Genomic DNA, 110,179 nt, shown 5'->3' on the forward strand with positions numbered 1-110,179 from the left:
ACATGGACACACATGCTGGGGATGGGATACATGCATACGCCTACCTGTGCGCAGGTAGCATGGCCACTACAGGTAACCAACTCTTTGGCCCGGCAAACACTGCCGCAGATACAGATTGAGCTACAGATACAGATGCGCGTTACTTGTTGCAAACAAACGTTAAGAGATGAGGGACCAAACAGGCTGCCCCTGCCCCTTCCACTGGCCCTGTTGCTGCCCCATGCTGGGCACCTTCACCACCGGCCACATTTAGCAACGTCATGATCACCAGGGCCCAACGAACAGTGAGTAGAGACTAGGGACTAGGGACTTGGGACCAGGGACCAGAGAGCATATACAACCGGACAGAGATTGGTGCGCCTCTGATGGTCTAAGATGCAACTTCGGACAGCATCAGGGCTGCAGCTATAAAGAAAATCCCAATGACTATACATTTTGAATTTGAGATTCCTATTCTTAATTATTAAGTAATTCTCACTTTTACAACATTGATATAAAGAATTCTGGAAATATCACTTTTCAAATATTGGAATATTGTCAGGAATTCTACTAATATTGGCCACAAAATATAGCAATTTAATTTAATCCATAAAAATAAAAGTTTGTAGTAAATACTAGTGTCAGGAACTCTGGTGGTATTGTCTTTAAAAACAGGTATACGTATTAATTATACCTTAATGTAAAGTGGAAAAGTTTAATTTAAAAAAATATAGACCATTTATTTATAAATTTATTAGGATCGTAAAGTCATTCTTTCCTTTTTATAGAGATTTAAAACAAACAAAAACCACATGGGTTCGATTTGAGCATTACGATTAAATCAGCTTAAGAAATAAATTTAAATATAATACATTAAAATACAGAACAAGAACTATATAAATATTAATATATTTTTATTAGTATTCAAAACAAAAACCGGTAGAGGCTGACACAACAAGCTTTCTTAAACTTTTTGAGGTTTTTTGTTGGTAAAATAATGTAAATAAAATTAATATTTTTTATTATAGAGTCATTTTGAAATTATAAGAAGCTATCATGCTGAGAACAACAAGTCTCGTCTCTCTAGAATTTTCCAGAAAAACTCCTTAGTCCCTGTTCTAAAATCACCTGTGATTTGCGCCCATCCCTGGGCCAATTGCAGCTGCCTGTAAGCCGAACCGAGTGACTTGCCACTTGGCTCTTGGCATCCTTTGTCCCTTCCTTTGAAATGTTACTCATTTTGGTTATTTTTTTTCTTACCCTCTTTACCCACACACAGACAGACACACACGCACACTCATATACTGATGCAACATCTTAAGAGTTGGGCCCAATCTTTCCTTTCTTATTTCCCTTTTTTTATTTTTATTTTCCTTTTTCTGTGTTTTTTTTTGATTTTTTTGAAACGACAAACCGGCCGGCATTATTTTTAGAATTTTTCAGTCAAACTTGTTACCAAGCTGGGGCGAAACTGGCTTCGAGGCAGCAACAAAAACAGCAGCGACAGCAGCAGCAGCAGCCAGCAAAAATGCAATGATCTTGTTCCCATTCCACGTCTTTTGTCTCCCCCCTTCGAATAACCAAAAAGGTGACTTTGTCTCAGTCCCTCGGCCTTTTTTTTTTTTTTTGTTAACCATATAGCCATATAGCTGGGGCATGGGTAGTTATGGCTATCTTTGTATCTGTGACTCCGCATTGTTACTGTTCTCTGTTCTCTGACTTTTTAATGCCCGAAAACCCGAATGCTGCTCGAAAATTGTATCGATCTTGGCCATTTGCCGGTTCGGGTTCCAGCCAGCTAGCCAACCAGCCAGCCAGCCAGCCACCTTTTGTGTTCTGTTTTTGGCCCGTACGCTTTGCTCTTTCACGGCAGCAGCATCATCATGATCTCGGTGATCATTATAATGCCGATGCCGATGCCAATGCCGATGCCGATGATGCCGAACAGGGGGGTACAGTTTCGCTCCGAACTGAAAAGTTATCATTTTGATTCTCTCTTTTTTTTTTTTTTTGTCAGAGGCTGCTTTGGTGGTTTGGTGGCTTTTGCCGCGCAGTCGCTTTCTTTTGGTTACCGGCTCAGATTTGGTTTCGAGTTCAGGCATTGGTTAATTTAGTTTTATTTTTATTTTGTATTTTTATTTTCATTTCATTAATTTGAGTTTTGGTTTTAATTGAACGTCGTTCTTGTTCTCGTTCTCGTTCTTGTTCGACTCCCCAATCAGATTATTGACTCTTTTCGGGTCTCCATCCGTTTTGGACATGGTATATATCTCCGTGTGTAGGAGATTATTCAAATTGGATATAGACAGTAGAGGCTTTTTGTCTGGGCCCAAACATGTTTGGTTTAATGAGTTTTATTAGTTCTGGCTCCGGCTGAATAGAGTTTTTCGAACGAAGGGGGTAAATATGGTTTAGGTTTAGGCCATTGGCTATGCCAATGCCCATAGAGTGTGTTATAGTGTTGGAGGGGGGTAAATGGCTGCCACCCCAGGGGCTTGGCTCCGCTAGTTGAAGCAACTGGTTTCCATTGGATTATGCTTATTAACCTGGTCATTTGGACACCACGGACAATGGCCAATGGCCGGGTCTTTGAATTGTGAAATGATCTGGAAAGCGATAGAGCCCCGAAGTGAATGGATTCTATGGTTTTCATGCTGGGGTAACATGTTTGAGCTCTTAAGGAATTAAAATTTATATAAGACTAGCAACTTCTATTGAATAATTGGTTATAATTAAATTAAAACAGACAGAATAATAATGTTAAGTTTTGAACCCATCAACATCAGCGCCTATTCCGTAAATACTTATAATAAAATTAAAAACAGACTATTAAACCAAAATTGTATTATTAAATTGGCATTTAATTGAATTTGGTAAAGTCTGAAATATATATTTAAAAATTCAAAGAATATCTTTTCACTGAATTTATATAAAATTACCTTTGTTAAACATTCCGTTATTTTATTGAATGTTTCCAAGTGTACAAGCATAGTTCAGATCTCATCTAATACTGTTAATTTTAAAATTATTTTGTGCAATTAATTACCCATCCGCCGATAAGATCTCTGACAAACTGTCGTCCGAAATGTTGGGGCCCAGAACCTCACACTTTCCCACAATGGCCGCGACAGAAAGGCAAACAAAACTTTTGACATATTTATATATCCATAACTGTGTGCGCAAAAAAGTCAAATATTTTCTCTGCACGTTCCCAACGGCGGAGGCAGAAAAAGGCGGTAAATGAGCAAACCCCAACTCATCTCACGTTTGCTTGGCAGCCAGACAAATCGGGAGGTCGCAACGTTGGCAAACAATGCAAATTTTCAAAACCGAATAAGCAGCGAGATGCAAGTGAAAGAGGGAGAGAAAGACAGAGTGAGAGGAAGAGAGATATAGAGAGATAGAGGGACTTTGCCGCGTCATAATGTCAATAGGTTATGACCAAGTTCGTTGCCTAAGTCTTTCGTTTTGTGAACGCTAGTCAGCCGAAAAAGCCCCTAATCACTTAATCATCTTTTCCAGCGAAATTATCCGAGCGGTGGGCGAAATGTGAATAAAGCTGAAATATGTGTGTCAGCCTCCGAATCTGTGGGGGCACTCGAGTCGCTGGCTTTCTAAACAAATTGCTAACCATATCCGCCAACAAAAAACGACATTTCAATCTGTGACTCATTGCTTGCTTTGCTTATTTCTATACAATTCCTTGCCTGATTGCTTGCGGTTTTGATTGACTACGATTTAAAATTCCTGGGCCTACCGATTAATATGGCCTCCCCCGAAAAAGTTCCCAAAAAACAAAAAAAAAACGAAACTCAAGCAATTTGATCTTTAAATTTAAGCACGTTTAAATCAAAAGAGCAACGGACACAACTACACATGGATATATCTCTCGCTTAAAAGACAAAAGCCTTGCGTGCCTGGGCCTTGTACATGAAATACATATAGCTATACTATATATATATATTCCTATACATAGTCTTCAATCCCACACAGACAACAACAACAACAACAAAGAGTTTGAGGCCCCAACAGCAAAAAGCCAACGCCAGCAACAAAAACCACACGGATGACTTTGTGAAATTGGAAAGGCGGCAGCGTTGCCTTCACCACTCCACACCCCCCCTCCCAACCTCACCTCCCTTCGGCACATGCAACTCACCTCCTTCACTTGGCCATTATGTACTTTAAATTTAAATTCAATTGACTTCTTTTATGATGGCAAACGGGCGTCGTCGTCGGCCACGCCAAAACAAAAAAAAAAGAAGTACAAGAAGAAATCAAGAAAAAATAAAATTAAGCAAGGAGAAAAAACAGAAAAACGTGCCAAGGGAACTGCTCACGTAGCGATCGAAAGGGGAGCTACCGCTTCGTCTTTTCTTCTGGAACAGTGGGGCAAACCCTGGATCGAGCTACGCCCCTGACTTTTGCCATTTGCCTGGCAACTTTAACGGCCATTTCTTTGCTGTTCGCTGTCGCTGTTGTTGTTGCTGTGATGTTGCTGTTGTTGTCGCAGCCACGCAGCAGCAGTACACTACGAAAAACTGTATTGAACTTGGTGTTGTGTTAAAGTTAAATCAATTATTTGTATTAGCTTAGAATGATGGAATTTCGGGATACCATGTTTTATATTTATATTAATTACTTGTCGATAGTAGCATATTAATTATATTATTATTTTTATTATTGTTATAGTTAAATATCATTCAATTACTTACAATATTTCTATATGGAAACTTTTATTTTACCCATTTTTAATACAAGAGGGTAAGTGTTTAATAACAAGAAATGTTATTTTTATATAAGGAACAATTGTTTTTAATTCTCTATTAAACTGATGATTAGACACCATAGATTGCTCTTGCAATAAATATATTTATTTTAATGTTGAAAATGAAGACAAAAACAACAACTTTTTCCCTGTGTAGCAGCAACATTGCCAGGCAAAGCGTTCGTCGTCGGCCTACCTTGGTAACGTATTTTTTTGTCGTCGCTGTTGTTTTTCTGCCAGTTTGATCTTTGCCATAAAAGTGATTTTTTTATTCTTAGCTGGTTGTTGCGTGGCCATTGCGCTACAGTTGATTGCGTGCTGTACGTGGGTTCTCGGCAGCAGTTGCTTGAAATGGGTAGGTTTAGGTTTGTCACTGACACAAGTGAGGATTTGCCAAGCACGAGGGATGATCTGACGATTCGGGATCTTTCCTCAGGTGCAGTTCATGCACTGAATGGAGATTACCTTGCTGGGATTACATCTTATGAGGACTTACAGATATCCTACAGTAGATGTTATACACAATTCTTAGAATACAAGTATGGATTTCCTTAAAACAACTTAAAAAAGATTTCATAAGAAAATTTTTTGAAATCTGCGTAAGAACGAAATCTGTCAGTACCAAAAAACATTTTACTTTTGTATTACAACTATTAAATATTTCTTTATGTGGAAACGATTTTGTACACCTTTAAGAAAAGCTTAAAATAATGATGTTAGCATACAACGATTTCGAATTGCTAAGTAAAGCATCATTAATTTATTCATAACGCTATTTTTATGACAATAGTTAAACTTAATATATGTTTAAATTATTTTTTATCCCATGCCCACCAGATCATATCATCCACAAATGGATCCCTTTGCGGTATTCATATCTTAGATCAGCTGTTAATTTTCACACTCCCCTTTATAGAGGAGCAAGATGCTCGGCTAAGTCAAATGCGCAACTTTCGGCCGACCTCTTAACTCTTGATCAAGTTTCTCTTGATATTTGCGGGCTTCTTTCATTTTATTTTTGGGTTTTTGTCGTGTTTTACTTTTTGTGGCTTTTTCGCGCTATATTTATGTACTCTTTTTTTTATATTTTTTGGCAAAAGTCAACTTACCAGACAACAAATTTACCGAAGACAAACAAAAAACACGACCAGAAATCGACCACTTTTATGTGTTTAACAGGGTTTCAGTTTTGGGTTTTTTGATGGGTTATATCAGGGTGTACAGGGTGGTGGAATACTTATTCAAAAGTAGAAATGTGACATCGAAGGATCATTAGTGGTTATAACATTAGGGAATGACTTAAATTTTTTGGTTACCATTTAATAAACCTTCCGAAAAACCAGTTCTCTAAAATTAATTGAATTTTAAGCGTTTAAACCATAAATTTTTTGTTTATAAAAGGTTACTCGTTTAAGTAATTGAATATTTTCAATTTTAGGTCATTTGTTAAAATCTGAAATTATAATACTGTTTATTATATTTGATCTTTAAGTCTCTGATACAGAAAATCACAGTTTAGTGCAAATGAAATCATTTATAGATTAAAGACAGCCCCTGGTAACTTATTTTCTAAAGAAGGTCAATCATTTCAACTGGCTCACCCTGTATGGAGCCCATCGTAATGCCAGCTTTTATAATTTCAGCTTTCGTGCAATATAATTTTGAGCATTTTTCACCCGCATTGTTGAAATCTAAAATCAATAGCCTTAGCCACAGCCACAGCCACATAGGCAATCGTTAGGCAACAACGTCTTTCAGCCATCTATAAGTCTGTAGCTCTATGGCTCTGTAGTGGCATAGCCTATGTATTGTACACCTTATACACCGAAGCGAAAAGCCTCTCTTTTGTACTTGTCTCTTACCTGTGTGTTGACTTACCTGTGTGTGCCTCTCATTTGGCGGGAAATCATGGGTCGCACTCGGCACTCGGCAGGGGCAAAAACAAAAACAAAACACAAAAACCCGAAAATCAGGTAACAACGCTGCCGACGTCGCAGTCGGCGCTACAGGTAAGCGATCGGATCATCGGCACACCAACGCAAAAGCGGCTCACACCGACAACAGATACCTGGGACCTGGTCTTATATACCATATATACAATATACCTGCGCCGACGTCGACGGCGGACGTCTCAAGAAGCTGATCTGGAGCTCGTTTGTCGCATTTTTACCAAAACTGAATTTAGTTTAGAAGCGTTTGGCGGCGTTGAAGGTGTGTGCTAAAGCAATCCGGGGCCAGAGCCAAAATCTTGAATAAAATAAATCTAAAAAAAAAATTTTTATGGAGACCAGAGTCAACACACTTGGTCGAAATAAAATCGAACTAGTGCAGTTTAAGTGCCCGATTCAGTGTGAAATCCTCCAAAATCGTCACCACCAGTCAACACATTACTCTACACCAAGTTTGCCGTTTTATTCGAAGTTCAAGATATATATCTGGGTATGTCATTTGCATTCGCAGCTGTTTGATATAACCCCACAGGCACGGCACACACACAAACACACATCGTATATCGCATTTGTTATATAGAAGGTACGTATAGTAGATCGTGAGCAAATTCTTTAGACATCCGGCTCTATAGGAGCAACACACGCTTCCAGAATTTTCAATAGCGTTATCGTCATCTATGTACCTCATCTCATATGCACAGACAGACAAACTCTTGATTTTCTGGCTTCGGCCGAGAAGAACAAAAAAAAAATGAAGTAAAAAAACGTGTTTCGGAGCTATTCAAAATTCGATTTGCTAATCAGTTTCCTATATATGCGCAAATCTGCGATCTAGGCCTAGGCTTTCGGCTCTTTTATGAGCCCAATCCAAACCAATCCAAACCAATCAGCGGCGGCATCTCATTCAACACATTTGAATATGCTGATGTATCCCCTCGATTTCTCGTGATGTGTGATTTGTTCTTGGAACTGTTCGAGAATTTCAGTATGACTTGCGGTCAGCGGATAGGCGTCAACTCAAACCGAGTATATCTCTATATTTGGTATGGATATTATGTTGATTCTGTAATTCACGTTCAAGTCGAGAGATTCGTTCTAACTGTGAGGTGTGTATGTGCATATGTATAGGGTGACCTATCTCATAGGCCTGTTAACTACAAACTACAAGTGCAAATTAGCCTTAATAGCGTGTTTCAGGGGAAATTTCAGTATGTTGATTAAATTCACATAGAGATAGAAACTAATTGGGTTGTTCTATTACAAATTTATGCCTTTTTTATGTTTATGTAGTGAAAAATCAAAGTTGTAGTTCGCCATTTAATAAAAGAAGGTTTGTAACTATCTAAATGAGTTGATACTAACCAGATTTAAATTAATTTTGGAACCATTGACCTTTCTTCTCAATTTAAAAACATTGTAGTTCAAGACTACTGTAATAAATTTGCTGATATACATAGCAATTTACTTTAAATTATATAATAAGTTAATAAGGGCTATTTAAATTTGGATCATCTTTTTTTTTGGGTTGGCTTTTATAGATGACAATGGCCTTTTCAGGTTATTGTTAAAAAAAACGGTTGACTTTCCCCACAACCAAATAAATTTGCTAGCTAATGGGAGCTTATTTAAGGCCTTGTGTAAGCCGTTTGAAGAACCCTTCATTTAGTTAGTTAGCCTTTCATCTGGATCTGGAACTGCGGCACACAGACTTTGAATGTTATTGTTTTTGTTTTATTTTTTTTTGGGTTTTGAAAAGTTTTTAGTCTACCCACTGAGTGAACGAGTACTTGAGCCTATGGCCCCAGGAATGGATCGTAAGTGGCTGGCTGACTGGCTGACTGGCTGACTGGCTGACTGGCTGTGGCTACTGTCGTCACACAATATCCATTGCACAATTTAAGGCAGGCCAACAAAATGGTGAAGTGAAGTGAAGTAAAGTGAAGTAAGACATTCAGAAAATTCGCCTGCCTGGCTGCCTTTCTGGCTGCTTTTCAACATTTTCCGCCGCTTTATGTTTCAGCGATTATTACAAGTGGTGTGTGTGTGGCTGTGTGTTGCTGTGTGTGCGACTCGATTCGAGGAGTTGTGGAGTCGAGCGAGGCGCATAATTGTGGGAACTTACGTTACGGAACGCTCGTCTAGCAGCCCGTAGACTGGTGGACTTGTAGACTTGTAGACCTGGCTAAGGCCACTCAGCCGTTCACTTGGCTTACTCACTTACTCACTAACTGACTTGGCCCGGCGCTATAATGCCAATGCAGGTCCGAACCCAAACCCAAACCCATACCCATACCCAAACCCAGGCCAAACCCACCACCCAACGTCTTCGTCTTCGCCATCGTCTTCTGTCTTCTGTCGTTCCAGTTACAGTCACTTGACCAACCGAAACATTGAGAATACCTATACCTACGTACGAATGGGAGTAAGAGTTTAAATAAGAATAAGACCAAGACGGCTATCGTTTTGGTGGGCATAATTGTTGATCGTCGTAGCGTGCATATTTATGGGAATATTTCTCCAAGCGAAGGAAAATCATTGCAGCTCCTCACTTCTTCCCATGGTATATCAAGGTTCTTAGTTCTTAGTTCTGGTTCTGGACGAACGCGCGCTCGTCCAACTTTGACCTTTTTCCCGACCATTATCTCGTTACCCTGTCTATGCAAAATGCATTCAAATTCCACGTAGCATTTCTCAATGCATTCAAAGCGCTTACGGCTACGCCTGCGCAAAAACAAAAAAAGAAAGAAATAAAACTAAAGCCAACGATGACAACAGATATGTCTGTGTGAAAAAAATGTGAGTGGGCGACAAGTCGGAGAAACGAGAAATCGAGTGAATGTCCATGGGGTTTATGAACATTAAAAAGAAATACTTAAAGAAGAAAAAACACAAGGCGCGCAACTAATTGAATGACCAAAAAAGTAAAGCGAGAAAAAATTAAACAACCAGAAAAAAAGGCGTTCATCAAAATTAACAAAAGAGGAGACCACTTTCCTTTCCCTTTCAACAATTCGCAGTGTTATATAATCGACTCTATACAGGGTGCTATGTTGTCTTTGGTTATCTAGCTGTATGAGTGATAAATAACGTCATAAAGCTAGCTTACCGAAGTTAATATTAGTGTCTGTCCAGCGAAACAAACCAAAAAGCCAACCCACGTTGCGTATACCGAACATTAAAGCGAAAAAATGAATAAAACAAAAATGAAAATAAACATAAACCCAAATGTCGGTAAAGTACATATGCATGTTTAGTATTTCGTAGTTTGGTTTTATGGACAACTGCTTTGGCAAACAAAAATCGACCGCGTACAAGCGAGTAAGTTTTAGCATTTAAGTTTTTTTATTATACACTCTACACTCTTCTTTTGTTTTGCCTTGAGTTATAGCAAAGGTCGTTTGCTCTACGAACAGAAATAAAAAATGGAAAATATAGAGATGGAGGTGGAACTGACCCCACAAAACGCAGTCAATGACGTTGCTAATGAGCAGCTGATGAAGACTGATTCATTGAAATCGATATGTGGTATAAAGGAACTCATGAACACGATGGCAAGCTAAAAATAAAACACAAATAGCCACCTAATGAGAAAGGAAATTAAAAGAGGAAATCCATAGCCGTCAATAATTTGCAGAATTTTAAACAAGAAATAATAATGAAGTTAATGCAACAAATTAAATGATTAGAGCTTAAGAAGCTCATAAAATTTTCTCAAGGTAGCAAATTATCAAAAATTTTTATTTTAAATACTTAATCAAAATAACTTCTGGCCTAATTGGTAATTTTGAAAATAAGCAACCTTTTTAAGTATAAAATGATCTATGTTAAATTAAAGCTTTAAGTGTTGTATACAATAAACATATCAAAACAAAAAAAATAAAACACTTTTTGATTTTTAAACTCTATTAAAGTTTTTGTTTAAAAAACTAAAAAGGCAATTTAACCTTCGCCTAAGTGTAAGTTTAAGAATATTTTTTGTATTCCTCAAGAACATGTGAAGGTTTAGTTACCAGGGATCTTCGTTGCCAAGTTGAAGTTCACAGATCTCGACAACTCACAGACATATGACTAACGACAACTATGCAAATTAGTTTTGGCCATATGCCCGGTTATCGGCACAAAAAACAAAACCAACAAAAAAGCCACTCAACATCTGTTCGGGCTGAGGCTAAAAGCAAATGACTCCGGCGGCTCAGACGATCATTAAGTATCGTATTGTATGGCACAGTATACCGGCTGAGCATCCACGTACACTCACGTAGCGCCAGCTAGAATATATATAGAGACGATCTCTGGCCTGGCGTTTCATATATAGCCGATGATGTAGGGTGGGAATTTCCGTTATCTTCGGCATTCGATTGGTCGTAGTCAGATCTCAACTTTAGTCTAGGCGTTGTCTCCGAGAGAGCGCTTTAATATAGAAAACCACTTAGATGTGTTGGCATTAGGGTGGTCCAGAATATACCATTATCTTCCATTAATCAAACCATCTTTGAGCAAATAAACTATATCTCAATTACAAGCGCTTTATAGAGTTTACGGTGTTTCAATCCGATAACTGTTTGACATTATTAAATCCTTAAAAAATTTTTTCTGTATAATATTTTTGATACTTATGATAATAATCTTAAGTTTCACCCAAGTATCTTATCCCAAGAAGTACATTACCATTCAGGTCCACCCCATTGTGCATTTGCCAGTTGTGACGTTAAGAGTGTCGCTTTATATGGTGGAAGTAAACAGATTTCTTTATTTTATTTATTATTAATCTTTAGCTTTTTCATTCTCAGAGACCCGTGGCAGAGTGTTTGTTTTTGCTGTTACTCAATTCGAATTACATATCACTAAAAATCAAAACAGAAACGTCGTTCTCTTCCTTCGGATATTTGTTTCGACCTCGACTTTCTTTTTACTTGATAGATTGGTTTTCTTTTAGAATATCGCTACAAGAGTTGGTTTTAGTAACCAAATTGTTGTTTGTCTTCTTGATGTGGTTTTTGTAAATTTTCGATCTAATCATAATCGCCTTTGTTGCGGTTTATTCACAACTTCGTTTAGCTAAACAAAATGTTGTGATTTTTGTTAGTTTCGCTTGTTCTTTTGGGAAATAAGTAGGCAACTTAGAGAGTTAGAAACAAATAGTCAACACACTATCATCGTATTCGTCGTCGACATAATAATAATTAGAGTAATCATAATAAATTTATCATACATACATACAAGCTCCATATTTATGTTGTTTTTTAAGTTGTTTACTTGAACTAATTTTAAATGTTTGATTTTTAATTTAGAATTAATTAATGTACTTTAAGTTTTTGTTAGAATTTGCTAAGAGTTCATTTAGTTAGTTAATGTTCCAATTCGTTAAAGCCTTTCCTACACACACATATACATTTAAATAGGTTTCCTTGCTAACTTAGTTCTTGGAAGAAAGTTGTAATTTTTGTTTTCTTTTTTTTCTCAATAGATTTTGATTAGTTTTTGAAGTATTTCGGAGAAAGAACGAGTGAGAATGATTAACTGAAACCGCTTTGCTATGTAATTTATTTTGGGGAAAATGAAGTCGTTACAGGAATATTATAATTTATTTGCTGATGAGAAACAATGAAGGGGACTAGTCAAGGGAGATCATACCTACTAAACTACGGACCATTTAAAAAATACACGAATTCGTATTAATATTTTCATAATTTTCCCATCAATTTCCCTTCCTTTGTTCATTTCCTGGCTACACAAAGCGTTTGCTGTTAAAATTTCCTTATTGTGTTCGGTTTTTGTTCTTGGTTTTTATTTTCTTTTCTTTTTTTTTTGGACCCCTGCCCTTGATCGGTTATCTTTTGGGTAATACATTCCTCAAACTATTTTTTGCCTTCTATGCTACTTTATGTTCACTTTATTAAAACATACACAGTAAATTCCTCTAAAATGCTTCGGTTTCTGTTGTTTGCTGTTTGTTGTTGTCTTGTCACCTAAGTAAAGTAAATAGTGTTGCATATTATTATAATTAATATTTGTTTTTGTTTTTTGTTTTTCATTAACGGGTCTTCGCTAATCAAATCCGACTTTGCCGCCGCTAAATTTTTGGGTTCGGCACTTTTATTTCATTTGTTACTTGTTTCGTTTTTAATGTGCTCCTTACATTTTACACACTCAGAGATGCCTGCTTTCGTTTGAGTCTGAAATTGTTTACATTTAATTAAATATCTTCTTTGTTAAACTCGAAAATCAGATTTTAGAGATTATGCTTGTATTTCGGATTTAGATTTTTCCATTGGTTTTCCTTGGGTTTCTATCAACTTGTTTCTTTGGCGACTACACACACACACAGGACAATGTCTACAAACGAGTACAATTTAGTTTAAAAACTTTTCAAGTTAGACTAAACGTAAACATAAATCATCTTGATCTGGATTGGGATGTGGCTGCGTTCGTGGCTAAGGATGTGGATGCGATTGCTCAGAACGAGGCCTCCACCAGGTAGGTGCCATCCATGGGCTGATTGTTTTGGCTATTTTGAGCATTGCTGGCAGCCGGCATGTATTTGCCGCAGGCCTAAACAGAAACGAGAACGGAGCAGAAAATGCATTAGGGCTTTTACCGTTTGAGGTCAGGTTTCAAATGATTAATGATAGCTTCACACGCTGTATGATATGCCTACAACCAAAAAACATAAGCATCGACGTGGATCAAACCCGCAGCGATTTAACATTTTTAGTCTATCAATTTTAAGGGATGCTCACTGAATAAGCTAACTTTAAAAGTTGTTTAGATTTTTATATATAGTTTGTTAGTTATTTTACAAAATTATATAAACATGAAAATCACTTTTTTATGTAAAAATATATATAATGGTTAAACACATTTTTAATATATATTTACATATAAATAAATATAAATTTACAAAATATTGACTTATTTTATTATTGCGTGTCTTTCTAGTAAGATAATAGTCGTATTATCTCCACAGTTTTTTTTTTTATTTACAAAATAAATTTACCTAAATAGGGGCGTTTTACGGCTTAAATATCATGATTATTTTAGAATCTTCCTTATTTAATAAAAATAACGTTAATATTTTACTGTCTTTATACATTTTTAGCTGGCTCTACATTTTATCGACACCGCTACTACATTTGACAAAACGGATTTCATAGCATACTTTTTTGCGCTTTAATTTCACTTTTAGTTTGTGAAAAATGGAAAACTGTAGTTAAATCTTTAGTCATTTAATAATAATCCTTATAGATGTTAAGATAAATGTTAAAACAAAAAACTGAAATTCTTAAAAGAGTAGCATTGATGTTAATATCTTTTTGATGAAGAATTCTTGTTGATATAAATCCTAGACTTATGAATAAAATGAGTTCAATTCTGCCTGGTGAGATGGGTTGATATACAAAAAGTACAAGACCAACAGAGATAACAAAGTCAACACACACAAACCGTATATATACACATAAGTATAGAGAGAGGTTTACGGAAAGTGAATTAAGACCCACCTGCAAGTGCGGGTCCTTTACTCTATGTACAGGGTATGCTGCTGTTTTTGGGGGCATATAGCTTACCTGGTAGCGCTGGGAGCAGCAGCGGCCGCAGCAGGACTGCAGCAGACCGGCGGCACTGTTTGTCGAGTGGGCGGGACTGGCCATCGGCGACGGGGAGCCCGGCCTTTTGGGCTGGCCGTTATACGGAATTTCTAACTCGACAAATTCTCGATCCTGCCGGTTTTTTTGAGCATTGAGAGGTGTACAGCCAGAGAAGAATTTTACAAAGAGAAACGAAGAATACATAGAGTACAATGTTGTTTTTTTTTTCTTTCTTTTTTTTTTGTCAACAATTTTACAATATAGAAATTTGGGAATGGGGTCGGGGGATTGGTTTATTACACACACAAAACACAGGATGGGGTTGTAAATACATACGCATAAACAAATACTTCAGAGCGAGAGACAAGAAGAAAGGGCGAGCGTTTTTGGCTCTTTCGAGTTTAAACAACAATTAAAACATTAAGCTGGTCTATGGGGAAAGGTGGGCACAAGTTATAAACATTTGAACGCTACAATTTATTAATTAGGAAATTAAGTGATTTTTTTCTGGATTTTTTTGCGGCTCCTAAGCAATGACAATTGTACAAAGACACTATGAGAACTATTTTTCGTTACTTCAAAAAGACAGCCAAGAGGGGGCGGGCTAGGGGGCGGAGCAGCGGGCGGGCGATCACTTAGCGGAACGAGAGCGGTAAATGCAGGGGGCGGAACGGAGGGCGGGGGCGTGGCAGAGCGGTACGAGTGGGAAGCAAGCGCCAGCGAGCGACATTCGAGTGCGACTTTTGTTTAAAACGCGGCCACGTTATATAGCCACTCAGGACCGATTCTTGATTTATGGTCATACGTTATTTTATTGATTTGTGGTTTTAAGTTCAGATTTTAAGAGCTCATCAAGTGGAATAGGTTATTGTTACGACTAGAAAACATAAAAATGTTTATGGTGTGTAAAAAATCGTTTGTGAAAGTGATAAGGGAAATCGTTTAAAAGTTTTATTCATTTTTATACATATTCAAGAATGTTGGAAAACTTCCCTATCGTTTGCAAAAAATTATCAAAAGACCCTCTTATATAAGCATGAATAATAGGATTATCAAATAAGATTGTACAATTATTAAAACGTTACAAAATAATACTTAAACCATCTAAAATGACTAGATTGAGCAAACAAAATGTATCTTTAATGCCAAAAAATTCTATCAAAGAACAATAAATTTACTATCAAATTCAAATTTTGTTATCTAGCGTTATTTTCTTTTAAATTTCAAAGAAATATGTATCTTCTTAAAATAGAACTGCTGCTGAGCTAGAACTATTTTTAATCGAATTCGAAGTAGCCCATTAAAAAATGGTATGCCATTAATTTACTCTCTATAAAATAAGAATTACATGTTGTACGCCTTAATGGGCTTTTTATATCCACTTAGTTATTCTGCATTGTTTTTAATGATACCTCCACGCACTTGACGAGCCCCCTCAGCTATTTAAATTGTTTAGATTTTGGTATTGTTGGATTTTTATATTCGTTTTGGGTTTTATGTTGACAGCAATCGATTGCATATGGCTAAATGGACGTTTCAAAAATTTCTTGATAGCATGTGGGGGAGCATTCGCATATCGTTCGAACCGATGCTGTTCGGTAATGACCTATTCGAGGAACTTAAAACAGAACAGAGCGCATAGCATTCAACACGAATCGTTCTCTTTCAACAGAGGGTATTGAAAATCAACACAAAAACAACCGACAATCAACAAAGAAAAAAACTAAAATTCGAAATTGAAAATTGGAATTCATAAAAATTAATTGCAACGCGTAAACATGAACGAGATAGAAAAATAGAGATAGCTAGAGAGATAGTGAGAGAGAGAAAGAGAGGGGGATAGATAAAGATTGAAGAAAGAACGGAACTTAAATACAAACCGAAAGCACTTACTTTGGCGAATTTATATTCGTTTATCAGAGCATAGACATTGATATTCATTGCTTTTTATTTCTATGTTTTATATTTGCTTGATTTCAAAGCCAGTTTGGCCTCAGATCGTGTGAAAAACATGACACAAATGGTGAACTTAGAACATAAAACTTAGGACGTAATACAAAAGTTCCGACACACAATGTACAGAAAACAGATTGAAATAAAAACAAACGGAAACCAGAAGGAAAACTTAAATTTTGTTCAATAAAAAATGCATATACAAAAGATGCTGAATATTCGCATTTCAGTTCAGTTTTTTTTTCTCTTGGCTCTTTGCGATTTTCGATATTGATTTGGTTTTGGATTTCGATTTGGATTAATGAGAAGACGCGATAGTTCTAAAAGGCTTAACAACAAATCCTTATTCCTCTGGCCATTTGCTGTTTTGTTTGCCGTTGCCGCCGTTGGTGTTTTTTTGGCTGTGGTTGTCGCTCTCGTTGTTGCCGTTGTCATTGCTTGCCTAATGAGCTTGTGGCGAACCTTACAATTTCTGACTATAACTGAGATGTTCAAATGTTGCTACATCTGTCACGGAGTAAAAACGAAAAGTGTATAGAGAGAGAAGAGAGTGTGATAGGTAAATCATAAGTTTAAATCATAAATTCAAAACACTGAGCGCGCAGTCGACTGACAATAATACGTATACATCACATATATTTCTATATATAGATATATATATTTGTTTTAAGAGAGAAAGATTGAGATATCTGTAAAGCGAAGGACGAAGCTGTTTCGCACATCTCGTATACGCACCGTTGTCTTCTCCAGACATCGCAGCAAGTGATGGTGCTGCAGCTCGAAGATGTCCTCGTCCCGATAGTTGTCATCCAGCTCAATGCCCGACTCCTGGGCAGCCCACCGAGCCTCGGCGGCCTTCTTCTTGCTGACAAAAGCGGCTCCGGACGAGGCCTTGGCAATGCGGATGCGCGCCAGGCGAGCTTTCTGCAAGGCCATAACACATAACACATAATGAGTAATTGTTGGTGGTGCTAGGTTGCTAGCCAGTGGGTGCACTCAAACAAAATATAGTTATTGCTCACAAAGTATAATTACAAAGCTCAGAAAACTGTTTCTAATCTTAATAATTAAAAATCATTTATGAAAATTTAATTAGACTTTTAAAAATAAAAAATTATATAATAAATATTTCAAATGCCAATAATTGCAAGACTCAATTTACTAATATTTTTGATTTATACAAATAAATTTTGAATATTTTTGTTTAAGTCTTATAATGACTTATTTACAATGGCTTCAATTGACTACCAATATTGCTAATTTATAATTTTGTCTATAAATGGCTTACCCGCTGCGCCTTGCGCTTGTCCGCTCGCTGGTTCTGGTGATAGATTCTACTAAAGTTCGATACGATAACAGGTACAGGTAAGGCGATGACCAGCACACCACTGAGTGAGCAAACGCCGCCCACAATTTTGCCAGCTATTGTCTCTGGCACCATGTCGCCATAGCTGTAAGAGAACGAACGATTTTAGGATTAGTAATACATTTTATATAAATTAATAGCTACAAAAACATAAGTATTTAATAAATAAATCTTGATTTCACTGTTTTATATATACTTAATCTTCGAAATTTATCAAAACAATAAATAATCAAAAGATTCACTGTTTCTTTTTTACAAAATGAAATAAAAATCAGATTTCTACAAAACACTAAGAATTTATAGAAACAAATTAACCGAAAGCACCAGCAGCTATGGCTGCTGTACAAATAAAGAAATATTTAAATATAAATCCAACGCTCTAAAATTTTCAATTTTAAAAAAATAATATTGTTACCTTTCTAGTTTAAGGGTTTTATTTAAGTTTTTGTTAAATGTTGTCTACTGTGCCACTCTCAGCACAAATTTATTTAAAGTAGACTCACCCCAGCGTCGTCATTGTGACGATGGTGTACCAGAAGGCCGCCGGAATCGATGTGAAGTTGGTGCCGTTGACGTTCTTCTCGGCGTAGAACATGACGGTGGCGAAGATGATGATGGCCATGGCCAGCGAGAAGACAAGGAAGCCCAGCTCGCTGGCGCAGGACTTGAGCGTGTAGCCAAGGATCCGCAGTCCCTGCGAGTGGCGCGAGAACTTGAAGATGCGGAAGACGCGGAACACGCGCAGCGTGACGAAAGCGCCGCTCACGTCGTCGTTGTCGGTGATCCCCAATCCGATGTAGTACGGCATGATGGCCACCACGTCGATGATGCTCATCACCGAGCGCACGAACTTGCAGCGATCGGGGGCGGCGAACAGGCGGAGCAGATACTCAGCCGTGAAGATCATCACGCAGGCGGTGTCCAGGCAGAAGAAGACGATCTTGTAGCGCTCGCCGCAGGGCAAAGTTCCAGCTCGACCCGGGCGATGGCCGCACGGCACTGTCTCCACCACATTGGCCATCACGGAGACGGCGATGAAGAAGCCCGTCACGTAGTAGAACACCAGGGCGGACGTCGACGTGTGCGGATTCTCGAAGGCCCGCCACATCTTCTGCCGCATGTTGGTCAACTGCTGCAGATTCTGATCCCCGTTCTCCGACAGCTTGTCGTCCATCAGCCGCTCCGCATTCTCCCGCTTCCGGTCCCTGTAGTCCTCGTAGCAACAGTCCCCAATCACGTCCGGCATGATGCCGAAGAAGGCCAGCTCCTCGTCGTAGCTGGTCAGGCATTCGTGCTTCGGATAATGCAGCTTGCCCGTCCGGTAGTAGTTCAGTATGTGCCGGAATATGTCCGGGTCCCGGTCGAAGAAGTACTCTTTGCAGTCCTCATCGTAGAAGAACTCCCTTTCGTTGGAACCTAAAGGTAATAGGAGTTTAAGAAGGTGTTCAGTTTTAATGTTCAATTTAAAATAAATGTCGAAACCAATAATATAATTAATGGAGCTAATAAAGGACTTATTAACAATTTACATTAACCCTTTCAGCTATAACAATTTATGTCAAGAGAGTGTGTTATAATATATAAATAAACAAATAAATATAATATATAAATAAATAAATGTATGTTTAATCTAAAAACAGAAGTATATCGCTAACAACATAAACACCCTACATATACTCAACAAAAACCAACTTTATTTAACTAAAAATTGATATTTTGCATAATAGAAATTTTAAATTGTAAAAGTCACGTTTGGGTTTTAGTCCGTTGAAGGTAACTTATATTATCGTACTTTTCAATTTGGTATATTTAAATTTTTAAATATGTTTTTAATTATTCACAAGTGATAAAATTATTCTATGACAACACATTCCGAGGAATTGCCTGTTCGGTTGAATAATTCCATTGCAAGACTTACACGTCATTCAAAGTCATAAACAAAAACATATTTGAATAGGTATAAACAAACATCAATGCAATATCTTAAAATAAGAACATAGCGCTAACGTTGCCCGGTAAACTCTAAAAGGTCAAAGTTTGTTGGTAGGAATAGTGGTAGTAATTGTGTTGTTTCAGAAATCGATTAAGTTTTTTGGACACCTATAAATAGTTTTTACCTACAGTAGAAGTTCCGTAAGTGTAACTAGATAAATAGGTGCTACTTTTAGAGAGTATAATTAAATTGTATACTTTGTGGGAGATATTTAAATTTATAAAAGCTCTACTTATTGAAGTTATTTGTAGTTATTAGGTTCCTTATATTTTTCTATTATAAAAGTGTTTTGATTAATAAGTTCGACTATGGTCATTTACTGTTTTTAATGTAACGTACCTAAAAGAGTATCTGGATATTTTTCCAAGGTGTTCCGCCACGTCTCGAAGCGGCGCCCGGAGACGTTGATGAGGAGCTTCTCGTCGTCCGTTTTGCGGCGGTCCTTGGGCATCGGGGGCGGTGGCAGTGGGTGGGTGGCTATCGGCACCCACCCGATGGCCGCCGCCCGGGCGAAGGGCAGCCAAGCGGCGACCGAGGCCATGCTATGGGGTGGAATGTTTCAGTGTCCCGGCTGACGACTGTGGGGCTCCTCGCTGGGCTTCTATTCTTGTACCCTTTCCTTAATTGTTGCTTGGCTAATTTCCTATAGTATTTGGCAGTTGATTTGGAGGATTCCTGGACCCACTGCGGGTTGAGGGGAGTCGCAGCGCCTGTGTTTTACTCCTATTTTAAAGCTTTTGTCCGCTGCCCCCGTTGTCCTTATTGTGTTGCGAGTGCATTTTCGCAACTTCTGGCTAGCTGTGTTTTATTGCTTAAACTTATTGCTGTCATTTTGCTGTGGCTGCTGCTGCTCTTGCTTTTATTGTTCACTGCGGGGATATGAAAAGTTTCCGGTGTTCCTCAGTTGTGTTGATGTGCAGCACTGCAAGAAAGTGGAAAAGTTGGCAGGGCTTGAGCACAAGTTTTAGGGCGGAAAAACTGTGGGTATAAGACTTTTAATTCCACAAAAAGTTTGTGAGACACGCACCAAGTCATACACACAAAACTCTGAAAAGTGCAATATCAGCTTAAAGTTTGTGACATGTTGGTTGATGGCAACAACAAATTATTCTAAAACTAAGGATAACACAAACAACTTAGAAATAAATATCTTGAATGTTTCTTTTAATTATTATTGTTCAATTAAATTAATTCTAAAATTCAAAATTATACTTGTAAAATTTAGCAACTTATCAATGATTAATAAAAATAATGTTATATTTAAGTAAGCACAAACATCATGAGTTTAGTTTCAAGAAAGATATACAAGTAAAACAGAAATACATATGTATCAAAAGTCATTAAATGTATTTTTAGTCCGCACTTTCAGAGAATTTGCAAAAATGATCTTTCTATTTTCCAACTACAAATGGTAAGGCAATATTTTGTTCAGTTTTATTTAAACAAATACTTTAGAAGATTAAAACATTCCAACTACAAATGTTAAGGCAATATTTTGTTCAATTTTTTTTTTTAAACAAATGCCTTAGAAGATTTAAACATTCCCACATTTACAATTAAATCCTCCGCAAATAGTTCAAGTCCATGTGAATAATATTCGTTTGGGATTTGCTCATTTGAATATAAAACACCCACAGTGTATCTAGAGGCATGCAATTGTTTGAAATTCACTTCAATCGAATTCTAAAGTTTATGGGGAATCCCAAATAGTATTGTATCCCCCGTTCAATGGATTTTCCGACTTTCTCGAAGCATAAATATTATCATAAATCTGTGGGAACAACCAGCTAGCACAAACTAAACTACACACAAACGCACATATCGACCCACTCCTCAATTTCTCGCTTCACTTGTTTATATTATCAATTTATCCCCTGCCCTCCGCCGACGCCTCTGCAGATATATATAAAATGATTCACAGAGGCAGCAATCGACAGACAACGCCATTCAATGCGTTTTCGGGCAGCGCTCTGTCTAAATATTTAAACGAGCCAAACGGAATCGAGCCAACTGGAGCGCAATGTGGGGATATGGATATATTGTATGCCCCCGTGGGTCCAGCAGCTGAGACCATTTTAATGGTTCGAGCCAGCGGAGTGAACGACCATCCGACGGTCTTCCATCTGGTCGTCCATGTCTGGATGGTTCTGGTTTTGATTCTCGTAGGACCACCATGGACACAGTGTGAGAAAATTCCTACAACAGACATACAATATTTTGCAAGTAAACACCTTCCTTTAATTCCACTTTTATTGTTCCCACCCTTCTGTTCATTTTATTATCAATATTGAAGATCAAAAGGCAATTATTATAAAAGAACAAGAATTTGTTTTACATGAGAATGTATTTCCTTTTTAAATGGACTAATTTATTTAATGTAGACTCTAAACAACCTTTAAAATCAATACACTGATTCTTTTAATAATCCTAAAACGATATCCGTTTTTTTATTTTTAGTCTATTTTGTATCTTAAAAATAAGAACTCTTCTTAATCGTACATATCGAATTAGCAAAACGAGTTTGAATATATTTTGACTGACAGTGTTTAGTATCATGAGATAGTTCTTGCAAATAAGTAAAGGAAACCAACAAAGAATACCTTTACAAATATTTTTAAACTATGCTTTCAATTAATGAAGTAAACATTAAAATTAATAATTTATTTGTAATATTGTAGTATTTTGATCTTCGAATTTTGGTAGTAAGTCAGCATGCCAACCATTCTATTTCTGAAATCAATAAAATTCTATTGACGCATTACTTAATTCTTCTCTCAGTGTATTTGAATGATTGGGCGGTATGCGTGGGTGTCTTTGCGTGCCTTTGTTGCTTGGTCTTTGCCAGTCGCACAACAAATTTATGTGCCTTTCTATAGACAGTAAACACCCTGCAAATCTTCGTTTGGCCACAAGTCATTTTCCAAACAACAATTAGAACGCAAAAAGTTTTTGTGTCTGTGTCTGTCCTTCGGCCTTGCGGCCCACCCCCACCCTTTGGCTAGCAACCACCCACCCAGCTGGGAACTGTGACAAAAAGTCATTTGTTTCCATAAATGTCATGGCCTGGCATGGCTCTTGAAGTCTATATAATGTGTGCCTTTGATTTATACAATATTTATGGCTCTGTCGCTAGTTGTGTCACTGGCACTGCCGCGATTGTTATTCCATTGCTCTGTTATTCTGGCCAAGAGAACATCGATACTGCACTGCCCGAAACTGATACTCCATTCGCTACGCAACGCCAACAGAAGTGTTTGAGTATTTATGCGCACCTGTCAATGCCGTCTACACTTAGAGAAAAATATTAAAAAGTTCATAGGAAAGTTTGTTAAGTTGTGTAGCAGAAATCCTAATAAGTAAAAAACCACAATTCACAAAATTCGCGAAAAGAACCAGATTTTCGTTACCAAACGATAAAGTAAAGTAAATTTCAACTAAATACTGTTAAAGATTCATAAAAAAAAACCTTTTTTTCTTATCAAATATAACTATAATTAAAAATATATCAAAAATGCTTTTGATTGATAAATCATTGATTAGTTTTTCTACAATAAGTAAAAAAGATATTATTTTTAAACCTTTTAAACACGTGTCTATTTGTCCAATTTAAAAGAGTCTATTTCAAGAAAAATGTTGCTTGTTCATTAATATGAATTTGATATAGAAAATTGATTTTCAAACTTTTTTTCGCTAGGCGTACTAATGCCTCAAAGGATTCTCCCATGGGAGAAGTGATAGGAGGTGTTTTGGGGCGAAGTGGAAGGTGCGTTTGTCATTCGGCGTTGCCATAACAATAGCCATTAGGAGTTATTAGTTCGCCGAATGGAAACGACTAAGACACGACCACGACACAAAAACGTTGTCAATACCTGAAGGCTAAGGTTAGACAAGGTTAGCTCAGGTGATAGATGAGAATGGGGTTTGTATAGACTTCCTTTGGCTTATTTAACAAATACTTGCATGCAAAACATGCAAAATGAATATTACGGTTCTTATTTGATTGATGACGGTAACGCTGTTTTTGTTATGACAACTTATTTGAGTTGATGAGAATTTGATTAATACTCATTTGGTCTCAAAAATATAGATCAAGAAAACAGGTTTATAGCCTGCACCTGCCCTAAAAGCCTCCATTTGCAAAATTGCATACAAGTTTACATTTGCATCGCAAGTAAGCTCAGTTTACCCAATTCATCATATCATTATCATCACATTATCCAAACAAATTCTGCGTCCATGTCCATTAAGCGATGGCGAGTCAAACAAACCGACAGTTTCAACCTTCTTTGGCACACGTTACACCCATTTCTACCAGCTTTCACCCACATCCATCCACCCATTTTCCCCCAACACTATTTGACACCAGACAATAAGCCGCGGACTCGTAGAGTGTCAGGCCTTAATGTTTTAATGCCACATTATCCTATCAACAATTTTCCACTATAGTTTGACGTTCGTCGTGTTCAGAATACATACAGAGAAAAAAATATTTGCGAATATTTTTTAGAGAGAGTTTTGGTATTATTGATCAAAATTTTAATTGAAATGCATAGAGTTTTAAATTCAACACAAACGAGTTTTAAATTAAAAAGAAAATGATCTTCTTTGTGTAAATTTAAAATCACTCTAAATCTTATCTTTAGTAAATGTTATTTTTCTATTTAACCTTTTTATACCCTTGCAGAGGGTATTATAATTTCAGTCAGAAGTTTGCAACGCAGTGAAGGAGACATCTCCGACCCTATAAAGTATATATATTCTTGATCAGCATCACTAGGCGAGTCGATCTAGCCATGTCCGTCTGTCCGTCTGTCCGTCCGTCTGTCAGTCTGTCCGTCTGTCCGTCTGTCCGTCCGTTTATATGCAAACTAGTCTCTCAGTTTTAAAGCTATCTGCATGAAACTTTCCCAAAAGTTGTCTTTCTATTGCAGGTAGTATATAAGTCGGAACGAGCCGGATCGGACGACTATAGCATATAGCTCCCATAGGAACAATCGGAAAAATAAATGAAAAAAAATTATAACTTTGCTGTTTTTTAATTTTTTGTTTAGTTCTTCGACATTTAGTAATGGTTAAACATTTCCGATTTACGGTTTAAATTTCATCAAAATCGGTCGACTATAGCATATAGCTCCCATAGGAACAATCGGAAAAATAAATGAAAAAAATTATAATTTTGCTGTTTTTCAATTTTTTGTTTAGTTCTTCGACATTTAGTAATAGTTACATATTTCCGATTTACAGTTTAAATTTCATCAAAGTCGGACGACTATATAATATAGCTCCCATAGGAACAATCGGAAAAATAAATGAAAAAAAATTATAACTTTTCTGTTTTTTATTTTTTTGTTTAGTTCTTCGACATTTAGTAATGGTTAAATATTTCCGATTTACGGTTTAAATTTCATCAAAGTCGGACGACTATATCATATAGCTCTCATAGGAACAATCGGAAAAATAAATGAAAAAAATTATAACTTTTCTGTTTTTTAATTTTTTGTGTAGTTCTTCGACATATAGCAATGGTTAAATATTTCAGAATTATGGTTTAAATTTTATCAAAATCGGACGTCTATATCATATAGCTCCCTCAGAAATAATAAAAATATATAAAATAACTATCAAATAATTGAGCTGCAAATCATCATAGCTTCAATGTTTTTAAACATATACGAAAGTAAATCATAATTTTAATGTTTTCAAAAATGTTTAATTCTTGCAATAGCTGCAAGGGTATATGAACTTCGGCTTGCCGAAGTTTGCTTTCTTTCTTGTTAAAAATCAAAATCATTTCATTAAAAGTGGAAATGCAAACCCAAAGCTTTTTTATTTTTCCTCTGTGCATCTATAGTCGTTGACCTTGCTTTTGTTGTTCGTGGTGGACGAAATGGAAATTAATCAATGCCGTTTGCTCCGCTCTCCTACACCACCCCCGCATCAAAAGCCACCCACCGCCCACCACCCACTGATGACGTTGATGTTGATGTTGATGTCTGGGTGTCGTTAGGCAATCAAAGGAGAAGTTCGTCAGGAGGAAAAGCAGAGCGACAGGATCAACGTATTCGGTGCGTGGTGTGTGCCATCAAAATAAATTGTCAAACAGCAAACGTGGGGAGGACAAGGTCGGAAAGTGGGCGATGGTGACCCAGCCCGTCCAGCTGTCGAATGAAAAACACCTTGGCGCCAAATGAGGGGGTGCTGAATGTGACTTCCGCTTGGCTCCAAAACAAAGGCGCCACATGTCCCTATTAAATGCCATTTTTTTCGGCCCTCTCTGGGCTTCCATTAATTATTTACATAGTTTATTATAGCTAAGCGTGGCGAGGGGCTGCCTAATTATTTGCAAGTTAGTTGGCTGCTTTTAGTTACATTTCGTCTCAAGGTTACACTTTGTTGGGGGGTAAACAGACCAAAAAAAAAATGGAAAAGAACAACAGCAGCGACAACAACGCACGTGCATCTCTCATCATAGTGATGTGGATCCATCCATCCATCCATTCATCCATACATTCATCCATCCATTCATCCATCTATCCACGCCGCGTTCCCTCAACCTACATTGTTTGGGATTTGGATCAGTTGCCTTTTGAGTGGGAGCATTCGGACTTGGTCTTGGGGACTCTGACAGCCATTATAAACATTTCAATCAACAAATTTCGATTTTGCAATGCATGGAAAGGTGAGCGAAATGAACTTCCAGTTGAAAATCAATCAATTTTGGTCAAAGAAGAAAGAACTTCTTTGTTCGAAAGGTCAGCTTAAATAATTAATGATTTATTTGTATCTTTTCTATCAACATTTAAAACTCTGAGTTTATTTATAATTCCCTCATATTGTTGAAATAAATTCTTTGTTCAAAAGGTCATCTCATCTTATTAACTAATATATATATAAAGGCTTGGAGCCAAGCGGAATATTCCACAAAAGTAAATAAAAATGGACCCCCAAAATACGTTTCAAGAATAAATTTATAAAAATTTATTCAGCAATTGCAATGATTTTTAAAAATGGTTACGATAATTTTTTATTAGTGCCATTTTATTCCAATAGCTTAAACAAGAAACCCTAGAAAAGCAATCCAAATATCATCAGCATAAATATAGCATACTTTTCTGACCTTCAGCAGTGAAATAACCATATCAATTTACACCTCAGAGCGGACATAATCATTATCTATTAATGTTGCTTTTAGGGCATATCAACTTCGCCGCCATCTCATTCGTGTTTTTCCACTCTTGTTTGTGTTTCCTGACTGTTCGTTTTTTTTATGTTTTTGTTTTTGTTTATCATAAAGTACAAACGGGCAGCGCAGACCACCAAGACCACCCAGACCACCACCTACTCGGCCCTCGAGACCGTTCCATTCAATTTGGAGCCCCAAAATGCTAGTTAGGCATTAATGTACGAAACACACGAGAAGTCTACGGAAATCCTGTGAATTTGCCTTCGCAGCCATTGCGTGGGCCAGCCTTATTATGATGGCTTGACTTTCTCTTTCTTTTTAGCCCTCTCAAAGCGGAAGCAATTTTTGCGAAAAAAAAAATAAACAAAAAATAGTAAAGAAAAAAACATGGCCAGGTTGAAACCAATTGCAACTTTGAGTCAAAATGCGAAACAAAAAGAAATGGAAGAGTTTCCAGATCATAAACGCAATTTTATGGCCTGGGCGGCATTTCAATTTTGTATTTTTATTGACAATAAGTTAACAATGTTTACTTTTAGTTTTGTGTTGTTGGGCTATTTTTAAACAATCACAACAACCTCCTAAACAGACCAAAAATACCCAGCGTTTTCCCAACTGCTTCGCGTTGCTATTCTTTTGTTTACAAGCTGTTTTTGTTTTTCTTTTTGTTTTTAATTTTATTTCATCGGCTTAATGAAAAAATGAGAAATATGTACAATTGAGCGGCCAGAGAAGAGAGATGAGAGAAAGAGAAAAAGAGAGGGAGAGGGAGAGAGAGTGAGTTTGAGAAAGTAGGGAGAGTGTATCACTTTCTCTGCGCCTGCTCATGGGACCCTTGGGGGCTGGTCTGGGCTTTGGATATGGACTTTGGGTCTGCGTCTGGGTCTCGGACTCGGATACGGCTTCGTATACGGCTTCGTATACGAATTCGGGTTCGGCTTTGGACTTTGTGATCCGGATTGGGATTGGTTCGGGTTCGCCCTTGCCCACGCCGTCGGCTCAACATCAAACAACATTTCAGCATTTGTCTCTGGGCCTTATGAACATTTTATAATTTTCCCTGTACTTTCCACTTTGGCTCGTGAGTCTGTCGCTACGCTTAAGTAGAGGCTTATGTATCCTCCCACTAAGAATCCAATTGAAGGTGTCTCCTCAAGTAAGGTGTCTATTTGGCAAGCATTTCAAAGAAACTAATTCTGTTTAGTGCCGCCTTTCCTTGATGGAAATAAATTCGGTTTTATGCACGATTTATACATTGAACCACCTATAGCTCTATAAATATCTCTGTTGCAATATTGATCCGTGCGATGCATTTTGGGTCAACAGATTTATGTTTGCCTCCGAGGGAGCTAATGCTAATGCTAATGCATTCTGTATTAGCTATTAGCTTGCAATGAATTATGCTATCAATTCTTAATAAAAAACATATTTATATAAAAATAACAACAAAATTGTACATTTTGTTTACTTGTTGGTAATTTAAATTTAAAACAAAGGCATCACATTTATTGTCAACCATTTGAGATTGCCTTTAAAATGCCTGACAAATATTAATTATTAATTAATATGGTTAAATGTACATAAAGCTTTGGATGAAATGCTTAATCAACAACTTAATTTTTAATTGAATCATTAATATTGCTGTATTGGCTGTAAATCCGTACAGAAGCTTTTATTAAATGCATATAATTATTCGGCCAATTGATGCATGGTCAATTAACAACGCAATCTGGAAGCTAAATAAAATTAATTCACCAATATATTTGTTTGCCTTGGCAAGAAAATCATTGACCATATTTTCAGAAGCATTCGCATATTAATTTTGCCGAGCAGCAACACACTGCGTATGCTTATTATTAATTTAAAACATTGCCCATACGTCATATTGCGCTAGAGGACAAAACAAGGAAAGGTCGAATGCGCCCACAACAATTCGATTACAAGTTGATTTATTATTTAAATTGCATGTACCGAAACAAATATTGTCAACAATAAGGAAACGTGAATGCTGTGGGATCCGAGAAGCAAGGGTTACTAAAAATTGAGAAACTCAATGGCCTGGGCACTTTGAAAAATTGGCCATCAATTTTCTATTTTCTCATAACAACCATTACATTTTAAGCTTAACAAAGATGTTGTTGTAAGGAGGTCGTAAAAGTTTAGATAAGTTTTTAGGGATATGAGACTTAAACATGGTCAACAATTAATTTGATTTTGATTATAAGTGTTGTTTCAAATTGTTTGTTTAACATTTTTAACTAGTGGAAAGTTAATTCAAATTCGTAATTTTTAATTTCAACTTATTGAAACAAAGTTTAGACAAGTTTGTGTGTATAATCTCAAACTTTGGAGCCGATCTCTATTTTTTTCACTGTGTGCAACTTCTTTGCTTACATAATAATGTTGGACAGCGGGATGTTGAGAACAACTAGCTCGAGACTTTAATTTTGCTATTCAAATTAATTGCAAAACTCATAAAAACTTTACAGCGTCGTGCTTATCAGTTGGCCAACATTGTCCGCTGGAGTGGCTGCAATCCACCGAATCCACCACCTCCCCCGAAAAAACTTTTGTCCTTATGGCCCTGACAAGGCGGAAAATCAGGAGCGGATCAGGGGAATGAGGGACTGCGGGTACATCCCGTGGACGTGCAAGTGACCCAGAGAGCCAAATCCTAGGCAGCACTGAGTGGGTGGTTCGGGTGGTCACGGTGAATGGATGGAATGGTGGCTAAGGCCAATGGCGTAATTTATGTAGGCCCGCTAAGCCTTTCCATGCGTAAAATGTGATTATATCTGCGTATAAATACGCATACGACCACGTACGGATTATGTGAACTATATGTGTGTGTACATAGTGTGGGAGACAACAATGGCTAATACAATATTTCAAATTCAATACAGGGAGAAAATATTTTGGAATTAGTAGTTAAGACTAGAAATATAAATAAAGAAAATAGAACAAAAAAAGATTGAATTTAAAAAACTTATCCGATACGCTGAAATTGATCATTTTTTATGCTTCAGAGTAAATTTTTTAGAAACCATTTATACAAAATTCTACTCTTCGGTTAATCTTAGATAGCAAACTCAAAGTGTAATTTACTTTTAATTGCAAGAGATTTCCCCGTAAACAAAATTAACTTTATTAAAATCCATCATAAGCAAAAGTTTTGTTCATATTCAAGGCTCTACATATTTAATATTTAATTATTAAACATTAATAACAGAAAAAAATAAGTTTTGAACCGAAAAAGCGCAAGAGAAAATGTACTATTGCAATTTGGAAAAATGAAAGCATTACTTAATTTGAAATTCAACCGAATGTAACGATAAATCAAGATGAAATGATAAAATGACCACATTGAGGTGCCCACGTGCATTAAGTTATAAAGGGATTGTCATTTTTATCCAATGATAACAAAACAACAACTACAGGCTGCGCTGCGACAGCGCTGCGACTGCACTGCTGCTGCTGCACTAAGCGCGTCATCAAAGAAACACACACAATCGCACCCACACTCACGCACAAAGACAAGGCCTGTGTGTGTGTGCAGCTGTGATCCTTGTATTAGTGCGGCTTTGTTGTTGCGCCAAAAACCAAGCCAAGGATTTTTCGCACATTTACGCCAGCAAATGGACTGCTGCTGCTGCACTGAGCTTAAATTAAAGTTCTTGACATATTTATATTTATTAAATAATAAATTAACATAAAACACAAGATAAGATCTGCATGCTTTACTGCATTGCAAACTATCCCAATATTAAAAAATATAAAGATGGCTGGCTGCCTTAAGCTTAACAATAACTGTTAATACATGAAATGGTGTTTTGTTAAAAAAAATTTTATAAAGTCGTTAATATTTTCTTTATCTTATTAATAAGCAATTGAACACAATAACAGAAGTACCAATATTTTAAATATATTTCCAATTTGATTATAAGATATAAAAAACTATTATATGGTCAACAGGAATATTATGCAAATTACAGGGCATAGTTTTTTCTTAGTCTTTTTTTGATAAAAAAACAAAAGCGGTAATAAATAAAAAATAGATAATAATACTCAAGATCATTGTAATTGATGATTGAACTTATACAATTTATAGAGAACTTTGTGTCGGTTATTTTTTAAGATAGATAGATGGACTTATTCATTAAATATTGGTTAATTTTAAATTAAAATAAGCAGAATTTTTCCCAGTGTCCTGTTGCTCCTTGCTGCCCCATTCTCTTTTTCTCTCCTACAGACGACCTTCACTTTCATACGGACGACCGTTATATATTTTGTTTGCTCAACGTTTTTTTAACATGATATGTTGTTTCTATTTTTTTGTTGGTCTGCTGCTGGATAAATTAATAACATGAGTGGGTGGACGAGGGGGAGGTTTTAAATAGGCCAACTATGCAAGAATAACTACTTGTTGTTGTGTTGCACGCACGCCATGAGTTGCAATTAAAAAGCGTTTTTTTTTTATAAATGCCTTAAACAGTTAGCAAGGACATGGGCGGTTAAAAAACTGGATGTGACTTTTTTTTATTTTTTTTTTTTTGTTCTATTTTTTCAGTTATTTTTTATGGCTGTTGTTGTTGCAGAGAGAACCGACCGCAACAACAAAAGCAACAACAGCAACATTCGCGGATACACACATTTTCACAAATCAAAAAAGCAAACGAATATTGCCACACACACACATACAACTTACACTCCTACACACACACACAAACACGGACACGAGAGACAGACAGGAAAAATCTCTCTTTTTTTATGGATTTTCTGGGCAGGCAATCTGCTTTCGCTGATGTTTGATTAAACAATTGCTTTATGGTTCTTTAAAACTGCTGTTGACTTAAGACCATTCTCTAGCCGCCTTTCTCTTCGAAATTTGCGAAATAGTTTGCACATACATACATACGCATTTCTTTTTATTATTTTTTTTTACATTTTACACTTGTCGCCTCTTACACTTTTCCCACCTCCTCCTCCGCCTCCTTCTTCCGTTAGCCGCACATTTTTCTCCGCACTATTTCGTGTACATTTTTCCCCCGCTTTCGTTTCGGAAATTTCTTTTCTGGCCTTTCCTTTTAGTGAAATTACTAATATTTTTGTTTTTTTTTTTGATAATTTTCTTAGCTTTTCCTGCACGCACGAGATGGCCACAAAAAAACTTGGCCCAAACTGCGTCCCGCTATTTGCTCCGCTCAGCGAGTTTTTTTTGGGGGGCGTTCAGACAAACAGTTCTCGACAAACTGAAAGTGAAAAGTGAAAAGCAAAAAGCGCCAGCGCCTCCCACCGTCGGTATCACAATCCGAATCCAAATCCGAACCAGAATCCGGGACAGCACCAAAATACTCACGGAGTCGGCGCAGTTTGCAGAGCAAGTGGTGGTCACAGAAACAGCGAAACACAATCGGAACAGATGTTGATGTTGCCTTTCCAATCGGCTGCCGGACCTCAATGAGTTATCATAAAATATTTATGGGTCGTAATTCCCATCAAGGATATGGCAATTAATAAGAATGGGAAACAACAAATTTTTGTTCATTTTCATTAATCGAAAACTTAATTTATAAGCATATTTTCATTTGATTTGTATAAATACTTTTATCCACCCCTGTATGTTAACTTGTTCTAAAGTAATTCACAATCATTACTTCCGAAGCTTCTCAATACGAATATTTTATATGTTAAATAATTATCTTTAAAAATTAAAATTAAATTTATTCAATTCATAAGATGGCGGCTAACTTCTTTACACTAACTTTAAAAGCAAACAAAAAAGGAATTACATTTCGGCTATCGGAAGTGTGTTTTCAAATCAATAAAATTAATTTAAAGAAATTGATCTAGATGTCCCCAGAATTTGGTATTATATTCATCTTAATAGGTAAAGAGATTCATGGAGAGGTCATATTTGGTGACCTCTCCCCTTAAAGTAGTTATAAAGAAATTACAACATTTTTTTTATTGTTTAAAAAATCGTAGCATCGAAAATGTTCTCATAAAATATTTATTAACTTTGAAAATACAACTAACTTTGAGTTTACAAATATCACTGAATATCTAAGGATATGGCATGTTCACATGCCGAGGGCAAAATGATTTCTAAACCAAAGCTAAACTAAAAGATTTGACCAGTTGCCGTTTTCAATTCCTAAAAATATTGGATTATAAAATGGATTTGTCTAAACTTAAAATAATACATTTAAAGCAGAGAGGAATCTGAGGACACTTTCGAAGGATCGACAACGAAATTTACAAAATGGGGGAACTGTATAAGGTACAACAATATAATTATTTTAATTTGGCAGAAAGTATAACGTTTTTTGATCGGAATTGAAAACAGAACCCTGGACAATTGTAATGTTTCTAAGCGAATGGATATTCTTGTGGTTTAGGTTCCTATTTGGCGGCCGGAGCAGCTGCTCCTTCGCCCTCCTGGGGATCCTTGAATTGCTTGTGCCACTCGAGATTCATCTTGGTAACGGATTCACCTCGCTTGGCGGCCTGTTTGCCACTATATACCATGATGGCACAACCGATGGCGGTGAGAGCGATCATTATATTGGCCAGACGGATGCGCATTTTGTTGCGACAGCGCTCCATGACATCCTGACTGCAAAATGGGATAATAAATGTAAAGGACCTGTTGCTCGCTCTGCATTAAATCCCAAATAAATACCTCACAAAATTGGGAACTTCAGCCTGCGTCTTGTATTTACCGGTCCACACCAACATTTTCCTTTCCAAATTGTTGGGCTCGTGGTTTTTAATTGTCTCCCGCATTATCTTGCTGGTTCCGAAGGATCGTCGCACCATGGCTCCAATTAAAGCGGTTTTGTTAAACATTTTGGTAAATTAAATCGGTTAAACTGTCGAAAGAAAACAGGAATTTTATGCAATTCGCTTTGAGATGTAACATAAAATATCGATAGTAGACCGATAGCAGGGAAATTTAAACGGGCACTTTAATTTTCCAATGTCTATGTTGTTATGACACTGTAGCATTGTAATTTATTATTCACCTCAAATACAAAGTCTTGGAGGTTCTTATTTTCCCCCAAATCTAATTTTTTTATAACTTATATTTTAAAACAAAAAAATTATTAAATTCTAAATTTTAGGATTTGTATTTGCCTTCCAAATTTTGTTTGACTAAAATCTCTAGAGATTTCTCTGGGAACGAAACGGAAATGAAATGGTCCGGGAGCGTGTGACCGCGGCCAAGGTATGTTTTAGCAATCGAGAAACGGTCACACTGCTCTCCCTTTAAGTTTTCGTTTGCGGTGGTAAAAGTCGGAAAAGTCAATTAATATCCGACTTCCACGATATTTAACCGATTTTGCGATCAAGGTCAACCGTAGGATCCGACTGCCCGCCCCGCAACGCGAAATCCGCCAAAAAATGAGCGAGTACACGACCATTCTGGAGCGCGAGTTCCCCAAAATTGACACGGAAACCAAAACCTATGTTGTGGGGGTGCTCACCGGAAGTACGGGGCCTTAACCTTTTGATACCCTCGACCTTTTTAATGAGATGACTTTCCCATCACCAGGTGAGGAGGACTTCGACACCGGCGACGACATCTTCGACGCGGTGGGCGACATCCTGCAGAGCGTCGATTGCGACCGCCCGGAGGAGGGCGTCCGGGCGCTGTGCGAGCAGTTCCTCAACATCATGAAGAACAACGGGGTCAGTGTGGAGCGCAAGGTGCTCAATGCGCCGGTCAATATCGAGGAGATGGCCAAGAACATGGAGCGAATGGACAAGGACATGCAGAGCATCTGGGTGGTGAACAAGGACGGCGGCAATGTAAGTGTGCCTCTAGAGATGGCGATACCCCAACTGGGCATACCACGAAACACCAAGCTAAAGACGAAATTCTAGAAATGTTCGACCAGTTGTCTTGTATATCCAGGGGCTTGGTTAATAATCAATTGCAACACATTTACTTTTCCAGAAAGTTGACTCCAAGAAGCTAGGGAAGGCGGAGGCCAAGCTGCAGCAGAAACAGGAGAAACGGCAGGAGGTGAACAAGCATGGAATGATTCCTGTGGCGGTGAAGCTGCAAACGGCCACAGCTTCCCAGGTGACCAACAAGAAGAACACCAAGCTGGATCAGAAGGGACTCAACCGCTCGATGGACATCAAGATCGAGAACTTTGACCTGGCCTTTGGCGAAAAGTAAGGCAATGAATCTAAGTAGTTGAGCAAACTTTAAAATGTTGTTAATCTTCGCCAGAGTTCTTCTGCAGAATGCGAATCTGCTGCTTTCCTTCGGTCGCCGCTATGGGCTGGTGGGACGCAATGGACTGGGCAAAACCACTCTGCTACGGATGATCGCCGAGCGGCAGCTGCAGATCCCCTCGCACATTTCGGTTCTTCACGTGGAGCAGGAGGTGGTGGGCGATGACACACCCGCCGTGGACAGTGTGCTGGAGTGTGATCTCGAGCGAACGAGGCTAATGACCCGGGAGAAGGAGATCCTGGCGGCTCTGAACAATGGCGTGCAGGATGCAACACTGTCCAATGAGCTGAGCGAAACCTATGCGGCCCTGCAGAACATCGAGGCCGACAAGGCTGTGGCCCGTGCATCTGTGATACTTAAGGGCTTGGGTTTCGACGCAGACATGCAGCTGCGTCCAACGAAATCCTTCTCAGGCGGCTGGCGCATGCGTCTCGCTTTGGCCAGGGCACTCTTCTCAAAGCCCGATCTGCTGCTGCTCGATGAGCCGACGAACATGTTGGACATCAAGGCCATCATCTGGTTGGAAAACTATCTGCAGACGTGGCCCACCACAGTTCTCGTCGTTTCCCACGATCGCAACTTCCTGGACACCGTGCCCACGGACATTATACACCTACATTCCCAGGAACTGGAGGCATACAAGTAATACAGTCGCAAATAGGCTATAATTCAGTAACTAATTTATTCTACTTTTGCTTTGAAGGGGAAACTATGAGCAGTTCGAGAAAACGAAGACGGAAAAGCTGAAGTCCCAACGGCGGGAATACGAGGCTCAAATGGCTCACAGATCGCATGTCCAGGACTTTATCGATCGCTTCCGATACAATGCAAATCGTGCCTCATCCGTGCAGTCGAAAATTAAAATGCTGGAAAAACTGTAAGTGCTACTTTGATTGTAAAGTAAAAACGCCAACATTCCGAATGTTCTTATTACTAAAATGTTACAGGCCCGAACTTAAGCCAGTGGAGAAAGAGACAGTGGTCACGCTCAAATTCCCCGATGTGGAGCCCCTCAATCCTCCAGTGCTGGCCATTTCGGAGGTATCCTTCCGCTACAACCCCGAAGACCCACTGCCCATTTTCAAGGGGGTTAATCTCTCAGCCACCTCGGACTCGCGAATCTGCATTGTCGGAGAGAACGGAGCGGGCAAGTCGACGCTGCTGAAGATCATTGTCGGTCAGCTGAGCACCATTCACGGAAACATTGTCCTGCATCGTGGCCTGCGAATTGGATATTTTGCCCAGCATCATGTGGATCATCTGAACATGAATGTGACGTGTGTGGGAGTTCTGGCCGAATTGTTTCCCGGACGCCCGGATGAGGAGTATCGCCGGCAGCTGGGTAGCTTTGGCCTTTCCGGACCACTGGCACTGCAGAGCATTGCCAGCTTATCTGGAGGACAGAAATCACGCGTGGCCTTAGCGAAGATGTGCATGGGTAAGATCATGATAAGCTCTCAATAAACTCTTACTTACTATTTTTCTTCAATAGCGGAACCCAATTTCCTGGTGCTTGATGAGCCGACTAATCACTTGGACATTGAAACAATTGATGCTTTAGGACGGGCTATTAATGCCTTTAAGGTAAGGGCGCTTACATGCTATATAAAACGAAGATGAATAACATTATTTATTTATTTTGACAGGGCGGCGTTATCTTGGTCTCCCACGACGAACGCCTCATTAAGGTCGTTTGCAAAGAACTCTGGGTGTGCGGAAATCGCACTGTGAGAGCAATCGAAGGTGGTCTGGACGAGTATAAGCGGGAGGTTTACAAGGAAATCGAAGCTAATAGTTGAATTTAATCTATTTACTAACTACTCTATTTGTGAAACAGCCTAGCAATAAATTTATAATACGTCTATGACACAAGGAGAACGAAAAATGCTTTTGACTATATGAGATTGACTAAAAGGGAATTAATTTTGTAATAGCAAAGTTAGTTGTTTTTATTTATTCCAATTTGTTAACCAACAAAATACTTTTATGATGGCTTTGGTAGTTAAACCTAATCCTTAGCTGTCGCCTGCTCATTAAGTTTTCTTCGCAGCTCGAACAGCAATAACGTCAAAGCGGATGCCACATTTAAGCTATCGATTCCAGCTGCCAGGGGTATATAGACGCACTTTCCTTTGTGTCCAACCAAGTTCAAGAAACTGCAAGAAATGTTAAAATAGCTTTGCTTGGCCACCACTTGGATGTTTCACCTCTTACCGGTAAGCTTCTTCACTGACTCCATGGCTTTCACCGCCAATAATAAGCAGATTGTGGGCTCCGATGCCCTTGATCTCTGCATAATCAATGGCCTGATTGCTCTCCCGCTTCTCTTGGTTGTTCTCGGCAATGAAAACATTACAGTCGTCGGCAGCCTCTGGAGGAATGGCCAAAGGGAGCTCCTCCCAGGGGACATCATCCCGGATGGGCACTCGGAACTGACCGCCACAGCCTCCTCGCAAAGCCTTCGATTCCCAGGGATCGCAGCAGCCGTGGGTGACCACCACCTGGCTGCAGGGCAGAGCGGCGCAGGTCCTGATGATGCTGCCCAGGTTATTGGGCTCCCGGATATTGTCGCACACGACTGTAATGGGCAAGGGCTGACTGCCCAGACGCAGTTGCTCCGCCAGGTTCTTCTCCAGACCCTTGTCCGAGGGCCTGTCGAAGATGGCCATCAGACCGGGCGGGGTAACCAGCGAAGACCAGGTCTTCAGGTCATGCTGCGGCACTTTGTAGATCTTGGTGCGAGTCTCCAGCTGCGCCCTGCCCACTTCCTCTTTGACCAGAGCCAACTGATCCTTCTGGCTGAACAGGAGGGCCTCCATTTTGAGGCCACATTGCAGAGCCTCCTGGATGAGGCGTCTGCCCTCGACGATGATCTGGCGGTTCTTGTCCCGCCGCTTGCGGGAACGCACTGTGGTCAGAAGAGTGCTGGTCAGGGGATCCTGCAGGGTGAGACGCACAAACTCCAGATTCAGTTCACTGTCCTTGATCACTGGAGCCGGAATGGGGGCTACACGTGGCGCAGGGGGAGCCGTAAACTTTCGAGGAGCAGGTGGAGCACTGGTTTCCTTGGGCTTCCTAGCCACAAACGATTTGGTGCGGTTCTTGCGTAAAGCTTCCCGCGTGTTTACCGGCTCGTGCTTCAAACTCGAATTCCCGAAGAGATTGGCCTCGATGTCCAGTGCATCCTGGATGTCGCCTTGAGGATTATTGGAGCTGCTCAAGCGCAGCACATTCAAGTTATTCACATTCCTGATATTCGCTTGAAACGAGCGTTTTAAGATATTACAAAACATGGTCGGTTATGCTGAACAGATGTTTGAATAGTCACAGGTGTGGTTAAAAATAGTTAATAGGGGGTTAAAGCTGTTGTATGAAAAAAACCATATATTAAAAATAATTAGTTATTAAATATAAAGAGTCTTAAGAGTTAAAGTTAATAACATCTAAAATTAAAGGTAAAAAAAAACAACTTATTTTTATTTGTAATTGATTTACCAAACCCCCCCACTACGCCCATGTAATCAGTGTTGTGCAACGCAACGTATGCCTAATCCTACAACACTTTTCCACACAAAGGGCGGCACATTTAAAATAGGCAAGCAATTTAATGAAAATATATTTTTTATTTCACTTTTAAATTTTTTGTTAGCAGTTAATAACAATTTGAAATTAATTAAAAACTAATAGCGCAATAAGTTGTCCTACATGGGTGATTCGTAGTTAAGCAGCCATAACATATTAAAATAATTTAAAATAACAATGCAAAATTCAAACGCCTTCGGATTGCAAGGACGAAAAATAGATGGTTCCGTAAAACAAAATCAATATGGAGATGCGATAAACAATTAAAAACAAAAGAAATTCATCTAAATGGGGGGCTTCGTGTGGTGGCGTAAATACTAGTATTTAAATAAGTCCTTACTTTAGGCATAATTCATAATCTGTTCCATTTCAGCCGCTCGATTGCAGGCCTTTCCTTCGCGAAATTTGTTCATAACAATGTACACTCTAAAATTACTACTATCACCGTTACATCTTAAATGCTACAAGCTAATTGTTAATTAAAGTTTCATAAATATTAAGCAATGCCTCTAACTTTAGGCGTATATACACGGCTTAACCTATTTGCTGGCTAAATCTGTTAGGTCGAACTGGCCGTGGAGCTGCTACTCGACTGCTGGGTTTTCCGCTGACGGGCTCCGCGTCCGGACAGCAGGTATGACAAATCAATGGGCTGCTCCTGGGCTGTCTGTGCATCCAGACACTTCAACTTCATGGTTATCAGGACGTTCTCTAAACGCGATCGCTTCTTCTTAACCATCTTTTGAGGGGAAGAACCAAATTAATAATGTGTAAAACAATTAGCAAGCAAAAACTTACCTGTTTATTGGGCACCACTGGTGTTACAACATGGACAGCTGTATCCTCCACTGGAGCTGCACTAATCACTCGCGGCTTCCGCCCAACCGATCTCGGCTGCTGCTGTTCCTGCCTGCCAGGTGTCTTTTGCATCGTTGCTGGCACGGCTCCTACATCTAATTCAGTCTTTTGCTTCCTCGTTTTCAGCAGCGAAGGATCCACATCATGGGGCTGCAAATAAACGATAGGTGTTAAAATGCCTTATATTATTAATATGTTAATATGTAAACTAACCGCATAGCTCTTGGAGATCTTGAGCTTTTCGGGGAACTTTCGGAAGGCATAGCTTTTGGTGCAGGCCGGATGATTGGCCTTGGCCTTGGAGAAGAACCTCGCCGTCTTGTCCACCCGCAGCTCACATATGTAGCAGTGATCCTCATCGTTGCATTCCATTGGTCGTCCTTTGCAGAAAGTGGTACGATCCAGGACCCAGCAGCGTCCAATTACCAGCTCAATGGGTACGACCTCATAGAGGGAGACTCTTACCACTTCGTTGGGGTAAAAGCGACGAGAAGGTTCGTGGAAAGTCTCATGGGGCCGCAGGAAATGGTGGCCGAATATGAAACGCTTGCCCACTTCGTTTTTCCACAAGTGCTCCACCCGAAAGATGTCGCACTCCTGGTAATCAATGGCTCCGATCGTCTCGTAGGTGTGCTTCTTGGTTGGCAGCACCTTGCCCGCTTCGTCTTTTATGGGAATATCACGCAGCACATAGACGGCATCGCCTTGACGCACCTGTAGATCGCCGCGCATCAGGGAGAGATAGTAGCGGTGGCCCTCTTCGGTGAACTCCTCCAGGGGAATCTCACGATCCACTTCCCTGGGCTCGCAACGTTCGCACTGATAGTTGTCGGCATCTATGTCCGCTTTTGTGCACTCTGTGTGCTGCCACACCATGCACTTGGCGCACTGGATCATCAAACCCTCATCCTTGTACAGCCCGCAAATGCAACGGATCACATCCTCCTCCGGAGATGTCTCAACGGGAAGCAGTAGGGGTGATGCTTTCGATGGCTCTAATGGGGAATCTCTTTCCTTTGCTCCTGGTGATTTTTTCACCACAACCTTTGGCGCTTCCTCTACGGGGGAAGCCACCTCCTTTGGCCTGAAGCTCTGCAATGAATCAGAATCGCCCAGAATCTCCACCAGCTGAAGATAGCTGGCCGCCTTCTGTTGCTCATAGCATTCCTTCAGGGATTGCAGTGCTTTGGCCTTTCCCTCGTCATCGCCATGCTGCTGTTTGGCCTCCGCAAAGAGCTGCTGCATCTGCTCATCGTATTCCTGGGGCGTCTTGTAATGTCCCTGCTCGACCTGGGCCTGAATCGATCTGAACTCCACGCGAGAACTGCCAGCTGTTGCATTTTGTTTGCCACTTGTGGAGTTCTTTGTGGCCTTTTTCTTCTTGCTGGACACTGTGGTCAACAGATCGGACATCTTCAGCGTTTCTAGAGCACTGCAAATGTCCCTCAGCACCACAGCCATTTTGGCCATCTTCTCCAGCTCGGGATCATGTACTGCCTGGGCCAAGCCACGGGTTTTCATGTTGCGAGGTGTACAGAGCGCCGAGATCTGGGCAGCCAGGGAAGTGGAGGATGGTGTGGAGGGGCGGCGACCAGGAATATCGCCATTGGTGGCACCATGTGCTGGAGAAGCTGCAGTAGTGGCAGCAGATGCCAAGGCCGATGCTTTTTTGGCCTTACACCTGCGAATCTAAAGGGGAAAACGGAGATGATTAGAAAATGTTCAGGAATAAAATATAAAATAGAAACTTACCTTTTCAAAGTTCCTCACTAGAAACGTGTTGAATTGCTTGACCAACTTCTTTTCCTTTTCGGACAGCGGCTGGAGCTTTGCCACCGCCACTGCTGATGCAGTATCCTTGCCTGCCGCCTGCCGTGGAGCGTGCTTCTTGGCCTTTTGCTTCCGCTGACGACCGTTTCGGCCCGGAGGTCCCTCTGCAGCGGGCTTGGCCTCCACAGCGGGCAGGGGTTTCACCCTCTGCGACTTGCCACCGATGACACCGCGACACTGGGGCGTGTTGCACCGGCAGGGTTGGCCCTCTGAGGGATTGAACAGCGAAAAGTTGTAGTCGTAGGTGAGCTCCTCGCCCTGCTGGATGGCTCTTTTGGCGAAGAGGACCATCCTGGACAAGCCGTTGACACTCCACTTCTGCATCTCGCAGTTGGGCTCGCAGGAGTGGTTGACAAATCTACAATCGCTGCCCATGCGCTGGCCATCGATCACCAGTCCGCCATCCAAATGGAGACAGTAGTGGTGGGTGTCGTTCAGATATATGCTGGCCATGCGCTGCTTGAACTCCCTTTCGGTGACCACCTCTCCCACGTACTCCAGGATGTAGGTGCCCTTGGAAATGGGCAGCTTAGTTCTCACCCCCCATCCCTTGTCCGCCGTCATAAAGCGCTCCACTCCGGGCGCAACCGCATGCCGCTGGATCTTTTGGTTCCGGCACTTCTCTCCAGCTGGACAATTGCTGGGCGAGCACTCAGTGTACACCATGCGATTGAGACAATTGTCCAAGCACGATTTTTCGCCCTGATTCTTGCAGTTGCAGGTGGGATGATCGAACCCAGCCAGATTCGGACGCACTGACTCGGCGTACACGTTCGTTCGAATCTTTCGATAGTTCCACGATGGCACATCATGACGAGTGGGTAGTTTCGAGTTGGTATAAGCCCACCATATGTCGTAGGGCAGCTCGAAGTCCATTTCACTCCTGCGAAGATACTTCTCGCAATAGGGAGGAGGAGGAAGAAGACTCACAGGCGCCACTTGCTGCTCCTCCACACCTGGTTTCTTGTTCACCTTCGCTGGCGGCGGCATCAGCGATTGTTTGTAGTGGTTCGAGAAGAGTCCTGCTATCAGATAGGTCTTCTTTACTTTGGAAAGTTTCCGCAACGAGGTGGTCGACGCTTTGTCCTCGCTGGATTCACTGCAGCTGGCGTAGTCTGGTGGACCGGAGTTCTGGGATTCACTGGCGGGCAAGGGATCATGTTCGATGGGGATGCTGTCGAGCCGTTTGGCCTCCGCCTCGGCATCTATCTCCTCCTGGCTGGCGGGAACTTCTGGTGGAATCTCTTCCACTGGTTCTGGTTGAACCGGCTTCTCCTTTCTACTTTGATTAGTTCCCGTCTCCAGGTTCTTGCGCCGCTTCAAGCGTATCTTGCAGCTGAAATTTGTGTTGGGATCGATGCCTGCTGGCAGTTTAATATTGGGTTCCAGTTTGGTTTTCTTCTGCTGAGGAGTGGGTGCGGGTGGCGTCACTTCCAGTACTGGTTGCTTAGGCTGTCGGCCACGTTTACGGACAGGCTTCACCTCGCCTTCCGTTTTGGGCGGTGGTAAAGGTTGTGCTTCGGGTTGCTCCTTGTTCTTGGGTTTTCTGCCTCGCGGTCTTCCTCTGGCGGCGGGTGTTTGTGGTCGCTGCAGCCGTTCCAGAGCCACAACCGATAGGCGCGGAGCTCTCTGATTACTTCGGGCCACAAAGGTTTCCCTGGCCTCGCCAGCTTGAGGCACTCGCTCGCAGTCCAATGCAGGAGTAGCTGGTACCTGCACCTGGGCACTGCTGCTGCTCCTTGTTTCTCTGATAGACTGCAGGGGCTCATCATCGGGATCGATCTCCGGCTGGGGTTCCTCCATCACGGCTGCTGGCTGCTGTTCCACGCTGACCTTACGCTTCTTTCTGCGCACCGTGGGGAATCCCGTGCGATTGATCTTCTTTCGCTTGCGTTTCAGGAGCAGATTGCCACCGGTTTTGTGAAGCAATGTTTCCACAACTCGCTGGCCAATCTCCTTTTTGGTATCCTCCTTGATGTCCAAAGCTGAGAGCAAGGGAGATTCCACCTCCGCCTTTGTTATGACCGATTCGTTTAGTTTCGCAATAGGTATTTGGATTTCCAGCTCCACAGAAGGTTCGAACACACCGGGTGGCGGATAGCTACCAGCTGGGGATTGCAGCTGTGTCAATTCCTTTGTTGCCGCCACCTTCTGTTTGGCTGCTCCGCCTCTCCTTTGCTGCTTTAGGGAGCACAGTGAGCTGGGACTGATGTCCAGCAACTTGCCTCCGCTAATGGAGTTGTTATCTACTACAATCCTCAGGGGGGAATTGCTGGCTGATGAGGCAGCTCCGCTTACGGCCGTGGGTTGCTCGAGGAGATGCCTCTTTTTGGGCGTCAGCGCGGATTTTCCACTTCTTGCATTGAACTGCGCCTGCGACTTGGTGGATGCCGTACTCTTTGCAGTCGCTGCCGCTGCGGCCCAGGCCTCGGCATTCAGTTTGCCATTGGCGAAGGCCACTTCCACAGGCGGACGTTCTCCCGGCGTCACAAGGTAGTGCCGCTTCTTCAGCGGCAACTTGTGATCATCGGGACTGGAGCTGTCGTTGCTCTGGGATTTCTTGTGCCGTCGCTTGGCATTCCCGTTGCTGCTGCCACTGCCATTGGGAGTGCCACTGGCGCTGGCCGAGAGCATAGCGAAGTCCACCAGGGGCTCACTGAGCTTTCGCTTCTTGAGGGCGCGTTTCAAAGGTTTGGACAGCGTCGAAGCCGATGCTCCTCCGTTCAGGACCAATTGCTGGGCAGGACTTGGAGCTGCCAGAGTGGCCTGCAGCTTATTGGCATCGGCCAGAAGCTTTTCCTTGCCACTGCTCCCGGTCAGACGATCCTCCTGAATGCGACATCTCGAGTGGAAGGTGCTCGTGATAATCTCGATTTCGGTGAGCAGCTTGGAATCAATGTTCAGCGATTTGTTGTGGCTGAAACTCTTCCGACGATGCCTGCGACGCATTCTGGACACGCCCGACACATAGCTGCTGCACATACTAGCTGCTGAGGAGCGACGGGATTTAATCTTGCACGACGATTTGCTGGGAGCCGGGGTCTCTTTCCGCTGGTTCAACATTTTACTGATGAAATTCTCGGGATTGGTGGCAGCCAGACTGCCGCCACGACCGAAATATTGACCCGTGGTCACATAGCGGTTGATCTCACCGTACTTCTTGCTGGCACTCGTCGTGGGCAGACTCTGGAGGCTTGGCTTGCTGATGTACTCGTTGCTCTCCTCGCTGCTCTGGCCCAGAGAAAGCCCGGCCAGCTGGAGGATGTCCTGATCCTCGACCGGATCGTCGGCAGCGCTCTTCAGGAGCATGGAAGCCCTGCGCTTCCGCCTCATCCGAAGGCCAGACTTTCCGGACTCCTTGCAATCGCTGCGGTAGCCACAACTCTTCGCCCTGCTCCTGCGACTCATGCAGCTCTTGGTGCTGTAGCGACTCTTGCAGCTGGCATCGGACTTGTAGCCCGAATTGTGGTTGTGGCCGCTCCTCTGATGCCTCACGCTTCCGTAATCCGAGACATAGCCGCTCTTGGCGGCCAGGATCTTGCTGCAAATGGTGGTGCTGGCTCCGGTTCCACTAGCCGCGCCCACACTCATGCTCCTTAGCCGGAACTTCTTGTTCACATCAATCTCCCGCCACAGCGGATCCAGCTGAAGTTCCTCCTTGTCGGCCGAGCTGGAGGCGGTCTTCTTGTTGTTCTGACGCCGCTTGCTCCGGGGCGGCGGATAGAGCACCCGCTCGGTGGCATACATCCGCTTGTCGAGGTACGCCATATCGATTTTGGGCTTGCTGCCGGAGGCAACTGGCACTGCTCCCGCGGGCACAATGTTCTCACTCTGCATTTTCGGGGAGGGAGTGGTGCTTTGCGTTGTGCTGGTGGTGCTTATCACGCCCGAATCGGCGGATTCGTTTATAGCAGGTCCAGTGTTTGTCGAAGAAGCCGCAACAGTGGCAATCACCTTTTTGGGTCTACCCCGGCGTTTGCGAGGATTTGCGACTTGCAGGACGGTCTCCTCCTTGGCTTTCACCACCTTCTCCTCGGGGAACTTCGAATTGGTGCTCTGTCCCAGCATCTGAGTCTTCTCCATGAAGTCCTGCAACAAAGTGGACTGGTACTGGGGCAGATTCTTGTCCTTGGCCGCCTTGCGGAAGCTGCCCTCCACCGTGGTGTCCTCCGTGTCGCTCTCCACCCGCTTGATGGCCGCCTGCACGAGGCTGGGCAGCTCATTGTCGCTGGAGGAGATTCCGATGTCCAGCGGGTTGGCTTTGCTGGCCGATTGGGCCGCCTGTGAGATTGCAGTAAGCAGCAGACGCGGTGCTCTCTGCTGGTGAACCTTCAGGGGCAGATCATCCTCTGAGTCCGAGGAAAAGGCCGAGATCTGTGGCTTCTTGGACTTGGACAAAGTCTCCGATTTGCCCAGCCCACTGGTGCTGCTGGCCAGCTTCTTGCGCTTCACTTTCACCTTCTTGCTGGCCGCTCTGTTCCTGGCCTCCGAGCAGCCGGATTCGGTGTCCTGGGTGGACATTTTTCTGGGCTTTAGGGTTGGCTTCTTGGTTGCTGACGCCGCTGCTGCTGCTGCTGCTACTGCGACTCCTGTAGGTGGGCGGATGGCCGAGATTCTCATGCGCAGGCCACCGGTGTCCGAACGCTGCACGCTGAACTGGGTGGCTGACTTGGTGGACTTCGACTGGCTCGATTGATCCGTAATGGAATCGGTTTCCTGCGATTGAATCACATACTATAGAAATTGAATTTTTTAAGTGTTTGGGTCCCAGACTTGCCTCATTTTCACTGCCGGATTCTTGTGCGCGTTGCGTTTCCAGAACCTTTGCTGCTGCCGTCTCATTTTGGCCACTGCTCATATTTTGGTGTCGCTGGGGAGCTGTAATATATACATTTTTGTTAGCCAAGTGCGTTTTGGTGGCACTTTAAAGTAGGTCAAACTGCGACGAAAACGACGACGACATGCAACAAAAAAAAAAAAACAACAACAGAGCACTTACGCTTGATTGTTTTCTTGGCTAGCACCTTCACTCGCGGCTTTAATTGAGATTTGTGTTTTTAGCGCGTGGGCAATCTATTATTTCACACATTGCATATTTGCACTTTTCTTGCGAGTTTGGCCGTGGCTTGCCTGCTTCTAAAATGGCGCCGTTTTCACTTTTCCAAAAATCGCTTTGTTCGACGCCCGACGACGACGCACTGTTGCCTTCGACTGTCGCATGTGGCACGTTAGTCCGCGAATCCGATTTTTCACTTTTTTAATACGCGAACGGCGGTGGGGGCGCGCTTTAATTGTTATTGTTAATGTGGCGCAACAACAAAAAGCCAGGCAACCAAAAATGTACGAACATAAATAAAGAAAAAGACACTGCGTTTTGGTGTGGCCAGCTGTGGTGTGTACGTGATGTCTGCGCGGCAGTGTGACCGTGCGCTGCTGCGGCTTGTGGGCAACTATCGTGTGTTACCTATCGTTTGGCTGGAGGAAAAAAAGCTAAAAATAGCTAAAAATAACCATCAGGTTATGTGGCTAGTTAAAAGGTGGATAATATATTCAAAATCTCTTTGATTATTTAGGACGAAAATAACATACAATATTTAAAAGTTTTTTTTATGTATTGTCTTAAGTGATATGTCATGGTTAGTTAATATATTCCAACATAAAATTTTATATAAGCTTTTATCACACTTACTATCATTGAAACATTTTTTCAATAAATATTTTTTCACCAACACTTGACCACGAGTGCGCTGATCTTATTACTACCAAGTAGAAATAGAATCTTTTTTAAATATATAAGCAATCAAAATCAAATAATTATTAACAAAAAATGGCCAGAATTAAGTAAAGCTAGAATAAAAATAGCCAAATGCCGCGCTATAATCGGCATCACTATCCGGATTATTCCCCAATTCGCGGTGTGTACACACTGGCCGAGCAGCTCGGCAAAAAGTATTTGTTTATTTGTAAAAACTCGGAAAATGAGTGGAAAAGCGTCGAAATCGAACAGCGCCTCCAGCAGCATGCTGTACGGCTCCAGCATTTCGGCAGAGTCCATGAAGGTGATCGCGGAGAGCATCGGCGTGGGCTCCCTATCGGATGATGCCGCCAAGGAGCTGGCGGAAGATGTGTCCATCAAGCTGAAGAGGATTGTCCAGGACGCGGCCAAATTCATGCACCACGCCAAGCGGCAGAAGCTCTCTGTGCGGGACATCGACATGGCCCTGAAGGTCAGGAATGTGGAACCACAGTATGGCTTCGTCTCCAAGGACTTCATACCCTTTCGCTTTGCATCCGGCGGAGGAAGGGAGTTGCACTTCACGGAGGACAAAGAGATCGACCTTAGCGAGATCACCTCGAGCAACACGGTTAAGATACCCCTCGATCTCACCCTGCGTTCCCATTGGTTTGTGGTCGAGGGAGTCCAGCCCACTGTGCCAGAGAACCCGCCTCCACTCTCGAAGGATTCGCAGTTCCTGGACTCCGTCAATCCGGTGATTAAACTCGATCAAGGTCTAAACAAAGATGCGGCTGGCAAGCCCACAACCGGCAAGATTCACAAGCTCAAGAACGTGGAGACCATCCACGTCAAGCAACTGGCCACGCACGAGTTGTCCGTGGAGCAGCAGCTGTACTACAAGGAGATCACCGAGGCCTGCGTGGGATCAGATGAGCCGCGACGCGGTGAGGCGCTGCAGTCGCTGGGCTCCGATCCTGGCCTGCACGAGATGCTGCCCCGCATGTGCACCTTCATCGCCGAGGGCGTTAAGGTCAATGTGGTTCAGAATAATCTGGCGCTGCTCATTTACCTCATGCGCATGGTGCGTGCACTGCTGGACAATCCATCGCTGTTCCTGGAGAAATACGTAAGGCTCTTGAGTGATTGATTTGGTCTTATTACTTATCAACCTATTTATCTTCCCTTAGCTGCACGAACTGATACCCTCGGTGATGACCTGCATTGTGTCCAAGCAGCTGTGCATGCGTCCCGAACTGGACAATCACTGGGCCCTGCGAGACTTTGCCTCCCGTCTTATGGCGCAGATCTGCAAGAACTTCAACACTTTGACTAATAACCTGCAAACTCGAGTTACCCGGTAAATCCAAGCCACTCCAGTTTAATAACTCTTTAACCTATATTTGTTTAACCCTTGCAGCATCTTCAGCAAGGCACTGCAGAATGATAAGACCCACCTGTCCTCGCTGTACGGATCTATTGCAGGCCTCTCGGAGCTGGGAGGCGAGGTCATCAAAGTGTTCATCATACCCCGCCTTAAGTTCATATCGGAACGCATTGAGCCCCACCTGCTGGGCACCTCGATCAGCAACACAGACAAGACAGCCGCCGGCCACATACGCGCCATGCTCCAGAAGTGCTGTCCACCGATCCTCAAGCAAATGCGCCCTGCTCCGGACACGGCGGAGGACTACAAGAACGACTTTGGCTTCCTGGGACCGTCGCTGTGTCAGGCGGTGGTCAAAGTACGAAATGCCCCCGCCTCCAGCATTGTCACCCTTTCGTCGAACGCTATCAACACGGCACCTATAACGAGTGCTGCACAAACGGCCACCACCATTGGACGTGTGTCCATGCCCAGCACTCAGAGACAGGGGTACGAAACTGTTTTCATATTTATTTCAGATGTAATTCCTTTCCTTTAGCCATTGAAAAAGCTAGAATCTTTATACCTAAACTATTCTAATTATTTACTGACAAACTATGTAAAAATTGATAGGTTTACTTTTATTTTTTTGGAACTATGACTCAAAATTTTTTGTAAATAGAATAATTTTGGAAGTAGAATTGCCTTACAAATTGCTATTATAAGCTTTCATAGCCCATACCAACTTGATTTCCTGACTCTCCTGATTTCTAGAATCATTTCGTTATCATTTAAGAGCCATTTAGTAACCAGACAACATAAGAAAGTTGTAAAAATGTGATCCAGGACAGAATTCAGTAACTGTTTCCTAAAAAAATGTTCTCTAAATTTGCGATATCTCTAATCTCTCGAATTCTTTCTCTTGCAGAAGCCCTGGAGTGTCGGCCCTGCCTCAAATAAGGGCCATTCAGGCCAATCAGCCGCCGCAAAAGTTTGTGATAGTCACACAGAACTCGCCGCAGCCGGGCCAGGCAAAGGTGGTGCGACGGGGCAGTTCGCCGCACAGCGTGGTCCTCTCCGCGGCCTCCAATGGGGCCAATGCCTCCAACTCGAACTCAAACTCGAGCGGCAGTGGCATCGGCATTGGCATGGGCAGCGGTAGCGGCAGCGGCAGCCTTCTGTCAGCCGCACAGCGGAGCAGCGATAATGTTTGTGTTATTGCCGGTAGCGAAGCGCCAGCAGTTGATGGTATAACAGTTGAATCTTTCAGAGCACCCTAGATGCCAACTCGCTGATCATTGAGACGGAGATCGTGCGCGCACCGCCCGAGCTGGACGATCTCTCGCATCTGGAGTAGCCAGCTCTTAGCTCGTAGTCTGAATACTTATATCGTATGCAATAAAACAAAGAAAGCGGCAACCTACCCCAATAATATGTCACCACACTAAGAGAAAAGAATATAATTAAAGCTGTATTTTCATATGTTGTGTGAATGTTTTGAAGTTTTAGTAATATTGAAAGAAACAATATATTAATATCACTATAATTTTAAGTTATATGTGGGATTTTGCAAACGCTTATACTTTTATTTTAACAAATGTATTTAGACTTTGAGTTGGATTCATTTCTCAAGTCAACGATATATTTTTTTCCGTGCAAAGCCAAACTTCTCCCACCCAAAGCCAAAAAGCTTGGCCACGCAGTCAGCACGCATGTGCGGGCATGGCCCCTCAAGTGAATGGCTATTGATTTTTCCGCCGCATTCCTTGGTGAACGCACAAAGCGCTCTGCTCAACACTCCTTGTAGATACCCATCGCCAAAGGACAAAGGCACAAAGCTCGGGAGCAGTACTATCGAAATTTTTTAAGGATATTTCCTGGAATTTTCAAACCAAAAACAGTGGAAAATGCATGCAAGATTTGCGGATCCCGAGCCCGCGTCGCCGGACAGTGAGAACAGAATCGAAGCGGAGTCGCTGGAGGCCAGAATCGAGGCGTTCAAGCAGAGTCCCCAGAACATGGCAGCTCTGCGGGAAGCGCTCGACGATGTGGTGTTGCGGGCTGAGACGGAGGCCAACAGGCGGGCAGTTGAGAGCCAGAAATCGCAACAGGTTGGCTACTTTCATTTGCATTTAGTTTTCAAACTATGTGAACCAATTGCAATCTCTGTTTCAGGGCAAGGAAAAGCGACCGAGTAAGTATACGCAATGGGGTCCATATCGTTTCCTGGCTGTTTTTTTTTAAGTTGATGGCTTTTACTTGTGGCCAGTTCTCCATTCCGTCGAGACCTTTGTGCTTAAATCCTTGAATTCTTTGTCAGCGAATGTTTGATTTTTGGATAAGGGCCATTAGCTAAGCATTAGAGGTACTTATCACGAACAATGAATCCAAGTTGATGGTGGATTAAGTGTGTGGATGCAAATAAAATCGGTAAAAGTGGGGAAAAGATATGTATCACATTTTTAATCTTTCAAAATAATTTCTTTACTCAAGTAAGAAAAGATAGTGTAAATAATAATTAATAATATATTGAGCACCCATATAAGTGAGTATGTTTTTTTTTAAAGACTTTCTAATAGATATGGTATAATTTGGTAAAGGGTTTTAAGTTGATGGTTGTATTAAACTTGGCGATCACACTTTTAAATGGCATATTAAATCTAAATAAATGTCTTCGGGAAATATTGGTAAATTCATTAAAAATACATTTTCTATTGTATCCACACACAAAAACCCAATTCGCTTAGCGATATTTACCAAGAGTTCCTGCCAAGTGTTGGTTTTTATAAATCGACTATTATACGATTTGAGGTCTGGTTGTTGTTGCTAACAATGGCGGAAATAAAATGCACCGACTGACCAATGACAGGGAGACCTTTATAGTTCCTCCAAAAAGTGACAATTAAATCAAAGGAAATTGTATGGATCCGTGATAATTATAAGCGCACTCGCACGCCATTACTTCACCCATTATATCAGATATGCCAGCTCGATTGCATGCTCATATTTTGTTGCACTTAACTTTGAATTTTGCCTCTCACTGATCTTTGTTTTTCGTATTTTTTCGTACTTGCCGCGCTTCGCATGCACTAATCTCTCAGGTTTCGCCATACCAGATTTTAAGAACGGCAAGGTGGTGAACCGAGCCCGAGGATTCGTGGTGCGGATCTTCGATGCCATATGCAATTGTGCCAACAACAATGCCGCCGCAGCCACGACGCGCTTCAAGTTGAGGAGCAACAGTGGAGGCGGAGGAGGTGGCGGTGGAGGTGGAGCCGGTGGAGGTGCCAGTGGAAATGGCAAGCGCCAGCAGTCCCAGGATGAGCCGGAAACCCTGGTCCTGACCAAGAAGAAGCCAGCCAGCGAGGGCAAAAAAAAGAAAGGCGTCAGCATGGCCGATGATGTTCAAGCCGGCGTTCGACTGATGGACTAAACAAGCAATTCCGTACAATGGTTGCTCCTGCAATGGCAAAACATAATCAAAACTATTACCAGTCCCTCCCTGAAAACAGTCCTTACATCAGCAATCATTTCCCTATCATCCTAGCATTTTCTTTGCTCAAAACGTCTAAAGCACAAATCGAAATTCCAATTCCAAGTCTTCCCCTGAAGACCAAAAAATTATCGTATAAGATAAAAAGTAGACAAGGGATTAAATTCGAAACCGCTTTATAAACATAACATTTTTTTTAATAAACAAATTTTCTTTGGTTACAATTTTATAAAAAAAAAATAATTTAAGGTTGAAATCGAATACTTAACATTTAATCCTTTGTCTGCAAAAAGAACTTTGTCATCCCTATTAAATTTATAAACGTTTGGCGGAGTCTTCAAAACTTAAAGGTTTTTTAAAAAGGTTTTTAGACTGAAAACTTTATTTTGTTATTTGAAGTTCAAAGGTCAAACTTTAAAGTTATATCAGATTTTGATTTTATAATATTTTTTTTCAGAAAGTTTTTAGATCAAAAAAATTTTCTAATTCAAAGCAAATTTGGTTAAAACCTATTGTTGTAAAAAAATATTTTAAACTTATATTTTTCAAGATTCTTGCTCCGCCAAACGAAAACTAGGCTGCTAGTAAAGCTTTAGCTCTATACAATATGATTTTACAAACCTAAATGTGATCCCAGATGGAAATGTAAACCAAGAAAACTCGAAGCGCAAAAAACTTTTAGGTTAGTTAGGGAAGGAGGATGAAAGAAATATCTTATAGTCTATATATATGAACACCCTCATACTTTCAAGCAACTTTCGAGGCTATCCCACGCACAATCAACGGCATTACACAATCCCAATCCCAAAGGGGAATTAATGCCTAAGCTTAACAACAGGGCTGTCAATCTCCACCTAATTATAACTGTACGATTTATCAAATTATATATACCTATATGTGGGTACAACTAGGAGTGTACCACCAACCTATTTAGATGTGTGTGTAGTAGTTACAGAATATTTCGAAAACCAGCTAACAAACGGTTCAATATACAAGCATCAATGTGTACTGATTTTATATACAACAATGTACTAACTACTATATAGATGTGGACACTATTGGACTCTTAGTTATATACCATACACAAAAACACTTTCTAAACGCCGCACAGGTTTCCTCCAACATCCAACATCAATGCCATTAAACCACACACCACACACGCTCTAATCGGATATATTTTTGTGAGGCCCTTTTTGAGAGATCTATTAAGACACTATTCTATACCGAATCCGAAATTTAGAAAATCGAATACGATAAAATAACTAAAGAGAGAACTTTGTACACACATTTGCAAGGCAACCAATTTGTATAAGATTTTGCATTTATTTTATAACCTCCAAAAATGCAATTATCTCCCTAAGTTCAAATATGTTGCTAAGCCAATTGAGTATTTATAAATTACGAAATGTATAAGTGTGCATAATGCGAATATAAAACTGTTATATTTAGTTAACAATATCAGCAATAAAGTGTAACAATGTTTAAAATCAAAAATTGGGTATTTTAAATTATGGGTGAGCTAGGTTTAAGATCTTAAAAACTTCAATTTATAAGGAAATAATATTTTTCAAAAATGTATAAAAATTGGTCCGAAATGCCTAAAATAATGTAATGTTCTTAAGATAACTTTATTTTTGTTTGAGATTAATGGACGTCTTTCTTAATTTAGTAGTATTTTAAGTACAACTATTTGTTTTTCCAATCAACAGATTTTTATATTTTTAATATTTAAAAAATGGAAATTCAAGCTAATACTACATTCGTGTTTACGGACACTTTCTGAAATTTTTCCTAAGGCCACATGAACTTTCCTTCGCCATTATCGGCCAGGCATTTGGCTGTTTGGAAGACCCTTTCGCATGATTCCTTGAATCCTTTGTCTGCAATATATTAAACTATAGTAAATAATATTTCGGATAATTAAAACTTACGCGTATCCCTGCAAGCTTCAACGGATCGTCTGGAAACCTCCATCATCTCCGTGGGAACCAAATGGGGAAGCTGAGCCAGAGCCTTTGCGGCATTAAATTCTCCTTTTTTATTAACCGTCCCCGCCATCAGGGACACACATTTTGTATAGCACTGAAAGAAGAAAGAATTTAAATTGGCAACAGAAAGGATGGGGTAAAAATATGAGATTCCTACCATCAAATCCTGCGATGGCTGCATATTAAAGTCGCCCACGCGAAGTCGGTTAAGATCTTCCATATCCAGTTTAAATTTGGGTGCACAGCCATTACGGATCATGTCCAGCGAGGACAAGAACTGGTCCATTGTCATGGCCCTTCCAGGATCGGGCAGCAGCACTAGAATAATCTGCAGGACGATGGCCAAAACGGCGGATGAACACAGTTTCCAATGCTTCATGGTGGCGGGAACTAAATACGTCGACTAGCTGACGAGTGGGGCATCTTTATAGGCTGCCTCAGGGGGCTGCACCAATAACAATTAAATCTGGTAGGTCAGTAATTAAACAACGCACCAGCACGCCATTTTCACCTATTTTTAAAAAAATCTCTATAGCACATTTGACAGCTCGATTGCATGTATACTAAAATAATATCTAACTGCAGGTTTTATCTGACTATTTATAGTAGTTTCAAAGTAAATATACATTTTTTAAAACCCAAAAAACTTTTATTCAGCAACCAAAGCTCTACCAGAAACAAAAAATATAGAATTTGAATCAGCAGAGTATTTTACTAAACAGATCGTTCTTTTGAGAGAATTTAGAAATTCCAGTTTGATAAAATAACAAAATACAACCATTTGATAATAACATAATAACACATAATTCGCGAATTTATAGTGATTTTAATTAAACGGTTACCAGTAACATTTTTGATAAGGGTTAGTTGCTTTCATGATTAATGTATTTTCGGCCACAATTATTTATTTATCAACATTTTCCTTATCACGACACAATTCGTATTGTTATATTTTGTTAAACAAAGCAACATAAATATTATATGGTGAGTACAACATGTTTAAAATGGTTTAAATGGTTGGTAGTATTTGTTTTCATATTTTATTTACTTAGTGAACGCGAAATGGCTGTCATTATTCATTAGACATCATTCTTTCATAAGTATATGTGTCTATATTTTTAAACTTTAAATATTCAGTATATTTGCAGAAAGTTTCAATATAACATTAAACAACTTTTTGTAATTCCGGTTTTCATATGCGATTGATTTACTATTGTTTTGATGTGCAATCGTCAAAAGGCAATTAAATAGAGAATATAAGCTATGTACTTATAAAATCTTCCTTAGTATTTCGGAGATGTTACTTCTATGGAATCGGAATCAAAACCCACCGAACCGGATCATTAGCAATGCGCATCACGTTTTCCATTGAGAATCCGACTGGATGATGATCATTATTGGCCAGTATTCATTTCGCCCCTGGAAACATGTTGCCAAACCAACTAGTCAGCTATGTACAATGAGATAGTACACGAAATTGGGTCTAAGTCGAAGCTCATAAGCATTAAAGGGGACCGGCATTTAAGTGCCTCGCTTTACACCCTAGAGATAAGACGAAAGTATTTACTTGGCTACTTATAATATTGACTATATAAGTGGCGCTTCCCTTTCCCAAAAAGCGTTTTTGTCTGAAAACTGAGCTTAGGCGAATGCGACTTGCCTGAACGCCGCTTTATTAGCCAGGAAAACCCGAGAAGTGTCAACGCATCGTACACGATCAAAAGCATTATTCAAGTACATCATTCAAATCGTAAGTTGAGCCGATCTGAGCTCGGTTTCGGTTTCCATATCGGCACACTAGCTCGTTTTGGAGAATTGCACACAGGGCAGAACTGATTCAGCTGGCAACGGAAGCGGCACGCGATTAAATCCCAGTGCATTTACGAAAACAACTCAAAATGAAGGCCTTTTTTTGGGCTTTTACGGTTTTATTAAGCCTTGGCTCGCAGCAGATATTCGGCAAAACATTAAGCAGCGACTATGTTGGTGAGTTTAAACCATAAAAAAACAAAAATTACAACTCAGTGAGTCGATATAAGCATGGAATAGTTACATTTTGGATACAAAATAAATTACAAATAATTTATTTTCATTTATATTTATTGTCAATCTATGATCTGGAAAGCTATTACAAAGTTATACGATTAAGGATTTATCGTTCAAAAAATAAATTACAAATAATTTATTTTCATTTATATTTTATTAAAGATTGTTAGTTTATGATCTGGAAAGACATTACAAAGTTATTCTTGTTTAATGGACTCTGTATTTTTAAATATTTTTTCTAAGAAACTCTCTAAATTAAATTAAATATATAAACCATTTTAGATCTCCTCGACTTCAGCGACAATGCTGAGTTTCAATGGGGCGAATCCGAGAACCAGATATATAGCCACGAAAATCGGACTGGCGAGAACCAAGTCGTCAATTTTCTGTCACGACATCGCCTCAGTAAGCGGCAAGCTCCCACTTCGCAGTTGCTGGTGAGTCAATCTCTACTGATTACAAGGTCATATAATTGGCAAATTTAATTTAATTAATCGCAGGAGAACAAGGACTATGGACCTTGTAGCACTCCTTTGGGTGAATCCGGTCGTTGTCGCCACATCATCTACTGCCGCATGCCGGAGCTTAAAAACGATGTCTGGCGCCTGGTATCCCAACTTTGTATCATTGAGAAGAGGTATGTATGTTGTTCCATAAAAAGAATTCAAAAGCAAGTGATAAGATCCAGTGCTCAATCCACAACACATAGTTTCTTAGTTATTTTTTTTAACTGAAAATAATTTTATAAAAATAATTTAAAAGAGATTACAAATTAATACGCTTTTTCTTTTCAAGGATTTTATATTTTTTTATTAATCCGTTTAACAAATATAGTACATTTGTATTGTTACAGTTGATACATTCTGTTTGGAACTGTTTAATAATTTATGATAGTGTGTTTATTGTCCAAATCTTAGTTGAACAAAGATAAAACTATTAAAGCTTGTTTTTAAAATTATAAATAGATTTTTTAACAATGTTATTGAAAAATATACTCAAAAAAATATAATAAATTTAGAGTTGAGAAATGCTTTACATTTTTCGTTTGACATAAATTGTTTAAGACTTTTAAATTTTGTCTTCGTAACTGGCAAATCAAGTTTTTAAATTATATTTTAAAGAGTTTGCAAACAGTGTTAATTGTTATTTATATATTTTTTAAGACTTTTCAAATTTGTGTAACATAATTGCGATAACTATCTTTTACTTCCCGCAGCTCCATAGGCATTTGCTGCACTGACCAGTCGACCAGCAACCGCTTTAGTCCGCAGATCGTGACCAGTCCGGACAAGGATGAGCCGCGGATCGTCAATAAGCCGGAGCAGCGTGGCTGTGGGATTACGACCAGGCAGTTCCCGCGCCTCACCGGAGGACGACCAGCCGAGCCGGACGAGTGGCCCTGGATGGCGGCCCTGCTCCAGGAGGGACTGCCCTTCGTGTGGTGCGGCGGTGTACTGATCACCGATCGCCACGTCCTTACGGCCGCCCACTGCCTCCACAAGAAGGACAAGCAGGACATCTTTGTCCGTCTGGGCGAGTACAACACTCACATGCTGAACGAGACGAGGGCCCGGGACTTCCGCATTGCCAACATGGTGCTTCACATCGATTACAATCCGCAGAACTACGACAATGACATCGCCATCGTCAGAATTGACAGGGCCACGCTGTTCAACACGTATATCTGGCCGGTTTGTATGCCGCCCGTGAACGAGGATTGGTCGGATAGGAATGCCATTGTCACGGGTTGGGGCACCCAGAAGTTTGGCGGTCCTCATTCCAACATCCTTATGGAGGTGGGTAATATCTACATTTTTGATCTTCATTTTATATACAGCGTTTATTGTTATTTCGTAAATATTAGGTTATTTCTAGTTTCTGAACGTTAATTTAAATTCAACATTTTTATTTGGGGCGAGTATTGAAGCTAAAAGGCTCTGAACAAAATGTTGACACAAAACATTTTAATTTGGAAAAGTTTTAAAAGAGCTTTCGTTAGCTGGAATACTGACCCTTAATTGGTAATATAAGATTTTAATATTTTCAATAGGCAGAGAAAATAAATTACTTGTACGATGAAGGCTTGACCTTTATAAATGAAAATTTGTTAAAACTAGGAACAGCAAATAATAGTTTATTTTAACGACTTCAGGTGAACTTGCCGGTGTGGAAGCAGTCTGACTGCCGCGCCTCGTTTGTGCAGCATGTTCCGGACTCGGCGATGTGCGCGGGATTCCCGGACGGAGGACAGGACTCGTGTCAGGGCGATAGCGGAGGTCCACTGCTGGTGCAGCTGCCCAACCAGCGATGGGTCACCATCGGCATCGTTTCTTGGGGCGTTGGCTGCGGAGAGCGTGGTCGTCCGGGTATTTACACACGTGTGGACCGCTACCTGGACTGGATACTGGCCAATGCTGATGTCTAAATACATAGAAAGCGCTGCCTGCAGTTCGTCAGTACATTCAATTTACTCGGCATTAGCTTTAACAAATGCTATGGTCTAAATACACTAATTAACCTGATAACGTTCGATATCAATAAAATCTATGAACACCCGGAAAAAACCCCCTTGCTAAAGCTACGATTAAGGCCACGCCGTCGACTTGGCGGCCGCCGCACTGGACATCTTTTGCAGCGGCTCCTGCTCCACCACATTGTCGGTCGACGTTTCGGTGGCATCGCCAAAGGCTATCTTGTAGACATCCTCGTAGTTGGCTGCAAAGTGAACCTCCAGGCCCTCAGTAATGTACGTGGGCAACTCTTCAAAGTCCTTTTTGTTATCCACCGGCAGAATCAGACAATTGACGCCACTACGACGAGCCTATAGTAGGGAAATTTATTGTTAAATCAAATATTTCTTATGTTTTGTATTAATATACTTACTGCTATGGTCTTCTCCTTGATGCCACCAACTGTCAGCACCTTTCCTTTCAGGGACACTTCACCCGTCATGGCCACATCCTGACGCACCTGCTTGCCAGTGGCCAAAGAAATCAAGGCGGTGATGATGGTGACTCCAGCGCTGGGACCATCTTTTGGTGTGGCTCCTTCAGGAACGTGGAGGTGAATGTGTCTGTAAATAAAAAATAGAAAATAATATAAAATATAGATTATACTTCAAAATAATAAACGGAAATAAATGAACTATGTAAGTAAAGTATGGCTTGAACTAAAAAAGAAATTGATTTAAACTTAGCTTCACACATGAAACTGGAATCATCCTTATTTGGAATATAAAAATTATAGTAACCTAGTTTAACTAAACTAATGTTAAGCCTGAAACTTACTCTTGCTCCAAAAACAAGTTTTTGGGTTCAAGTGTGTGCAAAAAGTTGCGCGCGACGGTCAAGGCTATTTGGGCCGACTCCTTCATGACATCACCCAGATTGCCGGTGATGTGGAGGGTTCCACTGGCCGCAGTCTTGTCCGCCTTCTCGCCGTGACGTATGTGCCGCCTGGAGGTCTCAATGTACAAAGATGAGCCGCCCATGGCCGTCCAGGCTAGCCCCATGACCACGCCCACTGGTGTGGTGGCGTACATGCGATCCGAGCTGAAGATCTGCTTGCCCAGGAATGTGGTCAGGTTATCGGCATTCACCGGGAAGTGTTCGCCCTCCTTTTTCACCAGACGGAAGGCCACCTTTCGAATGACCTTCTCGATATGCTTCTGCAGGTTTCGCACACCGGATTCCCGGCAATAGCTTCGGATCAGCATGTTCAAGGCATCCTCGGTTATGTTGATCTGCTTGTCCGTTAGTCCGCAATCCTTCATGGCCTGCGGCATGAGGTATTGGCGAGCAATGGCGATCTTTTCCTCTGCCACATAGCCAGACATCTCGATTAGCTCCATGCGATCCCTCAACGGCTCGGGGATGGTGTCAATCACATTGGCTGTGCAAATGAAGAGCACTCGCGAGAGATCCACCGGCACGTCCAGATAGTGATCCAGGAAGTTGGCATTCTGCTCAGGATCGAGCAGCTCTAGCAAGGCCGAGCTTGGATCTCCCTGGTAGCCTCTGAAAAAGAAAAGAATTTAATTTTATATCGTAATAATTTAATATTTAGCCTTCCACTTACTTGCCAATCTTGTCCACCTCATCGATGAGCACCAGTGGATTCTCAATCTTCGTCTTCTTGAGACACTGAATCAGCTTGCCCGGCATGGCACCCACATAGGTGCGACGATGTCCCTTGATCTCGGCCACGTCCGTCATTCCGCCCACGCTGAAGCGGAAGTACTCGCGGTTCAAGGCGCGCGCAATAGACTTGGCTATGCTGGTCTTGCCCACACCAGGTGGTCCATGGAAGCACAAGATCTTGCCCTGCGTGCTGCCCTTCAAGGAACTGACGGCGATGAATTCCAAAATACGCTTCTTGATATCTTCCATGCCATAATGATCGTTGTTCAGTATTTCGGTGGCCTTGTCCAGGCAAAGGTTTTCGGTGCTAATAACGCCCCACGGAAGGGATGTTAGCCAGTCGAGGTAGTTGCGGGTTACACTGGAATCGACGTATATATTAGTTATATGAACTATATGTGATATAGCAAGCCTTACTTAAACTCTGAGCTGTGGCTTTCCAGGAAGTTCAGTTTGGTCAGCTCTTCGTCAATAACAGTCATTATACTTTCGGGTACGATTTTATCCTTCAGTTTTTCGCGGTACTTTTCGCCTATGGCATCCTTGTCGTCTTTTTCGATGCCCAGCTCTTTTTTAATAACCTTCAGCTGCTCCTGCAGTATATACTTGCGGTGTTGCTGCTTGACTTTTTCCTCTACTTCGCGTCCAATTTTTTGTTGCAATCTCGAGAGCTCCAGTTCCTTTTTGAGCAGTGTCAAAGCCAGCTGCAGTCGTTCTGGGATCTAAAATATATATAAACCTATTGAGAATATATTTTAATTTTAATGTAACCAATATTACATCCATTTCCTCCAGGATCTTCTGAAGTTCAGCTGGTTCTCCAGCGGAAAGTGAAGCACCCAAGTCACACAGATAAATGGGATTGTCCACAATTCGTTGGTTTTGATGCAGCATCTGCTGCAGACTCTCTCTAGAAGATAATATAAAAGTTAGATAAGCAAGAAATAAACCTCAAAATAATTGGCATACCTGTACAAGGGATTCATTGTGATGATATCCCGAAGAGTCTTGATTATCTCCTGAGTCAAAGCCTTGACCTCCTCGGTTTGCTTGTACGACGGCTCCTTGACATTCTCCACTTCCACAATAAGCACAGGTGGTGGTGGTGCGCTGGCCGTTGCTTCTCCTTCGGCTCCCGCCTCATTGGTAGCAGTACCTTCCACAGGTTTTCCTTCCTTGGGAGGCTTGGGCGAACCCACTGACTCAACTTTGCCTGCTTTCAGTGGCTGTTCCAGTGTCTGGCTCTGCACCATTTCCTCGGCGGCAGCCGACTCGCGTATTTTGCTAGCCCGACTCCTTGGAACCCGGCCACGTGGCTTACGGGCTGTCTCGGATCTGGATTTCGTGGACGCCGCCTCCGCTTGATCAGTCGTTTGATCTTCAGCTGGGATTTGTAATTTGATATTAAATAGTGGATAATGCAAAGTGGTCATTTTCGCTAAGGGCAGAAACATATGTCACAAGATCAGGGCGCTTAGTGCATGTCTGTTCAATAAGCTCACCTTGCTTTGGTCGTGGCACATCTTCGACCACCTGACCAGTGATCCGAATGCGCCGATGGGCCACCACAACCATGCGCAGCTTGTCGCCCAGATCCTGCAGTTCTTGGATCTGAGCAAAAGTGCCCAGACTGTAGACATCATTCAAATTTTGGACGAGCTCCTCCTCGCCATCGGATTTCTTTAGGAACACGCCCACATATGGTTGATTTAGCTTGACTTTGCGACGCAGCAGGTCCATGATGATGGGATTGGAGACCTGGGGTATAGTTTACGTATATTAATACAAGTTTTTTTTTTTAAATATAATTTATAAAGTTGTCTATCAGTAAGATATAATGCTATAAATGTAGTGCCTAGCATAAAACCTATAAGGTAACAAAACTTGTCATGCTAGGATATAATTAAGCAAATAAATAAGTAAATCAAATAAATAGCAACTGAAAAAACACAACAAATTGGTCAAAACTATCTTAAAAATCAAGAAAACATTTATTATTTGCAATATTTTTTCCTAGGAAGCTATAAGACATTCAAAGTTCTGGAACATCTACAAACGGATATATACCAAATTGGCTTGGTTTCTAGGAACTAGTCAGCTTATTGTATAGGCTTTAAGTAAGCCTATATGAAATCATATATCTTCAATCTACATTGACGGAATTGGAAACTTGAACCCCTTGGATAGATTGCTAGCCATAACAAATCCTCCCCAGCTACGTGATAACATTACCTCCACGATCTTCATGAAGCGCGGAAAAAGGGGATTCTTGCGCATGGCCAGCAGTGGGACATGTGGCCAGACATCCGGCACGGCCACCGTGGCCGGCAGCTGCGGATCCCGATCGGACATCAGTACGGGATTTTGGTTTTCCATCATATCCTCGTCGGAGTCGTCGCGGTTGCGACTGTAAAAGCGCTGCACCAGCAAGTTGGCTCCATGGAAGCGCTGAAGGCGCGTCGTCTGATCCCGGCTAAATTGCATCAGCGAACTCTGGACGGGACGGTTCCGGGTCCACATCGACTTCGAGGCGATGCCCCGCAGCACGGGACGCACTCGGATGGCGCGGGCTAGCATCTCGATGGCAATTCCCACTCGCAATTTACTTAGAAATATCTAGAAAAGGTATAAAAACAATTTGCACTCGAATTGTGTGTGAAGTGATTATGTGACGGCTGTTGAAATGACAGCGACTGGCAGTGTTGCAAAACGATTGCGGCTGTCTTGCACAGTGGAACCAGAATCAGTGGGAAATAAGAAGTTAAGAAATAAAGTCTCTTGCCTTTTCTGCACAATTTATGAAATTTCTATTTAATGAAATTGAGAAAGTGAATAAGATTTGAGTTGCAGGAGAATTTTGCTACAAATTAAGGTTATTGGAATCAAGAAAATCCGAAAATACAAAAAAAAACAAATATGTCAGTTCCAATTGGTAATCTGTTCATTAAAGAAACCATTTTAAACTTTCAGTATTATATATATCGCTGGTAATTCTTACTACATACATAAACTTAATTAGCATTTTGCATAAAATGTCTTATTAAGAGAAATTTACGGTAAAGTTAAATTTTGTTCATGCCCTTAATAAATTGGTATTGGAGTTATTTCGATTTGTTTGTGGGTTTTATTAGTTTTTTGGATCGACTGGCCATCAGCTTTTTCGTTTGGCTCAGTGGGCACATTTTGTTAATTCAAAAACACTTTTGAAAACACCTACATATGTATTTATTTTTTTCTTTAAATCTCGCTTATTAACTGTAGTCTAGGCATTTTTAGAAATGTTGAACTGACAGTACCCACTGTAAAGTCAGTGTTGATAACCGACGATAAAGAAACGGAGGACAGGAAGACGGCAGCAAAAATATATCAGAAAATTGTATTTAAACGCATTTAACCATGGTATCCCGATTCGACCAACAGAAGACGAAGCACCAGCTCTTCCACGTGTCCCTCAGCCTGGCCACGATCCTGATCTGCATGACGTACATGCAGTATCGCCGGAACTGGGCGCATCTCGGCAGCTTCTGGGACTCGCTGGTGGTGCCAATTGTATTTCTGGGGGAGCTGCTGAAAGTTGTGCTGGCCCGGTTTTACGGACGGGTGGAGGATGGCGTCCTGACCGTCAAACAGCGTCAGAAAAAGGCCGCCTACTTTACGCCGCGGGAGCTCCTCGGAGGATTCACGCTGCAGTTCCTGTGCACACTGCTTTACGCCTTCATATGCATCATTCTGGGAGCCCCTGTGCTGGGCAACTACGAGCAGACTTTCGTCCTGGCCCTGCTGATGACCCTGCTGACGGTGTCGCCCACCGTCTTCCTACTCGGAGGCGGCGGTGCCCTCCAGGTGTGCTTCTGCGAGAAACCGGACTTTGTGACCAAGTGCGAGGACACGGCACTGAATCTGTTCAAGTACAATGCGCTGGGCGGGATTCTGGGCGCCTGGGCTGGCAGCGTGGTGGCTCCGCTGGACTGGGGACGCGACTGGCAGGCCTATCCCATTCCGAATGTGATTGGAGCCCTTTTGGGCAGCGCTCTCGGGAACATATACGCCTGTACGCATGTCCTCTATGCCACGGCCCGTGTTTACATGACCAAGAAACGCACTTAAAGCCTCACTAATAAATGCTATTAATCCTGCCACCAAGATTATTACCTTGCGCTGCCACTGAATTCCACACACAAACACCCACTACTCATCCACTAAGAACCACGTCATCATCTCGTCTAGTCAGCAGCTTAGGAACTACCAAAAAGCAATTACCACTTTAATGTTACATGTTTAAGCATTTTACTAGAGTGTAATATTAATGAATTCTTTTTTAAATCAATTAATAAACTAACAAATTATGAAGTAATGAAACAAGCGCTAAAGACATTTGGAAAAGCCTATGAATCCTTGTCCACTAACATGCTAGAAATATCGGATAAAGCCTAGACTGAGGATGGGGTAAATATACATATAAATATACATTATATGAAACGTTTAAAACACACATAAATGTATATTCTTTTATATAGTTGTTTTTATGTTTAAACCTCTTTCATATCTCAGTTTTATCGTTTCATCAAATTGATTTCTCTATTGCATAGAACATACGTATAAGTATCTAACTGGTTGGTTTATTTTGGAACTCCCAATCCAATAAAAATGTTTGAAAACACAACACATAATTTAAGCATCTCATAACCGATTCATATCATTTTAAGTTTTAGTCACTTCATATTTTTGATTTCTCTGTAATGAAAAGCATTTGTACCCCATGATATCCTAAGATAATGACAATATATGTTACTTATACATTGGTTAATTTTGGAATTCCCAATCTAATCCAAATATTTAAAAACACAAGACATGATTTCAGCATCTCATAACCGATTCACAGATAACATATAATGATTTACAGACACGAGTTGACGACAATATTTAGGCCTTAACCGCCATCACAAAACTCTCGTCCTCCAGAAGGCACCGTTGGCCCACATAGTTTTCATTGGGTTCCCAGTAATCCTCTTCATCCGCCTCGGCCAGGGGCTGACAGGCTTCCTCATTGTTAACCGCTCCCTCGGGAAGTGGTAATTCCCGTCGATTGTCCAGCGAGTCGTCAGCAGAAGGTCTTCTCCGGAGAAACGCCCCCATTGGCGCAGCCGGGCAGTGACCCGTCTCGAAGAGTTTGTGAAGCTTGATGAAATGCTGGCCACTGGCCAGGCGCTGACCCTCCTCCCTGGACACCAGGGCACTCCAGCTTATGGCCAAAGTGGCATGAGGCACATAACCAGCGATGCTTGCGTTGAACTCCTCCGTTGAGATGTTGGTATTGAAGTACACCGTCTCCTCGTTGGTAAGAAAACTGTGCGGCTCCTGAATGGCGGGCATAAGCTGCTCCACCTGCTGGGCATGCTGGGCAGGCAGGATCTTCAAGTGGGAAAGTCGAGATTGCAATAGGCTTTTGATCGATGGAATGTCTTTGAATTCTTCTTTGTTGTCCCTCTCCCGCAGGCGACACTGGAAATTGCAGCATATGGAAGACTTGAGGCACTGCGCTCCCGCCTGTCCTGGGCTGACTCCCATACTGTTCATGACTGCAAAGATAATATAGTTAGATTTTATAAAAAGTATAATTACATTAATTCCTTAATGGAGTTTAAGGGCAATTTGTGAGTATTTGGAAACACTGTGAGACCAGAGACTAAAGTCATCACCCAACTTACTGTATAGCTTATCCGGATTCAAATCGAATTCCTTAGAGTACAAGGAAATCGAGTTGATGTACACCTCCGTTCCGTCCATGGCATGCTGGTTCCTGACGTTCACATCCAAGCCCAGTTCGTTGGTCACCGCATTGCTAACCACACACGTGGAGTCGGCCTGCAGGCAGCTCTCCACCTGCAGCTGCCAAATATGCCGAACCAGGCGATACTTTACGCTGGAGTTTGCTCCCCCCGGCAAGGAGTAATAGAAGAGAAGGCGAAGGGTAAATGGTCCAGCCTGATGTGGAGCCTGCAGCCACATGGAGATGGTGTGAACCTGCTGGGCATCCAAGGCAGCCTGTCCAGGGCGTTGCAGCAGTCGAAAAACACGTTGTCCACGGATTTCCTTGTCCTTGACGAGCTTGTCATTGGATAGATTGCGAAGGGCTGCAAATATAGTGTAACAATTATTAACAATATGAATATATTTGACTTGTTATTCACTTACAACTCATCATAGCCAGTGGCATTTGGCTGTGCTGATCCAAGAGGGATATACAGCGCGGGTTATCGCATCCCAGGTAGATCTCCTCAATCGGAGCAATGCCCAGATTCCGAAGGGTCACAGAAACAGGTATAATTTCACCAGCCAAAAGTCTACTGGGAACAGGACTAAAGCTTACATTCATGGCGGGCAGTTGGGGAATCAATTTGATGGTCAATCTGTTGTCCAAAACAGTCTGCGATGATTGCTTGGCATTGTTAGGTCTGATCTTTTGTGTCTCGAACTGCAGGGTTCCCAGGAGACTGGCCACAGGATCCGCACTCGCTGCCACTCTACAAATCACTCCCAGGACATTCAGGCGTCCGGTCAACTTGGGTGTCAGCTTAAAGTGCAACGTTTGCTCAGCCTGTTCGGCCAGCTCAATGGCAGCCACGCAGCTGGTTTTAATCGCTGCACCCACAGCTATTTTGCTGGCACTATCCGCCGATTCCTCATACACGCAAGCATTGGACAGAACCTCCTCGTTGTCCAGAGTCAGTTTCCATAGCAGATCAATCTCGGAGAGGGCTATGCCACAGCGAACGCTATTGGAAAGGGTCACAGCCAGCTCGATGGGTTCGCCCTGCACAGCAACTGGAGTTTCCAGCGCAGGCTGCTGCTTCGTAAACAAATATCTCGATGGTTTAAACACAAATGGCTTATTATTGGCAGCCGTGATAACGAGCATCTCTTCAATCTTATTCCAAACGGACTCATCGGCCGTCAGATTGGAGTTGATGTCTATGTTGGTGGCCGGCACTTGGGGAGCCACAGCCGATGGTGATTGCACAAGAGTAAGAACACGAACGGAAGATTGCACTACTTGGGGTAAGGCATGCGGTAGAAGTCCCAATTCAGGACTGCGCTTCAGGAGTTCCTGAAATAAACGAGTTAAATATATAAGTAAAATTCATTATATAGACAAAAACTTTCAACAGAAGAGTTTAACTAGCTACTTTCAGGTTTTTTTATAATATTTTCTAACAAAATTTAAAAAAAAAATGAGCAAAGAAAGAGATGAATCGATAAATTAATTTTTTATAACTAAAAAATGAAGTTTTTTCAATAATAAAAATATTTTTATTTAATAAAATCGTATTTAATATGTGTTCTATAGATTATATACTGATAAGTTGTAGTCATTTTGGAGAGCAACATTCCTGAAAATAGCCTACTTTTTATAACCCCATAAAGTTCAACTTACATTCTGCGTCTGAATATACTCCTTGAGGAAACTGGTCTGCTGTTGCGCACTTTGAAGGCTGCCGGGCCTCAGCAAATGGGCAAACGAGCGACTGGCCTCCTCCAGTTGCTTCAGCATATAGGCCTGCTTGGCCACCGTATACTGAATGTGATCCTCAGCCAAGCTCCACTCGCGCCTTTGGAAGACCTGGTAGGCCTGGCGATAGCAACGATACGCATGCTTCCTTTGGCCGGCGCGGGAGTAACGATTCCCGGCCAGCACAATGTGAAAGGCATACTTCCGGTGCATGGGCGGTTGGGTCACCAGGAAACAGTAGGCTGCCTGCTCCAGCAACAGAGCTGATCGGAGATCTGATTCCTCGTTGGTCATGCGTATCAGTTGCTTTGCCACGTCGCTATAAAGTCGTGCTGTTTTCAAGCATTCCATGCTCAGCAGCGTGGCCCTGGTGGCAAATTGCTGTAGTCTGCAATAACAAGTAATATAAGAAACTGCAGGGAAAATTCAAGAAATCCTATAAACAACTTACTTGCACACGGTGAGATAACAAACAATGGCATCCTCCATATAGTCATAGGTCTTCCGGTGGGCAGTTCCCAGCATAAAGGCGGATAGGGCGGCCATTTCCAAGGCACCCGCATAGTATTGCCACGCCGAGTCCGCATTGAAGTCTCGTTTGGCCTGATGATAGGCTTGAAAAGCCAAATTATAGTGACCGAACATAAAGTAGAGATCGCCCAACTTGCGGGTTTGCAGCTCAGCAGATTCATTGGTGTAGCTAAACAAAAAGAAAAAAGAATAATAATTAATACTTGACAAGAAAAGAAGCAAATTTCGACAATATAAAATCAGCTAATATAACAATAAAAGATTTCTTTAAAACTACTAAATTTAAAAACAATGAACTTTCTATGGCAGTTATATAATAGCGTTGTCCGATCTTTTTAAATTTAAAACCGCTTCATAAGAAAATAGAATCTTGTCTCTAGATCGATGTTAATCAAAACTTTATATACTTTCTAGTATAAACTATCTAGTGCGCCCTCTGAAAGGATATTAAAACGTACAATTTTGAATAACAATTGAGACATCTTACATGACTGCATTTTGATTGTTGGCTCCTGCGCCTGGTTTGCTGGTGACGAACCACCGTTTGGTGGCGCTCAGGAGGGACTTGCTGACGCCCTTCTTGTTGGTCACTCCCTCGGCGAGAATGGCCACCAGATGCTCAATGTAGGGTATCAAGGCACGCACCGCATAGTCCTGCACAAAGTGCCGCAGGTTGTCGATGTCCCGATTGGTCAGGCATCCGCCGTGCGGGGCATCCGCCTCCAAATCATTGGCCCAGACATTGGGATTGATGGTCTGTGAGGCGATGCTCTCGCTGCTGATGCTGAACTTCGAGTTGATCGCCTCCGTGGCGCTCTCCTGCATGGGACTCAGCGGATGGAGCATGGCCAGATCGCTATCCTGGGCATTGGCTCCTTCGAGAAGCTGTGACATCTGCATGGCGGGCATGCTGATGACCGAAACCGCCTCCTGTGGCGACTTGGGCGCACTCAGATCCGTCGAGGGCACGTTTGCATCGCTTTTGGGCTGCCTCTTGATAAACGTGGCCCAGTGATCCGGAACTTCGGCGGCACTCTGACCATCCAGCGAGTTGATGGACACCAGGAAGCACTTGCTGTCCCCGAAGGTGGACTTTAGCAGCTCGAATCCCTGCTGCGCCTTGGACAAGTCGCCCTGGCTGGCCTCGTGCAGCACCACATAACTGTTGAGCACCTCGTTGGGGTGGAACCACTTGGGCAGCTTCTGCGGCGTGATGCTCTGCATCTGCTGCACACGTTGTCCCAGCTTGTGGGCCGTCTCCACGATCTGGGGATCCGCACTGGACAGCACTAGCAAACAGCTAAGCAAGTGGCGGGTGAACTCATGATCCGCCGGGAATTGCACCGTTAGAAAGGTCTCACGCCATTGCTCAAACCACGGTTCCGACGTGGGCAACTCGAGGTCTATGTCAGCTGTGGATGGGCAGGAGAACTGAGTTAGCAGATTGTTTATTTGGGCCAAAGGATTGCCTACCTATGGTGGCCAGTCGGGTCCTGTCATTGTGGGCATTGGTCACCGACTCATTGAGCATCTTCCTGGCCAGAACTGTTTGGGGCGGCCGCCAGTCCACATCACAGAAGTTAAGGCGGAGTCCGCGAACGGACACACTCGTCCCGGAAACGTCACGAAAGTGTGCTGCAAGAGGGAGTTACAAAAATCGTTAAACTTTATCAACAGCTGCGGTCAAATTACTGATAAAATTGAATTGAAGTTTTTTAATTATTTATATTATATATACATTACTATATTGCTAGAACTATTAAATTCAACTTAAAATCTCCACTGTTTAGGAATCTATAGACTTTTTAGGATAAGAAGAGTATAGAGAACCAACTTTTTAGTTTGCAATGGGAGGATGCTACTGTAGGATATGAAATGATATATGATATGGTGACTCAATACAAAGTATAAGCTATTTAATATAAAGAAAAAGGACTGTAGAGCAGAACTACTACCGCCTTCTTTGTTTCCGAAGCAAATCGAAACGTTGAATAAGCGCAACGAATCGGTTGTCAGATGAGCTACTTTTTTGGCCCCAGCTGTGCCTTGTTTACCTCATTCATCCGCCCAAATCCACATCCACCCACTTTACTTCCATGCCCCGTGCACAATTTACCCACCATCGTTTGGCAACTTCGCGAACGGCTGCAGGAGCTCCACGAAGGACAGGTTGTTTCGGTGGCAGATCTCGTCCGCCTGCGGACTGGACAGCACGCCGATCAGCGGCGAGAAGATATTCCGGATTATGTCGCGGGCATTGTAGTTCTGGCCCGTCAGGTGCAGCATTACTTCAACTATTTACAAAGAGAAAACACCACAAATATTACCCAGAACAAATTAGAGGTGGCTAAACGTCGATGTTGCTATCGAAAGTGGATAGCGGGAGCTTATTATAAGGTGTTCAGACAGGGCCGCATCATGGATAAGCTTTGAAAAGTAGAATGCTCAAAATATTTCCAATTAGCAACCTGGAGATAATTTATTAACCAGTATTTCATAAAAACATATTATTTTTAAGGAACGTTTATACCAGTCAAGTTTATACAAAAAATAAACTCTGCAGATGATGACAGCTTAAAAAGTCTTGGCCAGTGATGACATCACTATACAAACTTCTTTAAATGCTTTTTGGCTAATTTAAAAGTATTTCACAAAAAAAGTCTTAGTGCTTGGTGGGAAAATGCTTCTACCAAAAACTTCCAAAGTGGTAAATATAAGTTCTAGCAACTTAATTTATAAAATCTCTTTCATTTCATATTCATTATTTTAGTTCTAAATCCTATCCGACAATGATGTGACTAGTCTACATAGGCTATTACGCGGCAGGTAGCGGAGACATACTCCTCAACTAGCGAGGACATACTCTATTGACATTCCGTTACTTCCCAGTGGTGAGTTTCTATCCACCGCTTGGTCAGCAGAACGGTCACACTGAAGCGCGGGAAAGCCGTCAGCTGTCATCACAAATTTTGCAAGCAAGGAAAGCCAACAAATTGCGATAAATAAACGGATAAATTTAGCCTGAAAAGTGCACAAAACTGAGCCAAAATATAACCCAAACCATCGGCCAGCACTGCGTCACAAGAAACCAGTGTTTGTCGAGTATTTTGCAAGGCAATTTCATCAGGGCAGGCGACACCTGCACAGAACCTGCTAAAAAAAAAAGCGCGCCGTCGTAGGCGTCTGGTAAAACTCGGTGCACATTTTCCGAATCGAATCCAAGCCCGTCCGCCAGGTACAGTCACCATGGCCAAGGTGCACATCACCAATGTGGTGGTGCTGGACAATCCGAGCAGCTTCTTCAATCCCTTCCAGTTCGAGCTGACATTCGAGTGCATCGAGGAGCTGAAGGAGGATCTGGAGTGGAAGATGATCTATGTGGGCTCGGCGGAGTCCGAGGAGCACGACCAGGTGCTGGACACCATATATGTGGGCCCGGTGCCCGAGGGCCGTCACATTTTCGTTTTCCAGGCCGATCCGCCGGATGTCAGCAAGATCCCCGAACAGGATGCAGTGGGGGTCACCATTGTGCTGCTCACCTGCTCGTATCGCGGCCAGGAGTTCGTCCGCGTCGGCTACTATGTGAACAACGACTATGCGGATCCGGAGATGCGCGAGAATCCGCCACCGAAACCGCTGTTCGACAAGCTGACCCGCAACATCCTGGCCAGCAAGCCGCGAGTCACCCGCTTCAAGATCAACTGGGACTACGGCCACATCAATGGCAACGGCAATGGTAATGGCGTGGAGAACGGCCACAACGAGGACGACGAGATGGTCACCGATGGACCGCCGTCCACATCCGACACGGCGGCCTCTGTGGTCGTCCAGCCGGAGGACGACAACAGCCTGGCCATGCCCATCGAGAACGGGATCAAGGCCCTCAACGAGAACTCCAACTCCCTGGCCATGGAATGTTGAGAGCTGTCGGCGCACTCCAAACTATATGACCGCACACAAATACACACATACACACTCAGCCCCTTACACACACACAACACACGCCGCTATGGTCGACGACTTGAGGGAATCCCCGATTCGGACACTCGTAGTACTCCTCGTCCCTCTATTTAAGTAACTATTAATTAAAGCAAAAGGTTAAATATATATGTATACATTAAATTAATTACTAAACTATGCGTTTACTTTGTAATTTTACTTTTGAAAGCTTAACGATGAACCAAAGTTGATAGAAAAGGTTGAGAGAAACCTTTAAAAAGTATATATTTTATTTCAGTATCAGTACAAAGTCAGATTTATGTTTTCTTCTTTTATGCGATTTGCTGACTGCAAAATGTATATTATTTTTCGTTTAAAACTGTTGAAAAACAACTGCTCTACTTTGATTGATGGTGTTTTTTTTATAAATGTATTAGCTATTAATTTTTATATTTTGTTCTTCATAAAATTTTAAGTTTAAATTGTTTAAAGAAGTAGGGGTTTTAACATTTTAAATATGACATTTTTTTTTAAACAATATTCAGTAGGTATTTTTTTCTGAATAAGAAGATACATTGGTGTTTTTTTAATTTTTTATTTGTTAAAAACTAATTTAAGCTAGAAAAATTTGTAGTTTTATGAAACATTTGTTTAATTTGTTTGGTCTTTGAGACTATCTTTAATGCCATCCATTATTTTCATCTATACATATTTGAAATCCATTTCTTGAACAGAATTCCAACTTAAATCAATAACATATTTTTTTGTGACCCAGCTAGTAATCAACTCTTCCTTTCTGCAATATTCAGCTAAAATTCCTGTAGATCAAAAACTGAAAAAAGTAGAAAAATTTTGTTAGTATTAAATTTGAATTCCAGACCGCCGAGGATGCCGATCAGTCAACAGGATTTCACCAAAAGCCGCACGAGCAATACGTGAGGAGTGCCCAAAGACGATAGTTCCAAAACTGATCCACCTTCCCGATAATCCTTAGATACTTCAGCTATGTTGATCAGCAACTGGGCAGCAAGTTCCACAGCAGAGGATCATCCGTGGAGGAGCCGAGCTGCGATCACTGGCAGTTCTGCGAGAAGGTGCCCAATCGCTCGGACGTGGAGGCCGACTCCCTGGGCAGTCCGGTGGGTCTGGTCTGCTCCAATACACCGGTGAACAATCCCTGTGGATCCCCGCCCGAGCAGCAGGAGGCGAATGTCCTCAATTTCGCCACCTACCTGAAGGCCTTTGCCTTGATCTATGTCCTGCCGGAAGTCGACTGGACGGCCGAGAAGATCGACATGCTGCTGGAGGAGGGCTCCGAGTTGTTCCGGGCCAGTTCCGAAATGGATCAGCAGCAGCAGGAGGACAATCCGGAGGGTAGTAAGTTGTTCCAGCCGGAGATCTATACCAACGAGGAGAAGCGGATCAAGAGGAACTTCAATCTGGAGGGGCACACCTTTACGCTGGCACTGGAACCTCGTTATCTGGGCGCTGGATCAAAGCCTCTGGATCAACAGCCCTCGCATACGATCCAGAATTTGAAAACCATTCTGGTAGATTTCTTCAAGTCCAGTCGCTACTGTCTCCTGCTCACCCGAGTTGGCCACCTGCTCGTCTGGCGGCGCAAGAGAGTGTTCTTTGTGCTGGATGTGAAGGGCAGGAGGCGGGATGATCTGCAGATGGTCGAGAACAAGGGAGTGGCCATGCTGGTGTGCCTGAAGACCATAGACAATGTGGTCCATTTGGTTAGCAACTTGAGTGGCACTTCGCCGGCGGATGAGTTCACCATTCGGGAATTGGTGGTTGTGCGCCTGGAGACGCCCGATGGACGCATCTATATGCGCGACACCAGCCACCGATCCATCGAATTCAAGGTGGTGAACAAGAGCTACGCATATCTGAAGGGCACACTGCATCTCTCGCTGAACGAAAACGATCCGGTGAGGAATCGCAGCAGCTTGATGGTGGCCGTTGCCTCAATCCTGGCCAGCAAAATCGATCACCCCGCAAACTGGGACACCAACATGCTGGACCGTTTGATCTGCTACGGTGTGGAGCTATGCCGTAGCTGCTGGTCGGATTGCCTGAGGGATCGACGACCCATCGATCTGGACACCTTTCCCACCCAACTGCGCCTGGGTCAGTTTGTGCTGGAGCTGAAACTGTTGCCGATGGTGAGGACGGGTCACTGGCGCTGCGGCGTCCGCATCCTGCACACCGACTTCGAGGCCCATGTGTCGCAGGCACTCAGGGAGTACGCGAATTTGGTGTTCCAGATCAACAACCAGATGTACGCCATGTGGACCAAGGATGAGTTCTATTACCTACTCGATCCCTATCGCCACACCATCGTGGGCACCCATGTGGCCGAGGATGGGGCGGGCAAGTGGGCCACGGTGCGCATGTTCCGCGACCAGCTGACCATGCTCAGCGTGTTCCACCAGCTGCTGATGGAGTCCAACCGGCAGTCGGCCTACTATCTCCATGTGCTCCGCATCCGCAATCTCGCCGAGTGTCCCGAGGGCTATGCCCTGGCTCCGTTGCCCGCGGATGTGGACAACTGCGATGTGCAGTCCCTCAACGAACCCATCTTTTTCAATGAGCAACGAGGTGTGCGTGTGTGCGATCGATCCCTGGCCGAGATCAGCGACTACGAGGAGGATGTGGTCAGTCTGATGGATGATAAAAATGACATTGAGAAATTGCAAATCCTGGACGAGCGACATAATGCTGGTGCAGAAGGTGAAATGTGCGAGGAGGAGATGGAAACCAATCCCCTCAAGAAACACAATAAGTCTGCGAAAGGATCAAAAAGTAAGAGGTGTGAATGTCGCATTACACCCTGCAGAAATACTTGTTTCCAAGGCTCAACAAAATCCAGGACAAGCATTCTCAAAAAGGAGCAAGTAGAAAGGAAAAAGCTGCTATCCCCGGAGATTAAAAAAGGAACATTTGTGAGATTTTCTAGGCAAACTGGAGGTGGTGCGAAGTCCCCTGAGCGTTCCAGATCTAGAGAGGCCCTATCACCTGGCAGGATCATTAGAAAACATACAAAAATAACCAGACAAACTGGTGGCAGGTCCTCACCCCGTTCCTGCTCCAAATCCCCAAAACGTTCTGGATCTAAAGATGAACCATCTACTGGCAGGATAACCATTAAGAGCTTTCCCATGGAGGCACTTTCAAAGGGTTTGGGCCAAAAAGTAGGTATCACACAAGGATCAACCGCCAGGGAAACGGGTGGAGGCACCACCAAGTCCCCTCTTGGTTCCAAATCTAAACGAGTTTCATCTGCTTTAAGGAATACTCATAAAAGTTCTCCAAAGGAAGTAGTCGAAGTATCAGTGGTCAAGGAAACGGCTGGGAGGTCCTTCAATCATACTCCAACCAAGTCCCCTGTTCTCTCCAAATTCAGAAGAGGATCATCTCCTGGCAGGAGCTCTCCAAAGGAAGCACCCCCAAGATCTATGCCCATTGAAACGAGTGGGAGGTCTCCTAGCCCTTCTTCTACTAGCTCTCCTTTTCGTTCCAAGTCTAGACATGGATCATCACCTCATAAGACCATGAAAAGGAGTATAAAAAACTCCAGGGAAACTGCGGGCAGGTCATCCAGCCCCACTCCCCTCAAGTCCCCTGAGCGCTCCAGATCTATAAAAAAGTTTGTAAAAACCACATCTACAAAAGGATCATCTCCCGACAGGACCACTATCAAGGGCTCCCCCAAGGAATCCTCTTTTAGGAGAGTAGTTTCTAAAGTAGTTAACGCCGAGGAAAGAACCTTTCCAGATACAGCCACTAAGATAATTGGAGATGGGGTCAGTAAAAGTTCCAATCCAAAGCCAATGACCAGCAATGGATCAAACCATGAAGTTGAGGCTTCCACATCCGCTGAAGGTGAACTGCTTATGAAGGAAACACCCACTAAAAGGTCAGAACTCAAGACCTCCACATCCGCTGAAGGGGAAATGCCTCTGAAGGAAGCACTGAGCAAAAGGTCAGAACTCAAGGAATCAACAACAAGGATCCTCGCTCGAAAAGATATACTCCAGCAATCCGGGGATATGTCCAAAAGTCTGGGAGTGGCACCTGTGGCCAGTGCCCACTTGATTACGCCCACTGCCTCGGGATTCACCCCTGAATTGGACCACATTGAGAACTCTTCTCTTCCCGCAATGGAATTTCTGAATATTGAGGAACTAAATGAGGACCCCGCAAAAGGAGCGGAGAGTCCCACGGAGAAAGGCGAGTCCCGAGTATCTTCCCTTAGATTTCCCGGTTTTAATAGGGTGCCCCAACTGCTGGCCGTCGCCGGATCCGAAAGTGGCACCGTGGAGAGCCTCAACCGACTGCTCGGCTCCGCCTTCAAGGTGGCCAATCGGGTGCTCACGATGACGCCGTGGGGCAACTACGTGGTCTTCCGGCATCATCCCACCCACGGTGCGGATTCGGTGGCCACCTGGTTCTACGTGTTCGATGGCTGCACCTGCGACATCGATCGCTTTCGCCACTTGGATCTCACCACCGGCACAGCCGGTTTGATAGCATTCCGCAAGCAATCGGAGGTGGTGTGCCACATCATCGATTCGCGGAAGGAGAAGGCCCTCAAGAACGTGTCCATGCCGCTGGAGGATTCTCCTCACAAAAGGCTACAAAAGCTGTTGGCTCGTTGACGCTCGAAAAGGTCCACCTTACGAAATTTACTTTTCAGCTTGTGGATTAAACAATAACTGTCTTACAATTAAAACAGATTTTTAAAGTAAAATTTTTGAAATTTCTAAAAAAAAAAAATGGATCATGGATTATAGCGTTCTTACATGTTTTCATTTTATTATTATTGCTAATTCGTATGAGTCGTTAAAATTAAACTTAATATGGAGTACATTTACATAATGTAGAGAAAAGTCGCGCACGAATAAGCGACATATCTTACGAAGCTAAACATCCAACTAGTGTGTAAATATATAGAATATATATATATATATATATTGAGTGTATATAGAGTTATATTAAATTTGTAATTCGTTTTGCAGCTGATGAACGATTTCCAGAGGGGCGAAAATATATAGTTATCTGCTCCATCGATAGGTTGTCTATAAGGTCTAGAAAGCGCTCATGGCCACGTCATAGCCGCGGTCAGATCTACCAGATTATCATTTAATTTCCCCCAAAATGTATTACCATTTATTTCTCTTCTTTTCTTTTTTTTTGTGTTTGCATTAAGGCACTGAAGCTTGGAATTTTGTGCAATATAGAAATAAAGATTTTTTCGAATGGCGAATGCTTCCGTTCGAATGCGTCTACAAAATTATACGTACAATGCGCTTCTCGAAAAACACTTTCCCCTCAAGTTCTCAGCAAATTTTGTTTTATAAAAAATATCCCTGACTATTAAGTTATCTTCCCTTCGGTTCGTTACTATTTATTAATTTAATGCCTGAGGCCAATTCTATTTTGTTGCTTTGTAGTTCGGTTCTTGTGGGAGCGTTTCTTGGTTTTCTTTCTTTCTTTTGTGTTGTGGCTCAAGCTCTTATTATCGAAACAAAAAACTATGCTTAATGGCTAGAACTACATGTACAACTAGGGCATTTCTAAAATATATTACAAAGGCAGCTCTCTAAGGACAAGAATCAAAGTGATAATCTAATCTAAAGTCTAATGCAAAATTATATTCAGCAAAATAGGAAATGCAAGTGATACGAGTACGACGACACGAGTAAAAAGGTTTTTTTTTTCCTAGCCTTGTGTATCAGAATCGAACAGAATCCGAAACGATCAACGCTTGGACACTGTCTTCCACCTCTACACACACGTTTTACACACATAAATTAGAAAGAGGAGTTTCAGATTCGGACATGAACATAGATAATACCATACAATGTGGGGCGATTTCTCGTTGAGTATATAGGAGATAGCTGTTGCTGCGTAACGTTTTAGTTTAGGAGTTCTCACTTAGGCTACATATCATCGTACTAGGTTAGACCATATTGACGGCGCCATCAGCCTCAAAAGTGGGTATGGATATAATATCGCTGCTGCGCACGGCGCCCATCGCCAAGGCAGACCCCTCCATCGTCCTGGCCTTCGTCGCCCCATTCCCCTGCTCCTCGTCGCTGGAGTCACTCGAGTCGTCCTCGGGTTCGCTGCAGCTGTTGGTTGAGGTGGAGGTGTCCTGCGTTTTCTTCATGGCCGACGCTATGTCCGTATTGCTCTCGAGCGTCGAGTGCTGACTTGAGGGCGAGTGACTGTACTCGGAGGTGTTCTCCTCCTCGTCCGAAACGATGACCACGTTGCGCTTGTGGATGGCAATCTTCTGGGAGAGTGGAGCCTTGTAGCTGCGACGCGGTCGCATGCCACGACCAATGGGCAGACGGCCAAAACTGAAATTGAGGGAAATAATTACATTAATTTTGCTGTCCAAACTTATGGCAAAACGTGCTAGCTTCGACAAACCGAAGCTCTAATACCCTGGCGGTCTAGAGATGGTTCCAAATTGATATAAAACTATTATATGCAAAAAAAAAAGGGAGATAAACCCATATTACTTCCAAATCAACCAAATTCAACAAATTGTACCGAATCGTTCCTAAGACAGATATGGGATATAGACGGCCGAGCAGCTAGATATTTGTGAATGCCCGAATTATCTGCATAAATCGTATGATCGGTATAAAAGACATATGACAGCTATAGCATGTAGATTTTTGTTTTAACTCAAGGTATAGCTTCAAATTATAATTAATAACAATCAGCGACTTATACTCCACTTACAAAAAAATAAACATATTTAAACATTTTAACTCGATGGTCGTCATTATCTTTATACACATAAAAAAGTACAGTTTGTACAGTTTCAGGAATCTGACTTGAACTGACGGACAGTTTAAGCATATGAATACTTTATGGGGTCGAATATGTTTCCTCCAATATTTATAGTATTCCAATTTATAGTATTCTTTTCAAGGGTATAAAGAAGGTTCCATTCTCACCTCCTTCTCCGCAGGGCGTGCTTGTAGTCCGTGGTTTCGCCCTCCTCATCTGACCAGCTGTCCTGCTCGTGGGACTCCCCGTTGGCATTGCTTATCGAACATCCGTTTGGGTTATCATTCAGTGGCTGCTTCCGCCGCTTGCCCTGCGTGCTGCTGCATCGACTCAAGCACGGACTGTTACCGCTCTCGCGAAGTTCCACGGGCGAGGCTCCTCCTCCTCCTCCTCCGCCGCCGCCGCCGCCATTTCCGTTCTCCGTGTTGCTGTTGGAATTCGTGTTGGACTGAATGGACAGGCGGTTCTCGTTGATGAATTCGATGACTTTGCGGCCCAGGCGATCGAGGTTTTCGTTGTCGCTGCAGCATTCGGTGAGGTCCAATCGCTCGTTGCTGTTCATGACATCGTCGATGAGCTGGTCGGGACTGGAGCAGGCATCCTGGTAGGTCAGCTCGCTGGTGCTCAGCGAGTTGCCGTTCGAGGGACAAGCGGGATTCAGGACACCGGCGGCGGACGAAGTGCTTCCGCTGCGTGCCCTCGCCTGAGCTTGAGCAATTTTCTGCACCCTCTGCAGTTGCAGCGGCAGCTGGCGATGATTCGGAACGGGCACATCGATGGGCTGAGATCGGGGAGCCTCTGCGCTGGGACTTATATCCGTTTCACTAACGTCCATGGCATCGGTTTGGGTCTGCCGCTCCACCAGCTGCACCTTTCGGTTCTCCGGCTCGCTCTGGTAGCGACGATCCCGCGTCGGACTGTACTTGGGCGGAGCACCAAAGGATCCCGAGCCGTTGCGTCGATGCCGGAAGTTCTTCTTGTTCTTGTTCGGCATCGTGCCGCCAATGCCGCCGCCGCCGGGGATTATGTTGGCCAGATACGATTTGGGCTGGCAATTGCCGTCCAATTGGGCATAGAGCACACACTTCACAGGAGACTGCAAAATAGAAAGTATGTTATTACTTTCTACCCACTATATTCCATCATGCTTAACCGGCTAAAATAATATTAAATATCTGTCTTCACTTGAATTAAAGCTACTCTGAAGCAGATCGGTCATTGCTACAATAAAAAATAAGCATATATGCACTGATAAAAAAAATAGTAAAAATAAATATCCTGCTGAAGTATTCAAAATTTTATTTCTTATTAAAGTTAAATATACAATTATAATATTAAATAGCATGTGTATTTAAATATATTCATTAATATTGATTAATGCATTTAAGTTTAGGTCTAATAAGGTTAACATTTAAATTGGATTTTCGATGGTAAAATCAATTCCGAAAATAGTTATAAAAAATATAAAGAAAAATTAACATTTAAAAAACTAAACAACCCAATCATCAAATATTTAAAATAAGTATGAAATACTTGGATTTACTACGTTTTTTTACCAGTGTAATAATTTTCTTTAATAGTTTTTGCTTATCTTTTTTTATGAAAGTTAAAAAAGTAGCAAATAAATAAAAGTAATGAACTCAAATAAATGGGTAACGGAAATTCATCTATGACAGTATGAGCAATATATTTCTAACCTTGAAAAATTCGCTAGTCATTTGATAAATATATATAGATTAAAGCAGTAAATTGTGTTTTACCTCCGGCGTAGTTTCTGGATCAGGTGTGGTGGATTGTTGTTGGATGGCCGCTGGTGGTGCGTTCAGTCGTCGGCGATAGTGCTGCATTTTTCTGAGTGTATTTCCCAAACGTCGCGTCGGCTTGTAGCCACAGCCAGGTAGCTTCCGTTCACGTCTAAGCAAATAAGAAGGGGTCATAAATCTGAATTAATTTTACAGCCACAATCTTGCACTTACTCGGCGATTTCCTTCTCCTTCTCCTGCAACTGGGACATGCACTCGCTGAGCTCGAAGAACAGCTGGTTCGTCTTCTGCAGCTTCTCCTCGTACACCATTCGGATGTCCTGGGCATGTCGCCACTCTGCCGTGCGCCGCTTGATCAGATCCTGCTCGTACTTGTGTATGCTGGTGCCATTCTGGGTTATCTCCTTCAGGTGCGATCGCACCTCCTCCTTCCATGACTTTTGCGTCTCGAAATATTGCTTCTCGGTTTTGCGTAGGAGTTCGGGGCCGGCAATGTCCAAGTGCGAGAGTATCTGGCGAAAGGAGGGCCTGTTGCGGGGCTTACTCTTCCAGCAGAGCTTGACGAGCAGCTTGAATCCCTCGGGACAGGTGCTCGGAACCAACAGCTTGAGTGAGTTATTGCCAACACCCCAGATAATGGCCGACGAGTCGACATCCTTGTAGGGTATCTCGCAGGTGAGCATCTCCCAGAGCACCACGCCATACGACCAGATGTCAACCTTCTCGGAACACGGTTCATTACGGATCACTTCCGGTGCCATCCAGGCCACTGTTCCGGCAAAACTCATCTTGGTGCTAATCTCGTTCCACTCGCGACTCGTGCCAAAGTCGCTGATCTTCACCACCTCATTTGTACTTATCAGTATGCTGCAAAACAAACAAGTATCCCAATTATTATTATTATTTGGTTTTCATGTTCATAGTTTCATGTGACTCACTTGGGACTCTTCAGATCTCTGTGTATGATCTTGTGCGAATGCAGATACTGCATTCCCAGTGCAATTTGCTTGGACCAAGAGACCAAGCGGGACGGTAACATGACTTGCTCCTCCTTCAGAATGTTCTGCAAAGGCCCATAGGGACAGAACTCCATGATGATACAGAACACCGGCGATTGCGTGCAAACACCTCTGCAAAGTTCAAAAAATATTTAGATGCGATATTATTTAGGTTTTTATTATTATTTAAATTGCAAGCCGGAAACTCAAATGTCTTGTTTTGCATTAAGCATTCCTTGTTTCACAAGAGATAAGCAACAAGAAAGAAAACATATCCGGTAGACAGACGATATACCCTACGAGCACATTTTTAGTTTGTCTTTTTTTATGCGTTTAATTGTATTTGAAAACAGTCAAGTTATGTACATTTTTCTAATACAATTTGGGATTGTTTCTTTGACAGCTTTATAATATATAAAAAAAATGTGTAACAATTGAATTCGTTGATGTTAAAGAATTTTAGTAAATAAAATAATTGACTTAACCTGATTAAACATTTTGTAGGAAAAAAAAAATGTGGTTATTATTTAATTTCCTTTGTTGATTATTTGTAAACTCTACTTTTATATTTTGAGATTTCACTTAAATCTTTATATGAAAAAGCATGCTATTTCAATTGTAATACTCACTTGAACTTAATAATGTTCTCATGATCGAGCTTCCTCAGATGCTTGATGTCCGTCTCTTTAAGTTCCTTCACCTTCTTCACGGCCACAATCTCGTTCTTTAGCTTGCCACTGAAGACGGCACCCTGTGCTCCGCTGCCGAGCCACTCCAAATCCGTGATGGACTCGAAGGGAATCTGCCAGTCCTCGCTCCGCTGACTCTTCACCTCGATCACGCCCGATTTGCCGATAAACGAGAGCACTGGCTTCATGCATCCCAGTAGGCCGTACATCCAGCCAATGGGCTTATCCGGATGCCCGAAGGCCGCCGCCGCCCCTCCCACGTGAGGTGGCCAGCGCTGTTGGCACGTGTTTTCCGCACTGCTGTCCGTGATCTCCGCATAGTTGTTGTGATGCTGCAGCCGGGGCGGTGAGTCCAAATCGGCGGACTTGAAGGGCAGGTCTGTAGCGGCGATGCCCAGGTGACCAAACTCGTCCTGCAGGCAAGCCATGCTGCGGGGAAATTAAAATATGCAGATTTATTAATTTTCAGTTTAAATGGAAATCAAATTTTGTATTTAAATTTTAAGTTCTATACACGATTGATAAGCCGAAACGGAAATACTATTTATTATTTCGTTATTTTTATTGCGAAAAAGTTTTAAAGATTCTTTTCAATAACTTATTGTAACTAAAATAAAGCAGTGCCCGCTCGAAACTTTACTATGTGAACTTTCCTAAGAACTAAGAATTTTGTATAATATTTAAAAAATGTTTGAGATGAATAATAGACATGGCAGCTTTATTTTTAAAAACAGCCAGAGTTGTATAACAAACATTTATAAAATTCACCGTTTTTTTTTAAGCCGAATTAACAGAATACAATTTATCTCAGCGATCGCTGCTATTACAGCTAAAGATAAGGTAAGTCGATCCATTGGACTAAACATATTCCAGCTTACTCATCAAAACTGAATAATATTATATTATAGCTCCTGAAGTGCGTAAAACAGGTGGCAGATGGGTATTTCCGGTATTATCAAATGTCACTAGAATTCGATTTGTAACTTAAACTTTTGTTAAATCTGTTCTGAAATTCCAACGAATTGTTGATGTGACTTTTTGATTCGTTCGTTCCATATGTCATATGATTAAGGTTGCATGCCAAGGTGACTCCAAAAATAATAGTTACTTTCTAAAATTACAGTTTTGATTATATACAGCTTGTTTTATATCGAGTTGGGATTGATCCACGACAAGTATAAACAAATGCTTTATCTAATGATCTATTCTTAAAGTATATAGCTTTATATTTTCAATGAACAAAACTAATCAAAACCGAACAATCACACGGGTTATAAGAACAATATCGCAATAGGAATATTATTTAAATTCGACTAAAAATTTGTAATCATTGGTATTAAAACTAGAATTCCGGAAACCAGATATAAAGTCTTCTTGTGATGCTGATAGTTGAATGAATGCTGAATGTTTCACGAAATTTTTCAAATTATCATCATTTTTAATATTTAAAAAAATTTGTGTCAGAAGGGGCGTTTTGAAAAGTTTAAATAAATGATCTTTTATTTCATTCATATTTTATAAGCGACAATCGTACTATTTTAATGGAAATTTACGCATTCCACAACCTCAATAATCGAAAACGTCAAACTTCACCCTCTAAAATCTGTATCGACAAATTATGCCTTTTGGTGGTCGCCATTATTATCAATTAAAATGTTTACCTCAGGTTATCTGTCAATCAAGTTTTCTATAAATGTGACGATTACGCATAGCCTTTAAATAGTCGTTCCTTATCGATAAACATAAGAGCATGAGTGATATTACAATCAAGTTACGACCAGCATCATCAAATGAAGTAGGAAGATACATACGTCGCAAAACACAGAGTTTATTGTCAGTAAATCGTTTGAATGATAATCAAAGTGCTTTTCGCGATTTCTGTGTTTACACACGCCATAATAATCATTTTTCGTGCTGACACAGTGAACGCGCACAAAAAAAAGGGAAACTTTGATAAAAACAAGCCCGTGTAAATAAATATTAGAAAAGTGATCGCTTGAATTTCAGTTCTTCGCGCACAAAAAGCCTTCCTGTTGGAATTCGTGTTTGCTTTTCTGTCTGATAAGATAAATAAACATGGGGCAATGGAGCGTATTGGAGTGCAAAAGCGGCAGCAGGTAAAAAAACATTTATCATTTATCACTGCCAGAATGGCAGTATAAAAACCGCAACAACTCAGAGTAGAAAGTCACCTGCCACACACTTACACACTCACACCCATGTACCCACGCTTTCATAAACAGCCAATCTACCGTTCTGTTCACATTTCGTTTAGCATTAGTATTGATACTAGAGATGAACAGGTGATTTTAATATACATATGTATATATACTGTAATCGAAAGTCTACTTAGTGATAAAGCTAAGATTGTATAAATATAAAAAATTATTAAATACGGTCTACTTAGTTGAATAGTAATGAAGTCAGTAGTTCTTAGACCAGCTGTGAAGAGATTCTTTTAACGCTTTATCATTCTTTTTAATTCTTTTATCTCTATTTAACCAACTAGAGAACACGTGCAAGTTATCTTTTCCTTGTAAACACAGGTTTTTCAAAATTCTTAATGACCAACTTATTAGCTTTGTCAATATTGATTCTTCTACCAATTTTTTTTTAGTGACACGAAGGTAAAATGCATAAGAATTCCTTTATTTGGAGGTGCACCCGTACCCACAAACACAAATGCTCATCCATTTACCGTTCTTTGCTGATTTGTTGTTTTCTGACAATATAACCGTCTTGCTCGCACGCAGTTAGCAACACCCGCCGTGCAAATGTCAAAAACCTTTCGTTTATTTATGAATTTGTGAAAAAAGCATTCAATTCACACGTTCTGACCTTTTGCGTGTGGTTCATAGAACGCGGATATTTGGCGGCATCTTCTCATTTCTTTTTCTGCAAAGGTCAGCGGTGAATCTTTTAGATTATGTGACTCAGTGCATCTTGAGATACTTTAGTGGTATCTTACCGTTTTTCTTTGGTGATGATCATGTCGTCTGGCGGGTCATTGTGGCTAAAAAACGGTATTGTGTAGACCATGGTTTATTTGTTTATTCTGTTTTTGTTTGCTTTCGTAATTAGTTGTCGCGCACTAAGAATTTCATTCATTCATGCGACGCGACTGCAATAATGCAAAATTTTACGCTCGCTTTTTGGCCAGCACTTTTTCTTTTTTGTTTACGCACTGAGCCAACAACAACAACAGTTGGCCAACTTTTGATTAAAAGTTCGTGCCAAGCACCAGCAGCTGCCAAAAAAAAAAAAACAACAAAAACAAACGCTTTTTGTCGTCCGACGTATAATAATAATAAAAAAAAAAAATGACGTCAAGGTAAGTTCGTATGATTTTTTGTTGTTGTTAATTACAAGAAAAAAAAGACGTAACACTTTCGTTGGCGGTTTTTCAAGAGTGTTGGGTTGGTTTATTGGTTTAGTGAAAAGTTAAATTGCTATAATTTCACGTATTTCGCACAACTGCGTCACACCAACAAACACAGACAAACTGATTTGGCGATAAGCAGGGTTTTTGTTATTGTTTTTTGCACAGATACACGAGCGTAATTGAAGCGGGATCGCGAATTCTCGCGCAAGCGTCCGTCAGAAACGATTGATTTTTGCGAACTGAATCGCGAGCGGGGACATAAAGCTTCCCATTATCAGTACAGCTTTTGCTCTCTCTCTCGTTTTAACTCCCACCATGCTCTCCCATCTGGTGTTATCACTTGGTTTTGTTGTTGTTAGACTGACCAAATTCGCAAGTGCCAGCATCGGATGGCGTGCCATTCGAGGTCTCTCTAAGCCAGCCTGCCGTCTGGCCACACTCCAAACCAGTTTTTGGTTTCCAGGGGACCACATGATCAAAATACACACACCGACAGGTGAGCGTACTGTGGGTGCTAGTGTGTGTGCGACTAGGAAGTTTTTCATTACGCCCCCCGCAATTTTATTTCCACACTCCACTTACAGTGGATATCGATTAAATGAAACACTTCAAATAGTGTGAGTAGTAATCATGAAATCTTCAGATAACAAGATTATTCAAATGTTAAAAGACACGTGTCTTATGAGTCCTAGATGAAAAAAAATACTTACAAAATTTAAAAAAAAATACATTAATAATAATAATAATTTGTAAACATGTTTTAAGCTTTTCCATTCGAATAATATTAAAGCAACAATAACTGGATTGTTTTCTTGCTCTTGGTATCCCCTATTCAGTATCTCCTGTGTTTACTTTATATCATTTCACCACAAGCTTTGCACGTGTTTACTAACGTTATTTTTAGCGCTTTGGGGGTTTTTTGCACCGATTTCTATTTAGACTTGTGGAGACCAACCAGTCCCAACTAGGAAACTCTTTGAAGTTGAAGATTCCAAATTGGGAAAGTAGAATCCTGCCTTTATCAGACAAAGTCTAGTTTTTGTTAAGCCGTTAAATATTATTGAGTATTTTAGTTGCATGAGAAGTACAAAAAAAAGCGGTCAAAATATGTTTTACAGTGTGAATTGAAGGTTGTTTACCCCGTTTAATTAAGCACGAATTTTCGGCATATTCTTGAAATATAATTGTATTTCTCTTACTTAACCACGTCGTGATTTTAGGCCTTTTAAATGCTTATGTAGCTTTTAATTTTCTTTTAACCCAGTATTTTAAGTTAATAATCTTATTTTTATGCTACTTTTTTTGACTGTTTTTTTATTTTTTGACAGTATGATCAAACTACAACTAGTACAATTCCAGTAGTTTTGGAAAATATATTAATAAAATAATGATTGATAATGCGATCTGTAAAATAACTACGAGGGTATAAAAACTTCGACCTCTCTTTTTATGGAGTCGATAAAGTGTACTCACCTCCTTCGCAGATTATCCGTCTGGTCCAGGGAGAGATTGGGACTGCTGCCGTGGTGTCGCCTCCTGCCGTGGATTTGATGTTGCTGTTGCCGGGATGCGGCGGTGGCGACATTGACCAGATCATCGCGACTTTTGCTCAGACTGTCGCTGAATGGTTGCATTGTCCAGGATTCAGGATTTGGATTCGAGTGGGTGGTTCTTTATTTTCGATCTTTACGACATTCTGTTCAAAGCGAGGGTGCTATAGTAGGTAATCACGGAAAACCATAAATTATTTTTGTCAAAAAATTCTATTTCTCGCGAACACACTCATTTTCTTGTAATCTTTTATCAATGAATGCCAAAAATCAATAAAAGAGCGAACGACGTCAAACGGTATAGGCGCAGGACATGCGTTTAAAGGAGCAAACGAGAAAGCAATAACTCCCACGCAAAATAAAGCACACACACACAAAGGAAGTTAAGCGCTAAGAAGGGTCGATAATTGCACTTGTCAATTATTCACTTTGCATTCCGCCTAAATGTTGATTTTCTTTCACTTTCAAACTGCAGGCCGAGCTATTTTTATGATGCCTTTAAAAGGCGAACTGCACAAAAGAATAAGCTCACAGACAAACATGCTCACATACAGGTATTAATTCATTTTATTTGTACACAGAAAAAAAGCAACTTGATATCAGTTAAAAAAATTGAGAGTTCTAATAGATACCGAAATATGTGTACGTTAATCAATTAAATTTGCAAACTAAATGAGTTTAAAATGTTGTAATAGAAAATCAGCATTTAACAAGATAACCCGGGACTAAAATCCCACTGAGGTCATGTAAATTTTTGTATGTTTTACATATTTTTCGCTTGTTTATATAAAATTTAAATATTCAATACACAATTTATATGTACAAATCAAGGTTTGATGCTTTTCCGGTATCATCAACTTTTCTTTCTGTGTATAAACTCGACTTCTTCGTTGTTCTTTTTTTTGTATTTAACTTGGCCAAAGCTAGAACATAACAAAAACAACACACTGAAATGTTGCCACACAAACACACGCGCAAAATGGCTAATGCTGTTCCGTTCACTCGCCCCAAGTCTGGCCCTTTCACTCGCACTAACGTCGGAAGCCTTACAGCGCAGCTTTGTGCTGTTGCTGCTTCTTCTTCTTCTTTTGCTGCTTTTTGCTCGCTCTTTCGCTCTTTTGGCCAAGAAAATCAATATAAAAATTCTTGTATTTGCACATTTATCACACACTTTGCACACTTTTCCAGCAGTTTTCCACGGTTTAATTGCATTGATTGCATTATTCCCTACTTTGATTTGTTTATTGGCGAAGAACTTTTAATTGATTTCAGGTTGAAATGGAACAATTAAAGACTGGTTTTCTGGCTTTCTTGGGGTTCCGCAGCGAAACGCGTCCGCACCAAAGGTAGATACAAATCGAACAAAAAAGCAAAAAACTGGCTGCTGGCTTTGGGCCGAAACCCAATCTGCTCTCTCTTGGATTTCCTCCCTCGAAACCGGTTCTGAGCGCAGGTGGCACTGCGCATGTGTGCGGGAGAGAGAGTGCAAGAGAGAGAAAAAGAGAGCCATGGCCAACCACAAATAAGAAGAACAACAACACTTGCAAGGCACTCCACTGGTGTTGTTGTTGATGCCCCTGTATCTCTTCTTCTTCTCTCTTGTTGTTACCAATTAAACTGGAGCTGGCTTAAAAGTTAAAAAAGCACAAGTCCGCAACGTGCACGATCATGTTTGCTGGCCTTAACGCTTTTCCAAGCTTTTGACGAGGGAATGCGCGAAATGATAATGAAAACAAATATGTAAATAACTGCCACTTATCATTGCACTTGCACTCTTAGATTTTAATTGCGATGAATGGTAAAGGCGAAAAAGTATTAAAATTTCCTTTAACGTGCTTCACCATTTTACAAAATCGTTTTCTTTAACAAATCATGCCCGGAACATCAGCATATTTAAATCCGATCGAAGCCGGTTTGCGAAAACACTGGACTCTCAATCTCGAAAAGATATTTTGTGGTCACAACTTGTATATTTTAATTATGACTTTCTGAATTTCTCGTTGAATACTTTATCGCAGCTATTTACTAAAAAAAACCGCGCCTGTTCTGAGAGAAAACTGTCGGTTTAAACACAATGTTTAAGATAAAAGAAATTAAAAACATTCATAGAATTTTTAAGCGAAAAAACCCAATTTTAACTGATAAGTCGTTACGTCTTTAGAGTCGGGACGTCATCAAAGTATGATTACACAAGAGCAGAGCTGTGAAAACAACGACTGTTGATATGTGTCGATTCCCATTGCCCCCTTTTCTCCTCTTGGGCACAACAGGTAGAACCAGAAAATTAAAAAAAAAATAATGCAGCAGGTAGCATAATTTCTACGTAAACAAAGATGACTCACACGCAACGAAGAGGAGGGAATTCTTTGGAGACCATGTTTATGGGACACGATTGGTATTGGTGCTCCCCCAAGATAGTGAAAAAAAATTATCGATCGATTTAATGATCTTTATTTTTGAGAAAAAAAATGTCTTTAAATACACCTCCTGTGATCAAAATTGTGGTAAATATACCAAATGACTGCAATTTTAATTTTCAAATCAATACAAATTTTGAACTAACGTAACTTAAATATGATTGGTTATCTCTAAGACTTCCAGACACTATTATTATAATAAAATATTTTGCAATTACTTCTTACATTTGTTACTTATTTATATTTATCTAAATGATTGGTTGGTAAATTTATTTTCTCTCGATGTACCCCCTCCAATCACGCAATCCACTTTTCCCTTGTTAGAGCAACCTTTTCCCCACACACACACTGTTTTCAATACCTTTTCTTGTTTGTTCTGTCCAATAAATTGTTATGCTGCCTGCGTGCTTCTCAGGCGTTTTCTTTTGGTCCATTGCGCATGAGTCATAGGGTTTGAGGTATTTGCAGACGGACAGTGTCCCAGGGTCCAGCTCCCCGTCCAGGTTGCAGGTTCCATTCCCGTCAATCAGTGCCTCAGAATAATGGAAATCGGTATTTCATTTCACCATAAGTGTTGCCTTTAACAAGTGCTCGTTAAGGGTGGTTGAGGATCATTGAGATAAGTTTGGTTTGGGATTGTAGTTCTCACTTAAATATTGAAGTCAGCTCAGATAGGGATGATATGGGATTCTATTGTAGTTAAGATTTATGGGTTTTTGTAAAAAATGTTTCTACTATTTGATCTCATTGCGATATCGATCATTCAGGATCTTCTCTTTTAACTTAAATTATTTTATTGTATCTATAAAGAGTATATAATACATGTCAGCTAAAAGACTTAGTTGTTTATTTTCGCCAAAAAATGAATGACATCCATACTTACTTATTAAATAACCAAGAACGGATGTTACTCAGTTCATAGAAATCTTTCTTTATGAGGATTTTATGTAAATAATGTTCGAGACAAATATTTTGAATTGTTTTTATTGCATGTCTTAGGATCTAAACTATGACAAATGTGATCTTGCACAGGAGCTATATCTCTAATCGACATATATCGGATTCAGCAAAAAACTATTTCTTAACATCTTGTATCAACCAAGTTGTAAATGCTTAATTAATAAATAATTAAATATAAGTATAATTAATGACAGACAATACTACGTGTTGTTAATTATAGTTGCCCTTTGTCAGTGCTGTCGAAAATATCGGAGCGAGTGCTGTTCAAAAAATGTCGCTTGGCACATTTGGTTTTGATTTAATTGTTGAGAAGCTAAATGCTTAATAAGTACGAATGGGTTGTTTAGACCTGCCACCATTAGGTAAGGAAATGATATCGTTAAGACTCTGTATTCCAGATATGCAATGCAAATGATACTAGTTAATGCCATTTCATTCTTTGTCAGTTATGCGACAGCGGAACGTTATCAAAGATCAAAGAAATGCGAGTATTCAAGAGAGGATGGTTTTAGAATTAATGATTAAGCGGATGGTTGGATCTCTATGTGAGAGCATTAGGTATAGTTCAAAAATTGTTGTTGATATTACCGGGAGGGGTTTTTTCGAGGTCGGGAGTCGGGTTCAGTAGAGCTTTAGGTATATCGTAGATATTAGGGAAGCAACGAATACGCATTTCGCTGTTAGAAGTAATGGCGGAGTACATATCGAAAACGAATCTATAAATAGTAGTCACAAAATTTGAGATTATTAAATCAGGTGTATATCCTTTGTAGCACATAATATACATTAGTTCTTCAGGTGAGATAGTCATTTGTAATCTGACTAACTTCTTTCTTCTAATAACTTTTATTATATTAACTTATACAATACAAATATTAATATATTTAAGTGTCACAGAACTGTTTTTGCTTAACGCACTTAACGGCGACTTATTAATTAATACTGGATCTGATTCCCCAGACAACAGTGCGTTTCGAAAAGATTGGAGATTAAAATAGAAATTAAAATTGTAACTTAATGTTTACGAAATAAGATTAAGAGTTTGTATTGCAACGAAGATTTTTAAAAGATATTTTTAGAAACGCACTGATTATCATTAATGTAAATGGGAATTTCCTTCTAATTGACCTCCCAAGAATCGCATCCTTGTCAAGTAAATCCCAATTCAAATATATTGTCGTTCTCACACTACTCTTTCTTGGTGGTTGCCTTGCCTTTTGTTAGCTTTTGAATAACTAGAATTTGCGTTAGTTCTCTTGAATAGGTAATTATTATGTTTTTTTTTATAGTGTATGTACAGCGGAATACTGCAAGTTCGGAGGTGTTACGGAAATATGAAGACCTCTAAAGTCAGTCTAAAAATAGCCATACAGTAACAAGGTTTCTTAAACATCGCTTTTTAAAATCCACATATGACCGTTCCATCTCTGGCTAAAAACTTGGTTTATTTTTTTAATAAATAATTGAAGAGAATATTATTTAGATGTTTCTTTCTGTTGTAACCTCTATGATTCAATATCTCTGATTTAAAGTTTTAAGGAATATGTGTTTGTTTTACCCTGTAGACATTCTGTTCTGTTTTGCTTCTATTTCTGTTCAACGCTCAACGCTCGGAGCCTATCGATATATATGTTAGTTGATATATTCTCAGGTACGCGCTGCATTTCTCTAGTTAACATTCCCCATTCCGTTTAATGAAATCTGCTAAAAGGAACATTGATCTTTTCTTTAAGTGTACGGGCTGGGCTAGCAATTGAGTAATGTTTCTTCAGAGTGGACTATGTAACTTCTAGAATCCCTGGTGATTATCGCCGGACTGTGGCTGCTCGCCCGCCTCCAGCTGCTCGTGTTCCCGTTCCCGCAGCTCCTGCTCCTGATTCTGGTCGTCCTGCTCTTCCTCATCGCTGGAGTCCACATAGTTGCGCATGGTCAGCGCCTGGAAGTCGTTCAAGGCCTGCTCGAAGAGATCGATGGTGTGCTGGTTGTGGGCAATCACCTGCTGGGTGTTCCGCAGGTCCCGCGTGATCAGATCCTGCATGGAACTCGAGGCAGGCGAGGAGGCAGGCGAGCGTCCTGCGTCCTGTGGATTTGTGGAGTTGGTTTGCTCACCGCTGCTGCTGCTGCTGCTGGGATCGTCGCTGATGTTGCTGGCCGCCAAGCCACGGGTGAGTTCGTCCGCATGGGCCAAAGTGGAGCCAATTATGTCGCTGGCAATCCTGATTGCCGCGTCCGTTGCTGCTATTGTGGACATGAAACTGGAGGCAGCTGCCGAAACGGTGGTTGGATTGGCCGTGCTGGTCGGTCTGCTGAAGACGGTGTCGCTGGTCACCTGGTTGTCCTCGATCCGCAAACCGGCCACCCCTTTCTTGGGTATGGTGGCCAGATCTCGTTTGACCCGCCGGCAGCGAGTGGGCTCGTTTTGGCGCTGCTGGACCAGCTGCTCCAAGTCCACAATGTAGACGTAGCCGGCCACCAGGATGGTGCAGGACTTGTCGCCCTTCTTGAAGGCCTCCTCGATGTCCTGACTCGTGCGGTCATCGTATTGCCACCAACCTGAAGTTACACATTTTTACAGGACAAACATACTCGGAATGGGTTGCGATTGGATCGAATCTCTTTTGGTTTTTATTCGCCCTTGTATCACAGTTTGGTTTTCTGTCTAGGATTAGGTTATGGAAATGATAGTGCGGTAAATGGAATTGGGAGTTGGATATATGTGGGTGATCTTATCAGAGTTTAGTTGTATCTTTGGTGCTTGCTGAGCCCAGCGACGCCTTTGGCCAAGCTGTGAATGGCATCCGTGCTCTTGCAACGCTGGATATTGCGACGCCTCTCGGGATGCGAGCGGGGATACTGCTTCATCTGCAGAAAATCAATGACGTACGTTCTCCCGCAGATCTGCAGATGCTCTCTGCCCGGTTGCGGTCCAGTTTCGGGGTTACAGAAATCATCCTCGGAGTCTGTGCTCATCGAAACTTCGTCATCCTCATCATTATCGTCATACATATCTTCATCTTCAGCATCAGTAAATTCGACAGTATCATTATCGAACATGTCGGGAGTACCCCGATCACTGAATGGTTGATCTTCGCAAGCCTCTGGTTCTGGCCTAGCAGTGGCCGAAGGATCCATTGGAACAGTTGGATCTTCTTGATTTTGAGAAGCAAGAGCAGGATTCGGTGGCATCGCTCCGGAATCGGAATCCGGAATGGAATCCAATGGAGTAGCAAGATCCGATTGCGGTGGCTTTGCTGCCTTGTGTTTCTTAAAATCCGCATAGGCAATCTCGATGTCTCCATTGGTCCGAGAGTCGTAGGCCCACCAGCCACCTAGATGTGCATAGTGTGTTTTTTTTTTTTGCGGTGGGGGGTTTATGGGAAATAAGGGGCGCCCGACACCAAAAGCATATTTGTACTCACCATTTCTGCCCTCGTAGTACCACTGGTAGCCATCTTCGGTGGCGCGAGTGGTGCAGATGTCTTCAATGCCATTTACCAGCTGGGGATGGTCCACGAACTCGATGGGAATCTCTCGGCGGCACATGGCACAGCGTGGATTCTTGTAAGCAACGCCCTGGGGGAAACCACACATTTTATTAATGATTGTTTTGCAATAACAAAGAGTATAATGTCAAAACAGTAAAATAATTATTATGTTATTATTAAAATATATAACTTCAAAGGCTAGTTTATTTCCTAACTGATTCAAAGGCTTTATAATTGAAAATAGCCAAGTAGTTTTACATTTACATTTTATATTTTATTATTATTTTTTTTTTCAAGTTATTAAAGTCAAATTTCCAGTTTATAGCTTAAAATTGCGAAAACTATTTGACTTACAGATTATTTTACCAGCGGAAGTCAGTTCAAGAACTTAAACTGCTGTGTAAATTGGCTTTAATTCACGCGCAAAACAAGTTTCAGAACGGGAAAATGCACTCGAGTGCTAATTGGAATACTTGACTTAGGCTTAAACTGGTTGAAGTTGAAAGGGGACGGAAATCAATTGACAAGTAGTTAGCCGGAAGCCAATCTAATGCCATAATTGCGAGTGAACCGTGTTACCTCCCGGCATGCTAATCAATCGATCGGAGCCGCTTTGGCACCAAAGGGTTAAAAACGGCCTTGAACTTGGCTACGTGCTTTGTAGTCTTTGCTGGTGCTCGAAAATTATATTCAAAAGCGCGAATCTTACGATGTGAACTGCATGGCTAAGTGACTGGGAAAAGCTTCCGCATTGGGCTCCATGAACTACGCACCTTAACGCACAAGAAGCAGAAGATGTGGCCACATGGAAGACGAGCTGGGTGAATGCAGGTTTGCAGACAAATGGGACACTCCAAGGCAGGAGCTGCTGCGGCTAGGGGATCTCCGATAGAAATTGTGGTGGCTGAAAAAAAAGGGTACGACGTAGTGAGTTTAGTGATATATCTGACTTCGTTTTTAATTAACTGTCATTTTTCCGGACAATTAAAGACTTATTATAAACAATCCAGGACAACTTACTGGCTTTCCTTTAATTAAAATAATTTTAAAAAAATTTCGCAGATTTAGATCTCATATTTTTAAGTATAAGTGCTTTAATAATAAATCTTACACAAATTTTAATATTAACGAAAAAATAATAGGTTTTGTCAATATAGTTTTCGTTTCCGGTAAAAACAAAGTTTTATAAATGTTATGGGATGCTCTGTAAATGAAGTATGTACATAATAAACTTAATCTAAAAAGAATACATTAGTTTCTGGACATGATGGCCAGGTACTTTTCTCACCTGCATCCACTGTGACGGATTTTGCTGCATCCGCCGGTGGCGAAGCAGGTGAAAGTGGATTGGATGCAGATGCAGTGGCTCTGGATTCCAGCCCGGAGCCTGTTCCCGGATCGTCATCGTTGGTTCCAGAGGAGCTCCCGGAACGGGCAGCAGCTGCCGCAGCCGCCGAAGTGGAGGGCGTCAGGCAGAGATCGATGGTGCAACCAGCGGGACGCACAATTCCCACGAATATCACATCCCCATCCTCGTCGTCGTCGTCCAGCGTAATCACATCGCTGTGGCTGTTGTTATTGTTGCTGTTGCTGCTGGTGGCCATATTATGATCCGTAGCACGTTGTTGCGACATTTTGGGACTTGATCGAGCACGTCAGCAGCGAAGGAAATCGCTCGGTCGCCTTTGTCGTTCAATTTTAAATTTTCACAAACAAAATGAGAAACAAAAAAATTGTTGCTGCTCTGTGTGGCCGTTTGGTCTAAGTCTAAAAATACCACACTGATTTCCAAAAGAAATATACCATTTTAAAGTGTAACCATCTCGACTTGAACTGGTAAGTGTTGGTAAGCGCTATAATGGCGCTAAGATTTAAACTTGTTCTCAAATAAAGAAAATAAGTCTGTAACCAAAAATTGTCGAAAATTCAAATATTCTTAAAAAAATCAAGTAGTCAGCATACGATTATCAAGTTAGTTTCACCAAGCACTAAATACTTAAATTAGATTTGTTATCCTTTAACCATAATGTATTAAAATGGTTTAAAGACTTATAGATCCAATTTTAGCCTTTATAGTTTTTTCTATAAAAAACTCACCTTGAGAATGAATTAAAAACTAAAACCTTAAGAAATTCATTAGAAATTAACAAAATTAATACAATAATAATAACAATAATTTCAATGGATAAAATAAAAAAAAATTCATTACATAAGGAACAAGTTGCATATTATAACATATCAAAAATTTCGTAATAAAATTGTAATAACTTCACTAAAATTTAATTTTTTGCATCTCCAAAAAACTCCCAAATTCATTTTAATATATTTATTTTAAATATATAACGCAGCTTTCTTTACCCTTCGCTGCCCACATTAATAATGCTTTATTAAATTCAACAAAAACCAATTAAAATTATGCGCTTCATTACATGCAACACCTTTTGCAGCCCGCCTCCAACCGCCTCGAATTTAACTTCATAAAAATTGACAGCCCTACGCCCATCGCATCAAGCACTTTTTAATATGCAGCCGGCATGCGACTGCCCCGAAAAAAGTAACACACAACAACAGTCAGTTGCAGTTGTCCTGAACAGGACCTTCGTACTCATTACATAAAAATCAATTTTTGGTTTATTTTTCATTTTGTCACTCTCTCGTCCGCAATCGCATGTCATTTTTTGTCAATTACACAGACACACAGACGTTGGCGTTGGCCAATTGCCTAATTGCGCGACAGACAAACGCGTTGAAGTCAACTGCCGACGAGTTTTGTAAATTACTCTCGTTCTGTTCTGTTTCTGCTTCTGCTCCGATCCTGCGATTTAATGCACGTGTCCCCTTGGGCGTTTTAAAAATGTGTTGTCTGTCCGACGTGATTTGCCTTGGGGAATGTGTATTTTGAATGTCGAAAAAAAATATGAATTCAATAATCCGGGATTTCAGCTAAGGATTACCTGGTACTTAAATATACTTAAATATACTTAAATATAGTAACATAGATTTAAATATATTGTATATCTATATAAGTCTTTTTATTAATAATGGCAAAGATATAAAGAAAGTAAAAGTTTTATTAATAATAATAACAATTTAGGAAGTCAGGTTCTGATAAACTAAAATAATCTTATAGCCAGGGAACGTGGCGCTTTTAAGTTTTATAAAAAAAATCATTTAAGTTATTTTAAAATATGTATTATAAAAGTCTCAAAATAATTATTTTTATCAGCTTAAAAACAATTGTTATCTTAGCTTTTTTTAAGTCTTAATAACGTTTTTACAAAAAAAAAATTCTTTTATAAACTTTGATTTATTATTTTTCAAAAATATAGTACAAGTTTTATGTGTATATCTTTTAAACCATGCAGGGTCAAGGCTTTTAGGTAATTCTGAAGCGTTTTACAGAACATTTCTAAAAGAAAAGAGTTATAACCCGGTTTTTGTATGTTTTTTAAAAGAAAATGAGGAATATTGAATATTTGTTTAACAAATTTTATTTTCTTTAATTGTAAGAGTTTTGACAAGTTATAAAATACAAAATCCTAAATACCCTGACATTATTTGTAACTAATCTAATGTTTATTTTCAACAAATAAATTTAAATTCAATATACCCATGAAAAATACTATTACGAGTCATTCAAAACGCACACACCAACTATTTAATATGCACGGCGAGTCCTTCGACTCTCGACACTCAACCCTTTATCCTGTGTGCCCGTTCGGCACTTGGTTTTTTGTTATAATTGTTCTATGTCCTGTACAATTGAATTTTTATTTGCCAGCAAACGATCAAGAAACAGAAGAAGTTTAAATTATGATTGCCCCTTCATAGCTTCATTGCCCTGTGGCCACAAAAAGAAAGACCATAAAAAAGTAACCCAGAAAAATAAACGAAGAGAAAACCTCAAATCTTAATGTAATTATTAAGGCAGCAACAACCAAAAAAAACCGTTTATAACAGTAGACGCCTCAAGATTATTAACACAAAAGAGGGCCGCAATGGTCGTCATAAGCATAAAAATATTGCCCCCCTTTCCAGACTTCGTCACCCTGTGTTTTTTACCATAAAAAAGGGAGAACAAAAAGAAATTTCCTTGCTGCCACTTTTTTGCACCCTCTTTTTGTAATAAGCTACTTTTGCATCTTGCCTATTGCTCTTTATTTTATCATTTGCTGGGCTTGTACTTCTCTCCCTTAAACATTTTATTATAGCTATTTTTTTGGTTCACCAAATCCCCTTAATAAACGAAAATTGTCTGTTGACACATGTGAGCAGCAAAGGCCTGCAGCCAATGCAACCAACCTAAGCTCTAATAAATTTACGATCGGAATTTCGCACGAATTTCCTATTAAAATGCTGATTTTTCGTGTAAGTGTTAGCACAATGAAGAGGCTGGAATTTTGGGTGGAGTGAGCGGGATTCTTTGATTGACAAATTCAATGGTTATCGTGTGTTGCAATACAACATTTTTAAAAACCTACTTAATATTGAATATAGTTTACTTTAAAATACAGAAAATTACAGAATCGGTAACACACTTCAGCAGGCGTTTGAAGTCTTTTTTAAGTCTCACTATATTCTGAAATATTAAATAAATACTAGGCATTAACACTCTTATTAAGTTAATAAACTTCACATTTATTTTCTTATTAAATTAATTAATATAAATTTTAACATTTATATAAGATAATTATTTACATATCCATTTAAGTAATACGAATAAGAATAAAAATGAGGGAAAGATTAAATATAATTTATTGTTTTAGAATATAAGACATTTAGTTTAATATTACATAATATTAAATTAATTAATATAAATTTAAACATAAAGGCACAACCATTTATATATTACCCATTAAATAAATTGGTGGGGAACAAAAATATTCAACCATTTAGTTTTTTAATGAAGTAGGCAGCAAGTTATCTAAAAAAAAAATATGTCAATGGCTAATCAGTGAACTACTTTCCAAAGTTACCTTCCTTTCAGCACTTCTTGGCCGTTCTTTCGATTCCTCCATTCAGTTGGCTGCTGGTTTTTAATTAAAATATAAAAACGAAGGGAACGTGCCGCGGTCGTTAGGCAATAAACTTGGACACCGCGCATCCTGCCAAGGACAATTACCAGGCGGAAAATGTCGCAACATTTTCGCTCCTTATCGCTGCCTTTCGGTACTTTAGGCCAAGGAATTCCGAGCGGCGGCATAAAGGCAAACGAATTAACGACATTGTAATGCTTATCTGAGAGAAAAGGTCCTTTTGCGGAGAGCATATCCTTTCCTCCCCCACACCCACACTTTAAAACATATTTTCCTTCCTTTCAGAAAAAACAAAATGAAAAAAATCTTGATTTTTAATTTTAACGCTTTATTTAATTATGTGCAGACGAAACAACTTGAAGTTTGCTAATAAAATGATTAAGGAGTGTCCCTTCTGCATTCCCTTCATTTTGTCTAAGCAATAAAACCCACAAAAAATGGGCTAAAAATGGATTTTTTCCAGCTACTTTTACTCTCCTTTTTTCTTTTTTCGTTTTTTTTTTTAATAAAGACATCAACAGATGGGCGGCGATAAAAAGGCAAAGATTATGGGACAGACTACAAAGAAGAAGATCAGGGAAGGTCCAAGTGTCGTGTGGCTTTTGACACCCCCGTAAAAAAAGGAGGATAAAAACAGGCCACAGTTTCAGTTTGGTAGGAAGACCATTCAGATTCGGACAAAAGGCCAGACGCAGGAGATTTAGTTTTAAGCGTTAACACTTGACCGAAGGACAAAAAGGTCCTGCTGCGAGAGTTGCTTACATTTTATGGCATTAAAGATAAGCGTTTATTTCTTATTCGCTTTTCTTAATGCGCAAACTTTTAATTAGCTGAAAAAGAGTGTAGCTTCTTCGCGCCGCTTTTTTTCCACCGATTGATTTTCAATTGGCGTTGAACAAATTTGACATCGAATATGCCCAATAAAAATCAAATACAAATCGAATGCCCGTTATTATCCAACCCCGCTTCCTAATTTCATTTCCCTGAGGGGATGTTTAGCCTACTTATGGGCATCGTTTGCCTCGTCACCTGTTGTTCCCCGAGCTGATTTAAATCTTTAAAATCAATATGCCAAGCGTCAAGCCAAACAGATGAAGCTCCGCGGTAAACACAACAAGGGGAGTCCTTGCCTTAAAAAGAGTGGGGTTTTTGGAGGATGGGAATGGGCGGCTACCGGTGACATCCTTGACAGGTGTAAGAATGGATGGCATTTTTTGAAGTTGACTCCTCGTAGTCTGCAAAAGACGCCTTCAGGCAACAGACAGGCGGGCAAATTGAAATGGTTTAGATTACATTTGACTTTTATAAGCGGATTTCGAGCGTGACATAGTTGGCAACTGGCAGTCGGGAGGGGTATGGATTTGTAAAATATATTTCCAAATAAAATATGAACCATTTATGGGCACCATTTTCATTGATTTTTATAATTTTTTCATCCTCAAGTCATAATATGACTTACAAACATATTTCCGATGTGATACTAAAATCAATCAAAACTACACATTTAGACATCTGACTTCTTGATTAAATTATTTAAACAAGTCAAGTTATATGCAAAAGTTGGTTGATGACCGCTTTTTGCTCTGAAAACTTTTGTTTTGTTTGCTTTGTCTTTTAATTTCATACACTAATTAAATGATATTTTATTTTAAAATATGAAGGGCATTATTTTCATCGCCTTTTTAAATGTTTAGCACATAACTTTCGCCAAAGAATATGCAATTATTTTTACGAAACAAAGAGGCAACTGATATAACAAATGTTTACTATTCCCAATTTTGGAATTAAAAAGCTACAAGTTTTATATAAAAATTATTAAAATTGTAATTTATTTCAGACTTTCCAAAAAACTTAACATAAATCTTGATAAATGCTATTCGAGCTATAAAAGAGCTCCGATCCGAAAATCTACATAGACAGAATGGACTTCTTGATAATGTCGATGCTCTCGAGCATTTGAGACTCATTGATGACGAGTGGAGGAGCAAAACGAATGATGTCGCCATGGGTGGGCTTGGCCAGAAGACCATTCTCCTTGAGCTTCAGGCACACCTGCCAGGCATCGTATTCTGTAAGAGAAAAAGTCAAGTTTAGCAATGGCTTATTTGTTTAATTTAGAGAAACTTACTCTTATTAATGACGATGGCGTTGAGCAGACCCTTTCCGCGCACCACCGAAACCACATCCTTGGGCAGCTGGGACAACTCGCTGCGCAGCAGTTGACCCATTTTGAAGGCATTCTCGGCCAGCTTTTCCTCCTGCAGGACCTCCAAGGCGGCCATGGCCACCTTGCAGCCCAAAGGATTGCCGCCGTAAGTGGATCCATGCTCTCCTGGCTTGATGCACAGCATCACCTGATCGTTGCAGAGAACCGCAGAAACAGGATACAAGCCACCGGATAATGCCTTTCCCAGGATCAGAATGTCTGGCTGAACCTGTTCGTAATTAACAGCCAGCATTTTTCCGGTTCTGGCCAATCCCGTCTGCACTTCATCAGCAATCCAGAGGACATTGTACTTGGAGCAGAGTTCACGGACCTTCTTCAGATAACCATCACTCGGGACCACCACACCGGCTTCGCCCTGAATGGGTTCCACCATGAAAGCGCACACATTGGGATCCTTGAGGGACTCCTCCAGTGCTGTAACATTATCGTATTCGATCAACTCGAATCCCGGCATGAAGGGTCCAAATCCCTCGTAGCTACTGGGATCATTGGAGGCCGAAACTGCGGACAGGGTGCGTCCCCAGAAATTGTTGCGGGCAAAAATGATCTTGGCCTGATTGGCTGGTATTTTCTTCTCCAGATAGCCCCACTTGCGGGCCAATTTGCAGGCGGTTTCTCCACCCTCAACACCCGTGTTCATTGGCAGCACTTTGTCGAAACCAAACAGCCTAGTCACATACTCCTCGTACTCGCCCAGGACATCTGAATAAAAGGCACTATGTGGGACAAAATAGAGAGAAAGTAGTTGAACAATGGTTGTTGTGTACTATATCATATAATTATTACGTACAATTTTTAAGTTAAAAGTAACTTTTATAAAACGCTCAAAGACTGCTAAAATAATCCCTCAAAAATAGGTCAAAAACTATTCTGGTCATCTAAAAATAGTACAATAAACCTCTTTCCTGTCCAGTACATTGCCTTTTGGCGTTATCAATCTCTATAAAGTTCCAAATTTAGAAATCGCAACAAACAATAACAAGTCATCGGTCTCGCGATTTGTTATCAACGAACCTCTATTGACTTTATTGGCCCACTCAACCTAACAATCTGGCCCTGGCAACCCAAAAGAAACCAAATAAAACCGGCAACGAAAAGACCCATTAGTTAGAACTTAAGCAACAAAAAAAATAAATAAATTTTCTTCTGACAAGTGTGGAATCACTACTCAGAGAAGTGAGAATTTATATACGCATTTTCTAGCTACTGATAAGATTTCAGTTAGTCCGCGGGGGGTTATCAACATCCAAAGTATATACTTGGTAAAAAAAAGGAACTTTAGAAGTAAACAAATGCAGTATGATTTTTGTTATAAGCTTTTTTAATGATCTAGGAAAAAAACCAAAATACTGTTGACAAATCAATCACATGACTTTTTGAACACAGTTGTTTTCAAAATGTACTTTAATAATCCGAAAATTTTACTCGAAGGCTGTGTAATCTTGTCCAGACACATTAAAAATTAACGCCCCCGACATACTCTCCTCTATCTATAAGTTTTATTGCCATTCAACCGAAAAAGTTATTAAGCAATCATTGAGTTTAATTTTTCGGTTGACAACAGAAAGAAAATAGGGCAAGCAATCTGCACTTAAACTTGAGCGAACAAAATTTTGTCCCAAACAATTGGGCAGAAATATGTATACTAATACATATAGGAAAATTAACGTGGACTTTATCTTTAATAGTTTGAAAAAATAAAGCAAGATAAGGTTTCATTAACAAAAAAAACATACCCTTGTTAACATTTTAGGTAAAATAGCGTATACGACACGTAACCCAGAAACAATTTTGTAACACAGGTTACAAAACATTTCAAACAAGAGTATATTAACAAAAAAATTACATTTGGTTCAATGCGAAGTTCAATCTAAATTCAATGTGTTTCTTAGCAAATCTAAAAATCTTTATTTAGCTATTGTAAAAATTATATATTTTGAGACTAAACCGACATAGATCCATTAAACCATGTCCACCCTAAATACTATATAAATGGCTGATAAAGTTTGGAGCCGATAAGCTTTCATGGGGGGCACGTCTTTGTTCTATAATTTTATTTGATTGCAGCTCTCTTTTTTGGCCTTTTTCACTTACCGCGATGTCAAGGCCAATTTGGAGGCCTGTTCGGTTAAGGCTTTGACGATCTTTGGATGGCAGTGGCCCTGGTTGACTGCCGAATAGGCACTCAAGTAGTCGAAGTAGCGTTTTCCCTCCACATCCCAGACGAAGACGCCTTCGCCCTTGGACAAGGCAACCGGCAGTGGATGGTAATTGTGGGCACCGTATTTATTTTCCCGGGCATAGACGGCCTCGGAAAGGGAAGATCCGGATGAAGTGGCCGACTCCTGGGCAGCTGTCTTCTGGGCCAAGTAGCTGAGGCGGGTGGCAATGCCGCGTGTTGTCAGTTTCGAGAACATTATAAGTTTAATTTCCAAGATCGATGGGTAAAAGGCACTTCTACTCGCGGATCGCTTCGGATGCTTACTGAAAATCTACTACCAGTGGGCGGGTGCTTTTTATACCCGGAGCGAAACTGTAGCGAAACTGTAGAGAACCCCAATGGAAGCTTGCTCTCAGTCTCTTGCCGGTTCTCTATATTATATATTACTTTCTGATGTCTCTCATGCCTTATCTTATTACATTGCTATATCATTATGCACATTAACATATATAAATCATTTTCCATTTGATACTTTATGAATTTGAGTTATTGTTTGTGTTGATATTTATGCTTTGTAATCAGCTTGAAAATTTCCACTGCTAAATTGATAAAGCTTAAGCAAGCTTTATATGCATAATTATATTACACTTGAAAGCTTCGTTTGGTTTGGTTTGTTTATCCCAGAAATAGATATGAACAAAATATTATAAAAATAATAATAATAGTATGTTTGAAACAATATTTTAAATATTTTTTTTTGATTTAACAAATTCTCATATTTTATTAAAATATATATTTAACAAAATTTTCAGCCATAGCATCTTCTTGTAATTTATTTTGTTACTAAGATTAAATTGTTAGAATTATAAATCATATTAATTTTCCTTTCACTTAATCTTGCACATTTTCATTATCCATAACTTACCTTTTTTAAATTCCACATATTATAACCGATCTTGTTGGTATTTTCACATATTTATTTGATTTTTCATAAATAATTTATGGGCTTAAGAATTTACAACTAGTTTTTGCTTAGAGATGATAATTTATTCTCATTTATCGTATATTGTTTGTTTTGTTTTATCAATCAAACATTTAACAATTATAGCACGTTCAGGGAAATTACGAATACATACATAATTATATATTAAAGTACATTCATATATATATATATATATATATATTTAATATATATATATGACAGTGAGAAGGCAACACAAAAATTGCACTAAAATATTGTTTTACAAAACAAAAACCAATTCCATTTAAAATGAAAACAAATTAATTTTACATGTAGAATTTATACAGGGCAAAAACATTCGATTTTTTGTGGGTGTTTTTTTGTTGTTGTTTGTTTTTTTTTTTGGGCGGGATAGCAGAACCGATAATTGGGGTGTTGCCTACTTTGGGGATGCCCAATTAAATGTCCATTTGCTCGTCGCGTTTCATTAGCTACCTCAAATACAATATGTTATTAATTAATTTTAATAAATTCACGCTTTGATTGCAATTATCAATTCGACCCCTTGACCCTCACTCCATTTCATTCCATGACCTGGGTCACACTTTGCTGTGGCGATTGGGCGGGTGAAAGGCTGCGTGGCGTTGCCGTGGCCACCACATCACCTGCTCCTCCGCCACCAACTCCACCAACTCCACCACCTCCTCCACCTGAAGCCCTTTGCTGATTTTGGGCCTGATTCAGTAGCTCCTTGTTCAAGCGATAACTGCTCATCACATTGGCACAACTCTGGTGAAAATAGAAGTTACGACCGCGCAGGAACGCATCCGTATTGATATCCTTTATGCCTGTCTTGAAATATATAAGAAAATAACATAACAAATTATAGCAATTACAACTTTTTTTAAATCAAATATTAAGTGTGCAAATAACTAGTAGACAATTACTAGATTAGAAATAGAAAGTTAAAGGGGTGTTATAGGGGGTATTATAGATCGTGCTCGAGAATTAAAGTGAGAACTGAAGCAAACTGAGAAATTACCTTACAAATGAAACATTTGTTTTCATCGTCCGGTTTTAAATCCGAACTAATTCCCACCTTTGTGTCCAATTGCGTTAATCCCGGCACGCCCATCGACGACAACTGCGACAGGCTGTTCTCCATGCTCTCCGAGTATTTCGATGCCGGATTGTTGTTGTTATTGTTGTTACTGCTGCTATTATTGTTGTTGTGCGATATGTCCATGGGTCCCGGCTCAGTACTGCTCACCTGCGGCTCCGAACGAGGTCGCTCCTCCACGGGCGAAATGTTCTCAAGGGATCTGTGAACGGAAAGGGTATCATTATTAGCTATGCTGATATTTTTCTAACTTATTTTGCGAATATATATAGATATATATTAAGCAACTCCCTATTGCTAGTTTTTGGATTATTATAAGTCATAAGTTAGTTTTGAAATCACTTATGTATAAAGCTGTCTCAAAGTATCTGTATAGTCAATTTTGAATTGTGGTTACATTTCTAAAAATCTGCGTTTCCATGTTGGTTGGTGAATTTTGGGTTGACATAAATTTTTAATTTTCTTAAAAAATGGCTTTTCAGAAAAATTATCTAAATCCAGCACTTCTTAGCTTATAACTTTTCTAATACAAAATTCCATATAAAATTTGGAAACACTTTTTATTTAGATTTAGGTTTTGTAAGCTTGAATAATGACCCTTTAAATACACTTGCGTTTTACTTTTATGAAGTGTAAATTAAGAATTCTTTAGTTTAAGTTGATTTCTACAAATAATATTTTTCCCAATGGTTAAGATTGCAGCTTTTTAAAACCCTCTGTTTTGTTAACCGAGAAATATGATTTTATTCCGGATGACTCAGATCTCACCTGCTGCTGCCCACATTCTGATCCTCCTGCCGGCGTTGAATCTTGTTGTAATTGATTTTGCTCGACATCTTCACGGTATCGTCGTCGTCGACAATTACGTCCTCATCGCTATCATTTTGGCACGAGGCCGTGTCCATCATTAGGTCCTTGTTGTTGCCCCCGCTGTTGTTGTTGGTGCTACTGCTGCTGTTGTTGTCGTTAACGCCCACTCCGCAGGAATCGGCGTTGTAGTAGTGATGTGTGGTGGATGACAGCTCGCTGACGGTTTTCACTGGGGGTTAAGTGGAAGGCAGTCATTAGCATAAAACTACACTCAAAAATATTCACTTAGAATAAAGCAATCAATGAAAATTATTTTAAAGAAATAAAACTCTAATTTTTTTTAAACACCAAAAAATTGAGGTGGTTGTACAAAGTTTTAAAATAAGTAAATTAAACATTTTAAGATAAAGCATTTAAATCAATATATTTGATATTATCAATTCTGTTACTTCCCCCAATATGTTTTGATTTCGTATTAATATTTGAAAGTTTTTTATGTTTTCTAAAATGTTTTCCAAGACAAAAACATTGTTTTACACAAGTCAAGAAATGTTCTTCAGATACATATATTTAAAATATAAACTTAAATATAATGTAACTTATTAGTTTTTCTCTGCAGAGTTCAATTTAAGAGACCTACCACTGATATGTGCCTGTGGTGGTGGATTGATTTCGCCCGGCCAACTGCTGCTGCTGGCCGTTGCCACATTGGTGCTCACATCCTGCTCGTCGGCATGCGGATCCTTCTGGTTGATCACACACCCCGTCCGGTAGAGAATCCCGTCCAGTTTGCCCGGCTGCGAGTTGCTGTTGTGCATACTAGATGGCGGCAGAACGGAGACGGATGATCCTGATCCCTGGACATTTAGCTCAGATCCGGAGTCGGGCACTTCGTCGTTACAGCTCTCCACATCTACCGTTTCGATCTCCTCCTGCGATTTGGCATCGTCCTGAAAATACAATTCATTTACATTTTAGGTTATGTAGTTGACTCTTATTTTGTTGTTTTTTTTTAAAAGTCCCTCTTTCATTATTTAAATTTTATTTGGTTTTCATCATATCTAAAACTTTGTTTAATCTTTAAAACGTATGTCTTAAGCTTATCTTTAGATAAGCTACAGTTTTAAAGAACTCTCCAAAATCGATCTGAATATTGTTAAAAAGGTTCACATATTAATAATTTTAATATGAGGGTTTATCCAATATTTTAAATAATTTTATATAATTGTTGTTTTGGGTACAACCTGTACATTTTACTTATTTAACTTATTTTCAATGAAAAACAAAGCAGAGTATTTTGAGTTTGATTATAAGACTCACCTCAGGTGGAATCTTTCCCGTCTCCAAGGCATATTTCCGCTTGCAGATCGGACAACTGCTACAGTAAAGACTTTCCATCATGTACATCTCGCCGTATTTGCGCTTGCGAACTTTGAGTCTCAGGCGGTTCTGGCGATTGTTCCTTATTCTCTGGAAGGTCTATAAAATGAGGGGAACAAGGGTTAGAAATCTATTCAAAACATATATATTTCTAAGGGGGAAACTTACCTCCCAGCGATTGTGACTGGTGCGAATGGCGTTCTCCTGGGCGGGACATGGCGGGGCGAACATGTAGGTGGCCTGCAGATTGGCCCGCTCGAATCCCGCACTCAGCTTGTACAGCCTGTCCAGTTCGGTGAGGAAGTGCGAGTGCCACTCCTCGGCACTGAGTTTCAAGCCGCAGACGGGGCACATTTCGGGAATGGCTCCACCGGCCGCCGCGGCCTGCAGTCCGCTGACCAGGCTCAGTCCGCCCGGAACCGCCCGAAGTCCGGCCATGCTCAGACTGGCCAAGGCCGCGTGGTGGGCGGCATGGTGGGCATGGGACAGCGGATGCGGATGGGCCATGTGGTGGTGCGTCGTCACGGCCGTGGACACGGGCGGTGCTCCCACATGGTGGCCATGGTGGTGGCTATGGACGTGCGGATGGGCCAGCGGATGCGGATGCGAGTGGGCGTGCGAGTGGGGGTGGTGGTGCGGCGACGAGGCGGCCAGGTGGCTGGCCATCGAAACGGCCACGCTGCTCGGTGCCGTGCTGATGGCCGGATTGCTGGTCGAGCAGGAGGACGAGGAGCTGGACGCCGACGAGGAGGTGGCCAGTGCCTGGTGGGCCTTCCCCGCATTATGCAGATCTGCGGGGTCGGGACAGAAGAGGGCGTAAAATCGGTAAATTCTAGTCAAGCCCACAAACATCAATCAAGTGGTGAAGCTATGGTATAAATGGTAAACTGCAAACTCGCTTTGATTTCCATGCACTGGCAGAAATTGTGAGCTGTGTATGTCAGTGAATATGGAAGAACACCTTTTCCTAAAGCTACAATTATTCCCCAGCTTATTTGGGCTTATTTAATTGATACGGTGCTACACATAAAATTAAAATGATTTTGTATTCATTAGTTTACAAACATAGTTCCTTTGCTCTACGTTTTAAAATGACACAAATGCTAAATAAAAATAAAAAGAACGAGGAAAAGATTCCTTAGCCATGTAAATTGGTATTCTACCAACATCAAGAACCAAGATAGAAACCAAACCAATGTTTCTTTATTGAAGAAAATATTTTATAGTAAATTTAAATTAAATTTAATTTACTCATAAATACAGGGAGTTGAACTATTGAGTTTATTTACCTTTGCCTTTACTTTTACCTTTAAATAACTTCTTAAATATTAAAATATCTAGTGATCATCTAAATTTTTGGTACATTTTTGTATTAGCCTTTTACCTAATATTTACAACCGTCATGATTTTGCCAAGTGCACCTTCCCCACTTTTATCGTACCAATAAATTTTCCAGCCTTTTTCTAATTGCCTCATGCCTCTTTTTAACACGTCGAAAAAAAAATTAATTGGAGCTCGTAATTCTCGAAGAGAATCTGAATTGTTGGCAAAAGCAGCAAACACACAACTCCGCTGCAGGATTGCCGATGTCAGACACACGTCGACCCCACGTATTTCGGCAGCCACAGGCGAAAAAAAAAAACACCGGCAACCACAATAAATACAAACTGTTTGCTGCAAACCCACCAAACAAAATCTGGCCGCCATTCTGCACGTGACTGCGTCCCAGCAATTAAAATAATATTACAATAAATATATGGCAATATGGTCGCAACAGACCCAGTGGAGCTGGCCAACTACAATTGTTGAATTGAATTATATTCTTCTAAATTATTGTCCAGCAAAATATGTCGGTTAACCGCGCCCATCAGCAACACTCGAATGGATATGCTTAATATACATAGAGATACATCAGAATCGTGACTTTTGTTCAAATTAGCTCGGCACTTTATTGCGCATTCACTTTCGTTATAAAGAACAAATTTATAGTTGGCCACCATTTAAATAATTTATAAATTATTGAAGAGTGCGGAAAGTAACATATGCCCTTGGTTATAAATGTTCGAAACTTTTTTAGATCCATTTTTTTAATTGAATTAGGACAAAGCTAGTTTCCTAATTATTATTTTTTAAATAAAAAAAATAGGTGTATTTCTAGATTTTTGTGTCACAAGTTCAACTTTATTAAAATAAAACATAAACATTTTTATGTTATGTAAATATCTTGTGAGTTTTTGTATTAAAGGGATTTAATAATTAATTCAAACAGAATTTCTAGTAAATTTATTAAAAATTCAAACTTCCGCCAGTGCAGTATGCAAAATATATAGTTTTCCTGCGTGACTGACTTAACTCCCTAAAATTGTAGTGTTCAATGACCTCC

The 110,179-nt window shown here is 40.9% G+C and overlaps 18 protein-coding genes and 1 pseudogene across 33 annotated transcripts in view; 7 read left to right on the forward strand and 12 right to left on the reverse strand.

The window, feature by feature from the left end:
- Positions 1-11,421: 11,421 nt before the first annotated feature.
- LOC108146052 (potassium voltage-gated channel protein Shal) lies at positions 11,422-32,039 on the reverse strand. 5 transcript variants are annotated; one of them, XM_017271859.2, is made up of 7 exons: positions 31,754-32,039; positions 19,934-20,516; positions 18,105-19,017; positions 17,524-17,686; positions 16,971-17,159; positions 14,262-14,414; positions 11,422-13,248 (listed from the first exon to the last, which is right to left on the reverse strand). In XM_017271859.2, exons 2-7 carry the CDS (start codon positions 20,133-20,135, stop codon positions 13,153-13,155), a joined length of 1,716 nt encoding a protein of 571 aa, XP_017127348.1. In that variant the 5' UTR covers positions 20,136-20,516; positions 31,754-32,039; the 3' UTR covers positions 11,422-13,152. The 5 variants fall into 5 exon arrangements, with proteins under 5 accessions (XP_017127348.1, XP_017127346.1, XP_017127347.1 ...); XM_017271857.2 differs by having other exon boundaries at positions 31,743-32,039; XM_017271858.2 differs by having other exon boundaries at positions 31,720-32,039.
- Positions 32,040-32,773: 734 nt separating this feature from the next.
- On the reverse strand, positions 32,774-33,701 carry LOC108146293 (UPF0389 protein CG9231). Its single transcript, XM_017272238.2, has 2 exons — positions 33,460-33,701; positions 32,774-33,393 (listed from the first exon to the last, which is right to left on the reverse strand). Exons 1-2 carry the CDS (start codon positions 33,624-33,626, stop codon positions 33,180-33,182), a joined length of 381 nt encoding a protein of 126 aa, XP_017127727.1. The 5' UTR covers positions 33,627-33,701; the 3' UTR covers positions 32,774-33,179.
- Positions 33,702-34,027: 326 nt separating this feature from the next.
- LOC108146291 (ATP-binding cassette sub-family F member 3) lies at positions 34,028-36,900 on the forward strand. The gene is made up of 8 exons (XM_017272236.2): positions 34,028-34,269; positions 34,333-34,589; positions 34,738-34,961; positions 35,020-35,667; positions 35,729-35,902; positions 35,973-36,463; positions 36,518-36,609; positions 36,672-36,900. Exons 1-8 carry the CDS (start codon positions 34,182-34,184, stop codon positions 36,822-36,824), a joined length of 2,127 nt encoding a protein of 708 aa, XP_017127725.1. The 5' UTR covers positions 34,028-34,181; the 3' UTR covers positions 36,825-36,900.
- A 48-nt stretch (positions 36,901-36,948) lies between these two features.
- LOC108146292 (rRNA methyltransferase 3, mitochondrial) lies at positions 36,949-38,329 on the reverse strand. Its single transcript, XM_017272237.1, has 2 exons — positions 37,240-38,329; positions 36,949-37,181 (listed from the first exon to the last, which is right to left on the reverse strand). Exons 1-2 carry the CDS (start codon positions 38,316-38,318, stop codon positions 37,034-37,036), a joined length of 1,227 nt encoding a protein of 408 aa, XP_017127726.1. The 5' UTR covers positions 38,319-38,329; the 3' UTR covers positions 36,949-37,033.
- Positions 38,330-38,667: 338 nt separating this feature from the next.
- On the reverse strand, positions 38,668-46,702 carry LOC108146268 (histone-lysine N-methyltransferase ash1). The gene is made up of 6 exons (XM_017272208.2): positions 46,295-46,702; positions 46,073-46,173; positions 41,218-46,011; positions 39,679-41,154; positions 39,406-39,615; positions 38,668-39,346 (listed from the first exon to the last, which is right to left on the reverse strand). The coding sequence occupies exons 2-6, from the start codon at positions 46,151-46,153 to the stop codon at positions 39,167-39,169; spliced, it is 6,741 nt and encodes a 2,246-aa protein (XP_017127697.1). The 5' UTR covers positions 46,154-46,173; positions 46,295-46,702; the 3' UTR covers positions 38,668-39,166.
- A 505-nt stretch (positions 46,703-47,207) lies between these two features.
- LOC108146476 (transcription initiation factor TFIID subunit 6) lies at positions 47,208-49,877 on the forward strand. Of its 2 annotated transcripts, XM_017272494.2 has the most exons (5): positions 47,208-48,158; positions 48,220-48,389; positions 48,450-48,905; positions 49,324-49,603; positions 49,666-49,877. In XM_017272494.2, exons 1-5 carry the CDS (start codon positions 47,274-47,276, stop codon positions 49,750-49,752), a joined length of 1,878 nt encoding a protein of 625 aa, XP_017127983.1. In that variant the 5' UTR covers positions 47,208-47,273; the 3' UTR covers positions 49,753-49,877. The 2 variants fall into 2 exon arrangements, with proteins under 2 accessions (XP_017127983.1, XP_017127984.1); XM_017272495.2 differs by having other exon boundaries at positions 49,324-49,877.
- Positions 49,878-50,165: 288 nt separating this feature from the next.
- Positions 50,166-53,382, forward strand: LOC108145693. Of its 2 annotated transcripts, none has more exons than XM_017271251.2 (3): positions 50,166-50,506; positions 50,571-50,589; positions 51,497-53,382. In XM_017271251.2, exons 1-3 carry the CDS (start codon positions 50,303-50,305, stop codon positions 51,826-51,828), a joined length of 555 nt encoding a protein of 184 aa, XP_017126740.1. In that variant the 5' UTR covers positions 50,166-50,302; the 3' UTR covers positions 51,829-53,382. The 2 variants fall into 2 exon arrangements, with proteins under 2 accessions (XP_017126740.1, XP_017126741.1); XM_017271252.2 differs by having other exon boundaries at positions 51,512-53,382.
- A 115-nt stretch (positions 53,383-53,497) lies between these two features.
- Positions 53,498-54,406, reverse strand: LOC108145680 (general odorant-binding protein lush). 2 transcript variants are annotated; one of them, XM_017271237.2, is made up of 4 exons: positions 54,371-54,406; positions 54,034-54,321; positions 53,820-53,970; positions 53,498-53,768 (listed from the first exon to the last, which is right to left on the reverse strand). In XM_017271237.2, the coding sequence occupies exons 2-4, from the start codon at positions 54,253-54,255 to the stop codon at positions 53,680-53,682; spliced, it is 462 nt and encodes a 153-aa protein (XP_017126726.1). In that variant the 5' UTR covers positions 54,256-54,321; positions 54,371-54,406; the 3' UTR covers positions 53,498-53,679. The 2 variants fall into 2 exon arrangements, with proteins under 2 accessions (XP_017126726.1, XP_017126725.1); XM_017271236.2 differs by having other exon boundaries at positions 54,034-54,380.
- A 1,139-nt stretch (positions 54,407-55,545) lies between these two features.
- Positions 55,546-58,486, forward strand: LOC108146238 (trypsin-1). Its single transcript, XM_017272168.2, has 5 exons — positions 55,546-55,862; positions 56,205-56,359; positions 56,423-56,559; positions 57,139-57,718; positions 58,075-58,486. The coding sequence occupies exons 1-5, from the start codon at positions 55,775-55,777 to the stop codon at positions 58,345-58,347; spliced, it is 1,233 nt and encodes a 410-aa protein (XP_017127657.1). The 5' UTR covers positions 55,546-55,774; the 3' UTR covers positions 58,348-58,486.
- Positions 58,372-62,743, reverse strand: LOC108146237 (lon protease homolog, mitochondrial). Of its 2 annotated transcripts, none has more exons than XM_017272166.1 (9): positions 62,294-62,743; positions 61,564-61,819; positions 61,031-61,445; positions 60,842-60,971; positions 60,479-60,783; positions 60,000-60,422; positions 59,210-59,938; positions 58,806-58,995; positions 58,372-58,743 (listed from the first exon to the last, which is right to left on the reverse strand). In XM_017272166.1, exons 1-9 carry the CDS (start codon positions 62,636-62,638, stop codon positions 58,507-58,509), a joined length of 3,030 nt encoding a protein of 1,009 aa, XP_017127655.1. In that variant the 5' UTR covers positions 62,639-62,743; the 3' UTR covers positions 58,372-58,506. The 2 variants fall into 2 exon arrangements, with proteins under 2 accessions (XP_017127655.1, XP_017127654.1); XM_017272165.1 differs by having other exon boundaries at positions 61,031-61,499.
- A 545-nt stretch (positions 62,744-63,288) lies between these two features.
- On the forward strand, positions 63,289-64,420 carry LOC108146230 (uncharacterized protein C1450.15). The gene has a single exon (XM_017272154.2). The coding sequence runs from the start codon at positions 63,458-63,460 to the stop codon at positions 64,166-64,168; it is 711 nt and encodes a 236-aa protein (XP_017127643.1). The 5' UTR covers positions 63,289-63,457; the 3' UTR covers positions 64,169-64,420.
- Positions 64,421-64,916: 496 nt separating this feature from the next.
- LOC108146229 (trafficking protein particle complex subunit 8) lies at positions 64,917-70,440 on the reverse strand. Its single transcript, XM_017272153.2, has 8 exons — positions 70,223-70,440; positions 69,576-69,737; positions 68,590-69,514; positions 68,023-68,271; positions 67,497-67,959; positions 66,257-67,169; positions 65,770-66,195; positions 64,917-65,640 (listed from the first exon to the last, which is right to left on the reverse strand). Exons 1-8 carry the CDS (start codon positions 70,386-70,388, stop codon positions 64,985-64,987), a joined length of 3,960 nt encoding a protein of 1,319 aa, XP_017127642.1. The 5' UTR covers positions 70,389-70,440; the 3' UTR covers positions 64,917-64,984.
- Positions 70,441-71,039: 599 nt separating this feature from the next.
- On the forward strand, positions 71,040-72,228 carry LOC108146537 (histone chaperone asf1). The gene has a single exon (XM_017272577.2). It carries the CDS (start codon positions 71,349-71,351, stop codon positions 72,021-72,023), a length of 675 nt encoding a protein of 224 aa, XP_017128066.1. The 5' UTR covers positions 71,040-71,348; the 3' UTR covers positions 72,024-72,228.
- Positions 72,229-72,800: 572 nt separating this feature from the next.
- Positions 72,801-76,800, forward strand: LOC108145981. Its single transcript, XM_017271715.2, has 2 exons — positions 72,801-72,976; positions 73,036-76,800. Exons 1-2 carry the CDS (start codon positions 72,930-72,932, stop codon positions 76,706-76,708), a joined length of 3,720 nt encoding a protein of 1,239 aa, XP_017127204.1. The 5' UTR covers positions 72,801-72,929; the 3' UTR covers positions 76,709-76,800.
- Positions 76,801-76,840: 40 nt separating this feature from the next.
- LOC108145982 (mitogen-activated protein kinase kinase kinase 13-A) lies at positions 76,841-88,602 on the reverse strand. 3 transcript variants are annotated; one of them, XM_017271718.2, is made up of 8 exons: positions 88,471-88,602; positions 87,163-87,403; positions 82,248-82,736; positions 81,559-81,750; positions 80,834-81,487; positions 80,618-80,771; positions 79,025-79,953; positions 76,841-78,415 (listed from the first exon to the last, which is right to left on the reverse strand). In XM_017271718.2, exons 2-8 carry the CDS (start codon positions 87,321-87,323, stop codon positions 78,013-78,015), a joined length of 2,982 nt encoding a protein of 993 aa, XP_017127207.1. In that variant the 5' UTR covers positions 87,324-87,403; positions 88,471-88,602; the 3' UTR covers positions 76,841-78,012. The 3 variants fall into 3 exon arrangements, with proteins under 3 accessions (XP_017127207.1, XP_017127206.1, XP_017127209.1); XM_017271717.2 differs by having other exon boundaries at positions 88,411-88,602; XM_017271720.2 differs by lacking the exons at positions 87,163-87,403; positions 88,471-88,602 and adding an exon at positions 85,276-85,554.
- A 2,022-nt stretch (positions 88,603-90,624) lies between these two features.
- On the reverse strand, positions 90,625-91,319 carry LOC108145987 (annotated as a pseudogene).
- A 3-nt stretch (positions 91,320-91,322) lies between these two features.
- LOC108145984 (E3 ubiquitin-protein ligase rnf146) lies at positions 91,323-95,866 on the reverse strand. Of its 2 annotated transcripts, none has more exons than XM_017271725.2 (4): positions 95,390-95,863; positions 94,875-95,005; positions 94,036-94,189; positions 91,323-93,169 (listed from the first exon to the last, which is right to left on the reverse strand). In XM_017271725.2, the coding sequence occupies exons 1-4, from the start codon at positions 95,733-95,735 to the stop codon at positions 92,406-92,408; spliced, it is 1,395 nt and encodes a 464-aa protein (XP_017127214.1). In that variant the 5' UTR covers positions 95,736-95,863; the 3' UTR covers positions 91,323-92,405. The 2 variants fall into 2 exon arrangements, with proteins under 2 accessions (XP_017127214.1, XP_017127215.1); XM_017271726.2 differs by lacking the exon at positions 91,323-93,169 and adding an exon at positions 93,213-93,945 and having other exon boundaries at positions 95,390-95,866.
- Positions 95,867-100,936: 5,070 nt separating this feature from the next.
- LOC108145986 (ornithine aminotransferase, mitochondrial) lies at positions 100,937-103,857 on the reverse strand. The gene is made up of 3 exons (XM_017271727.2): positions 103,459-103,857; positions 101,266-102,080; positions 100,937-101,206 (listed from the first exon to the last, which is right to left on the reverse strand). The coding sequence occupies exons 1-3, from the start codon at positions 103,779-103,781 to the stop codon at positions 101,046-101,048; spliced, it is 1,299 nt and encodes a 432-aa protein (XP_017127216.1). The 5' UTR covers positions 103,782-103,857; the 3' UTR covers positions 100,937-101,045.
- Positions 103,858-104,752: 895 nt separating this feature from the next.
- LOC108145983 (protein Teyrha-meyrha) overlaps positions 104,753-110,179 on the reverse strand; it is a 14,507-nt gene continuing 9,080 nt past the window's right edge. For 2 of the 5 annotated variants that reach the window (XM_017271724.2, XM_017271723.2), the window contains exons 4-9: positions 107,965-108,587; positions 107,737-107,895; positions 107,057-107,366; positions 106,375-106,645; positions 105,586-105,808; positions 104,754-105,338 (exon numbers count right to left, since the gene is read on the reverse strand). In XM_017271724.2, the coding sequence (XP_017127213.1) occupies positions 105,069-105,338; positions 105,586-105,808; positions 106,375-106,645; positions 107,057-107,366; positions 107,737-107,895; positions 107,965-108,587 (1,856 nt within the window). In that variant the 3' untranslated portion in view covers positions 104,754-105,068. Of the gene's footprint in view, positions 105,339-105,528; positions 105,809-106,374; positions 106,646-107,056; positions 107,367-107,736; positions 107,896-107,964; positions 108,588-110,179 lie in introns of all 5 variants that reach the window. The other 3 variants (XM_017271721.2, XM_017271722.2, XM_041708326.1) reach the window with 3 other exon arrangements.

Source organism: Drosophila elegans, unplaced genomic scaffold (assembly GCF_018152505.1).
Source record: "Drosophila elegans isolate 14027-0461.03 unplaced genomic scaffold, ASM1815250v1 contig_208, whole genome shotgun sequence".
Lineage (NCBI taxonomy): Eukaryota > Metazoa > Arthropoda > Insecta > Diptera > Drosophilidae > Drosophila > Drosophila elegans.

Bases quoted from the DNA above. Each gene is read 5' to 3' on its own strand.
- LOC108145981 (XM_017271715.2), top strand. From the start codon at position 72,930: ATGCCGATCAGTCAACAGGATTTCACCAAAAGCCGCACGAGCAATAC. The intron at 72,977-73,035 runs GTGAGGAGTGCC...GATAATCCTTAG, and splicing joins AAAAGCCGCACGAGCAATAC to ATACTTCAGCTATGTTGATC.
- LOC108146229 (XM_017272153.2), bottom strand. From the start codon at position 70,388: ATGCTGCACCTGACGGGCCAGAACTACAATGCCCGCGACATAATCCGG. The intron at 67,960-68,022 runs GTAAGTTGTTTA...TTGTTATTGCAG, and splicing joins TGTTATCTCACCGTGTGCAA to ACTACAGCAATTTGCCACCA. The intron at 65,641-65,769 runs GTAAGTTGGGTG...TTATCTTTGCAG, and splicing joins GAATCCGGATAAGCTATACA to TCATGAACAGTATGGGAGTC.
- LOC108146292 (XM_017272237.1), bottom strand. From the start codon at position 38,318: ATGTTTTGTAATATCTTAAAACGCTCGTTTCAAGCGAATATCAGGAAT. The intron at 37,182-37,239 runs GTAAGAGGTGAA...CATTTCTTGCAG, and splicing joins GTCAGTGAAGAAGCTTACCG to TTTCTTGAACTTGGTTGGAC.
- LOC108146268 (XM_017272208.2), bottom strand. From the start codon at position 46,153: ATGAGCAGTGGCCAAAATGAGACGGCAGCAGCAAAGGTTCTGGAAACG. The intron at 46,012-46,072 runs GCAAGTCTGGGA...ATTCAATCGCAG, and splicing joins AATCCGGCAGTGAAAATGAG to GAAACCGATTCCATTACGGA. The intron at 39,347-39,405 runs GTAAGTTTTTGC...TCCCCTCAAAAG, and splicing joins CAGTGGTGCCCAATAAACAG to ATGGTTAAGAAGAAGCGATC.
- LOC108146537 (XM_017272577.2), top strand. From the start codon at position 71,349: ATGGCCAAGGTGCACATCACCAATGTGGTGGTGCTGGACAATCCGAGC.
- LOC108145984 (XM_017271725.2), bottom strand. From the start codon at position 95,735: ATGTCGCAACAACGTGCTACGGATCATAATATGGCCACCAGCAGCAAC. The intron at 94,190-94,874 runs GTGCGTAGTTCA...GGTTTCCCCCAG, and splicing joins TCTGCTTCTTGTGCGTTAAG to GGCGTTGCTTACAAGAATCC. The intron at 93,170-94,035 runs GTGAGTACAAAT...GTGTAACTTCAG, and splicing joins GTACTACGAGGGCAGAAATG to GTTGGTGGCAATACGATGAC.
- LOC108145693 (XM_017271251.2), top strand. From the start codon at position 50,303: ATGCATGCAAGATTTGCGGATCCCGAGCCCGCGTCGCCGGACAGTGAG.
- LOC108146230 (XM_017272154.2), top strand. From the start codon at position 63,458: ATGGTATCCCGATTCGACCAACAGAAGACGAAGCACCAGCTCTTCCAC.
- LOC108146476 (XM_017272494.2), top strand. From the start codon at position 47,274: ATGAGTGGAAAAGCGTCGAAATCGAACAGCGCCTCCAGCAGCATGCTG. The intron at 48,906-49,323 runs GTACGAAACTGT...TTTCTCTTGCAG, and splicing joins CCCAGCACTCAGAGACAGGG to AAGCCCTGGAGTGTCGGCCC. The intron at 49,604-49,665 runs GTTTGTGTTATT...TGAATCTTTCAG, and splicing joins CACAGCGGAGCAGCGATAAT to AGCACCCTAGATGCCAACTC.
- LOC108146238 (XM_017272168.2), top strand. From the start codon at position 55,775: ATGAAGGCCTTTTTTTGGGCTTTTACGGTTTTATTAAGCCTTGGCTCG. The intron at 56,560-57,138 runs GTATGTATGTTG...TACTTCCCGCAG, and splicing joins CTTTGTATCATTGAGAAGAG to CTCCATAGGCATTTGCTGCA. The intron at 57,719-58,074 runs GTGGGTAATATC...TAACGACTTCAG, and splicing joins ATTCCAACATCCTTATGGAG to GTGAACTTGCCGGTGTGGAA.
- LOC108146237 (XM_017272165.1), bottom strand. From the start codon at position 62,638: ATGCTAGCCCGCGCCATCCGAGTGCGTCCCGTGCTGCGGGGCATCGCC. The intron at 61,820-62,293 runs GTAATGTTATCA...ACTATACCCCAG, and splicing joins GCTTCATGAAGATCGTGGAG to GTCTCCAATCCCATCATCAT. The intron at 61,500-61,563 runs GTGAGCTTATTG...TTCTGCCCTTAG, and splicing joins TGTGCCACGACCAAAGCAAG to CGAAAATGACCACTTTGCAT.
- LOC108146293 (XM_017272238.2), bottom strand. From the start codon at position 33,626: ATGTTTAACAAAACCGCTTTAATTGGAGCCATGGTGCGACGATCCTTC. The intron at 33,394-33,459 runs GTATTTATTTGG...CCCATTTTGCAG, and splicing joins GAAGTTCCCAATTTTGTGAG to TCAGGATGTCATGGAGCGCT.
- LOC108145680 (XM_017271237.2), bottom strand. From the start codon at position 54,255: ATGAAGCATTGGAAACTGTGTTCATCCGCCGTTTTGGCCATCGTCCTG. The intron at 53,971-54,033 runs GTAGGAATCTCA...TTCTTCTTTCAG, and splicing joins AGCCATCGCAGGATTTGATG to TGCTATACAAAATGTGTGTC. The intron at 53,769-53,819 runs GTAAGTTTTAAT...AATATATTGCAG, and splicing joins TGAAGCTTGCAGGGATACGC to ACAAAGGATTCAAGGAATCA.
- LOC108146291 (XM_017272236.2), top strand. From the start codon at position 34,182: ATGAGCGAGTACACGACCATTCTGGAGCGCGAGTTCCCCAAAATTGAC. The intron at 34,590-34,737 runs GTAAGTGTGCCT...TTACTTTTCCAG, and splicing joins TGAACAAGGACGGCGGCAAT to AAAGTTGACTCCAAGAAGCT. The intron at 36,610-36,671 runs GTAAGGGCGCTT...TTATTTTGACAG, and splicing joins GGGCTATTAATGCCTTTAAG to GGCGGCGTTATCTTGGTCTC.
- LOC108145986 (XM_017271727.2), bottom strand. From the start codon at position 103,781: ATGTTCTCGAAACTGACAACACGCGGCATTGCCACCCGCCTCAGCTAC. The intron at 102,081-103,458 runs GTAAGTGAAAAA...TGTCCCACATAG, and splicing joins AAATTGGCCTTGACATCGCG to TGCCTTTTATTCAGATGTCC. The intron at 101,207-101,265 runs GTAAGTTTCTCT...TTTCTCTTACAG, and splicing joins CGCCATCGTCATTAATAAGA to AATACGATGCCTGGCAGGTG.
- LOC108146052 (XM_017271859.2), bottom strand. From the start codon at position 20,135: ATGGCCTCGGTCGCCGCTTGGCTGCCCTTCGCCCGGGCGGCGGCCATC. The intron at 17,687-18,104 runs GTGAGTCTACTT...GTTCTCTTACAG, and splicing joins GTCACAATGACGACGCTGGG to CTATGGCGACATGGTGCCAG. The intron at 17,160-17,523 runs GTAAGCCATTTA...ATGGCCTTGCAG, and splicing joins ACAAGCGCAAGGCGCAGCGG to AAAGCTCGCCTGGCGCGCAT.
- LOC108145982 (XM_017271718.2), bottom strand. From the start codon at position 87,323: ATGCAACCATTCAGCGACAGTCTGAGCAAAAGTCGCGATGATCTGGTC. The intron at 80,772-80,833 runs GTAAGTGCAAGA...TTATTTGCTTAG, and splicing joins AAGGAGAAGGAAATCGCCGA to ACGTGAACGGAAGCTACCTG. The intron at 79,954-80,617 runs GTAAAACACAAT...TCTATTTTGCAG, and splicing joins ATCCAGAAACTACGCCGGAG to TCTCCTGTGAAGTGTGTGCT.